Here is a 117800-nt window from a genome sequence, read left to right as displayed (position 1 = left end):
GATGCTTTCCAAGGCCCACTTGACTTCACATTCCAGGATGTCTGGCTCTAGGTGAGTCATCACACCATCGTGATTATCTGGGTCATGAAGATCTTTTTTGTACAGTTCTTCTGTGTATTCTTGCCACCTCTTCTTAATATCTTCTGCTTCTGTTAGGTCCATACCATTTCTGTCCTTTATCGAGCCTATCTTTGCATGAAATGTTCCTTTGGTATCTCTAATTTTCTTGAAGAGATCTCTAGTCTTTCCCAATCTGTTGTTTCCCTCTATTTCTTTGCATTGATCGCTGAGGAAGGCTTTCTTATCTCTCCTTGCTAGTCTTTGGAACTCTGCATTCAGATGGGAATATCTTTCCTTTTCTCCTTTGCTTTTCGCTTCTTTTCTCTTCCCAGCTATCTGTAAGGCCGCCTCAGACAGCCATTTTGCTTTTTTGCATTTCTTTTCCGTGGGGATTGTCTTGATCCCTGTCTCCTGTACAATGTCACAAACCTCTGTCCATAGTTCATCAGGCACTCTATCAGATCTAGTCCCTTAAATCTATTTGTTACTTCTACTGTATACTCATAAGGGATTTGATCTAGGTCATACCTGAATGGACTAGTGGTTTTCCTTACTTTCTTCAATTTAAGTCTGAATTTGGCAATAAGCAGTTCATGATCTGAGCCACAGTCTGCTCCCGGTCTTGTTTTTGCTGACTGTATAGAGCTTCTCCATCTTTGGCTGCAAAGAATATAATCAATCTGATTTCGGTGTTGACCATCTGGTGATGTCCACGTGTAGAGTCTTTTGTGTTGTTGGAAAATGGTGTTTGCTATGACCAGTGCGTTCTCTTGGCAAAACTCTATTAACCTTTGCCCTGCTTCATTGTGTACTCCAAGGCCAAATTTGCCTGTTACGCCAGGTGTTTCCTGATTTCCTACTTTTGCATTCCAGTCCCCTATAATGAAAAGGACATCTTTTATGGGTGTTAGTTCTAAAAGGTCTTGTAGGTCTTCATAGAACTGTTCAACTTCAGCTTCTTCGGTGTTACTGGTCAGGGCATAGACTTGGATTACTGTGATATTGAATGGTTTGCCTTGGAAACGAACAGAGATCATTCTATCGTTTTTGAGATTGCATCCAAGTACTGCATTTTGGACTCTTGTTGACCATGATGGCTACTCCATTTCTTCTAAGGGATTCTTGCCCACAGTAGTAGATATAATGGTCATCTGAGTTAAATTCACCCATTCCAGTCCATCTTAGTTCGCTGATTCCTAGAATGTCGATGTTCACTCTTGCCATCTCCTGTTTGACCACTTCCAGTTTGCCTTGATTCATGGACCTAACATGTTGCTCAGTCGGGTTCAACTCTCCATGACCCTGTGGACTGCAGGCATGCCAGGCCTCCCTGTCCATCACCAACTCCCTGAGTTTACTCAAACTCATGTCTATTGAGTTGGTGATGCCATCCATCCATCTCATCCTCTGTCGTCCCCTTATCCTCCTGCCTTCAGTCTTTCCCAGCATCAAGCTGGGATTAAAGGATATTTAAATATTAGTTCAGATTTTACAAATAAAAATACAGTGGCTCAAAGATAAAGCTGAGTGTCTACAAACGTATGGAACAGTGATGTAACTCAAAGGATATATAAATTATTAACAATTTTCATTTATGAAGGACAATTTGGACCCAATGTTGGCCTAATTATTTTATAAAAGCAAACACAATATGTACCATTTATCAGATTTGTGGAGTACCTCCCCAAGGCAGGAAGAATTAATCCAGGAAATGTGGCCAGCATTTGCCTCTCAAAATTAGTAATGGAATGCTTATATCCATGTCAAAATCTTTAGCCAGGTTTCTTGGTCAGTAATTGGTTAGGAGGCATCTGCTTTGAAACATAGCAAAATGTTATCTTTAAGTCTGTATTATTAGAAAATTGAAAAGTTTATATTAAATAGAAAAAAAATTAAAGACACGGACTCTTACAAAAGAAAAGATTAATTATGCTAATGTTTTTTGCAGATACAGTTTCTGTACTATTCCATTGAAAACCCCAGCCCCTCAACATCCACTGGATGTAAGAATTGTTAAGTTTTCCAAAGCACTAGAAAGTCATTTAAAGAAAATATCAGATCCCCAACATACATGATAATGCAGAGAAAATACTTTAAGATTTCAAACAATCTAGTGATAAACAAAGCCAACACAAAGTAGTAAGCTCCTCTAACTGAAGTTTCCTAAATATTTACCAAAAAAAAAGTGCCAAGAGCATTATGAGCACATTCAGTGTCCTGTGATTTCTAAACTTTCAGTGCCATGTTAAGAACTAGAAAGGGGTTTCATCTTTCTTGTCTCAAGTCCTCTCATCCTTGTAAAGGCATTTTTAACTAGTGAGATAAGACTCACAAATGTAACCTTTAATCCAACCAGGTAAGGAATCGAAGGTAACCTTTTAACAGATTTCAGGGACTTGAGTGTGGCTCACCGTGATTGCAAAAGGCGGTAGGGCGAGGTCTGTGTGTGTACTTCCCTATGGCTCAGATGGTAAAGAATCTGCCTGCAGTGCAGGAGATCTGGGATCGATCTCTGGGTCAGGAAGATCCCCTGGAGAAGGAAATGGCAGTCCACTCCAGTATTCTTGCCTGGAGAATCCCATGGACAGAGGGCCCTGGCAGGGGGTCACAAAGAGTTGGACATGACTAAGTGACTAACACACACACACACGTATAAAATAGATTATAAAGGTGAATTCTACCCTTACAACATACAAAAAAATTACCTAATTTACAGGTTTACACAATCCACAAAAGTTAAGCCTACTAAAAATTTCTCAATATCACCATTAGAACATCTTTTCTAGCACAAACTCTAAAACTGCTGACGTGATTTTGCTAGCTAACAGAGGAGAAAAATTACTTCATCTGCCTTGACATAAAATGAAAACCTCTAAATTCCCTAAGCCCTCTTTTCATTAAGAGTCTAAAGAATTCTGAGTCACTCTGACACAATGACAGTTATAGGCAGCATCACATTCATTTTCCTAATCTCTTTCCAATTTGCAAAAAATTTAAGACATACAAGATAACACCAGGATTTTGCCTACATTCCATTTGATTCTACTCATAGTTTTGTTTTGAGCTATGAATAGTTCAGAAGTTAATAAGTTCTCCTGAAAGTCAATTGGAAGTTTCTATGTTGGCCCTTGAATGAGAGTCCTTCATGACATACTGAGTTTATTACACTAATTTCTCTCAACTTAGGAAATTCTATGACCTGTTCTGTGACCTTTCCTAACTCTCAGAGTGCTACAACCACATAACATGCTGCCTGGCACTTATGGATAAATGAATGAATGCCCACAATAAACTGCCTGTGAAAACATTAACTATTTCAATGATGCATTAGTCTTATTTGAAGACATTTTAAGCAACAATTAAAGCTCGAATTCAAAAATTTATACTTTTGGCAATGCAAGTAGATGTTTTTTACAAAGGGATTTATTCCTATATGTCACAATTTACAACTTAACCTGGTGGCTGCCTTGGTTAACTGGCCTCAATTTTAAGACCCATCCATATTTCAAAAGTATTAAAATATGAAAAACTCTAAAACTTCAGTATTAAATTTTAGTGGGACTTACCTAGTGGTCCAGTGGCTAAGACTGTGCTCCCAATGCAAGGGGCCTGGGTTTGATCCCTGGCCAGAGAACTGATCCCATGTGCTGCAACTAAAAGTTTGCAAGCCACAACAAAGATCAAAGATCCTGAGTGCCGTAACTAAGACCCAGCTGTCATAGCCACAATGTAGTGACTTCACAACCTAAATCTAAGAGTGAGCAAGGAGGAAAGGAATAATAGAAAATCGACTGTATATCTTTACAGATAAAGTTACCAAGCTAAGAACTAGCAGCCCAAAATCTAACATCACACAAAAGAGTATTAACAATATGACACGTGAACGTTTCATGTTTCAGAGGTACAGGTGATATTGTAGGGGTCTTTAACCATGCCTGCACATTAGAATACACTGGAAAACTTTTGATCTTGATCCAAAGAAGGAGCAGTACCTAAGGGTTGGCCTGGACATTTTTTTAAAGCTCTGCAAGTAATTTTTAAATTCCCAACCCTGCTGCCAGGGTTGGGAATCAGGGTGATACTACTGTCTACTGCTGCTATCATTCTCCAACACAAATAATACTGTCTTTCTTTAAATTAGCCAACAATTATCCTAAAAACAGTATAAAAGAAACCCTTACTTATAAATACTGTCATTAAATTTTTCCTTCTGCAGACTTTGGCTGGTAACGTGGTCTTTACCAACGATAACCAAACTGAGTCAACCAAAGATGTTGGTTCTGGTCTTGGATGGGTTCCTATGAGATCTTATTCTTGTTTTTTGGATGAGCCAGTTCTGAACAATATGATAGAACTTCCTGGCAAAGTCCAATATACCCTAGAAACAAAAGCTTAGCATTTGTCTTTCATAATCTCAACACAGTATGTGATACATTCCAACAGACTCAAATTCAATTAACATTTACTACGTGGATGAAACAGACTACCCAACAACCCTGTAAGTTGTATTTTATTATTTCCAAACTGCAGAAACATTAAAATGAACACAGACAAGCATATGCAAGGGTCTGTTTTTTACCTCACAGGTCTGCAAAAAAGTAACATTTATACCTCTGAAAACAAGCAGTTACAAATGTGTATAAGCCACAAACTGAAGCCATCAGCTCTATATAAAACAGCTAGAAATTTAGCTAGCATTTTAATACCCCAATGAAGAATCTGAAAAATGTTCTCCATTAAGATCACATGGAATCCTTTTTTGTTTAAAAAAAAAAAAATTTTATCCCCATGACTCATTTATTTTATAACTGGAAGTCTGTACCTTTTAACCTCAGTCAGCTATTTCACTGCCCCCGACTCCTCCTCCCTTTTAACAACCACCTACTTTTCTGTTCTCTGTGTCTATCAGACTGTTTTGCCATGGTTGTTCATTTGTTTTGACTTTTAGATCCACATATGAGTAAAATCATATAGTATCTGTCTTTAACTTATTTCCCTTAGCATAATAACCTTTAGGGCCATCCAGGTTGTCACAAAGGAACGCCACTCTTAAACAAAAACAGGTGACACTCCAAGAAGTATCATGATATATGCAATTCACTTTCAAGTATTCAGCAAAACAATATTTTTTTAAAGAATGGAAGTATGTGACACAGATGGACAACAAACAGAAAGCAAATACGACAAATTGTTATCTGATAAACACTCTTAACAAAACTGTTCACTATTCAGTCTAGATGGATGGTATATGGCTCTTCTTTCTACTGTGTTTCCAGCTTTTCTGTATACTGAAAATTCTTATACTGAAAAATCGGCACGTTTATACATGTTCTAAGCTTATAAGTAGAACAGAAATGTCTCCTCTCTCAAATAAATATTAAATATATTTCAATAATAACCATATTTTATTTGAGGTATAAAACCAATCAACAGAGTTGAGATATACACAGAATTAACCTTTACATAATAGCAACTCCTGAATGTATAGGAAGGGCTTCTAAAGTTACTTGTTTTCAGCCTGAATTTATTCTATTGGAATCCATTCAAGTATCCAAACTTGCAGATACAGTTAAAGTTTGTCAACAAAGAAAGAAAAATTAGTTCTTGGCTTTTCCTTTTTTTACAGGAAGTTGACCTGTAGCTTCCAAATACTTATTAATGAGTTCTTCTTGTGTAGCTGGTGAACATGGCTGATATCTGCAATACTCCATTGTATATTCTCCCTTCCCCTGGGGGTTCAAAACAAAATAAAAAAGACTTTAAAAAACCAGACCTCCAAAAACTATCAAGTAAAGAAAGCCATGCAAAGCCAAGATTTCACAAAAGATGATCATTTTGTAAGATGGTCTCTTGAAGAGCACTGAAGTAAAATTTAAACACCTGCTTACCTCTGTGCATGACCTAAGTTCAGTAGAATAACCAAACATATTATTTAGAGGGACCTGAAAACAAACACAGTAAATACTTCAGCATTGCTTATTGGAAAATATTTGAGAAAAACACAGAAGCCTTAGCTATTTAATTCCTTCAGACTCAGGTTTCTGCTAATAACTCTTGGTTTAAAAGAATTAGAAGCCAAAGAAAAACTTATTTTTGTTTTATTGCGAGTAGAAACCCAATTTGAAGATAATTTCATTTGACAGTCACAATTAGCAAATCGATCTTTCAGTTTCGCGGAGTGGACACCACTGACAGCCTTCCCCCTCATCCCCATCCACACGGCTGCAGCTCAAGTACTCAGAGTGTTTCTTCTGTGAAAAGGTGAATATTAATACAACTTTCCTCTGGACTCCTCAATGATATGCCCACAGTAATGTCTTCTAGGAGACCTTAGGTAATATGACTAAACTCTTTCTCCCATGAACTTTAAGTCAAGTAAGGCAAAGGAGATAAATATTATCCTAATAAATGAGAACATAAGAAAACAGCTATGTAAATAAAGCTATCATGAGAAAGAAAGGTAATTATACATCTAAGAAAATGACATACAAAAGGCCTACATGAAATGAACCTCATTTTTATCTTTTACACTTTAAGAGATGCTCTAACAGCAAATTATAGAAATTGACACACACATATATAAGCACAAATTCAACACTCGAATAGCCAGGGAAATGTGCCAATTTGCTCTACAATTTCCAAACACAAAAGCTAATCCTGATTTTCTCCTGTGGATAATAAAAGCAAGGTTGCCAGTGACTAACAGTACTTACGTCTGCATACAGTGTAAAATAGTCCTCAATTCCATCTTGTCCTGTGATTACCCCGTGGCGTCGGTTAATTCCTGCAATCACTGGTCCCTGAAATTCATTTGGGGCTATAACTTCCACCGACATAATAGGCTCAAGAATACATAATGCTGTATTTGCCAGGGCTGGGGTTTAAAAAAATAAATAATACATCGGTTTATTAATCTTTAAACAAACTGGAACTCTTTCCTTATCCAGATGTACAAAAGGGAGATGGAAAGTGCTCTCCCAAAGGTACACACACAAACGATAAGATTAAGATATTTGATCTGGACTCATTTTTCTAGCAGCAGTAGCAGTCACTAGTCACTCTTTTAAATGGAATTTCCAGAAAGACAACACTTAATTCTAATATTAGTATGTCTATTACTATATTTTTATCCTTAAAAATCATGAGGTTGCAGAGGATAATATAAAAGGGATCTTAGAACAACATTCAATAAAGTCCTTTCCCACTTAAATTATCCAATTAAGGGTTACTAATTCTTTCTGAGATCCTTCACTAGATGTTGAGTCTCTGACCTAGGTAAATCAACCCTTTCTTGTTGGTCCCTGGCAGACATTTATACCTGGAGACAATAATCAAGTCAGGCCTGAGATCTGTCTAGGCTAAACAATTTCAATACCTGATTGAGAGCTAGAAATCCAAGTTTCTGCTTTCTACTCTGCCTCTAATAAGTGACATGCCTTTTGGAAAAACACAATCGATCCAGGTATTGAGTTTCTTCACCTACAAAATAAAGACACTGGCTGAGATGCTAATGGTCATTTAAGCACTATACCCCAATGTGTATGTCCACACTTATTTTTTTTTTTAATCTCACTTAGTACACAACCAGAATACTTTTTACTGTGACAGATGCTTAAGGGAGAAATGTAACAATGTGGAGAGAATGTAACTTCCGACACCCAAATTTAATATGGACATTATGACAGTGTGGAATAATCCTTCAGCCTCAGACTGGATGGATTATCTTTAAAGACTTGAAGCAGGATGTCCCTGGTGGTACAGTGGGTAAGAATCTGCCTGCCAATGCAGGGGATGCAGGTTTGATCTGATCCAGGAAGATTCCAAATGCCATGGAACAACTAGGCCCGTGGGCCACAACTACTGAGAACACATGCTGCGTTATTGAAGCTGGTGAGCCTAGAGCCACGCTCCACACAGAAGTTCCAGTGAGAAGCCTGTGAACACCACGAACAGCAGCCCCCTCTCACTGCAACTAGAGAAAGCCCTCACAGCAACGAAGAGCCAGCACGGCCCCAAATAAATAACATAAAAGACTTTCAATGAAGCATGAAAATGTGACAAAGAAATATTTAAGTTTTCAAAAAAATATTAATTTTCCAAGCATTAATTCTGTTTATAATAAACTAGTCAGCAATTATTCTTGTATATTTCTTAAAGCACTTGTTCTCAAGATACTACTAACTTAAGTGCAATACTTAGAAGAACAGCCATTGAATATACTTGCATTTCTTTGAAATATTTTCTAGTTCAAATCATATTTTAGCTCAGACCTACCTCTGACTCATTAGTCCTAATTAGTGAATTTTGTTTTCAAAAGAGGGATAAGTGAGCTCTGCAGATTCCTCACTGTCATTACTGAGGCCCTGCAGAGTTCTATGTAGACATCTAAAGCAGTAGACTAAAAATTCTAGACTGTAGAATCAGCTCTATTTCTTGTAACTTCTTGGGTTACCACAATGGCTGGGCTCCCTTGGCTCTATAAATGTAATTAATGCTGAACCCAGGTGGTGCTAGTGGTAAAGAACCCACTTGTCAATGCAAGAGACATAAGAGATGCAGGTTCAATCCCTGGGTTGAGAAGATCCCCTGGAGGGCATGGCAACTCACTCTAGTATTCTTGCCTAGAGAATCCCATAGACAGAGGAGCCTGGTGGGCTATACAGTCCACGGGGTTGCAAAGACTCAGGCATGACTGAGCACACACGCACAGAGGTACCCAGAAAGAGGGATGTGAACAGACATATTTAGTTACATATTATCTAGTGTTTTCAAAAGGTCAGTAATATAAAAGAGCTAAAGTGTGAAAGAGTCCTCATATCCTAAAGGGAAAGAAGGGGCCAAGTATACAGTGTCCATCCCTTCACTGCTGAGGGTGACCTGTCCAGTTCTGTTTCATATTCCCCCACCCTCCTTTTAATTCCTTCTTTCTTCCTAAATCCCCCTTCTGACTCACTCGCCCTTCCTCACGCTTTTCTCTAGCCCACTCCCTAATGACAAGACTCCAGAGCGGATTCATCCCGCTGTTTTTCAATAGTCACATGGCAGCCAAGTCCTAAAAGCAATTTTTCCTGAAGTAGAATAGCATGAAGTGAAAATACCCACACCATCCATCACAAGACCTTTAAGTCTGAAGTGGTGGGCAGAGGTGGTAATGTTTCTATATCAGTCCACTAGGGATAAAGCTGAAAACACCACGCTGGGTGTCAAAGAGTTTTGAGAGGAGGTGGTCAAGGGCGAGGACCCTGGTGAGGGTTTAACTCTCAGTTCCACCACTAACTAACATGCAGCCTTGGGTCATTCGATTAACTACTCTGAGTCTCAGTTTTCTCAACTATCAGGTCACTGTGGAAGATATGATAATTCATGTACTTAGCATAATATTAATACACAGCACAAAAGTCATCAATAAATGTTACTGTGACTTCTCTGAGACAAAAGGCTGGGAATGGGTGGCATGGAACAGGTCAAAGGTAATATGAAGGGAAGAGGGGTAAGCTTTCACTATGCCCAAACACATCTGTGCAAGTGTGTTGTGTGCGAAGTCACTTCAGTCATGTCGGACTATAGCCCGACAGGCTTCTCTGTCCATGGAATTCTCCAGGCAAAAATACTGGAGTGGGTTGTCGTGCCATCCCCTAGGGGATCTTCCTGACCCAGGGATCGAACCTGTGTCTCTTATGTCTCCTGCACTGACAGTCAGGTTCTTTACCACTAGCACCACCTGGGAAGCCTGTGCAATGTTTAAGTACATTCTGATTTAACAGTGTGGAATTACTATCTGCAAGCAGCTGGACATGCCCATTTCCACAGAGTTAAGTATGAAGAAGAGCCAGGATTCAAACTAAGCCCAGGAGATCAAAAAAGGGACAATGATGAGTAAAATGAGCTAATGTAATCCTGGGTAGGCCTTTATTTCTCCTGTAGAGTAACTACAAATGAAATGTTTGTGGGGAGGCCAAGCACAGTGGTCTAAATATTGGCCAAAGCAAATGATGGTGGGACTTCTCTGGTGGTCCAGTGGCTACGACTCTGCACTCCCAATGCAGGGGGTCTGGCTTCAATCCCTGGTCAGGGAACTAGATCCCACATCCTGCAACTAAGAATTTGAATGCTGCAATTAAGAGTTTGAATGTCGCAACTAAAGATCCCACATGCCACAACTAAAAATATCCTGCAGCTACAACGAAGATCAAAGATCCGGCATGCTGCAACTAAGACCAGGGCAGAAAATGAAAAATTAAGAAAAGAAAAGAAAATGATGGTAATGGTTAACATCCATGGGGTGAACCAATCCCTGAAAGAACATTTAATTTCATGTTTCAGTTTTAGTTACATCACTGATTAATTTCAGGGATAAAGTTTAAATTGTGACTGAATATAGTTCCAGTTTTCACTTTTATAAGTTAAAAACATATGAGAACATGAACTATTTTTCTTCCAATTTTGATAACAGAATAGTTCAAAAGTATAAGTTAATCTGATATTAAGCTCAGTTATCAACATTTACCACCTTAAAACTCTCATATGATAATCAGTGGAGGTACGTGTATGAAAAGATGGTTTTCTGAAGAGCCCAGCAAATTTTTTTTTTACTCTTTTACACTTTTATCTTTTAATCATGGAGGAAAAAGAATCAGATGATGAAACAGCAAAGTAACTCGTTTTTCATGCTAGCACCCTGTTTATTTGCACATATTTTTCTGGCAAAAAACCCCACAATACTCCTCAGTTCTATTATCATCTAGTGCTTTTCCTTTGCGTCCCCATCAGGCAATTAATCACACACAAGAATATCTGCACACTTTTAAGTATTTAAAAACTAAATGGTACATATCTGTTTAATTAATATTCATAGACATACAGAATTTTTTTCATGGATATACATATGTGTATATTATGGACATCTAATCTACATTTATTTATATTTCATATAGGTACAACTGAAAAGCATGACGCTCTTCATTGATTTTACCAATTATCTTGCTTTATGTAACCTCTATCCAGGAAAGCTACCTATTTCCAGCATAGAATAGTTGGTGATTTCTAATCTGTCTTAACTATACTAAAAAAAGTATCACAATGCATACGTTTATCAAATCATCACTTAAAATATTTCAGTTTTGTCAACTGCACCTCAATAAAGGTGAGAAAAAGAATATAAAGTGATTACAACTAAATTGTCAATTTAAGACTTATTAAAGTGGTAAACACCTTTGAAGGCAAAAGGCAGGTGTTATAATCTGCTGCTGCTGCTGCTAAGTCGCTTCAGTCGTGTCCAACTGTGTGACCCCATAGACGGCAGACCACCAGGCTCCTCTGTCCACAGGATTCTCTAGGCAAAAATGCTGGAGTGGGTTGCCATTTCCTTCTCCTTCATGCCTAATAAAATCTTACTTTGTAACTTTATTTCCCTTTTCCTATTAATAATTGTTAGATTGTGACAAAGTTTCTAGATCATAGATTTCAACTGCATTTTTAATAGACAGCTAGCTGGCATAAAGAAAATGAAGGATTCTTTTACTCTTTCACAACTAGGAAATGAAATAACAAATAACTAATGGCTCCAATTAAGTAAAATAAGGAATTAGCAGCTTGGTCAAGGAATAAGCAATCTTCTCCAGCCATTGCCCCACATCTGATCACAGATGCAAACAGACTAAAAACAACCAAGTCCAAAATTCAAACAAAATCAACAAAATCCTGATTCTCTGAATGCCTGGAAATGAAGTGTTAGAATTTCCTGCTGTCCATTTTGACCCTTTTTGATAAAAATATTTATGAAATGTTTTCTGAATTATAATGTAATTTTCTGTGAAAACACACTTATGGACATAACTAATGAATCATCATACAATGGATATGGAAGAGATGACAAACAGAATGAATTTTCTGACTTTCAGTTATAACTTAAAATTCTTTTGCTGAATAACCCTGATGTCAAACTGCTATGTCATTTGCTTTTCTCTCGTAAAGGAATCAATCAGATACACCTGCAATTGCTCATGGTTCTGGTATCATCAGGGTTTTAATACACATTATTATCCTTACGAGAAAGGTTGACAATTTTAGCAGTTTAGTAAGAAATCTGCACTGAGAATAAGGTTTACTGAATTCTTTCAAATGCCTAAAAGCCTACAATGTCATATGTGAAAAAACTGTTTACAAATTTATAGATTTTCTGACATCTGAATAAATCACTAAAAATAGCATGGCTATAGTTAATGTTTCTTTAAAATATTTCTTAAAATTCTAAGCACTTCTGTCTTCTCTATTAAAAATACAGCTTATAGATTATCTATGAATTTAAACATATGAAAAATACCAGATAATTGAAGAGAACAAAGTAGAATCTTAGTTTTGTAAAAAAGAAAACATAGTAATCTATCCTCAAACTGATTCTATGAATACCTGTCAGAACCTATCTTGTTCCCTGGTGTGCTGCCTACTGCCCCGGGGGAAGGGGGTAGAAGGGGTGGGGGGTGTTGGGAGGAAGACCTAAGCAACACAGTGCTGCCTTTTGTGGCTCTGATGGTCCACTAGGGAAGCAGCCTCATCGATGTGGCAGGTGCCAGACGCAGCATACCTTGTTTAAGAGCACCTTCTCCTGCGCGGATGAAAGAGATTTCGTTGGAATCCACCATGTGATGTGCTCCATCTTGCAGAACAAACCGGAGCCCAGAGAGCTTGTGACCAGACAAAGGGCCCTTCTCACAGGCATCCAAAAACCCCTGTTAATGAATAAGCTTCTTGAGTGTCTCTTCACTTGCAGATGCATTAAGAAAAACCCTCAAACATTTTAGTATTCAGAAGTTTAACATTTTCATGTATATTTCATTTTTTTTTTTTTAAAAATTTCTTTAAAGTTGAACAGCCTATTTAAGCTTTATTATTGTGGAATGTAGATGAGCAATCCTTTGGAACAGTCTGTTACTTAAAGGTATGAAATGGTTTGAAAATGATGCTGAGTGTTAGCAATCACTTTCTCATAACCTAATATTCAAGAATTACTAAATTCTCATGATACATTATAGAGTCAGCATGATCTTAATTTTACAAGGCATAAACAGAGGAAAGGCAAATCTAAGAAATTCCCTAAAGTAAAACTTTAATCAAAACTGACATCTTATCAACAGCTGTGTCTTAAGCTCCTACTCTATACCTATCACTGCTCTGACTCTCTGACAGACCACTACATAATAATTTTTGTGCTACACAATGTAAGAACTAAAATTAAAAACTAATTTCATTTTTCCAAAGCAATTCTTTTAAGACACAGCGTTATTGAGATATAACTGATATACAATAAACTATACATATTTAAAGAGTGCACTTTGATATGTGTGCAGGTCTTTTTCATTCATTAAATACTTGTAGAGCTGCTATAATTCAAGTTAGTTTACACAGTTGAACATGCAGTACAATATATTTCTGACATTTCAAAATTGTAAACTCTGAATGCTGTAAAATATCTAAGCTTTCCCTCACCTATGTTAATCTTGGAGAATAAAAGATAATTTAAATTTGTGTGAATGACACATTCATATCTGTGAATGACAAAATACTGTTTTGAAATTAAGTATAATGGATGAAATACACTAATCACAAAAACTGCTACCAAAATTAATGCTAAAACCAAAATCATGATCTGTTAGTAAAGACTTCTAAATTAATAGTCAAAAGATTTTAAAAAATAACCTCAATCTTTACGAATAGACAGTTGCTAAAGGTTTACAACAGTCTTAAAACCAGTGATGTAGAAAGCTAGCAAAACACAAATAACCTCTTATATGTGCAAAGCACCTCACAATTCCCAAAGAAATGTCAGTCTTATCCAATCCTCGATTTTGTGAGGGGTTCAGGATTAAGTACTGTATGCTCAATTTACAAAAGAAAGTGGCTCTGAACACTGTGATTTACCCAAGGACATATTAATCATTAGCTGAGATGATAACACACGCAGGTGTTGGAAATCTTAATGCATGACCATTCTACTACAAGGGTACTACATGTAACTTTCACAAACCCCTAACGACTACTGTAAATTTCAATCACTAATTATAATCAATCAAGTAGTTTCAATTTATCAAGAGAAATGTAATAACTATGATTCAGAAACAGAATGGTTTCCTCTCATTGTCATAGCTTACATTTATAGCTCTTGAACTTAAAGATTCTAAACCAGATGGAGAGCTTAATCAGATAAAGAAGCAGGACTGGAACAAAAATGAACCACAGAAGACATGACAGCAATATGATTTGATATCTAATACACCGTTTTTGATTTTTTTAATGCAATAAAGGCTTTGTTTGTTTGTTTTTACCTTTTCCACAGCAGGCACAAACTGCTTTGGTATATTTGACCCAAATGTTTCATCTGAAAACTCCAACTTAGTGTAGTTCTCTGGGTCCAGAGGCTCCAGTACACCTATCACTTTTCCAAACTGGCCTGCACCACCTGATTGTTTTTTATGTGTAAACTCAAACCTGAAAATAATATGAGAAGAAAAAAAAAAAAAATCAACATAGTATTATATAATTACCAAAATGAAATAAACTCCTACTAACTGAAATGAAAAACCACCTCTCATCAATTTTACTTCTTCCTTCAAACAGGATGGCCTTGCTATAAAATTTTATTATAGAATTTATTTAAAAAGGAATTCGCTCCTTTCTGTTCTTACTTAGAGGTGGGGTACATCATCACGTAATCCATGGTTTTAATTTTGCTAATTTATCTGAATTTCACAAGTAGAAAGTAAAAGTGCTAAAACAAAAAGTCAGTGGAAGGTTCTTATTCTAACCTACATTCCAAAAAGTTTACCCATTTTCTTTTGGAAACAGGGTTCTGTTTCCCTGGGACACAGGGTTCTGTCCTGAATCTCTCTGAGGACAGTTATCTGAAAATAGGAGTTATGCAAGTAATTCATTCAGATAGTTATTTGATTTTACAACTTGGACACTATGGACTAAGAAAATACAAAAAGGGGAGTTTCAGGAAGGAAAACTAACACCTGAAAATGATTAATGGCAAAATCATCACAATTAACATAAGTTCAGTCCTCCAAATAGACACATATATAGACACAGGTCAGTGTTTACTTCAAATTATTAAAGACAACATTAATAGGATGGCATAAGCATCTTGCATGAATATTAAATATATGCAAATATAGGCTAGTATATCATTTAAAAAACATTTCATGAGTTTCTACTGTTTGCAAGGCATTTTTCCTTTAAACTGCAACCTTCCTCAAGGCCATAAGATGGAAGAAGCTGGCTGCTTTCAAAGTTGTCTGCGGATAACTGCAGGTAAGTGGACATTAATGAACATCTGTTCCTGCACAGAGATCTGTGAATGGTTAGGCAGAAGTAAATAGCAATTTCAGTATGAGATGTCAGCTTGGGATGAGTTTTCATAGAGAGCCTAAGTGTGAATGTGCCTGATGAATTGCCTTTAAATAATGTTGGAGTTGCAAAGTTTCAGGATGGGCTGGCGAAAAAAATGCTGAAAGGTAAACTGAGATCAGAACCAAAAGAAGGACAGCAGAAGAGAAGTAACTGTCAAATCACCACAGAATTACTAAGGGATTCCAAAACGGGTCCACAGACATATTCTCAGGTATGCTCACGTTCTCCAAGACAATGTAAATTTTGTTTTCAATTTAACAATAATATCCATACAACATACTCTAGATCTGTGCTGTTTATATGGTAATCACTAACCACGGATATTTAATTGAAGTTAATTAAAATTAAGTAAAATTTAAAATTCAGTTCCTTAGTTGCACCAGTCACATTGCAAATGATCAACAGGCAAGTGTGGAGAGTGGCTACTATCCGGGACAGCACAGCCAGAACATTTTCACTGCTGCACAAAGTTCCAATGGACAGCATTGCCCTTGAGGACCAGCTTACAAATGAGTTATCCATGCAGTTTCAGGGATCCTGGCTGAGTTTATAACCGAGTAGATGCCAAATAAGAGGATCCAAGTGCCAGGCTTGTGCTGAGCGCTTTTTATGGACTGTAGTACTTATTCTTCACCAGAGACCCATGAAGTAGGCACTATTTTTTAATCATTATTTTACAGGTGAGAAACCTGAGGGTCAGAGAAGCTAAGTAACTTGCCAAATGTGACACAACTCTTAAGTGGCAGAGCCAGAATTTGCACCAAGACCAACAATCAAACATGTTTCTAGAAGGACAGTAAGAATGTAAACGGATTTAATCTGCACATGATGCATTCGACTCAAAAGCCTTATAAGGACGCTGCACAAAGAGATTTTCCTGGAGCTTAGAGAAGCAGAAGAACTAAGACACCACTTAGCAGGCAGTGAATAGACATGCTGAAGGTAAAAGAACCCGTGCTCTTGTGGTCAGACCACTGGCATTCTGTGAAAGAGTTTCATTTTGGCAAAACATCATTTCTCTCATAAAAGTTAATGTTAATTAGAATTGTGTGGGTTTTATTGTATATCTTATTTTGTAGATTTATTTTGACTTTATAGTCTTACCAAAGTTGCAAGCCATAGGTGTTTTTACTTATTTTCATACAGTTATTTAAAACAATAATTTAATTTGCACAATCCCAGGGACTTATAATAATTTTCCTACTTTCAAGGTAACTCATACATTATTCAACTTTGAGGATAATGATCTCTTGATTAATCATTAATGAAATTTTATCAAGAAACTAAGATCTCAAGGACTCTATAGGGATAAGATTCTCTTAATGCAGTTTATTTAACATCTACACAGGCAGCTTCAAGTTTTTACTATGTGCTTCCCTGGTGGCTCAGTCTGCAATGTGGGAGACCTGGGTTTGATCCCTGAGTAGGGAAGATCCCCTGGAGAAGGAAACAGCTACCCACTCCAGTAATTCTTGCCTGGAGAATTCCATAGACAGAGGAGCCTGGCAGTTTACAGTCCATGGGGTTGCAAAGAGTCAGACATGACTGAGCAATAACATAATAATTATATTTTTAAAAGAACCTAAATTGGTATGTGTGTTTTTAGCAAATAAACGCCTCATATTGTCTGTCACCCAGCACCTCTATTACTAGCCTGGATCTACAGAGATGGTGATTACATTCTTAAAGCTTCAAACTGGTGACTTTGGAGGGCTCACATACTGTACTTCTCACAACTCTATCTGGTAATAACACAGGAGATGTTAACTAGCTGCATGTGAAACTTCAAAATTTCATTTTCAGCAAAAAGATCTATGTAATTAGAATGTATTTGAGCATTCTTTCTTGGGCACTATCAAAGAAGCACATAATTCACACAACTATTAAGAACATACACAAACAACAATCTAAGAGGCTGGCTGTTAGATGAATGAGTCACTGGCCCCTCCATCAAAAGAAGAAAAACAGCTTTCAATTTTTTAGAAAAAGCCTTAAGAGGAGAAACGAAACCCTTTCTTTCTCTAGTTACTTGACAGCTGTTGGCTAATGTAACTAGAAAGGATGGGAATGTCTTACTACTTACTATTCTTAAAAAAATCTATTTACTCCAAAGACTTTATTAATAAATAAATTTAAATTTAAAATGGTATTTGAAGAAGACAATACATTACAAATACATTTTTCACTTTTTTTTTTTTTTTAAAGCAACACAACATATATTATCTACCCAAAGAAACTTCAAGATCCATTTTGGGAAAAATACCTAAGAATCTTTATTTCTAAGCCAACAAGCTACAGTGTCAGTTTGGTTACATATCTGAAGAAAACGAATCTTAGCTGCCAGTTCGATAGCATTTCTTAAGAACAGCCTAGACTACAGTGCCTTTAAAGGTGACAGAAAAAGGTAATTAAGAGATCTGGAGAGTAAAAACGCAATGACTACTAAAAGTTTGTGCTTCCTTAAGGAGCTTTTAAACACTGCTTTTGTCAGAAGTACTTAAATGTAGTGCCTTATATAAACTCAGTTTTAAACTACGTTTTAATCCTCTTTCAAAGTGATCCAGAAAGTTGGAAGCATGGTGTGATATAAATCTTATCTTTCTAAGATTAGCAAAGGAAGAGAGGGGTCCAAGGATCTTTTAAAATTCCCCTGCCCTAAATTACATAATCCTCCCAATTAATGCTATCGTTTGCAGTCTTTCAAACCCTGATTTGGGCAGAACGGGTCCAACATCACAGAAAGTGGGGATGAGCAAGCTCGTTCCTGGAAAGGAGAGGGAAAAGAAGGAATCACAAAAACTCACTACCGGGAGCTCCTCTGGACTTTGCCCCGAGCCTGACACTGTGGGTGGTGGCTAAGGAAGTTGCTCCAGTCTGCAAGTGAAGCAACCAGACTTTTCACGGAGAGGAAACTCGAAGCCCCAGAGAAGCTGCAGTAAGGCAAAAAAGCCAGAAAGCCCCTCCCTGCGCTTCTGTTAAGGTTAATAAAAGGAAGGATGTAGTCCCGGACAACACCCCTCATCCTCTCCCTACCCTCCCCATCCCCTCCCCACCCCCACTTAAAGGAGGAGGGGGCTCTCTCAGTGCAGGAACCAGAGAGTAATTGCAGGCGGCAGCAAGGCGGGGCTACACAAGGGGCCCTGGCAGGAGCCAGCTCCCAGGCAGCTGCTTTCAGAATCGGAAGGAGGGAAGGAGGAAGAGAGCGCGGGAAGGAGCTGGTGACCCCGCCCCAGCCCACGCCCAGTCCCAGGGCGGCAGGAGGACTTTTCCATCTGGGGTACCCGGCAGCAGGAAGGACGGGGACGCGGACGCTCGCAAGCCCAGCCAACACTCAGCAAGAATGGAAATCCCTCCGACCCACTACCCCGCCGCCAGGGCGGCCTCGGTGGTAGAGAGCTGCATCAACTACCAGCAGGGGACCCCCCACAAGGTGTTTCTGGTGCAGACAGTCAAACAAGCCAGCCTGGAGGTGAGTCAGGCAGAGGGCGGTGGGGGCACCGGCGAGCGTTCCCTCCATTCCCTCCGCTCCCAACTCCCCCAGACACCATGCCTGTTTCGGGTCTCACTGCTGCCGTCTCTCTAAAGAAGCTGGTATTTCTGGCATTTCTCTAGTCTCTGGGGGCAGCCCCGGGGCTGTTTATTGTTTTCACAGGGAAACACACACTGATACAGTTTTTATGGGCACTATTATAAGGAAATGGATAACTGTTCTCAGTATGGGGCGGCTTCTCCCCTTTCCCAAGTGAAACCTATAGGAACCATTTTCAAAAGTTTCTTAAAACTGGTACCATGTTTCTCATCTGCTCCAATCTGGACCAACAAAAGCTCTGGTCTTGCATAAGATTCTTCATTGCCTAAAATTTAAGACCAATCGTTCATTTGACCAAAACGAAGGGTAAACAAACAAACAAACAACAGAAACTGACATAACGAAGCAGAGTGAACTGTGAGCTGAAGCTTCACTTCAACCACCCAAACACTACTGCCATTGACTGCTGTGAGTGCTGGGCTCTCTCTGGCTAACGGGTTAAATTAAGAGCTATGCTTAAGACCTTAGCGATCACTAAGCTTGTTTCCATTTTACTGGAATCTAATGGATCTGACAGAAGTTTAACTGCTAACAGTCTGTAGGAGCTGACAGGGAGTACATATTTCAAAACCACACCAGGTAACATAATTAAGTATAAACTTTCAATTGTATCTTGATTCAAAAGTGAAGTACCTATATGTTTGTCTTACTGTTATAATATTTATTAAAGTCTCATTCTGTAGGTCCACTAATACACAAGTAAAAGCAGTACTTAACACCTCTAACCACTTTGCAGTAATCTGCCTCAAAATGAAATTCTGTTTGGAGGCTTTATGAAAAAGCTTTTCAATGGGTATCCTATTTGTCATCTTTAGAATTAAAAATGTTAAAATTTCTTATGTGGAACTTAGGGTCACAGATCCAGATGTCAAAGTTCTCTGATGATTGAAAGTGAATTATAACCAATTATATATGCTTTTATCTCACTCTTTTGTTCTCATCCAAAATAACCCTGCTTAGAGGACCTGCTAAATTAGACGTCACACACACGGTGACATGCCTTGCTCAAGGTCTAAGGCTTTAGTCATTTACCTCCAACAGTCAGCTTCCCCCGGCCCCATCAAAAGAGAATGGATTCCTCTAACAATATAAAGACTTTATTTGTTGTTATAATAATACATTTTCTTAATTTTAGGATATTCCAGGAAGAGGACATAAATATCACCTTAAATTTTCTGTGGAAGAAATTATCCAAAAAGTAAGTGAAATATCCTTTATTATGGAATAAAATTTGATTCCTAACATTCCAGGTCACCTCTGCTGATCAAATCATAGGATTTGGTTTTTTGGGTTTTTTTTTTTTTTTTTGAGAAAAAGTTGTTGTGAAATTCCTGCCTCAAAAAAAATGATCACCATACTTTTAGTGTATTCTGAGATACACTTAGTATTCCTATTGAGCTATTTAGAAAAGAGGCTCTAGATACTTCAATATAAATAAATTTCCTTTAAAAATGTTATATATGCATAGGTCAGTGTGAATTTATGCCTAATATGAAGAAGTGAAATAATTAACTCTAATCATAATTAGGTGTTTTTTGTTTGTCTCATTCTGTTTCTTTTATTTAAAGAAAGCAAGTGCTTTTAGTTATTTATGAACAACAGAAAGGCCAACTGATACCACTGTGTTCAGATTAGAATCCTTCAGTAATCGGGCAGGGACAGTTTTGAAAATTATACACCTATCAAATGATTAACGAGACAAATTTAAAAGGAAGGAACTGCCACTTGTACCATAACCATCTTGAAATTTTAAAAAGCTTGCCCATTTGTTAAGCATAACTAAGAGATACAGGCTAACACAGAGAGATCCACTAAAAGGCATCTGAGCTGCTAGATGAATATTCATCTTTATAAAGCAGAACCAATGATACAATCTTCTCATTTTACATCTGGATACAGATTGAAGAATCTGAGTTTGAGAAAATTTCTGTTATTTCAGGAGGAGAGAAGAATAGAAAGACTTAATAAAGTCAGAGTAAAATCTGCCTTAGAGATGGACTTCCCATTACTACTGAAATACATTCAAAGTTTTCAATGAATTTATAAGATTATGAGACTTTATAAGTTATAAACTAAGTTACCTATTTTAGCTACCTCTAAGAAAATTGACTTCCCTAGTGGCTCAGACGGTGAAGCATCTGCCTACAGTGCGGGAGACCTGGGTTGGATCCCTGGGTTGGGAACATCCCCTGGAGAAGGAAATGGCAATCCACTCCAGTACTCTTGCTTGGAAAATCCCATAGTCGGAGGAGCCTGGTAGGCTACAGGCCACAGAGTCACAAAGAGTCGGACACGACTGAGCGACTTCACTTCAAGAAAATTACTGAGCCACCATGAATTAGATACTTCTGAAATAGGCACATTCAAGTCCAGTCTGAAATAATACCATAAGGGGGACAATGCTTTAAAGGTTCTATATCAAAGAATAATAATTAGTAATGGATGTCCATCTACATGTAAAGATCTTTTGCAAAATATTTCAAATAGGAAGTTACAGTGAACTGCACAGCTGAAGTACTGTACCCTCCAATGGGACAAGATACTGCACCAGAAGTCAACTTCACATTTGAAGGAGAAATTGGAAAAAACCCAGATGAAGAAGATAACACATTTTATCAAAGACTCAAGTCCATGAAGGAACCACTAGAAGCACAAAATATTCCAGGTATATAAACATATAGCAGAGGAAAATATTTTTTCAGTTTTAAAAACAGTATCAATTTACCTATGCTCATAATTATTAAGATGTTTACATTATGCTGGAAATAAACTTTCACAAAAATATTCATTACTAATCCAATTTAACAACAATAAAAGCCTTAGGACTTTATAGACATAGCTTAATTAAATTACTTTCTGCACACATTTGAAGAAAAACTAAGAAATGACTTAGAATTTACATTTTAAAAGGTTAATACTCTCTATGTAAAATAATTCCATTTATCATATAAATATTTCCTTCACCAGACAGTTTTGGAAATGTACCTCCAGAAATGAAGCCAGTTCGACATTTAGCCTGGGTTGCCAGTGGTTATATAATATGGCAAAATTCTACTGAAAATACATGGTATAAAATGGCAAAAATTCAAACTGTCAAGCAAGTGGTAAGTAATTTCTATAAAATACACTCTAAATAGGTTCAATATTTACAAAAGGTGTCACAATTCATGACAGGATAAATAGTGCCCCTTCAGTCATTTTGTATTTACAGTAGTGAACTCAGTATTCGAAGGAGAGGTCAGTTATCAAGGCTGGAGAAGGTGAAGCTGCAGTTTCAAGAGTGAAGTCTTCAGTTATAATTTGGCAATGGTTTTTGTGTGCAGCTTAATACAGATCATTTCCTTTGGCAACCTAAGTTTGGTGTTCTGATTACTATAATCATATGATACTGAAACTGCCTCTGCTTTTTTCCTCTCCTCAAATGTTAGTACCAGAGCTAGATATAGGGTTGACATTCTCCTCACCTGGATCCACCAAAATAAAATATTAGCATCTCAGTCTCTGTGAACCTTGCTGCACATAACTGTCTTTGATAACCTATTCAGTCATAACTGACCGCCTCCTGTCTTGTTTGTTGCTAGCATGTACTTTAAGTCTGATAGAACTACCCCAAACTGCCTCTTTCTAGACGTTAAAGAGATAAAAACAAATTCTTTGAATTTAGCTTTATTAAGAGGTTTAAAAGAAAAAAAAATGTCATCTAGTAGTATTAAACGGAATGCAAGAAAAAGATTCTGTAAGAGAAAAGCACTTTCCATTGGCTCATCTCAGTTTGTTGATAACAAACTGCAAGAAAGCTGGAGCACCTTTACTCCACAAACATTTGCAACTACTTATTAGATACCTCTGGGCTAGATCACACATAAGTAACCTTCCTGATCTTTACCTTCCTTAAAGGACCTTCTTTGTTGATATAGTCAAAGAAGGGATTGTTTCAAGAGACTATAAAGAGAGAATAGTTTTATTCGATCCTGGGGCCATCTTTATAATTACAGTTAACCAAAGGAGCCACAGGATTTTTCAATGCCTCATTATAAGCGCTTAAGAGCCTTGTTTAAGTACAGCAAATTTCTGATGATCAAGGTTTGAAACTATGTAGATACATTTCTGTGTAGTTGATGGTATACTTTACATGCCCAAAGCAGTAAGGAGCATAGATCAAAGCTTTAGTTACAAAATCAAACATTACATTTTATTATTTTCAGTTTTTTAAAAGAGAATTTCTATTATAAAATTGGTTTTCTTTAGTGTAAACACTCATTTCAGCTGTTTATCCTTTAAACGATGCTTTTTTGAGCAATGGAAACATTAAGGAATCGTAAATGACAAATTATAGACTGTAATGTTCTAAAATGTTCAAATTACAGACTATAATGTTATGAGTTCCACAATTCAGAAACTAAAAACAGAAAGGGTAAATGATTTATAGAGTAAGGAATGAAAAAAAAAATTTTTTTAAAACATAGTTTGAAAGAAATCTTATTTCTAAGAGAATAGTTTTTCTGCCAGGCCAAATAAATTATGACATTCAATTTGTAATTTTTTTGGCTGCGCTGTGTGGCATGTAGAATCTTAGTTCCCTGACCAGGGATTGAACCCATGCCCCCTGCAGTGTATGCATGGAGTCCTAAATACTAGCTGCTGCTGCTAGGTCGCTTCAGTCGTGTCTGACTCTGTGTGACCCCATAGACGGCAGCCCACCAGGCTCCCCTGTCCCTGGGATTCTCCAGGCAAGGACACTGGAGTGGGTTGCCATTTCCTTCTCCAATGCATGAAAGTGAAAAGTGAAAATGAAGTCGCTTCAGTCGTGTCCGACTTTTTGCGACCCCATGGGCTGTAGCCTACCAGGCTCCTCTGTCCATGGGATTTTCCAGGCAAGAGTACTGGAGTGGGGTGCCATTGCCTTCTCCGCCTAAATAGTGGACTGCCAGGGAATTCCACAACATTCAGTTTTTAATTTTACTGATTTTTAAAATTAAAATATACTTTTTGCCAATGATACTAAGTTTTAAATGCCAGGCTTTTATTTTTTATTATAGCAAAGAAATGATGACTTCATCGAGTTAGACTACACTATTCTCCTTCATGACATTGCATCTCAGGTATAGTATCATTTACCATTATTTAATGTCACTTTGGAAATTGAGACTCACTTTGTAGCCTCAATGTATGCCTTGTTAATTTTGACTCTAAATCAGAATTCATGTAAATTCAGATAGGCACCAGGTTGGAGTATATTACCATTTGTAGCAATTTAACTTGTCTTGTGCTATCTTTATGAGGACTGTTTTGTCTCCAACAGAATATAAATGCAACTGTTTTCCTAAATGTTCTCATTAATTTTATCACAGCATTAGATTCTTTTACTTGCAGGAGATTATTCCTTGGCAAATGCAAGTTCTCTGGCATCCACAATATGGTACTAAAGTAAAACATAATAGCCGTCTGCCAAAGGAAGCACAATTGGAGTAAACGAAGACCATAGCATCGGATGAAGTGTAAACATGCTTGTTATTGATGACCTTTGATATCTAGCTTAAGGGGTTACACAAATCCCCAAAGTGTCATTATGTATAAATGGCCTGATTACAGTACAGAACTATATGGCTTCCATAATAAAGAGCATCACAGTGTAAAAGTGTTTTATCAACAGTAACAGTGCCATGTATATCCCTAATAAAAGCTTTTAATTTCATAGCTTGTTTCATCGTGTTGGGTACTTACGGAACAGGGGCCGTAATGGTCTCTCTGAAAGCAACTTTTGGCTTTCCTGTGATACAAGGACAGCCATATTCTCTTTCCATTCGCTAAAAAGAACAAGAGAGATCTTTTTTGATATACTTAAAAAATAATAAACTAAAAGAAGAAAAGTCCTAAGAGTCTTAATTACCTTAGAAGCATTCATTTAAAAGTGAAAGTGTTAGTCACTCAGTCATGTCTGACTCTTTGTTACCCCACGGACGGTAGCCCACCAGGCTCCTCTGTCCATGGGATTCTCCAGGCAAGAATACTGCAGTGGGTTGCCATTCCCTTCTTCAGGGAATTTTCCCAACCCAGGGATCAAACCCGGGGGTTTCCTGCATTGCAGGCAGATGCTTTATCATCTGAGCCACCAGGGAAGGTTATGATGAGCAAATAATAAATCTAAAATCACTTAAGTACCTTATGAGGATAAATACATTACAAACTTTAACAGATTTTATATAAACAAATTCTAATTTAGACTGATTAACTTACACTTACCTCCAATTAATCTGCTAAAACTTTACCTTTGCTCCATTTTATTACATTCATTGGAATAGTATATGGATCTATTGTCATAATTTTCTACTATCTCAACTTCAGAGATACAATCACAACCAGAATTTTTAATCATAAGTCAGATATATTAAAAAATAAGTCATATATTTTGATTTCATTCATATACACATAAGACCTTTCCTAGGAAAGTAGGGTCTCCATCTACCCATTTGTTTATCTACATTATATTGATCTTCAAGAGAAGAAAACAGGCAAGAAATGGCCTGGAGAGTGAGTACTGGTGGGCTGACTTTCTCAGCAGATTTATCCCTGAGGTTGTCCCTCTAAGGCTGAGACCCTAGGGATATACTTGACCCAAAGAACCATGACCTAGGCATGGATGGATGGATGGTATTACTGCAGTGTTTTACAAATAAAAAGATTTAGAGATCAAAAGTAATTAATTAGTAACAGACAGTAGAAGATGCAGTATACCACATCTGTATAAAAAACCAGAGTGAAGATTGAAGAACCACTGTTAGTTTACGACCATTAGACTGAAAATCCTTGACTTTTACACTCTTAAAACACAGACATAAATGGAGTGACTTTAACTTCCTTGTTATTCACTACCTGAGCATAGATTTCCAGGTGTAATTCTCCCATTCCAGATACAATTGTCTCTTTGCTCTCAGTGTCAAAGTGGACTTTAAATGTGGGATCTTCTCTTGTAAACCTGCCAATACCTTTTGAAAATTTTTCCAGATCATTCTTAAAAAAAAACAACAACAAAACATTAAACATTGTACTAAGCATGATAAGCAATGAAACTGTTAAAAGAATTTGACTGAATCAAATCAAATACATGGGCAGTTAAATAAAAATGATCTACCATTTAAGTTCTTCACGCTATTTTAATATATGAGCTTGGATACCACACAAGACAGCAAGCAACAGCTAACACAGAATTTTCTTTTCACATCAAGATTCCAAAGTCTAAGACTTAACTCTATGCCCTTTCCTACTGACAAAATCTCTCCATTTGTGGGAAACTCCCCATAAAACAGAAAGTAGAATCTGTGTTACTGTTTAGATATCCTAAACCAAAGGATTGGTTGAGGCTGTAATCAACTGTAACTGTGTCACAGTTTAGAAATCCTAAATCAAAGAAATCAGCATGGTCACCAAGACTCTACTGTAGGTTTGAGAGGACAGTTAAGACCAGCGATGCACACTGAGACGTCTCCATTTCCAAATAATCTACCTGGATGTAGTTTGATGTACCTCTATCCTCCTTAGATGTTAATTCCTTATGTGGTAAGCAGAATGATGTTCTGACATGCCCCATTCCCCCCAAATCTGTGACTGTTACTTTACCTGATAAAAGGGACTCTGTGGATGTGATTAAGGTTACAGACTCGTCAGATGGGGAGATTATCATGAATAATCTGGACAAGTCCAGTGTAATTGCATGAGACTTTAAAAATGGAAGAGGAATGAAGAAGGGCAGTTGAGAGATGAGAAGCGGGAAATAACAGGAGATATCTGAAGCATGAGAGGGGCTCATTTCACTGTTGCTGGCGCTGAAGACAGGAGAAAGGGGGCTACGAGCAGCCTCTAGCAGCTAAGAATGGCCCTCAGATGACAGCAAGGAAATCTCAAGTTCCACAACAAGGAGCTGAATTCTGCCAAATTGCTTGCCCAGCAAGCAAGGAACCAAACTCCCCCAGAGCCTCCAAGAAAGGAACACAGTCTTGCCAATACAATACTTGATTTTATCCCATTAAGAACTGTGAATTGTGACCTATACAACTGTAAAATAATACACTTGTACTGTTTTTAAGCCACTAAGTTTTTGCTAATTTCTTATGGCAGCAATAGAAAATTAACATACCCTGAATCACCAGTGTTAACAGCCACATACATGGCTAAAGAGGTGTTAATGTGTTTTGTTTATGTTATCTGGAATTCTAACCACAGGGCTGCAAGGTAGAATTATCCCCATTTTACAGGTGAGGAAGCTAGGTACAGAGAAGTCAAGTAACTTGCTCAAGGCCACACAGCTAACTAGGAGTGAATCTTAAGTTAGTGTATCTCCAAAGTCTTTTCTCTTTTCCCTGCATTAGCCAGGGACTCAACTTACAAGCTGCCCACTACTGAGATTCAGGGTTTTATGCAGGGTTTCATTATTTGATTTGTATTAACTCCAGCAAGCAGACAACCCCGAGACACCAAAAAGCTTTTTGAATGTTGATTCATTTGATTTCGATCCATTATTGTGAACTATCAACAGTAAAATGTCTACATAAACTCTGAATTTAGGAATAAAGAATAATATTTTTAACTTCTAGTCCTTTGTCTTCTGAAGGGAAAAGCAATCAATTTGGCAAAGAACTTTGAACAAACTGGTGTGTATCACTGTGGTAAGATATAAGGTTCAATCTGCTTCAAATTTCTGAGATGGAGTGATTGACTGTTTCTTGCCACCTCAACATTCTCTTTTCTGTAATTTGAGAAGATAAATCTCAAGTTCCTCAAAACAGATGAAGCAGTAGCTGTTAATATATCCATAAGACAATAAATCAGAACATGTTCTATCATGATAGTACCTAGATGACAGAGATCATAAAATGTTCACTCAATGCATAGATGAATTAATTTCAATATAGTGCATTAACATGACAGTAATAAATATAACTAACTTGAGAACTAAACAATTATGGTTCAAGATCAGGACTAATTTCAGTGACAAGTTATGCAAATACAGAACCTATTCAAGCAATTTTGGCTAAAAAGCTAAATGACATGAAATACAATCGTAAAACTGTTCTATCTGAAAGTGAGTCAAAACAGTCTTATTTGCAGGCCTTCCATGTTATAATCAGACATTTACTGCATAATTACCACAGATGTGGAGATGTACTATAATCCATGAGGCAATTAATTGATGCAATATTCTAATGTCTTTACAGTGAGGTTTTTCTGCAATTTAGGACAAATGCCCCAGTTTCCTCTTTTATCTTACGATCTGCATCTAGGAAGTTACTTACACTTACCATTGTGAAGCCAATGATATACCTTTACTACAGAAGGAGTTATAAAGCACAGTCTCATGAATACGTTGAAACCATCAACTTCTTCAAATATTCTGAGGCGTACTTACTAGTAATAGACTGGTAAATTTTAAAAGATGATTTGAATACCAGAAAAGGAAACAGAGTCTGTCAGAGTGCTTATGGTCATCACAAGACACCATATGCATTGTGGAGACAGGTGAAAATGAGCTCAAGGTTTTACTGTGATTTACTAAGTGCTAAATCAAACTCCTACCTTGTTAGACGGCTTCATTGCTATTGAAATGACAGGATCAGGAACATGAATTGACTCCTAAAATATTTTTAAAAGAACAGACAAGAATTCAAATACAGTACTGTACATGTCAGAGATGGATTAATTTTAATGTTCTTTACAGCAGAAGAAAACACTATAGTTAACATCTTTAAGGCAGACAAAATATATCTTGCTCTACTTTTCATTAAATGATGAATATATTAATATATAAATAAAGGTTATACTGCAATCATTGATAACAGAAGCAGAGAAAGGGACTAGATTCTTCATACATACAATATCTCATTTAACCAGTCACAACTCTGAGAGGCAGATGGATTTTATATCCCCATTTTACAAATAAAATAATTAAAAGGGTTAGCAAGAAAAATGAATAACTTGGTCAAGGGCCAGCAGTAGCACAGGGCAGAAGTAAGGCTCTGACCAAGGTCTATTTGCTTCAAAGCTTGAGCACTTCCCACAACCTCCAGTCCCTTCATACTGCTAATGACAAGTTTAGAGACAGTCTCATCAATAATACTTATTAAAAAGTCCACTTATTGAAACTGATTTTTGTAGTGTCCTAACTTCACATGTAAAACCACAGACATCAGAGAATACTTTAAACAAAAAAGCTAAATTATAAAATTAAGAATTCATCATATGATATAGGAACTATTACAGAGATCATCTGTTAGGGCTGGATGAGTTCTTATATATAAACAACCTACTGTAAGCTCCTATCCCCTTTGTACTCATATTCTTCCTTGACTGAATTCAGGAGAGGAAGCACCCTCATGAACACATGGTCATACTGCAGAAGAGCCGCCCTCCTGTGGGGGCAAAAGGGGGTGGGAGTGAAGGGGACTGAAAGGCAGAAGTGCCCTGAGCATACTCTCCTAGTTGGATCCTGCCTGCAGAGTACAGTTCTGGTCTGTCATGCAATTCCCCGGAGTCCAGCCTAAATGTTAGTCTGCTCTTACAGTTCTCTAGGAGACTGAGGGAGGCATCCTCTCTCCAGGTGCCAAGTTACTAAGGAAGGAGCACTTGGCTGGGACCAGCCTGATGACGCTGACAGTAATCAGGGATGCACCCACAATGGGGAGGCAGATGTCAGGGTGGAGGAGTCACAGCCACACAGGCCAGGTTACCTAGTGGAGATTTTCCCTCCACGCTAAACCTTGGAGGATGGTGGAATGATTTTAATAAGAAAAATCAGGTAAGTTAGCTAACACAGGGCACTTGTTCAGTTGACATTAAAAGAACCACAACCAATCTACATTTGATGCCCGTGGCACTCAATGAAAACTTCTGTGATTGTTTTTCTGAAGTACTAAAACATACATTTTTGAAATACAAGTGATAAACAGCTTTGAAGTTAAATGACTTACCATAGAAAGGCCGCTAGTATCTTTGTTTGTGAATGTGTCTCCACTGGCACAGTCAATGCCAAACAACGCACAGATGTCTCCAGCAAACACTTCCTCAACATCCTAAAGGAAGAAATAATACAAAATTATACTTGCAAGTAATTCAAATATGGACATAATCACTAAAAAGTAATTGCACAATAAACACACTGTGCACAAACAAACATGCCAGAGTCTCACCATGAATTCCACAAAGAATTAGATAGAATCAATGCAATACCAACAATCAACCATGGCAAGATACACCTTCAACAGGGCTCTTATTTAAACCACATCTCAATTGGCAGGATCCTACTCTAAATGGAAACTCGGAACATGGCATCTTTACTTGGAGGATCTGCAGTACCAATAGAACACAGAGCCTCATGTTCTAAAGTTATTCCTACAGAATTAGAAAGTATGTAGCACTGTGTGTGCTGCCATTGTCTAACAGGGAACTGTGTATGACAAAGGCATGCAAGGAAAACTTACAAAGGAAGTTTTGAAAACAAAGGCAGGAGATGTAAGCAGTTAAGAAAACACAGGAAATCTAAGAATAAAGCACTGGGGCCTCTAAACTTCCTAGTTTTTGTCCTTTTATATTAACAGTTCATTCATAACAGCGTGGCTGTGAATGAGCAAGTGTGCATGTCTTGCTTTAATGGTTACACAGCTATAGGGATCCTCCTGGCACATGAACAGCTGTGACAGTCACTAATCACTCTAGCCTGCCCCCTGCTGCCTATTTCAAAAAACAACAATGTCTAATTTTGAAAGACTGTCTATTCATTTTCCAGGAGATACAACAGTTATGGCTACCAAAAATGTCCGCCATAAGATTTTGCTGAGACTAATAAATTTATCTAGGAATACAGAGCTGAAGTGGGAAAGGGTGCAAGGAGAGGACAACCTCATGTACTTGGTATTCCTGCCAAGGCTTAACTCTGTGGACCACAGAAGGCTAGAACAGGTTCAGAGCCAATTCAAGAAGTCAAATCATAAACCAAAGTTTATCTCCCAGACTAGACTTTCAGAGGTATTCTAGCACCAATAAAGCCCTTCTAGGGGTTGATTCTATTTCCACATTTCAGGAAGTAAATCCACTGAGCAATAGGGAAGTTACGTGTAAATTTATTATTCTCATTTACCTTTGAGAACCACAGTTCCACTGAGCTAAAAACCTATTATACTTTTTCCAAGGCTAGCTTTTGAGGAAAGTGCTGTCCCTTCTCCTTAACCCTGGCCACTGAGGAAAGACAGCTAACTCACAAATGGTGGTATAAAATGTGTTCTTAATACGTGCTAATTTAGCCTACACCAAAGTGCTACATGAGAAATGTAGCCCACCTAACTAAAAAGGAAGAAGCTAGGAAAACACATTCAACTAGAAGTAATTTTCTTGCAGAGCTCAGGATACCACAACAGTAGACCTATTTCAACTGCATGAGAGAAATTTCTGATTGCACAACAAAGCCCAGAAATTTCTGATTGCACAACAAAACTCACCTCCATCATGTCGGCATGCATGCGAACCAGTCGCTGCACCCGCACTTTCTTTCTCGTCCTCGTATTATAGATGTTATCACCTTTCTTCAATTCTCCTTGATAATTGCGAACATAAGTTAACTGTCCAAATCGACCTGCCTAGAAGTCAAGATTGGGTAAGGACAGGAAGAGTAAAAAAGAAACATAGGAATCAAAAATAAGAGGAAAAGTTCATAATCACCTTCAAATACTTGCTCTCAGTTTTAGTAGTACAACTTATATATACATATATATGTATATATGTTTCAGCTTATTGTCATAAACTACTTTGATGCTAGTTTTGAATAAAGTTAAATGGTTCTTGTTCTTTCTGATACCAAAATCCTTCTGTTTCCTCTGAAAAAAGTCATTAGAAAAAGTTTTTAAATTATATAAGGCAGTTTATTTCATAAGTTCCGTTTTATACAGTAAGATATAAAAATAAGGTAAAATTATATTAGAAAGACAATAAAAATATCATTAGAAATGAAAGACTATACATGTTAGAAAAACTGATAATTACCTGGAAAGCTATACAAATATGAATTCTGTAAAGTAACTTAATATAAAATGAATAATCAGGATCATTTCCTCCTGAATAGTAACACTAAATATTAGGTAAATTTTTAAAAGCTGCCAGTTCTTCCCATATTAATATTCAGGTTTGACACAATAGCAATAAAATTCCAAAGAGGACTTTTAAAATATATTATTAGTGATTTTTAATATTTAGAAGAAAAGGTAAAAATAGAAAATAACTGATATAAGAACATATTAAATACTTCAAAATATTAAAAGTAACAGCCTTTATAAAATAAATATCTAAAATGTTTAATTCATTAGTCAATAGATGAGAAAGGAGACATGACAATCAATGAAAAAATTTAACACTGTTCAAAAACCGGTAACTGTACAATTGGTCTTTTTTTTTTTTTTTTTTTTTTAACAATTGGTCTTCTAATTTGGAGGCAGAGGAAATACACTGAGATCCTAACAGCATTCAGCAAAACAAAGTCCAATTGGGTTAACAATGAAAAAACAAAAAAACCCACAAGAAAGCAGAAGAGACAAAAGTATTTATAGAATATAATCAAAGAGGAAGATTGAGAAAATTACAAAAGACAAAAATTGATGTATTTGACTATGTAAATTTTAAAATAATTGTTTTTTTTAATTTTATTAGAGAAAGGTTCATACAAATAAGTAAAACACTTTGACTGTCATTTTAAAAAGGGAAAGACAAAAAAATAAAGAGGGAACTACAAAAGAGGACACAGAATTGCATAATGAATATATGGAAAAATGTTTTCTATTATGAAGAATTAAGGCAAGATACGGGGAAAAGGACTGGGGGGAGAGATGGTTAAGGAGTTTGGGATGGACATGTACACACTGCTACATTTAAAATGGATAACCAATAAAGACCTACTATATAACACAGGGAACTCTGCTCTATGTTATGTGGCAGCCTGGATGGGAGGGGAGTTTGGGAGAGAATGGATATATGAATATGTATGGCTGAGTCTCTTCCCTGTTGCTGCTGCTGCTAAGTCGCTTCAGTGGTGTCTGACTCTATGCGACCCCATAGACAGCAGCCCACTAGGCTCCCCTGTCCCTGGGATTCTCCAGGCAAGAATACTGGAGTGGGTTGCCATTTCCTTCTCCAATGCGTCAAAGTGAAAAGTGAAAGTGAAGTTGCTCAGTCGTGTCTGACTCAGTGACCCCATGGACTGCAGCCTACCAGGCTCCTCTGTCCATGGGAGTTTCCAGGCAAGAGTACCGGAGTGGGATGCCATTGCCTTCTCCGCTTCCCTGTTGACATGAAACTAAAAATATGAAAGCAATCTGGCAATATATGCCATTAAATATTTAAAATATTTTATATCTTTTACTCAAGAATCACATTCTGGGGATCCTAAGAAAAATATTCCTAGGACTTCCCTGGTGGCACAGCGGATGGGAATCGGCCTGCCAATGAAGGGGACATGGGCTTCATCCCCCAGGAAAATTCCACATGCTGTGGAGCAACTAAGCACGTGTGCTGCAACTACTGACGGTGTGCCTAGAGCCCGTGCTCTGCAACAAGAGAAGCCACTGCAATGAGAAGCCCCTGCAACAGAGAGCAGCCCCTGCTCACCATAACTAGAGAAAGCTCGCACCTAGCCAACGAAGACCCAGCGCAGCCAAAAGTAACTAATAAACAAACATTGTCACTGCAATGTTATTTCTACTTTTTAACTTAAAATTACTTTTTCTGGATTTAGAATAAAAATCATACTGTAAAAATTTAAAAATAAAAACTAGGAAAAAGCACCCCCTCCCCCCGCCAATATAATTCCATCCCAGAAATAACCACCCTTTAACACTTCTGACTTATCTACCTTTTTCCTCCTTAAAATATTATACACAGAAGCAACACTACCACAACAAAAAGCACACCCAGTCCCCAAATCTTGGTTCCTAATACCATTCACAATTAAAAGGAACCAGACAAACTCTTAGACAACCGGCTGATTCTCGGGCTGGGGCAGGGAATATACAACATAAGCCTGGAAGGTAAGGAAGTGCTCAAAGAAGCAAAATACTGGGGAATGTCTAAGGGACACAAAAAGCCACCCGAAAGAGAACCAACAGCGAAAACTGGTCAGTCTGGCAATAAAATAAATAACATACCACTGGATTTTACCTCAAAGTATGAAACAAATATACATAAGTCCAGACTGATAAACGACTGAATAAATAAATATGGGGGAGAAAGGACAACTCTCCCTTACAGAAGATCCCATGTAACTCACAGAGACACTGCCCCCTCATGGAGGAAGAACGTAATTCCCCATCCCTTAACTGTGGGCTGTGCATAGAAACCTTCTTCTAGGGTCAGTACGGAACAGGGTGGGGGACAAAGTAACTTTACAGTGGAGAAATCTGTAACGAAATCTTTCCTAAGAGTCACTTTGTAATAGGAATAAAAGCCTAAAAGAAAAGAAAAATTCTATATACATCAGTTAAATACATTAGAAAGCAACTTACCTCCAGTTTAAAAGCCAGGCCAACAAACGGATGGGAACTGTCTCTTTTGGGGTTCATTAAGATTTTGGTTTTCTCTTGGGAGTCACTTAAAATAAAAGACATACACATCTGTGAGATGCAATATTTGATATTTCTTTTATATCAATTTGCTTCATCAGAATATTACCTGAGAAAAAGCACACTTGCACTAAACATTTCTGAGCTTAAGTGAAATTTCACCGAATGGGATCAACAAGAATAACTTCTGGCCAATACCACACTGTGACAGGACCACAGTAGAATAAAAAACGCAAAATGAGTCTTGCAGAAAAAAATAATGAAAGCTTAAAAAATTTTTGTTTCTTTATGCCAAAATTGTTACCCAAACAGAAATAAAGATTGATTTTTATAAATTATTGGAAAAAAACCCACAAATGCAACATAACTTCAAAAACCATTCTTAAATTCTTTTCCAGTGCACAGATGTTAAATTCTCTGTGCATAGACTAAGAATCAATTTCCAAGACTTACTCCTGATTGAGAATAGCATAATTCTGGACTTCAGATGGATTCGGGAGGTATTCTAAAACAGCATCTAAAAGAGGCTGAACTCCTTTGTTTTTCAAGGCACTTCCCAAAAAGACAGGAGTAAATGACCTGTTTAGAGTAGCTCTTCTAATGGCAAGCTACAAAAGAAAAAAAAAAAAGAATGATTAGTTCATCTTAAAGTTACATTTTGTGTTTCAGATCAATTACAAAGCAACAAATGAGTGAAATAAACTGATACTCTTTGGAGTACTGGCTTTAGTGGAGACTGGAATGGGGTTCTTTACAACTTTAGGTCAAAATACCGCCCCCCCAAAATAGAAAGAAAAAGGCTATTTAACTTTCAACACTGTAACTGCTTTCAACCCTTAGAATGTCACTAACTTTCAATTTGGAGAAAAAACTATATATATACACACAGGACAGTGTAAATGGTACGTTAACAATTGTGTAAAATAGAGGAAAAAGCAATATATATGCAAATAAAACAAAACAAAAATCTATGGAAAGAAACACCAGAAACTATTAACTGGCAACCTGGTTTAAGAATGGGGCCCAGAGTGGCTCAGACAGAAAAGAATCCCCCTGCAATGTGGGAGACCTGGGTTTGATCCCTGGATTGGGAAGATCCCCTGGAGGAGGGCATGGCAACCCACTCCAGCATTCTTGCCTACAGAATCCCCATGGACAGGGGAGCCTGGAAGGGTCCATGGGGTCACCAAGAGTTGGACACGACTACACAGCTAAGCACAGCAAAGAGCGCCGGGCAGATGAGAGCCAGGTAAGAGACTTCTTACTGTGTACCTTTACATAGTTTTTAAATGTTTAAACCATATGAAAGTATCATTTATTAAAAAAACAATTAACCAATTTGTTTTCTTTTTTTAAAGGACATACATACGGGAAGCCAAACCAGTGCAAGCTGCTCATAAATTAAGGGTCCTGATAGCAACAGGCTGTAAATAATGACCTCCTGGTCTTGTACCAGCCTCTCGTGCAAGCACCACCCATGTGCCCCAGCCTTGCTCCTCAGGGGCTACCGGCTACAGGCCTCAGAGGGGGCAGTGGAGCTTTAGCTCTGGCGGCTGGAAGAGGCCAACAGCTGTCTGTGCTGCGGCCACAACCCACCACAGTTGTTGGTGCGGCAGAAATATGGAGCAGCATAGTTATTTCTCAGTCCTCAGGAAAAACAGAAACCTAGATATTCCACAAAGCTTAAAGCAAAACATTTATAACCACATTTCTAAACATCACAATGAAAACTAGGACAATGAGCACAATAAAAGGAGTATAAAAAGAAGAAAATAAGCGTGTTAAGAAAGCAATTACTATTTGAAACTCTCTTAAAAACTTGCTTTTCTAGGAACCAGAAACGGCTTGGTCACTAACGACTGAGGTACCTTAGGCCACAAAGTCACATTTTTGACTTTCCAACCCTCCTTTATATGCAAAAGTAGGAACGTATGAATCTTACCATGCTTTCTTTACTTCCATTGAATAGAGAAACACATGAGTGTGGTTGATAAACACAAAAAAGGAGAAATTAAAACTAAACCTATACCAGCCTAACAAAAGCTATGTTCTTACCACAAATTTCCCTTTTGTAAGAATCACATCCACAGTTGAAAACTGCTGCCTTCCTACTGTCCCTAATATATCCAACGACAACACAGAAACTCAAGTACACTGCATCCTGGAAGAAACCAGGAAACAGCAGGACTGAAAATGCTCTCCCTGAAAGCCCCCTTGCAAGGCTGGCCCCTGGCTGGCTTCTGGGAATCTGGACATCAGGGGATTCCCAGCATTCCAGAACTGGTAAGACTGGTTCACCATGCCTATACTGGTGCAAAAGAAATGGGATGTATGCTAAATACCTGCTGTCCTTCTGGGAGTCTGGAAATTGGTATGGGCTGGGCAGGGTGTGCCTATGTGAGTGTGTCACTCAATCATGCCTGACTCTGTGACCCCATGGATCGTAGCTGGCCAGGCTCCTTTGTCCATGGAATTCTCCAGACAAAAATACTAGAGTGGGTAGCCATTCCCTTCTCCCGGGGGGATCTTCCCAACCCAGGGATTGATCCCAGCTCTCCTGCATTGCAGTTTAATTCTTTACCATCTAACCTACCAGGGAAGCCTCATGTGACCAGCCTCCAGTGAAACCTTGGGCACTGAGTCTCTAATGACCTTCCCCGGTAGACATTTCACAGGTACAGGCACAACTTGCTGCTCGAGGCCTCAGGCATGCACGGCAAGACTCCGCTTGAGACAGTGCCTGGAAGCTTACACCTGGCTTCTTCTGGACGTTACCTCACATGCCTTTTCCCTTTGCTGATTCTGCTTTATACTCTTTCCCTGTAATGCATCATAGCCATGAGTGTGATTACCTGCTGAGTCCTGACTCCCAGTGAATCACAGAATCTGGAGTGGTCTTGCGGACTCCTGACACATTCCTTTTAACAGATCAAGACCTCTCTCTGGTGGTTCTTAGGATACACTGCTTGACTTTATTTAAGGCCCAGACCTATACTTTCCCATACGGAGTCCCTTAGTCATTAGAGAGCTGAGGTGATAAGGCCTCCGTGAATGGTACAGAACTCAAGCTGAGATATGTCAGTAAGCATCTCAGCTTCAATAGGGTTCTTTCCTTGTGCACCTGATCTATAAACTCCCTGAGTGCACTGTATTGCACAGGGTTTATTTATCTGATCTCTGCTTAGTGCACCAAGTGGTTTGGCAAAATAAGTGTCCGTCTTTTTTTATTATGATAACGTAAACATCACAAAATTGACCATTTTGACCATTGTTAAGTGTACAGTTCAGTAGCATTAAGTATATTCACATTGCTGTCACCACTATCTGTCTCCAAAACTTTTCATCACCCCAAACTAAAACCCTGGATCCATTAAACTTCCCATTCTCCCCTCCCCCAGCCCCTGGTAACCACTGTTCTACTAGGAACTTGACTCTTCTGGCTACCCCACACAAGTGTAATCTCATACAACGTTTGTCCTTTTATGTCTGGCTTATTCTACTTAATGTGATATCCTTAAGACTCACCCATATTGTAGCATATATTAGAAACTGATTCCTTTTTAAAGCTGAATAATACCCCATTGTATGAACACGCCAATTTTATTTGTCCATTCATCCACTGATTGGCACTGAGTTGTTTCCAACTTTGAGCTACTGTGAATTATGCTGCTGTCAACAATGGTGTGCAAATATCTGACCCCTGCTTTCAATTCTCTTGCGTATATAGAAATGGAATTGCTGGACCGTATGGTAGTTCTTGGATATGAATCTGAGCAAACTCTGGGAGACAGTGGAGGACACAGGACCCTGGCATGCTGCAGTCCATGGGGTCGCAAAGAATCGGACAAAACTTAGCAACTGAACAACAACAACAGGGTAGTTCTGGGTTTAATTTTTTTTTTGAGAAATCACCATACTGTTTTCCACAGAAGAAGTATCATTTTACATTCCCACCAGCAATGCACAAGGATTTTAATTTCTCTACATCCTCACCAACACTTGTTATTTTGCTTTTTAAGTAACAGTCGTCCTAATGAATAAAGTGGTATCTCACTGTGGTTTTGATTTGCTTCCCCTAATGACTAGTGATGTTGAGCATCTTTTCATGTGCTTATTGACCCATTTGTTCTCTTTTATGGAGAACTGTCTATTTAAAAACTGAATACCAGTCTTAGGCAGGTGATATTCTTTTCATTTTAAAGAGCTGAACAATCAAGTAAAGAAATCTATATGGCCTTCCAAATAGTCAACAGTGTACACTTCTAGTTTATCTTCTTTCTTTTTAATAACGATACGTCTAAGAGGTTGGCTGTTTAAGTATCCCCTTCATGGCTCACTACCTTGGTGGCGAAGGGGCTTGTATAACTCAATGAAGCTATGAGCCATGCCTTGCTGGGCTGCCCAAGATGGACGGGTCATAGCAGAGAGTTCTGACAAAATGTGATCCACTGGAGGAGGATATGGCAAACCACCCCAGGATACTTGTCATGAGAATCTCATGAACTGTATAAAAGGTCAAAAAGATATGACACTGAAGATGAGTACCCCAGCTCTGAAGGTGTCCAAGATACTACTGGGGAGGAGCGGAGGAGAACTACCAATAGCCCCAGAATGAATGAAGCGGCTGGGCCAAAGCAAAAATGACACTCAGTTGTGGATGTGTCTGGTGATGAAAGTAAAATCCCATGCTGCAAAGAACAGTATTGCATAGGAATGTGGAATGTTAGGTCCATAAATCAAGGAAAATTGGACGTGGTCAAGCAGAAGATGGTAAGAATAAACATTGACATCTTAGGAATCAGCGAACTAAAATGGACGGGAATGGGTGAATTTAATTCAGATGACCATTATATCTACTACTGTGGGCAAGAATCCCATAGAAGAAGCAGAGTAGTCTTCACAATCAACAAAAGAGTAGAAATACAGTACTTGGCTGCAACCCCCCAAAAGACAGAATGATCTCAATTCGTTTCCAAGGCAAGCCGTTCAACATCACAGTAATCCCAGTCTATGCCCCTACTACTGATGGAGGAGAAGCTAAAGCTGATCAATTCTACAAAGACCTAGGAGACCTTCTAGAACTAACACCTAAAAGAGATGTTCTATTCACCATCCGGAATTGGAATGCAAAAGCAGGAAGTCAAAATATAGCTGGAGTAACAGATAAGTTTGGCCTCGGAGAACAAAATGAAGCAGGGCAAAGGTTAACTGAATTCTGCCAAGAGAATGCACTAGTCATAGCAAATACCCTTTTTCAACAACACAGAGATGACTTTACACATGGACATCACCAATTAGTCAATACCGAAATCACACTGATTACATTCTTTATAACTGAAGATGGAGAAGCTGTATACAGTCAGCAAAAACAAGACCTGGAGCTAACTGTGGCTCAGATCATCAGTGTCTCACAGCAAAATTCAGGCTTAAACTAAAGAAAACCAGGAAAAACAATAGGCCAGCCAGGTATGACTTAAATCAAATGCCGTATGAATTCGCAGTAGAAGTAACAAATAGGTTCAAGCGACTAGATCTAATTAACAGGATGCCTAAAGAACTACTGACAGAGGTCCATGATACTGTACAGGAAGTGGCAAACAAAATTATCCCAAAGAAAAAGAAAAGCAAGAAGGCAAAGTGGTTGTCTGAGGAGGCCTTACAAATAGTGGAAGAACAAAGAAAAGTGAAAAGCAAAGGAATGAGGGAAAGGTACATCCAATCAAACGCAGAGTTCCAAAAAATAGCTAGAAGAGACAAAAAGGCCTTCTTCAATGAACCATGGTTAATAACAGAAGAAAACAACAAACGGAGAAAGGCTAGAGATCTCTTCAGAAAAACTGGAAACATCAAGGGAGTATTCTGCCCAAAGATGGGCACAATAAAGGATAAAAATGGTAGAGACCTAGTAGATGCTGAAGATCAAGAAGAGATGAAAAGAATACACAGAAGAACTATATAAAGAAGATCTTAATGAACCAGATTATTACAATGGTGCAGTTAGTCATCCAGAACCAGACATTCTGGAGTGCGAAGTCAAGCGGGCCTTAAGAAGCCCTGCTGTTAATAAAGCTAGTGAATGCGATGAAATTCCAGCAGAACTATTCAAATCCCTAAAGGATGACACCATCAAGGTTTTTATGGCAGCAAATCTGGAAGACCCAGGAGTAGCCACAGGACTGGAAAAGGTCAATCCTCATCCCAATTCCCAAGAAGGGTAGTACCAAAGAATGTGCTAACCATTGGACAACTGCACTCATCTCCCATGCTAGTAGCTCAGTTCAGTTCAGTTCAGTCGCTCAGTCATGTCCAACTCTTTGCAACCCCATGAACTGCAGCATGCCAGACCTCCCTGTCCATCACCAACTCCCGGAGTTTACCCAAACCCATGTCTGTCGAGTCAGTCATGCCATCCAACCATCTCATCCTCTGTCGTTCCCTCTCCTCCTGCCCCCAATCCTTCCCAGTATTAGGGTCTTTTCCAATGAGTCAACTCTTCGCATGAGGTGGCCAAAGTATTGGAGTTTCAGCTTCAGCATCAGTCCTTCCAATGAATATTCAGGACTGATTTCCTTTAGGATGGACTGGTTGGACCTCCTTGCAGTCCAAGGGACTCTCAACAGTCTTCTCCAACACCACAGTTCAAAAGCATCAATTCTGCGGCGCTCAGCTTTCTTCACCGTCCAACTCTCACATCCATGCATGACCACTGGAAAAACTATAGCCTTGACTAGATGGACCTTTGTTGGCAAAGTAATGTCTCTGCTTTTAACTATGCTATCTAGGTTGGCCATAACCTTCCTTCCAAGGAGTAAGCGTCTTTTGATTTCATGGCTGCAATCACCATCAGCAGTGGTTTTGGAGCCCCCAAAAATAAAGTCTGACACTGTTTCCACTGTTTCCCCATCTATTTCCCATGAAGTGATGGGACCAGATGCCATGATCTTAGTTTTCTGAACGTTGAGCTTTAAGCCAACTTTTTCACTCTCCTCTTTCACTTTCATCAAGAGGCTCTTTAGTTCTTCTTCACTTTCTGCCATAAGAGTGGTGTCATCTGCATATCTGAGGTTATTGATATTTCTCCTGGCAATCTTGATTCCAGCTTGTGTTTCTTCCAGCCCAGCGTTTCTCATGATGTACTCTGCATATAAGTTAAATAAGCAGGGTGACAATATACAGCATTGACGTACTCCTTTTCCTATTTGGAACCAGTCTGTTGTTCCATGTCCAGTTCTGTTGCTTCCTGACCTGCATACAGGTTTCTCAAGAGACAGGTCAGGTGGTCTGGTATTCCCATCTCTTTCAGAATTTTCCATAGTTTATTGTGATCCACACAGTCAAAGGCTTTGGCATAGTCAATAAAGCAGAAATAGATGTTTTTCTGGAACTCTCTTGCTTTTTCAATGATCCAGCCGATGTTGGCAATTTGATCTCTGGTTCCTCTACCTTTTCTAAAACCAGCTTGAACATCTGGAAGTTCACGGTTCACGTATTGCTGAAGCCTGGCTTGGAGAATTTTGAGCATTACTTTACTAGCATGTGAGATGAGTGCCACTGTGCGGTAGTTTGAGCATTCTTTGGCATTGCCTTTCTTTGGGATTGGAGTGAAAGCTGACCTTTTCCAGTCCTGTGGCCACTGCTGAGTTTTCCAAATTTGCTGGCGTATCAAGTGCAGCACTTTCACAGAATCATCTTTCAGGATTTGAAATAGCTCAACTGGAATTCCATCACCTCCACTAGCTTTGTTTGTAGTGATGCTTTTCAAGGCCCACTTGACTTCACATTCCAGGATGTCTGGCTCTAGGTGAGTGATCACACCATCGTGATTATCTGGGTCATGAAGATCTTTTTTGTACAGTTCTTCTGTGTATTCTTGCCACCTCTTCTTAATATCTTCTGCTTCTGTTAGGTCCATACCATTTCTGTCCTTTATTGAGCCTATCTTTGCATGAAATGTTCCCTTGGTATCTCTAATTTTCTTGAAGAGATCTCTAGTCTTTCCCAATCTGCTGTTTTCCTCTATTTCTTTGCATTGATCGCTGAGGAAGGCTTTCTTATCTCTCCTTGCTATTCTTTGGAACTCTGCATTCAGATGGGAATATCCTTCCCTTTTTCCTTTGCTTTTCACTTCTCTTCTCTTCCCAGCTATCTGCAAGGCCTCCTCAGACAGCCATTTTGCTTTTTTGCATTTTTTGCATTTCTTTTCCATGGGGATGGTCTTGATCCCTGTCTCCTGTACAATGTCACAAACCTCTGTCCATAGTTCATCAGGCACTCTGTCTATCAGATCTAGCCCCTTAAATCTATTTGTCACTTCTACTGTATACTCATAAGGGATTTGATCTAGGTCATACCTGAATGGACTAGTGGTTTTCCCTACTTTCTTCAATTTAAGTCTGAATTTGGCAATAAGGAGTTCATGATCTGAGCCACAGTCTGCTCCTGGTCTTATTTTTGCTGACTGTATAAAGCTTCTCCATCTTTGGCTGCAAAGAATATAATCAATCTGATTTCGGTATTGACCATCTGGTGATGTCCACGTGTAGAGTCTTCTCTTGTGTTGTTGGAAGAGTGTGTTTGCAATGACCAGTGTGTTCTCTTGGCAAAACTATTAGCCTTTGCCCTGCTTCATTCTGTACTCCAAGGCCAAATCTGCCTGTTATGCCAGGTGTTTCCTGACTTACTACTTTTGCATTCCAGTTCCGTATAATGAAAAGGACATCTTTTTTGGGTGTTAGTTGTAAAAGGTCTTGTAGGTAAGGTCATGCTTAAAATCTTGCATGCTAGGCTTCAGCATTATGCGAATGAAGAACTTCCAGGTGTCCAAGCTGGGTTTAGAAAAGGAAGAGGAACTAGACATCAAATTGCCAACATTCGCTAAATTATAGAGAAAGCAAGGGAATTTCAGAAAAATATTTCTCTCTGTTTCATCGACTATGTTAAAACCTTTGACTGTGTGGATCATGACAAACTGTGGAAAGCTCTTAAAGAGATGAGAATACCAGATCATCTTATCTGTCTCCTGAGAAACCTGTATGTGGGTCAAGAAGCAACAGTTAGAACCCTGTGTGGAACAACTGATTGGTTCAAGATGGAGAAAGGAGTACAACAGGGCTGTCACCCTGATTGTTTAATCAACACACTGAGCATATTATGAGAAATGCTGGGCTGGATGAGTTACAAGCTGGAATCAAGATAGGTGGCAGAAACATCAACAACCTCAAATATGGGGATGATACCACTCCAGTGGCAGAAAGCGAAGAGGAACTATGATGAGGGTGAAGGAGGAGAGTGAAAGAGCCAGCTTAAGACTAAATAAAAAAAACTAAGATAATGGCATCTGGCACCATACTGCGTGGCAAACAGAAGGGGAAAAGGTGGAAGCAGTGACAGCTTTCCTCTTCTTGGGCTCCAAAATCACTGCACACAGTGACTGCAGCCATGAAATCATAAGACAATTGCTTCTTGGCAGGAAAGCGATGACAAACCTAGACAGTGTGTTGAAAGCAGAGACATTACTCTGCTGACAAAGGTCCATATAGTTAAGTCTATGGTCTTCCCAGTGGTCACATATGGTTCTGAGAGCTGGATGGTAAAGAACGCAGAATGCCAAAAAATTGATGCCTTCGAACTGTGGGGCTGGAGAAGACTTGTGAAAGTCCCCTGGACAGCAAGGAGATCACGCCAGTCAATGTTAAGGGAGATCAACCCTGAAAATTCACTGGAACGACTGATGCTGAAGCTGATGCTTCAGTATTTTGGTCACCTGATGCAAACAGACAACTCATTGGAAAAGTCACTGATACTGGGAAAGATTGAGGGCAGGAGAAGAGGGTGTCAGAGGATGAGATGGCTGGATGGCATCACCGATGCACTGAACATGAACTTGGGCAAACTCTAGGAGATGGTGAGGGACAGGGAGGCCTGGAGTGCTGCAGTCCATGGGGTTGCAAAGAGTCGGACACGACTGGGCGACTGAGCAACAATGGAGAACTGTCTATTTAAAAACTGAATACCAGTCTTAGGCAGGTGATCACTTCATTTTAAAGAGGTGAACAATTAAGTAAAGGATTCTATGGTCTTCCAAATAGTCAAGAGCGTACATTTATAGTTTATCTTTTTTCTTTGATAAAGATAAGTCCAAGAGGCTGGCTGTTTAAATATCTTTTTTCCTAGAACAAACTGATTCCTTTCCCATTTTATATAACTCACTACTTAAAAAAAGAGTAATATGCCATATCACACTTTTTTTTGAAGGAAATAATTATGTTAAACAACTTTGCTTGGATTTCATTAATAAAGCCCCTACATAAAAGCATCACGTCCCTTCCCTACAAAAAAAACAAAAAACAAAACCAAAAAAACCCCTCTTTTTCATGTTAATATAAGACATATTTTGACAACACCTGCCTTTAAATCTGAGATTGAGGGAGTTTTTTCTTCCAGAAACATCTCTCCAAGTTGCTCATCTGAATTAGCAACACATTCAATCAGCTCCTGCCGGTGGTCTGCTGCTGCCGCCCTGAATTCTGCTGGAATTTCCCCGTATCGAACAATCTGACTAAGAGAAGAAATGTTTTATTTTGGTACTTTAAGAATATTCAATTAAACATATAAGTTATCAATGAAAAAGATAAACTAATGGCCAAAATGTTTTTTGAGATAAGAGCTCTGATATTTTTGCATTAAAATTACAAATAAGAAAAATATGTATCTGTAAAATTCAGACGGAATAGTGGACAAAATACTTTAAAACAGGCAAAGCAAATCATTCAAGGTTGTAGTACCAGTACATGTATGAGCCACACACAATTCAAAGACAAATTGACTCCAAAGCCCATGAGTACAGCTGACACGTGAACAATAAGTTTGAACTGTGCAGGTCCACTTATACAAAGATGTTTTTCAATAAACATGCAAAAATACGTGTATTACATTGTGTGCAAGACTTGTATTGAAGTGGACAGCCTATCATCATGTAGGAATAAGTAATATTTAATATGAAATTAAAAATGTGTTAGTTTTATTACTGTTTTATAACTTTGCTTTCAAAGAATTACATCCATACAGTATGCCTCTCTCACAGAATTAGAGAAACTGCATACCATCACAGGTAATTTTTGTAAGTCACAATATTTCCGATACTGTATTAAGAATATGATTATAATGTCATATGCCATAAACAATTTTATAATGACTAGGCTAGGCTACTGCTTTACACCAGTTACACTAGGCTACCATAAAGCAATAGACTGTTGCTTCTTTCTTATCAATGCATGAACTGTTATACCTGTAAATAAATATGAATTTCTTTTCACGTTATCTTTTCATTTTTGATAGCGTCCAGTCAACAGTAGGTTATTAGTAGGTAAGTTTTGGAGGGAGTCAACAGTTATACTTGAACTTTTGACTGGATGAGGGATCGACACCTCTAATCTTCACACTGTTCAAGGGTCAACTGTACTGGAAAATTCTATTAACCAAATTAATCAGAATATCACAGTCTTTGACAAGCAAGATTAGAGACTTGACTATTCTGGGTCATTAATAACAAATCCAATTACACAATTTTTTTTAATACAGAATATTCCATTTTGTAGTTAAAAAAAAAAAAGTTTACTAATTATGACAGACTCTTCAAACTTGACCTCCGTTGTCCATTCCTTTAGGGGCCAGATAGCTAAAAGTCACAAATAAATACACACAACAGAGAAATGGACATACTTGATATTTACAAACATCAGTCTGAACACTTTAAAAGTATTTCTTTAAAAATGGAATCTAATGTCAAGCAATAACAAGCTTTTCAGAAAAAAAATCCCTGAAAAAAAAAGGGGTGGGGGAGGGAGAAGAAAATCAGTCAGAAAATAATTATTATCCTAAACAAGGGCTCTTCACAGCCTTCAGAATCTGATTTCTTCCTTCCTGGCAAGGTCCCTGCTTAAGTCTTCCATTTCAGAAACTTCCTTTCAAAATATACATACCCAGTGGTCTAGGGCTGGGTAAAGGCGCAGGTATATTAAGAAATTCCACCTGTGGTTCTGATGCACAACAAAGTTTAAAAACCTCTACTTTAGAAGATAGAAATGTGTGCACTGGTAATTCTGGGCAAACGATGTAATCATTTACTTAAAAATATTTTTTGAGTCCCTATTTTGTACCAGACAGTTCTAGGGCTGGGGACATAGCAGCAAATAAACCTGATAAAAATCCTTGTCCCTTACATTCTAAGGAGTGAGAGGTAAACTTGGTTGTCATTACTTAGTTGTGGAACAAAAAGAGAGAAATGCCTTGTCCACTGAATAGGCTTGATCTTCTCCTTCCGTAAAAGATGGTCAATAAAGATAAACTCTATAGTTATCTGATCACATCTACCTGCCAGACTAGTAATGTCAGTTCCAAAACAGAGGAAGGGACCCCCTTAAAAGGGACCTTTGGAGAAATCGCCAGGCTCCGGAGCGACTCTTCAGAACAAAGGATCACTTACAACTACCCACACTGTCTAGATTAGTGCCACTCAAACTGTGGCATTCAGACCTGAAACATCAGCACCACTTGGCAGCATTCCAGAAATGCAAATACCAGGCCCCACTCTAAGGCTACTGAATTAGAATCCCTGCAAGTGGATCCAGATACGTGCATTTTTCCAGGTGATTTTTCTGAATGCCACAGTTGATAACCACTGGGCTTTGTATGCAAAGGTCTCTCAGAAGTTGGTTGATGGACCAAATACCATGTCAAAAGTTACCAATTTGCTTTTTGTATTGCCCAAACTACATTATTTTATTTACATAAAAGAATATGTAACTTCTTTTACACATTAATCTTTTTATCTTTGTAATCCTATGAAGCAAGCAGGGGAAGTATTTATAATCCCTTCTTTCTTCCCAGATTTTATAACAATACTCATGACACAGTAGTTGTTCCAACAAAATCTACAGAACGAATGAACAGATCAATGAATAAAAGTAGAAAAAGAGATATTACATCATTAGTTTAAACTGAAGGCCTCCTTTCACCATACCATGTGTATCATAATGTGATATACATATATCATCCAAAGGGTAACATACTCCCCCATGGAATGAATGCTAAGCAAAATGGGAAGTAACTAGAATTAAGTGCATTAAAAGAAAATCATCTTAGACGACACTTTTTCAGTCTCATTTCAAAAAAGTTTATATTTAAAGCACTCATCCATTTCCTTCTCTTTGATACTTTTTTAAAATATAAGATTTGAATAGTATATTTTTAACACTTACCCAAAGTCTCCATCAAAATAGATGGCTCGTTCCTCAATAAGATCTATAATACCTTTAAAATCACTCTCTAGACCAATGGGCAATTGCACAAATGCTGCATTATGACTTAGTTTAGACCTGAAAAATAAAAATACATGTTTACCCCTTTTTCTCTTCAACAAATTTCTTTGAACTGACAAAATAAATAAAAAAAGAAATCAGTGGCAGATTTTTGAAACTGATTAGCAGGTCAGAGCCAAAGGTACAAAGCAGCTGGGAACAGACTGACAAGTTCACTGTGCTCAGGAAGCACAACCCTATTTAGGCAACAAAAATAACGGTAAGATAAATGCTCTTCCCATCAGATCCCCAGAATACCCTGAGTCAGACAGAAGGGAGAAGATAGGTCACTGAGTGGTTGGCAGGAAATTAAAGGATGGTGGGACAATTGTCCCCACATCTCCTTCTTGGATCAGCTAATACAAGTGAAGCCAAGTACAGCTATCTGAAAAGGAAGTTCCTTCAGGGGAAAATCCATACAGTGGTTACTAGACACTCATCATCAGCCTGTACACCCGATCAGGCACCACCACAGAACGGAAATTATACTCATTGGTAGGAATTCACATTCAAGTAGAAATATGCTCTAGCTACCACTGTTTAGTCTGTAACTTTGACCAGGTAACTAAGAACAACCAAATATTTGAAGGAAAAGGACAGCTTGAAAGAGATGGGAGTTCAAGAAACAGTACTAACTTCCAAGGAAAGAGTTACTAGAGACAATAAAATGTAAAGATCCAAGAAGTAATTACCTCTATTAATATGAAACTGAACCACATAATTGTTGGGATTAAAAAGAACAAAAAACAGGCTAAATAACAGAAGGGAAGCAGAGGAATACCAGAGAAGTGAGTTGGAAGAATAACCTCAAAAATTTTCTCATAACCCAGTGAAAAATGAGAAGGAAACAGAAAGTATGAGAAAGTAAGGTAGAAAAAGTAAGACAGAGAGGTCAGCTGCAGAAGTTTCAAAATCTGTTTAATGGGAATTATAGGATGAGGTAACAGATAAAGGGGAGTGGAGCCAAGTAGTATTTGACTACCAAAACAGTCAAATGAATGCTGAAAGAGCATCTGCCTGGAATTCAGAAAAAGACTTGGTGGAAAGAGCCCGTCTATTGCCAACCACAAGTAAAATACAATTAGAACAAAAAGTGAAAACATTTCATTTTACCAAGAAAGTATTACAAACACCCAATAAAGAAAAGGTTCACTCGCATATTCCCAAACACGTCACCTCCATCAGAGAGCACACGGCAATACCATCGCTTAAAATTCCCTAATAATGCATCTCTTGTCATGAGACACATTAGTCTCGCCACTGCCACAGACTTTACTGCCTACATCCAAGAGCTCTGTCATGGGAGACTTGAGTAGGGACCCTATGGCTCCATCTACAGATCTACAAAAGGTAAAAAGAGAAATCGACTCTTCTCAAAGGCTGGGTGAAATACATCGTACTGTGAAAAATGTAAAATCATGTGAAGACCACTGGGTTATGTCTAGAAAGGAAGGACTGCTGCTATCCTAACGAATACATTAACTGATGAAAACAAGAATATAGCATACTATTGACAATTTAAGGCAGTGAATTAAAATTCCTCAAATAAAGGTTAAAACTGAAGACAATCCTTTACGCTTGTCTAAATAAACGTGAAGTCCTTTTAGAATCTATCCTAGGTTATAACTTCTCTAATTATAACGCTACAAATTACCAGATGAGTTCTGAATTCACCTTCAACTTCTCTAAAAATTTAAGTCATATTTCTCCTATTATACTGAGAAAGTAGTTGATAAAATCATATCACAAACTAAACTATGGACATCAGGGTTCCATTTACTAAGATAAGTAATTCACATATGTGATTTTAAAAAGGAAAAAAAAATTAAGGATAAAGCTTAATGACACCGAATTAACTGTGTTTCCAGATGCAAGGTCTGTTAGCTGGATCGTAAGTCCGCTCTAAGATGCAGTACCTCATTTGCTGCAGGGCCCTGGCTGGGCTGGAGCCCATTCGGTCGAGTTTGTTAATGAAAGTTAGAAACGGAACGTTGTAGCGCTTCATCTGCCGGCTGACAGTCATGGTCTGGCACTGCACCCCGCCAACCGCACAGAGGACCAGGACCGCGCCGTCCAGCACTCTCAGGGCTCGCTCCACCTCTATGGTGAAGTCCACGTGCCCTGAACGAGACAGAGAGGTGTGTGAGGGTCTTAAAAAGCAGTCTCAATTTTTACAACATGCACAAGTAAAAGTCTTTCTATCTCTGATCATTACGGAAGTCTTCTAATTAGAATGTGGATTTTTTTAAACCACCAATATCATTCACCAACCGTAAGGTCCAGGGGCCCAACAAAATCAAACTTCAAAAAGATACTAGGGCATGGGCACCTCTGGAATTAGCAGCAACATGTAAAAGGCAAGAATCTTCCTAGTCACTATTTGCACTATTTTTCAAAGAAACCACTTAAGGATGAAGTATTCTGGGTCCCATTCAGATTTCTCTAACAGGGAATTCACAGTCACACTTTTGGGAGTTTTATTTGATACTCAAAAATGAGCTAGGTCATAGTAGAGGAAAGAAGTAAGTGTGTTGCTGCCCAAAAGGCTGCAATAAAACCAAGCTCAACTCACCAGGAGTATCTATGATGTTGATATTGACATCTTTCCACATGGTATAGGTGGCCGCTGACTGAATAGTGATTCCTCTTTGTCTCTCTAGTTCCATGGAATCCATGACAGCACCAACTCCATCTTTACCTTTCACCTAAACACAAGCACAGCAATTCAGATTTCTCTGTCCCTGCATTGCAAGAAGGGAAGACTTCTTTACAGAAGGAACCAGAACACAGAGAAACCTAGTTTTAGAGAAACCTAATTGTCAAACCAAATCTCAGGAAATATCAATTGAAAACTGATTACAGTATTTGGTCTCTATTAACAGTAACACTTTTTTCACTGCTGTCGTCAGCAGCTGCTTCCACTGAGCATTACCTGGTCTTAAAAGCCATCCTTGCTCCCTCTGCCATGCTTCTTCCACCTGCCTTGTGTTAGTCTGTGAGCAGGTGTGCAGGGAACAGGTATTTCCCTTCCCTGCTACTCGTGGACTCGGACGGCTGGGTGGGAAGGATTCAGCTTCTAAAGTCTGTGATTTAACAAGATGGTCTTCATCTGAAGTAACACTTTTAACTGGAAAGTTGAGATACTGGATATGTAATGCCTTCAGGAGAGTTCCAAGATTTTCTAAAATAATTTTTTCCTGATAACCGTAATTTTTAACTAGTAGGCTGATACTACATATCATCATTTTAAACCCTTTCCCACTTAACATTATAAATGTCTCTCCAAAACATTTAAAAGTATGTAAACATTATTTTAATGGCTGCTTAGGGGTATATCATGTTGACTTCACATTCTTTTTTTTTTAAATTGGAGGAAAATTGCTCTACAATGTCATGTTGGTTTGTCATAGATCAACATGAATCAGTCATAATTGTACATCTACCCACTCCCTCTTAAGCCTCCCTCCACTTTCTCATCGCACCCCTTTAGGTCACAGATCACCAGGCTGGGATCCCTGTGTCACACAGCAACTTTTCACCAGTTATGTGTCTTGCACATGGCAGGGCATATACGTCTATGCTCCTTTCTCCACTCATCCCATTCTCTTCTTCCCCCACTGTGTCCACCAATCCACTCTCTACGTCTGCATTTCCATTCCTTCCCTGCAAATAGGTTCGTCAAAACCATTTTTCTAGATTCCATATATATACGTTAATGTACAATATTTGCTTTTCTCTTTCTGACTTACTTCACTCCATATAACAGACTCCATCTCACTAAAACGTTCTTGTTTATGTCTGAGTAATATTCATGTGCGTGTGTGTGTGTCTCTCTCTCTCTACTCATCTGTTGATGGACATCAAGGTTGCTTCCAAGTCCTAGCTGTTGTAAATAGCACTGTGTGATGAACTCTAGGGTACACGTGTCTTTTTCAATTATGGTTTTCTCGGATTGACTTCACATTCTTAAAAAAACAATCTACCCAGGATACCCACAGTGACGGTTTCTAGAGAAACTCCTCAGAGCAACATTTCAAGCCAACCTGAGCTATCCACTTTGTGACTCTGATTAAATTTCCAGGGTTACCATCCTTCTAATCTTTCAGGACTGTGAAGTTTATTAAATCCTTACAAAACAATTAAAACCAAGGTCAAACTAATCTGAAGTCAACCATGAACCCCATACCTCATGCATTTTTGCGATTCTGCCAGTGTAGTAAAGCACTCGTTCTGTTAATGTAGTTTTCCCAGAATCAATGTGAGCTGAGATCCCGATATTTCGTATCTTTTCATTAGGAATCACCCCTGATGAACACCATCGGCAGATCTTCCAATCAGCCTGAAAAAATAAGAGAGCTCAATTCAGTGTACTTTTTATGAGATAACAGTGGACAGTTAGAAAGGGCTGAGTGGACATCTCTCCTCTAAGAAATCTCAAAGAACACAAAACAGCATAGGAGGTAGCCTGAAAAGGCAAAACAGTGAATGTCTCAACTGTCAACTCCTATAACCAAAGAGACTGCAAGGGAGAACAAGAAAAGCATACTCTTAAAAAAACAAAAACAAAACCTCAGAAAAAATACATTCAAATTAAATAAATATAAATGGACAGATATTTTTACTAAATGGAACAGGTTTGAAAACATACACTGGGGCTGACAAAATCAGAAAGACAGTTTCCAACAGCTGCTTTAATAGGAAATAGTTTTCACTCTAAATTTTACTTTGATTTCCCCCCGTTCCTTCTTACTGTAGATTCACAGCTAGCAAGGATTTTTGAGAATTTTTAAGCTGTATGCAGAGGTGCCAGTATGTTCCAGGTAGTGTACAAAAGGTTGCCAATTCCTTCTACCCCAAAACAATAACTTTTAAACAACAACGACAACTTTATTTTACTCCAGTGGTGATGGGGAATTCTGCATTTTATGCAATCAAGACATAATATAAATCTCTCCCTGTAGGACTGCACATCCAAAATGCACTGCAGCCACTTCTAGATAAGGGGAAGTAGAAGATGTAAATGGAATCTGGGTGATCAGCGCTTAGTTGATTAAAATCCAGGGATATCAGTGACCAAAGCAAAGGTCTGCATGACAGGAAAGGATCAACTCCTACCTAATGCAGGTCAGGAAGCAATAGTTAGAACTGGACATGGAACAGACTGGTTCCAAATAGAAAACGAGTATGTCAAGGCTGTATATTGTCACCCTGCTTATTTAACTTATATGCAGAGTACATCATGAGAAACGCTGGGCTGGAGGAAGCACGAGCTGGAATCAAGATTGCTGGGAGAAATATCAATAACCTCAGATACGCAGATGACACCACCCTTATGGCAGAAAACGAAGAACTAAAGAGCCTCTTGATGAAAGTGAAAGAAGAAAGTGAAAAAGTTGGCTTAAAACTCAACATTCAAAAAACTAACATCATGGCATCCGGTCCCATCACTTCATGGCAATTAGATGGGGAAATAATGGAAACAGTGAGAGACTTTATTTTTTGGGGCTCCAATATCACTGCAGATGGTGATTGCAGCCATGAAATTAAAAGACGCTTGCTCCTTGAAAGAAAAGCCATGACCAACATAGACAGCATATTAAAAAGCAGAGACATTACTTTGCCAACAAGTCCATCTAGTCAAAGCTATGGTTTTTCCAGTAGTCATGTATGGATGTGTGAGCTGGACTATAAAGAAAGCTGAGCACGGAAGGATTGATGCTTTTGAACTGTGGTGCTGGAGAAGACACTTGAGAGTTCCTTGGACTGCAAGGATATCAGTCCTGGGTGTTCATTGGAAGGACTGATGTTCAAGATGAAACTCCAATACTTTGGTCACCTGATGTGAAGTACTGACTCATTTGAAAAGACCCTGATGCTGGGAAAGATTGAGGGCAGGAGGAGAAGGGGACAACAAAGGATGAGATGGTTGGATGGCATCACCGACTCAATGGACATGAGTTTGGGTAGGTTCCGGGAGTTGGTGATGGACATGGAGGCCTGGGGTGCTGCAGTCCATGGGGTCGCGAAGAGTCGGACAGGACTGAGCAACTGAACTGAATGCTCACTCTGCGACCTCTCCCCGCGTCCCGCAAAAGGCAGACAGAACCAAAGAAAGGCACTGGGAGGGTCAGGCTACAAATCAAATAACCCAGGTCAGCTAAAAGAGATAGCACACAGCCCAACGACACTCTGTACTGAGAAGAGCACTGGATAATGAGCCAGAAGCCCTGGGTTCGAGTCCTGAACACACTAATTTTTCAGTTGTCTTGATCTTCACTCCAGTTACCTCTTCTCTTTAAGGTATACCAAAAAATGAGGCTTAACCGGAGGCCGCCCAACCTCCCAGGGCACCGAGACGCTGCTCATTAATAACCAGCAGCTGTGCAGACACCCAGGGGGCTCTTCACACTGAGTTCCATTCGGAGTTGTCAGTAAGGAGATGCCAGGGAGGGAGGGGTGTCGCTTCCCCCCTGGCCCCGGACGCACCGCAAGGACCCGGGGCCAGACCGTGGTGCGGTCTCGCCCCGCCGGAGTCCACTACCTGCTTCCCCTGCCAGCCCAGGGCTGAGGGGACCCGCGGGAGCGGCCCGCGGCCCACAGCCGCGGCGGCGGCAGCTCGCAGCAACCTCATGACGAACGCAGCACAGGCGAGAAGGTCCCGAGACTCCGGCTCTGTCTAGCAACCAGGACTACTACTGGAAGCGGTCAAAGTCACGCCGGCAATCAGTGCCGAAGAGCACTTCCGGGGCGAAGGATACGAGGGAGGAGAGAAAAAAAGAGAGAGGGAGAAGCTTCCGGATCTCAGGGCAGAGCGGCGTCCTCCGCTGCCCGGATGCCCTCTACCGACTGGGAAGAGAAAGTGCAGTAGCTTTGCGTAGCTAATCAGGCTTTTTATGCATGCTGCCGAAAAGATGCAGCCTTTATTTGCTTTGTCTATACAGCAAAGTGGAGAAATGTTTATAATAATATTTAACTTAAAAATGCAAAATCTTTATTAATGCTACTACAAAAATATGAAAAAATAATCTACAGGATATGATCTGTAAAAAACTTGGGAAAATAATAAAATATCTACAAGTGGTTTTTCTCGTTTCAAGACGTTCCATCGTTGTTCGATGTTAAACATTATATGTCTAGTCCATCTAGAAGATAGCATCCTTGAGATTCCACTTCGATTTCCTGGGGGCATCGGAGCTAATGATCTTCCCTCAAAACCTTCTTCTGCAGTCTTCGTCTCAACGGAAACTCCTTTCCTCGAGTTGCCGGGACCAAAAATGTCACTTTGAACTCCTCTTTGACTTGCCTGCTCTAGTCAGTCGTCATGTACTATGGGCACTACGTTAAAAAATGGATTCAGAATCGGCACCTTCTCCCCACCTCTCAAAGCACTGCTATCTCTACGGAATTAGTCATAGCCTACCTGACCTTACTGCTTCTGCCCTGCAGCTGCTCGGTCTATTCCCTTCACAGTCACTAAAAGGGATCCTTTTAAGCCTGAGAGTGTCATTTTTCTGCTGAAAACACCCATCCAGTGAATCACTGTTACTGTCATCTCTACTTTAGCATAGGCTTGAAATTTTTTATAACTGATTTTTTAATCTGAAAGCTTTTCATTACCTTATAAATTTAAATAACTGAATTTCAAAAAATTAACCTTCAGAATAAGCACCTACAAAACCTTGCTTGAGCAGCCTCGCCAGCGTAGCCCTACTTCACTTGCTCCTTTGCCTCTCCGCCTCCTTGCTGACCCTCACGTAACCAGAGCCGGTGCTCTCCTCCCGATACAGGCATGGCTCTTTCCCTTTCTTCTCTGTTCAAATATCCTCTATCAATTAGGTGTTCCCTGACCAACTCTTCTAAAACAGCAAGCTCTTCCCTGTTTGTGCACTGCTTCATTTTCCTTCAGAGCTCTTCTTAGATATACCCAGGCATACTTTACATACCTGTCTATTGTCTGACTCGCCCAATGAGACCTGCTCCAACAGGACAGTGATTTGGTTTTGTTAATTGCTGTACTCCTTGGTGTGCTCAATAAATACTTCTTAAATGAGTAAGAGCAAATAAACAGAAATCAGAGTAAATTACAAGAGACAAGAAAAACCATAGATTCGATGATGAATTTTGGACTTATTTTTTGTATATCAACCATGTGTTAATTTGTAGTAAAGGACTGACTTTGATGAATAAATCCATTAATGTTGAATACACTTTTAAGCAAACTTTATTTGTAGGCTTTCAAAAATTGAGTCTTTATAAGCCTTTGTATTTGTTTAAAATATACAAATTAAATAATAGTTATGTAAATGGTAATAAAATTAAGGTTTTACTTTCATTTTAAGATATAATTTAAGTAAAAAAGTGTGTTACTTTTGAAATTGCTTTTTGAAATTAACATTTTAACAAACTGAATTTCCTAGAGTAAAAATTCATACTCTTCCTGTGTGTGTATATTTATATTCATATTTTTCTATAATTATTATACCAAGTATATTCTTAATTTATTTTATTAATCACCACTTTTAACCTAAGTAATAAACTTTTGTTTGCTCAACAGAAAGAACTGGAAGACAAAAAAACCAAAAACCATCTAGCTAGGTTTCTGAGTACACTTTATAAATTATTTGTTAAGTTTTAAAATGGAAAAATACACATACATTATATTATTTAAAGCAGTTGCACATTCTGCTAATTCATAGACATTTTATAATATATAAGAATAAAGATAAATTCAATGAAAGTCCTGATTCACTGTAGTGAGGGTCTAGTCAAACCTCATTAGAATCTCCAAAATATCCTAGCCTGACTAGCTGAATACCACCGTCTTAGTCCATTCAGTCTGCTATAACAAAAGCACCATAGACTGGGTGACTTGTAAACTGCAGAAATTTATTTCACACAGTTCTGCAGGGTGGGAAGCCTGAGCTCAAGGCTCCAGGAGATTCAGTGACAGTGTGTGGACCTTCCTGGTTCATGGGCAGCCAACTTCTCACTGTGTGCACACAAGGTAGAAGGAAAGGTGAGCTGTCTAGGGTCTCTTTTGTTGTTGTTGTTTAGTTGCTCTGTCATGTCTGACCCTTCGCAACCCCGTGGACTGTAGCCCACCAGGCTCCTCTGTCCATTGGATTTTCCCAGGTAAGAATACTAGAGTGGGAAATACTCCAGGAAAATACATTTCCTCCTCCAGGGGATCTTCCCAACCCAAGAATCAAACCCGCATCTCATGCATTGGTAGGCAGATTCTTTATTGCCAAACCACCAGGGAAACCCAGGATCTCTTTTTTGTTGTTGTTCAGTTGCTAAGTCGTGTCCCACTCTTTGCAATCCCATGGATTGTAGCATACCAGTCGGTCCTCCACTATCTCCCAGAGTTTGATCAAATTCAAGTCCATTGAGTTGGTCTCTTTTACAAAGGCTTTAATTGTATTCATGAGGGATCCACCCTCATAACCTTACAAAGGTCCCACATCCAAATGCGATCACATTGTCATAAGCAAGTCACCATTTGATACCAATGTGCTCCTGCCACTGCCCTGTGACAGTAACAGATAATGAAATCATAAAGGTAAGTAATGGAAACCTATCCCTGGGACTGAGTTACCAGGAAAATCGCTAAAGTAGCAAGGAACCTAAGTACTCAACTTGGCCTTACTGTCAAGGCCACATTCACCAAACAGTTAATATCCTTACATTCCCCAAAGACACAGACTTCCAGGAAGATCAGTGGTTGTCAATAAAGAAAAACTAATATGTGAACTGCAAGTTATGGCGAGCCTTCTTTTTTATACTAGTTGACTTCAGAATGGGCTTCCCTTGTGGCTCAACTGGTAAAGAATCCGCCTGCAATGCAGGAGACCTGGGCTCAATCCCTGGGTTGGGAAGATCCCCTGGAGAAGGGAAAGGCTACCCACTCCAGTAATCTGGCTTGGAGAATTCCATGGACTGTATAGTCCATGGTGTTGCAAAGAGTTGGATAAGACTGAGTGACTTTCACTGACTTCAGAATTAGGATAAAAATAAATTCTGGAAAAAGTCAATTTCAGAAGTGTGTGAACGTAAAGAATTGATATTTAATCTCTGGATGTCACATATTTTATAAATGGCCTGCTAGGAAGCACTGTGGCAGAAAAGGAAATACATATTTAATTCAATTTTAACATGATTGCCACAGTGAACAAATTGGGGTGAAAAAAGCATCTATGAATTCTGTTATATGATGCATGTAAGTTATACTCTTGTAAGTACAATATTTATTCAAGTGTGTTTCATATTTGAATACAATGATTTGAGTTAACAATCAGTGTAATAATTTAGGAGAATAACTATAGTGTCTACTGGATTTTGATCTATCCAGTGAATTTACACAAACGTGTTATTTAAAACTTATGCCTTATGATAAGTTCCCAATGTGTAATAGTATGTTATTAGTATACTCATTATTCATAAGAGGAAAATTTTAACATCTTTAACTGATATGTGCTCAATTACTTTCAATTCTAAAAATGAGATGACACATATGCATTTTATTTTAGTGACTAAAGGCATGAAACACAACTAGTAATATTAACAGGATATGATATAGAAAATTAGAAGATTATAAGCACAATTACACAATTCTAATTCCAAAGTTTAAAAAGGAAGATATTAGGATTATAGAGTGTTAGTTGACTTTGTTCTTTTTTTCTCCCTTTGAAACAACAAAAACTTAGAGTTAAGATTTTACATTCTCATAAGCTTTATGCTTAAATTTATATAAACAGATCAATGCTCAAATTCTAGAACAAAAAATTCAAGAGCTGAATTTTTAAATAGTATAATTAAAAAGGGAACAGTTGAATTATTAAGTACCTTGCTCAAACACACACATCACCTGTCTAAGAAATTTTGAGACAATCAATCATTAAGGTTTGCAGAACACCAAATGCATTTTTCTAAATGTCACCAAGAGGCTGAGCAGAGTTTCTCCAAGGACAATCCAACTTTAGAATCTTAACCATGGAGATAAATTAAGCTGTCTGTGAGAAAGGAGACCAGAAATATGCTACCTTAAGATGTTAAAGAGAAAGGTCAATGGAAAGTCTGATGAGTGTTAAAAATGTAATACAGAACAAAAAAATACACTGTATAAAGAAATGATAAGAAGAAAATTCAGTTATATTAGCAATTTAAAATCCCTTCAAAAATGAACTACTTGCTCATTCTTTATGTCCTTTATCAAAATAATAACTAATTTTTTATAAAAGAGTACAGTATAGTTTTTGCTTTATTTTTAAAAATTCTTTAAGCTGGCTGGCTACATAAACACACTATAACATTTGAGCTAAATAATTTTAACCTTTATTAAATTCACTCTATTATAGTGTTGCTAAAACACTGGGACTATTTTTGAGCAGTTTACTTATTTTAACTAATTTTATATGAGAACAGTTGTACGTTCAATCTTGAATATATGGGGAAAACATAACCAATATAAAAATAATTATGAAAGCAAAATCAGTATGTGTTATGTTTTAAAGAGTGTTATAGAATGTTTAATAGCTTGCACTGTTGAAGATTCAAGTTTTATTCCTAAAGTAGGGACAATATACAGTGAGCACTTTCAAGAACATTCAGAAGAAAGTTGCTAAGAACAGTACTGATTTAATAACAAAAGATTGGTCTTATGTGTATTACCCAGCACCATTACCTTCTCTGTTAAAACAACCAAAACTAAAGAAATCAAATGCAATGCTATTTATTTTTTGTTGATTTTCACAGGTGATCCTTTGATGTTGAGTTTGTCCACAAAAACATTTGATCTTCTTCCATATTCAATGGCTGGACTTTGATGATGTTTCTCCCTAAGAAATAAACATATGAACATTAATATCATTTTTAAATGGTTATTAAAACATCAACACAAACTTGATAAAGGCCACTGTAATTTAAGGTGAGTTTTATCTTAAGAGTTCCTTAATAGCTTTGAAAAACATATGGCAGACAATTTCACTTAACATTTAAGAGAGCAACAGCTCCTTCCCTGAGATAGATTTAACTGTTTACCTTTGAACCATGCTGTCCAACATCCCAGCCACTAGCCACATCATTTACATTTAAATTAATTAAAATAACATAGAATTTCAAAATTCAGTTCCTTGGCTGCATCCGTTCAACAGCCACATGGGGCTAGTGGCTACCATACTAGACAGTACAGATGTATAACATTTTCATCACTGCAAAAAATCATTTCAGAAAGTTCAGCTGGACAGTGCTGGTTTACAGAAAATGCCACTGATAGGGTTATAGATTTATAAACCATCTATAAGGAGCACACTTTTTCTCTAGCTGGGACATGAATTTCACAGCCAAACTTAGGTTTGATTATAGCACTGTTAGGTTTTTATCAATGAACTTTTCAAAGTGAAACAATTATGGTTTACAATTAATAGGGGAGCAAGTTTTCTATGGAAAACATTAGGGCTCTAAATTCCTAGACAAGTATTTTAAAATAAAAGATGCTAGCACACAAAATTCTGCACAAGGCTTCTGGTTTACTTGGTACCCACTTGTTGCTCGCTGGTTCTGGGCAGCCTTCCACCTTCTGCAGCAATCCTCCACTCTCTTACAGCCTAGAACAGATTTCTGTTTTGAGGCCTGGTGAGGCCTCTCTCTCTCTCTCTCTCTCTCTCTCTAAGTCTAATGTCAACAGGAATTAGGTAGTATTTTCAATTTTCCCCCAGAGAACCAAATTAAATTGTAACTCTAGAATACACACTAAATGTGTCCAAGTCTCATCTTTATTTTTTATTTATTTTTATTTTTTTTTCAAGTCTCATCTTTAAAGTTGGTTTTGGCACATTTGTATTTCACATCTATTCCAAAAGGTAATTCCAAATGAGGCTAAAGTTTTTGCAAAATTCTCCCAAAATATCTAATACAGATATTGTAACATACTATTTAATACGTAAGTATCTAAAAACATGTTTGCCATTAAATGCTCAATTTTGACTTCTTAGGGAAGTTTTATTCAGCCTTTTAGCTACAGTCCCTCTACCCTTACCATATCCCTAAATGCTATTATCTTTACCTAGTACAAAATGTACAACTCCTACTCTCTCCAGATGAGAATCTGCTGCATAAGAATAACTGCATTATAGTATATCACTTTCCCTTAGGAGGATTTTAGTCCCACTGTCTAAAGCATAATTTGCTAGTGAGTTACTAGTCATACAATCCCAAAATATTATTGGGTTTCAGGTTCAAATTTAAATTTGTGTTGGAATTATCAGATGTAATTTAAAATGATTACATCTTTCACAAAACATTGATACAAACCACCTGGACATCAATCAAAACTTTCTGATAACAGAGGTAAAATTACATAACTTTCCTTGTAATTTGTCTTTAAAAAACACAATTTAATTAGAAATAACTTTTACCTTCTTTTAAGTTCTCGGGATCCTGAGTTCTCATGACCGACACTTCGCATCCTAGAGTTATCTAGATTGCGCCATTGTCCCCTTGGCTGGTACTTCAGAATCTCATTTTGCCACTCATCATCAAAAGCATGAGCATCACCTACACGAAATATCAAAATGAAAGGGTAAGTAGTAAGGTGTCAACTGTCAGTAACTGCTTTGCTCCCCACACATTCCCTGGTGTTTCCATCGGCCTAACCGTAGAGATAGCAAATGGCTTCAAATATAAAGGTCTTTGACTCAGAGTGATATTTCCTTTTCTATTTGTTCCTCTCCTATTCCTGCTGGTAATTTGGTTATTGATGAGCTTTTTTTTTCACATACCTGCCTGGATATCATGTTATTCTATCTCTGGACCCCATGACCCAGTGACGCTGACTTACAGTCTTTCTTTCTTCCTGGGTCATCTCACAGTGATCCCAATTTTCCTCTGTACTTGGAGGACACTCCTCCTGGGGCTAGCACTTCCTATTAATCTCACGATTTCACTACATCATTTGGCCTCACAAGTTTCTGTTCCAGTTTCCTAAGATAGGTTAGTCATTTATGTTGCTATGAAGTAGGTAAGCTAAATTCTATAATAATGATAAGTAAATGACATATTTGTTCTTTCAGACTGCCTGTACAACAATGTTACTTTGCCAAAATTTTCTTCAATATGTTAATTATTGTGAAGTATTCTGTATATATTTAAATATGACCAAATTGCAAAGGTTAAAATTAAAGAAAGGTTAAGACGTTGTGGCTTTCATCTCATTGCATAAGAATAATTTTCTCCAATTCCAATCTTAAGAGGATTTCTTTTTCTAAAATGAAGCAATAATTAAAACTCTTTAATATGATAAAACATTTTTATTCAAAATACTTTCTAAAAACAGGAAATGAATATAACTTAAAAACTATAATGAGAAGTTAGGACACTAGAAAGAATTGAATGCATTAAAGAATGAGTAGAAAATACAGGAAGTGGAAAAGATGAGCTTGATCTATATATATTATCTAACAATATCAGATATCTAAATCTTACCTATACAAAGGCCTGAGTGCCCAACAATACAGAATAGTTTAAGTAAATTATGGCCAATTCATGGTAAAACTTTTAGGTAACCATTTAGAATGTTTTTGAAAAAGTAACACCATAGATGGCTGTTCACAATTATAGTTGGGAATTAAAATAAGCACATTGTAAATTATATAGATGGTAAACACTAATTTTGAAAAAGAAAAGTATGTGTGTTTATATGTTTATATATACATAAAACTATTAGGAATATATATACTAAAACATTAATACTAGTATTTTGGATTGGAATTATAGATAATTTTATTTTATTTCTTTGTACTTTTTTACGCTTTTCAAATATACTTCTTTGATAACCACAAATATATAAAAACTCATTTTTACTAATGACAGCTTTACTAAAAAACAAAAGATTCCATTTTCCAAGTATAAAACAAAAAATAAGTGATACTCAACATTAAAAAATCACTATGAAAAAACAGATCTACAATGAAACAATGAAACCACAATTTTATTACTGGGTTGATAATGTATTGCCTACAGATACAATTCATAAACTGCCTGAAAGGACATCACATGAAATGTTTCTATTAAAAAAATGCTCACCAAGTTCTACGGGTACAGCTGCTATTTTAACTTTGAGAGGAAGAATGCCATTTTTCCTGATTACTTACATTCGTTCATATTGATGAACTCTTGATTGACCTCTTCATCTCCAGTCTTATTGTTCTTTGACTTTTGAATGACATGAGCTCGGTCATGGAGGTGATGACCAACAGCCATTTTTTCTAGCCCACTGTCAGAATCTCTTAATGCTCTCCTGGTTTCCTTTATCTGTGAAAATGAAGAAAATAAAAATTAGTTATTATTTATACAAATATAGAATATAAACTCCTCAGAACCTACTTACCTATACAGGTAAGAACATAAATCTACTGCTCTAAAAATAATGGGTACTTAGTTCCACTACCGACTTGTAGTAAAATTATGGTAATAATTCTCTGATGTTTCCTGACCGGCTTAAAATTAAAATGTCTAGGACAAACAGAACGAGTATAATTATTTAAAAAAAAGAATACATGTAAGGGCAACTAATTATTCAGCAGTCATGAAATGACTTAAATATTGTTTTCATTTAAGTCACCCATTACACAGGCAACCCCTAATTTTCCTTACTATATGTACTAATGAATAAATGGAGAAGTGGCAACTCTCAAACCAAAATCTGTAGGAGTCAACTGTTTCAATCCCTACATGACAGTAAGTTGGTAATTTCTAGGTAAGGATGAGGACACACACCTCCTCCAATCCAACAATAGTATTCCTTTTTGCACAAGGAGACAGCTGTGAAGATGAATAAGTGAAAAATTATAAACACCTACATATCTGTCATTAGAAAAATAGATTTTAAAACTGTGGTATATTCATATTTTGGACATTATATAGAAATTAAAATAAAGAAACCAGAGCTACACATATCAACTTGAACAAATCTCAGAAGCAATTACTGAGCAAAGTCTAGTTGCAGAGCAAAGTCACGTGTGCTAGGAAACCATTTATACAAAGTTTAGAAACCTGTAAAATGATTCACTACTATATTGTATATGGAGCATACATAAGTAATGAAATCATAAAAGCGTGCATAAAAGTGATAAGTTCCAGGTACAGGCATACCTCAGAGATAGTGCAGGATCCATTCTGGACCTCTGCAATGAACGAAATAGTGCAATAAAATGTGTCACACAAATTTCTGGTTTTCTAGTGCATATAAAAGTAATGTTTATTCTATTCTGTTGTTATTAGGTTTGCAGTAGCATTATGTCTAAAAAAGCAATGAACATACCATAATATACAAACATTTTATTGCTAAAAATTGCTAACTATCACCTGACAGCACAGGATTGCCACAAACCTTCAGTTTGCAAAAATATACAACTTATCTGTGAAGTGCAATAAAGCGAAGACCAGTAGAATAAGGTATGCCTGTATAAGAAAATGATTCTCTTTGGGGAGGGAGAAAGGGAAAAGGGACCAAGGAGGGAGGAGTATATTGGAAATTTTAACTGCATTTTTGCTTAAAAAGAAAACAAAAGATAACTTAAATAGAGAAAAGCATTATGACTTCACTAAACTGAATTAAAGTAATATGGGGTATTTATATTATTCTCTATGTTCTGTCCGTACACTTGAAATATTTTATGAGTTAAAAAATTCTTTTACTTTGAATATAAACTAACTGTAGACATTTATTTCATGAAACAAAGACTTTAGTGTCTACTTCCTTTGTCAACATGTAAAGGTAATAAACATCAATAGACATTAAAAATAAAAAAGGCACCTGGGGGCACAGATGGAGGTAGGTGGGGGAGACAAGTGAGTGAAAGTGAAAGTTGCTCAGTTGTGTCCGACTCTTTGCGACCTCATGGACTATACAGTTCATGGAATTCTCCAGGCCAGAATACTGGAGTGGGTAGCCTTTACATTATGGTGAGTACATTGCTTTTTTAGACATAATGCTATTGCAAACTTAATAACAACAGAATAGAATAAACATTACTTTTATATGCACTGGAAAACCAGAAATTTGTGTGACACATTTTATTGCATTGTTCCCTTCATTGCAGAGGTCCAGAATGGACCCTGCACCATCTCAGTGGGGGAGACAAAGAATGCCTTAAAATAAAAAAATCACAGTCAACTTGATTGCTTTTCACGCTGCTTTGTGTTTTCTTCCCTCTTCTCTTTACCGCACCAGTACCAGGTCAAATCTTAATAGTTAAAATTTGATATAGGTGATCTATCATTCCATAACTTTATAAAGTTCCAAGAAAGTACTTACTCCTCCTGGAGCCCTACGGGTTTGTGTTGAGGCCTGGAAAACCTTTGGCGGTTCATCTCCTACTTTGGAGTAAGTCATCACGGAGGAAGAACTAAATGAATGTCCATTTGGATCCATTGAAAGGTGATCCTGGAGATAAACATAAATTGTATATCCAGTGAGTTCAGTCAAATATGAAGAACTAATGTCAGAAGATTCAGATAAGCAACAACACTAGCTGTAAGTTCTAGTAAAGATACTGTATACGATCAGTATGATGTTCCCAAATGGTACCCCCATGAAGGCCCTAACCTTCCATTTTAGGTACCAATTCACACTCCTCTTGTGATTCACTTAGAATTCCTCAAATCTTTGAGGTCAAAGACTTCAAGGCTTAAGTTTATAGATGCTATGCCCTGAAGCATGTGATACTTTTATAGTCAGTGGTTAACTTTTGCGAGCAATTTTGCCAATGTTGAGCCAATTAACCATATGCCAAGAAGTTTTATACCTTCTGTGGGTACCAATGCTACATTTCTAATGTCCAAGATTTGGACATTATGAGATGATTCTTAGATTTCAAACTTGATGACTAAAATAATATGGTTGGTCTTCATACTGAATCAAGTTATTTTGATTATGATTAATGTTATGAGTAAAAAAGTAAGAATATTAGTACTAGTTTATAAGTATTCAGACTATATGACTCTAATCCAGTTTCTAAATATCACTCTTAAAATTTCTATTTTGAGTTATTTTTAAACACTAAAACTTAATAACTTAGATGCTATAATTTTTTTTAAGTAGACAAGTTATACATAATAAAAAATCTAAATTCATATAAACTGTTCATTTACAATAGTGACCTTCAGCAAAATAAATATTTTTGAGGTTGAATTTTTTATTTTGAAAATTTAAGTAATGCTATTTATCAAACTTGTAGGTTATGAGATCATTTTGATAGGTTGTGGCAGGATTTTTAAAATATGAAATAAAATAGAAAATATCAATAGACACTGTAAACAGCATGATCCTTTTCTCATGAAACTTTCATTTCAGGTGCACAATATATACAGTACACAAGTAGGGTCATGATGTAAGATATATTTTTTAGTTTCTGGGGACTATGGTTAGAAAATGGTTGAAAGCCACTGTAATATAGGGTACCAATAATGGAAAACAACGTTCTCATCCATCTTTTAGTACTTACAAAGTTTCTTTGTAATTCCTGCATACTGTTTCGCATATTTAACATCATTCGGTCCATTGCCTGAAAAGGGTTGACATCTGTATGCTACAGGACATTAGGAAGTATGTTATTAACTATAAATACAACACAAAAGAAGCAAATCCACCTTCCCAAAACAGCTGAATTTCTTTTTTTTCTTGACTTTTGCTGTGGGATCTCATGCAGTGATCAACCAGGCAAAGATAATTTAAGGACTATACAATGAACATGATTTGTTAAAGAAAAATTTGAAGCATACACACAATCCTAGACAGCCAGCATATAAAGGGTTACGAAGCTGTAACACTATAAACACATGCATACATACATGTGTATATATCCACATGAATATACATGCAAGAACAGATAAATATACACATACATATCATTCAACTTGCTCAAAACATAATTTGGTTGCTATTTAAATACTGAGTGGTATATTCTGGACTGGCACAGCTTTAGCATAGACGAGTCTTCAAATTTTTCCTTCTTACCTCTGTATATCCCACCAGGCAAATAAATAAAACCTGAGTGTAAGATAACAGTGTCATCTCCAGCAGGACCACATGGCTGATAGAAGCTGACTCTGGAGTAGCCAGCCCTCCTTTCCATCAGCGTTAGTGTTAGTCGCTCAGTTGTGTCCATCTCTGCAACCCCATGGACTGTAGCCTACCAGGCTCCTCCATCCATGGGATTTCTCAGGCAAAAGTACTGGAGTGGGTTGCCATTTCCTTCTCCAGGGGATCCTCCCAACCCAGGGATCAAACCCAGGTCTTCCACATTGCAGGCAGACTCTTTATAGTCTGAGCCACCAGGTAAGCCTTTCCATCCGAGTTGGTGCCAAGTTATGGAGGTTGATTCATTTCACTAACAGGTCTTGGAATTGTTGCCTATCACTGATCGCTCAATAGGGCATACCCTTGAAGCATGAGGTGTGCTCCTCTCCAAGAACAGTTAAGAATTCCTCTGGAACAGTGGTTTCTTAGCCAAGAGTGATTTTTACCCCACAGGGACATTTGTCAATAATTACACTCATTTTTGTCTGTCACAGCTGAGGAGGGTGTATGACTGGCGCCCAGTGACAGGGGCAAGGGGTTCTGTTAAACATCCTACAAAGCACAAGAATGCAGGACAGCGCCCCACAACAAGAGTTATCCAGCCCAACATGAAAGCAACAGCATTGAGGCAGAGAAACACTGCTCTAGAAAAATCTCCTACTGATTTTAGGTTTTATCACTGGAATGAGCACGAGGAATCAAAAAGTGAAGCACACATTCTAGTGTGTCAGCCAAAGCATAGTCTACTGTTAGAAGGAGTTTCTGGTTCCAGGGATTCCCCCGCTCAAGCAGGAGGAGTCTTTTGACTCCTACATGTAAGGCATTGTTAAGCAGTGTTGGTACTTCAGCCCTTCTGGAGATTCTTTTGCTTTGTACCCTTCTGGGACTCAGTAAAGAATTATCAAAGGTCTGTTTACATCTCTGCCTTCTACTGAGTTTTTATTGCTAATGGCAACCCATTCTAGTATTCTTGCCTGGAGAATTTCATGGACTGAGGCTACAGTCCATGGGGTTGCAAAGAGTTGGACACAACTGAGTGACTAACACATCCACATACAATAGGAAATAGAAAAGTCAAATTCCTCTTTAGAGTCTGCACTAACGTCTGTGGGCTTCCCCTGTGGTTCAGAATCTGTCTGCAATGCCGGAGACCCAGGTTCAATCACTGGGTCAGAAAGATCCCCTGGAGAATGGAAGGCAACCCACTCCAGTATTCTGGAGAATCCATGGATAGAAGAGCCTGGTGGGCTACAGTCCATGGTACTGCAAAGAGTTGGACGCAACTGAGAGACTGTCACATCACTTCACTTCTAACCATAGAACAGAACAACAAAGACACATTTAGGAAATATGATACATCTTTCCCTGAGAACTCAGCTGATAAAGAATCCACCTGCAATGCCGGAGACCCCGATTCTATTCCTGGGTTGGGAAGATCTGCTGGAGAAGGGACAGGCTACCCACTCCAGTATTCTTGGGCTTCCCTGGTGGCTCTGCTGGAAAAGAATCCACCTACAATGCAGAGACCCCGGTTTGATCCCTGGGTTGGGAAGATCCCCTGGAGAAGGAATGGCTACCCACTCCAGTATTCTGGCCTGGAGAAGTCCATGGTCTGTATAGTCAACGGGGTCGCAAAGAGTCGGACACTTTCACACTTAGGATGCAAAGGACAGCAATAGAATTAATCTGCATTTCAGAGATCCAGACATCCTGGAATGTGAAGTCAAGTGGGCCTTAGGAAGCATCACTACGAACAAAGCTAGTGGAGGTGATGGAGTTCCAGTTAAGCTATTTCAAATCCTGAAAGATGACACTGTGAAAGTGCTGCACTCAATATGCCAGCAAATATAGAAAACTCAGCAGTGGCCACAGGACTGGAAAAGGTCAGTTTTCATTCCAATCCCAAAGAAAGGCAATGCCAAAGAATGCTCAAACTACCACACAATTGCACTCATCTCACACGCTAGTAAAGTAATGCTCAAAATTCTCCAAGCCAGGGTTCAGTAATACGTGAACCATGAACTTCCAGATGTTCAAGCTGGTTTTAGAAAAGGCAGAGGAACCAGAGATCAAATTGCCAACATCCGATGGATCATCAAAAAAGCAAGAGAGTACCAAAAAAACATATATTTCTGCTTCATTGACTACGCCAAAGCCTTTGACTGTGTGGATCACAATAAACTGTGGAAAATTCTGAAAGAGATGGGAATACCAGACCATCTGACCTGTCTCTTGAGAAACCTGTATGCAGGTCAGGAAGCAACAGTTAGAACTGGACATGGAACAACAGACTGGTTCCAAATAGGAAAAGGAGTACATCAAGGCTGTATATTGTCACCCTGCTTATTTAACTTCTATGCAGAGTACATCATGAGAAACGCTGGGCTGGAAGAAACACAAGCTGGAATCAAGATTGCCGGGAGAAATATCAATAACCTCAGATATGCGGATGACACCACCCTTATGGCAGAGAGTGAAGAAGAACTAAAGAGCCTCTTGATGAAGGTGAAGGAGGAGAGTGAAAAAGTTGGCTTAAAGCTCAATGTTCAGAAAACTAAGATCATGGCATCTGGTCCCATCACTCCATGGGAAATAGATGGAGAAACAGTGGAAACAGTGCCAGACTTTATTTTTTTAGGCTCCAGAATCACTGCTGATGGTGACTGCAGCCATGAAATTAAGAGACGCTTACTCCTTGGAAGGAAGGTTATGGCCAACCTAGATAGCATATTTAAAAGCAGAGACATTACTTTGCCAACAAAGGTCCATCTAGTCAAGGCTATAGTTTTTCCAGTGGTCATGTATGGATGTGAGAGTTGGACTATAAAGAAAGCTGAGTGCCGAAGAATTGATGCTTTTGAACTGTGGTGTTGGAGAAGACTTTTGAGAGTCCCTTGGACTGCAAGGAGATCCAACCAGTCCATCCTAAAGGAGATCAGTCCTGGGTATTCATTGGAAGGACTGATGTTGAGGCTGAAACTCCAATACTTTGGCCACCTGATGTGAAGAGCTGACTCACTGGAAAAGACCCTGATGCTGGGAAAGATTGAGGGCAGGAGGAGAGGGGGACAACAGAGGATAAGATGGTTGGATGGCATCACCGACTCGATGGACATGGGTTTGGGTGGACTTAGGGAGTTAGTGATGGACAGGGAGGCATGGCGTGCTACGGTTCATGGGGTCTCAAAGAGTCGGACACGACCGAGCGACTGAACTGAACTCAGAGATTCAACACAATTCCGGAAATATTGTGAATTGTTTGCTTCAGCGTTACATTGAGAATCAACGCTGTTTAAGAGATAATTCAAGAGAGAGTCAAGAGCTAGCCTAAGGAAAAAAGATCACGTTTTGGGTATATTTTGTCTCTTCTCAATTCACTGTCAGCCATTAAAAGATGTATCTGTACTTGCTATGGGGGTGGCCCAATGCCTTGACAAAAAGGGGAGGGGTACAAATTAGAGCTGAGGTTCCAGGGGGCTTTCGAGGCCTTCAGGAACTTTGTACAGCTGCTCTTCTCTCTGCCTAGAATTTCTCTCCCGACTCAGTATAGTTAGTTTCTTCTCATCATTCGAGTATCACCTCCTTAGAAACGTTACCTGTCTAATCTCTGCTCCAGGTGAACCTGTCCCTGTCTCATTTGCCCATTTCATCTCCTTCAAAGCACTTAAAAGCACTTTCACTATCTGAATTATTTTGTTCTTTATTGTCTGTCCTCCCACTAGGTGAAAATAACCTCTGGGAAGGCAGAGCTGTCTTCTCTGTCTTACTCATCACCATATTCCCAGTACTTTAGAAACAACTCCTGGTGCATAGGAGGGCTCAATAAATATTTGCTAAATGAATGAACTAATTATCTGTAGCTCAGTTCAAGCTTATATATCCAGCTGCTTAGTAGATAAATCAACCTGAATAGCCCACAGATGCCTCAACTGCAAAACACCCAGAACTTAAATGATCTTTCTGAACCCTCCTGCCCTTATACTGGCACTGCCCCAATGCTCTGTTCTCTAGAGCAGTGGCATTTTCATCTACCTAATTCCTCAGGCCAGAAAAATAAGCATAAAACTTTTGTTCCCCTTCTCTACTGATCCAACAACCCAATGAATCACCAAGTGCTATCCATTTACTTATTTACTCTCTCAAAAGAGATTATTTCTCTTTATCACCACAGCTGTTACTTGAGTAGAAGCTATGTATCACTCATACTTCTCAGAACACTTCATCAGCCTCCTAGCCTCCTCTCTGGCCCCTTCTAATACCTCTCTTGCCTGAAGGGACAATGCTTTTTCAAAAGTAAGAATCTGATTCTTCTAATATTTTGACAAAAATTCATCAATTGCTTCTCCTGCTCTTTTGTTAAAGTCCACAGACCTTATCAGGGCCAAAAGAAGTCCCCCCGGTACCTCATCATCCTTATCTATACCTATTCTCCAACTCACACCCTAGGGCCAAACAACCCCATATATCTTTGGGCTCCCTAGCCTCCTGGTCTTTACACATGCTGTTTCCTCTGTGTTGATCTCTCTTCTCCCTTCCCAGCTTTTCCTGGCTAATTCCTATTCATCCTTAAAGCTCAAGAAGTCTTCTCTAATTGACCTCCACTCCACTAACCCAAAGGTCTGGGCTACAGGCTTTTTTCTTTTTTTTTAAATTTCTTTTCTTTTCTTTTTTTTTTTAATTTACAGGCTTTTTTCTATCTGTGTGCCCAAAGCATGCTGAACTTCCTGATTACTTGACTGATAACTCTGTGCTGCAGCTGTTTTTTTTTCTTCATTGCTTGTCCCACTAAAAACTCTGATCAGGAAGAACAAATGTTATGAGGCAAATTTTAAGGTGAGAAATGGCTAAAGTCTAGCACAAGAGAATTCAAAAAACTTTTTCATGAGTGTATAGATGCATGCATAGAAAGTGCTCCAAGGTGATGATGCTATTCTCTGCTACTCCCCAGACTGCCTTTAAGTGTGTTAGAAATTAGCAGCACAGAAAAAGAGGACCAAAGGCTCAGAGAAAAACAGAGGTCGGAGGAAAAAGCTGGCTGCAGAGTACTTGGACATGGGAAAGGAAAGCGTGACTGAACTGACAACAGAGTCCTAGAGAAGCAGTCAGTATGAGCTTTCCCAGATGTGCTTGTCTATCCTTAGTTTGGTGCTTTTTCACTTTTTGAAAAGTCAGCATAAGCATGTGGAAGTCTCCAACTTTTAAATACAACTACGGGGATCCCTTTTATAAATAAAGTGAATCGTCATCCACCAAAATGTACTTTTTCTTTTGGAAAACTGATTTTTTTATGTTGATGTGACATACTCCACAAAACACAGGCCTAAACATTCTAAGACAAATTTAACACACAAAAACAAGTTTTCAGTTACAAATGCTAAAAGCTGTTATGAAAGTGAGATGGCATGCTGATTCAGTGTGCTTGAGTTAATGAAAAATAAAATATTGTCAGAAAATATTGCTAAAATGGTTTGTCTCTTATGATACGAACCATACCACCAAAACTGCCAAAAGGCACAAGAGAGCTCATTGCCTAGAAAAAAATCCAATTAATTTTGGTATGATATTTATTATACAACAATCTCTGAAAAAAAAAGTAATGTACTACATAATCACATAGTTCAGAGCTAACCAAATTATAAAACCATTTAATCAAAAAGAGCTCAATATATATATTTAAAGTTATCAAAAATAGCTCAATATATATATATTTAAAGTTATCTGCTTATTATTCATTGAAGAGTCTGACATGAGCCTAGAAGACAAACAAGGAGACCACATATCTCTTTTAAATAAGACTACTCTAGTATTTATTAAAGAGAAAGTAATTGCTATGGACTAAGACAAACATTTTTCAAAGAAAATGCAAATTCACACCAAAATTAACACATAAGGTATAATCATTAAGATTATATCATCTTTCTTTTGTTCAACGATTCCATATTTTTAAAAAATCATTTAATCTTGCCTGAAACCAATTAAAAATCAAAAGTATCTATATTAATAACATTTCAAAAGCTTAAAAGAGATATTGGTCAAAAAATTTAATGGATACCTCCTAAGAACTAATATGGAATAAGAAATACAGACTTCAGAAAGGATCATGCATAGTAGGTTTAAAAATATTTAGTCTTTGATAGGAAAAAGAATGTTAAGCATAATAGATGGAATAATAAAAATAAATTTTTAGATACATATATAAATTTAAAACTTTCATTACTTGGAAGTTTCAAATGTTGAAAATAAATTTTTAGTTTCTTGGTAAAAGGTATATAACAAAATTATATCATCATTCAGTGATAATTTTCTCCCTGTGTAAGTTATGTCAAAAAACTAGAGAAAACTGTGTTTAAATTTTATAATAAATTAGAACAGTAATCTCCAAAGTGTATTTGTACACCAATAAAATTTCTCATCCTGTTTCTTTTAACTGAAAGGAAAAACAGATTTTACATTGACTCTGGCACTATCTGTCAATCTGTCAGATGGTCATATGTCATATCTTGAATTATAAACTGCCTAATGAAATAAACTTACAGATTAAATGATCTAGTTTTAAACAAAACTGACCCCAAGTGGACAACTGACTTAAAAGCATCCCAATAAAGAAATCATGAACTGAAGAAAAAGCTAATAGTACAAAGAAATGGCATAGCTGACGTTTTTCCTACTTTTGTAGGAATCTCTATTTTCCCTCATAATAAAGGGATAAAGATGACAAATGCCAAGAAATGGGTGAAAAATAAAGAAAAAGGTTATCAAGTATATATTTGAAACATAAATTTTCATCCACTATGCTTAAAAGCATCAGCATATGGCTCACTACTTAATCAAAATACTCATTTAAAAATTTATAACTTCACGAAAAGAGGAAAAAAAAGCTTTGTGAGGGAGGTGGAAGGGGGGTTCTGGAAGGGGAAAACATGTACACGCATGGTGGATTCATGCCAATGTATGGCAAAACAAATACAATATTGTAAAGTTAAAATATAAAAAATAAACTAATTAAAAAAAAGTTCAAATAGAACAGCTAGCATGCTCAGAAAGCCTCCTCTTTACTTAGCTGTGCTGTTTTCAAACTAGGCAGCTGATCTGTCCATCTTCTATAGTCAATTTCTAACTTTTATTCCTACTTTCATATGTAACTATAGGATACTGACTTAGAAAAGTCAAGTTGGGATAGAGGTCTTTTGTTGTTACTGTTGTTTGTTTTTGTTTTCTTTTAATTAATGTATTTATTTTTGCTTTTACATAATTCTTTCATGCTGAGACATAAATGTCAAATGTATCACACCCTAGGGGAAAAAAGGAGAGCCATATCTCATCAGTATAACTCATTCAGAGGAAAAGAAGAGTTTTGGTTAAAAAGCTGAATGTTCCTTGGAAAACCTACTGTAACCAGATGAAATTCCTATATTTAAAAATTACCAGTGCCCTTCAACTGCCCTAGGGCAATGCTTAGCACTCTTGGTTAGCAAAGTTTTCATAGTTTGAACAAGAAAAAAAAACTCACTGGTGTTAGCTTTCTAAGATAGTTGATACAATATAATGTAATTGAATATAATATTATATATACCACTTGAGTTTAGATGGGAGAGGTAAATAAATACTACCTAGCAGTATTTACTATATAAAACTCCATGAAACTCAAAGTTTTATGAAATGGTTTGGTCTAAATCTGATATAGCAAAATCACCATTTACTTTCTATTTAATAGGTAGATGAGTACTGCAGTTTCTCTTGGGAAAATGTTGAAAGAGATTATTATTAAATTAAAAAAAATTAAGATGATAGGTTCACCTGTAGGTGATTAGTGTCCTTTACTCAGTGTTGGTTTTTTTTAAAAAGCTAAAAGCTTTGCACTCTCTTTGAATATTATCATACCCTTCATTAAGGTAGCCAAAGCTACATGTGGCTATTTAAAATTAATTTTAAATAATTAGAATTAAAAATTCAGATCCTCAGTGGCACTAGGCACATTTCAAAGGCTTGACAGTCATATGTCGCTAACCATACTGGACAGGGTGGATTTAGAACATTTAAATCATCCAGAGCATTCCATTGGATAATGCTACACACAGATCTTAGCCTACACCTATGGTTCATCATCTTGAGTTCAGTTCATTCACTCAGTCGTGTCCAACTCTGCGATCCCATGGACTGCAGCATGCCAGGCTTCCCTGTCCATCACCAACTCCCGGAGCTTGCTCAAACTCTTGTCCATCGAGTCAGTGACGCCATCCAACCATCTCATCCTCTGTCGTCCCCTTCTCCTCCTGCCTTCAATCTTTCCCAGCATCAGGGTATTTTCAAATGAGTCAGTACTTCACATCAGGTGGCCAAAGTATTGGAGTTTCAGCTTCAGCATCAGTCCTTCCAATGAATATTCAGGGTTGATTTCCTTTAGGATTGACTGATTTGATCTCCTTGCAGTTCAAGGGACCTCAAAAGTCTTCTCCAACACCACAGTTCAAAAGCATCAATTCTTTGACACTCAGCTTTCTTTATAGGCCAATTCTAACATCCATACATGACTACTGGAAAAACCACAGCATGGCTAGACAGACTTTTCCTGGCAAAGTAATGCGTCTGCTTTTTAATATGCTGTCTAGGTTGGTCATAGCTTTTCTTCCAAGGAGCAAGCGTCTTTTAGTTTCACAACTGCAGTGATTTTGGAGCGCAAAAAAACAAAGTCTCTCGCGGTTTCCATTGTTTCCCCATCTATTTGCTATGAAGTGATAGGACCGGATGCCATGATCTTAGTTTTCTGAATGCTGAGTTTTAAGCCAACTTTTTCACTCTCCTCTTTCACTTTCATCAAGAGGCTCTTTAGTTCTTCTTCACTTTCTGCCATAAGGGCAGTGTCATCTGAGTATCAGAGGTTATTGACATTTCTTGACTCCAGCTATGCTTCATCCAGCCCAGCATTTCACATGATATACTCTGCATATAAATTAAATAAGCAGGGTGACAATATACAATCTTGACTTATTCCTTTCCCTGTATAGAACCCGTCTGTTGTTACATGTCTGGTTTTAACTGTTGCTTCTTGACCTGCATACAGGTTTTGCAGGAGGCAGGTAAGGTGGTCTGGTATTCCCATCCTTTCAGAATTTTCCAGTTTGTTGTGATCCACACAGTCAAAGGCTTTGGTGTAGTCGATCAAGCAGAAATAGATGTTTTTCTGGAACTCACTTGCTTTTTCAATGATCCTAGGGATGTTGGCAATTTGATCTCTGGTTCCTCTGCCTTTTCTAAATCCAGCTTGAACGTCTGGAAGTTCTCAGTTCATGTACTGTTGAAGCCTGGCTTGGAGAATTTTGAGCATTATTTGCTAGCGGGTGAGATGAGTGCAATTGTGCGGTAGTTTGAACATTCTTTGGCATTGCCTTTCTTTGGCATTGAAATGAAAAGTAACCTTTTTCAGTCCTGTGGCCACTGCTGAGTTTTCCAAATTTGCTGGCGTATTGAGGGCAGCACTTTCACAGCATCATCTGTTAGGATTTGAAATAGCTCAACTGGAATTCTATCACCTTCACTAGCTTTGTTCATAGTGATGCTTCCTAAGGCCCACTTGACTTCACACTCCAGGATGTCTGGCTCTAGGTGAGTGATCACACCATCGGGATTATCTGGATCGTGAAGATCTTTTTTGTACAGTTCTTCAGTGTATTCTTGCCACCTCTTCTTAATGTCTTCTGCTTCTGTTAGGTCCATACCATTTCTGTCCTTTATTGACCCCATGTTTGCATGAAATGTTCCCTTGGTATCTCTGATTTTCTTGAAGAGATCTCTAGTCTCCCATTCTACTGTTTTCCTCTTTTTCCTCTATTTCTTTGCATTGATCACTGAGGAAGGCTTTCTTATCTCTCCATGCTATTCTTTGGAACTCTGCATTCCAATGGGTATATCTTTCCTTTTCTCCTTTGCTTTTCACTTCTCTTCTTTTCTCGGCTATTTGTAAGGCCTCCTCAGACAACCATTTTGCCTTTTTGCATTTCTTTTTCTTGGGTATGGTCTTGATCACTGCCTCTTGTACAATGTCACGAACCTCTGTCTATAGTTCTTCAGGCACTCTGTCTATTAGATCTAATCCCTTGAATCTATTTGTCACTTGCACTGTATAATTGTAAGGGATTTGATTAATAATAAGGGAGATTATTTCATCATCTTGGACAAAAGTTAATTTATGCCACTATAAACTGGACTCCGTAGCAACTATTTTAGTTTTTCATTCAAATATTGGTCTTGGCCTTCTTTTGTATTCAGAATTGTTTTCTTACTTGACTTTCCTTATTTAATCATCACATTTATGCAACCATATTAGTTCAGCTATGTGGGCTTTTTGGTTCCCCAAAACTTGATTTCAAGCTGCACTGGCAAGACAAATATGAGGCAAGCTAAAATACAAATAGTTCTAAATTATGAATCAGATAAACTACAGTTTCAAATAAATTTATCTTTCTATTGGTTATATATTTCTTATTCCAGCTCATTAAACGTTCAGTTGTTTTAAGCACAGGTGCTCAGGAAAGAAACATTTCTTCTTCTAATGGATAACCAGCAGAGTTACAGCTTAAGCGGCCTTACCAAGAACTTTAGAGCTGAATTATAAACAGATCTTCTTTCTGTGCTCACAAGGGAATAAAATTGTCACTTCCTACTTTTTGCACAAAGGTTACAAGCAGCTCATTTACGCATGCTAATATTAATACAAGGCACTATGTACAGACCTACTCTCTTTGCTATGGTTATAACAGATATATAAAATGCTTCAATGCTCATGTGAAAGATAAAATTTCAGAATGTCATATTTGATTTTTCTGCTCTCTTTGACAGCTTTTTCCTTTGGGCTTAATTTTAGACTTTTATGGAAATTTACAGCCCTAAAAGTAAAAAATAAACATAATGACCACATTAACAAATTTAAAAACAACTGGAATGAAATTAATATATATATTGGAATAATGTGTATGTGAAAAAGAATGCGAAGATTACTTTCATTTAAATGGCAAATGTAATTTTATCCATCAAACTTCTTAAGAGTATTTGAAACATTTTGCTCTATTTAATAACAAGATTATTGCAAATAGAAAATATGAAAGTATTTCTTTGGCAGGTCCTGGAAGTTTCCCAATTGACCAATTCAAAATGTTTATTGAGAGTAGCATGCGAACATATACATTACCATATGTGAAATAGATAGCCAGTGGGGATTTGCTGTATGACTCAGGGAACTCAATCTGGGGCTCTGTGACAACCTAGAGGGGGTGGGATGGGGTAGGGAGAGGGGGACAGTGCCACGAGGTAGGGGACGACATATGTATACCTATGGCTGATTCATGTTGATATATGGCAGAAACAAACATAGTATTATAAAGCAATTATCCTTCAATTAAAAAGAAATACGTTAAAAAATGTTTACTGAGGTCCAAAGCTCTACATTTGAACTGTAGAGATTTATTTTTTAGAAACTCCTGTGGATTTGTTCTTCTAGAACTGCCATTCTTGAGGCTGAAAAAGCAACACAAATAACCAGAAAAGAAAACAGCTAAGGTATATAAATATCCTGAGTTTTTTTGTTGTTTGTTTGTAACCTTTTAATTTTGCTCTCAGATAAGACAAGGCTTTTGAATAACTTTTAAATTAACTTTTATAAGTTAATCTAAGTTTTGAAGGTACAAGGTAGCCAAGGAGTAGATTGGGTTTTCCTGGTCCAGTAGATAAAAAGCATTATACTACAGTTTTGGATGCTATTTTAAAGCGAGGAGAAAAAGTGTTGTATGCAAGGATATTTCCATGCCTGTCCTAATTTAAGACATGGGAGTAAATGATAAGGTGAGAAAAACCTTATCATGGTTTTTCTTCCTTCCATGGTTCACATGGAAAACAATGTCTTAAGTCTGGCTTATAATATATAACCCTATGGTGCTAAAAGTTTTGGTATCACAGTGCAATTCTATACAGTTAACACTTCATTGTCAAAGAATTCTGCTTTTCAACAGGTCCTTCCTGTGTACAACGGTTATTTCTATAACATTAATCCTATCCTATCATCAGAGATAAAGTCTTCTGTAATACTTTTCTTCACTATCTTTAAAATAAAGAACTTACAGTCAAGGAATTTTCTTCATCCTCACGTCCCATACGGTTACGAGCTCTTCCTCTCCTATCAGAGATGCTGAGCATGTCTCTTCCAAAAGGTTCAGAAAAACTTCTCATCATCTGTCGCATACTTTCTCGGTGTGCAATAAAAGAATCACTATTGAAAATACATGCAATCATGTAAGTGTAAATGTTGGAATTTGAATAATAAGCAAGCAGCTTAATGCTACAAAGAATGATTTGAGGCTAATATGCTTGTTAAAGAGATAAAAGGAGTTAAAAAAACACATTTTTAAAATGCAAAGCACTCTGATACTTTATTGGATGTTATTACATCTTAAAATGAAAGTTTTCTCACTTTTAAAAGTCTTATAGTGCATGTATAAATATGGGAAATTGAAATGGGGGAAAACTTCTACAATTAAATCCAATGTAAATGTTCAGTTCAGATTGTATAAATGTGTTCTTTTTCCATAATAGTAATAAAGCTGATTTCTTGGCAACTCTCACTAAAATGTAAAATAAAGCACGCCAATATATTTCTGTGTGGAGAAGGAAATGGCAATCCACTCCAGTATTCTTGCTGGAAAATCCCACGGACAGAGGAGCCTGGTGGGCTCCAGTCCATGGCATTGCAAAGAGTCGGACACAACTGAGTACTAATTTATCTTTGTGAAAACCCTAAAGCTTGTCAGATTTTGGTATTCATGGTAAGATGTTACTAAGTTTTGTTTCAATAAATATATTTCCTAACTGTTTTTAGTAAAGTATCAGTTTTAATTATATGCTAAGACAGAACTTTACTCCAAAAATATTGTGTTAGTTCTGAAGTCTTATTGCCTTAATTCAACTTGAACATAATTTCTGAAAATTGAATGTACAAATTTGTTGTGTAGAATGTTTCAAATGATTATATAGATTTTACTACAAATGGTGTAAAGGTGAGTGTTTTTAATTCATCTAAAGGATTTCTAGAAATTCTAATCTAGTCTTCTATTCAGAAAGAGCACCATTTCCCAGGTACATATGATTATATTACAAAATATTAAAGTAAAAATAAAAATAACTGACCTTCCTTATAGCTATGCCTATTCTGCTCATTCTCCCACGAATGCTTATGTCACTAGGATTTTTGCAGGAGGAGAAGCAGGGTGTTACCCTGTTGCCTAGCATTTCTCGTGTGATCATAATTTATACCCCCCACAACAATTTATTTTCGGACATTTCAGTGGCTTCATACCACTCACCGTAATCACAACAAAAGTCATGAAGGTGCACTTTGTACATTTGCTTTTCCTTTATGTCTTCAGAAACTTCTTTTAGAAGTTAGTCTTTAGCTCCACTTTCTGTATGTTGGTGTGTTTTGGCAGATTAAAACTTTAAAGATTTCTCTTAGATATTGATGGAATGTTCAAATAAAATCTTTGTTTATAGAAAAACTAAATAAAATGAGTATTCTCAACAAATAAATCTAATAGGAAGGCTGTTTATGAGAGTGTTTCCTGACTGTTTTGTTCTTCAGATCTGTTTATTCCTGTGCAGTATCAACTGTTCTAAAGGAAGCTGGTTAAGTAGAAAAAGAAATATATTTACAAATGATAAATAGCAGCTCCTTTGCATACCTGACCAACACAATAACTTTCAACCACCTCTGCAGTAGGACCAGTGTTAGTCTGGATGATAGATCCACATACTAAGAAACTGTAACAAGTCAGTACTCTTACTTCTTCATTTGTTCTCTTGCTGTCCTTCTCTTGTCCTTTATATACTCATCCACTTGGGGGCATTTCCCTACTTTTCAGCCTCCCTCTTGCTGACAAATTTGACACGAAGTCATAAAAGGAAAGTGCTCTCCAGTGTGTGCAGGCCGAGTATGCTCTTAGTGCAGCAGAACACAAAAATTTCAGCAGGAGTCCAAAAATTAAACTACTCTTAACCAAATTAGTAAGCCAATCTCTGAGAGTGAAGAGTCTCTTTAGCTGAATGTTCAGTATTTAACTGCATAAATACACTTGCCCTGAATTCACTTAGGAAATATAATAAAATGAAGACACTAGAGCATTTAGGTTTATTTAGAAATTATTCATATTTCATTCTTTCTAGCTAAAAACAGATTCTAATATATTTAGGAATGATCAAGTAAAAATATTACATATACAATGCAGAAAAATGCCATAAATAAGATCATCCTCCTACGAATTCTTGTAGGATAAAGTTTTGGATCTGTCTTACTGATAGAAGTGATGGGCATGGAAAATGTAACAGATTACTATTATTAGATTTGCCACCTATTAAAAAGTTTGATAATCACTATTTCAGCAGAATTATAGGCAACTAGCATTATGAGGAAGTTGTGACAATTTAAAAATTAAACAGATCAATGGCACCCAGTGAGACTAGTGAGCAGAAAGAGAGTTGCTTTATGCTTTCCCAAATAAAGACCTGAAGTCCAAAAGTTAGTTTACAATTAAGGAATCAGAAATTGGTGTATGTTTTCTTCCCAGGTTTTACTTAAAGGTACAAAGTTTCAAGTAGTTCTGAGACCGATAAGTGAGTTGTCTAAGAAATAATTCCTAGTTTTTATCTCAAAACCAGATTATTTCGAAGTGCTTCATATCCAGATGATACTCAATGCCAGGTGATAGCAAGAAACTGGAATTATTGTTAATCTTGTTAGATGTAAATATGGTATTGTGGTGATGAAAGACAGTATTTTTCAGAGATGTATTTGGAAATACATATGAGTGAAATACAAGAACTCTGGAATTTGCTTTAAAACACTTTAAAGACAGCAGAGGCAACAGAGATGGGTAAAACAGGTGTATATTTTTAAATTCTGATTAAGGGGTATGCCCAGTACTATACTCTTAAACTTTTGTAATATACATTCAAAGTGTGTTATGATAAAAATCTTTAAAGAATAAAAAAGAAATAGAACTATGTAGAATTAAACAATTTTATACTACTTGATGTTTCAAAATGGATGATTCAAAAGAGTCTCCTTTTGCTGAGATCTCTATACTCACTGGACATTCAGAGTTTAGGATATGGCTACAAGTATGGGGACTAAATTATTCATTCTTATTAAAATGCAGATATTTTAAAAAAAAACACTCAGCATTCCCTTTAGATACGTGGATGAGATTCAACTTCAACAAGGAAAGATACTTCAGGGAATACTAGTTTTGGTCAGTAAAGAGATGATAATTAAACAGCTATTACTTTTCTATAGAAACATAACATTTAATAAGATTTATTTTTTTAATCGGGCTAAAAATTCAGCACTAAATGTGGCTCATTAAAAATGTTGTCCAGGTTTCTCTTTATTCAAATAGGAGTAGGTATATTTGTATATAGAACAAATGTCAAAAAACATCTTTTTCTTTTTATTGACACAAACAAAAGGCTGCTTAAAAAATGGGCTCACAGTCTGGCTTTTGCACCTGTCTGAACTGTTCAGGAAGAAATCTGGCTGGATCCTGAAGTGAGTTCAACTTATGTCCACCCAAAACAGCAGTTGCTTAGAAATAAGACTTTTAAGATTTCTCCTGCTCAAGCTTAAATTTTTTTTAACAAAGGGTAAATCTCTAATGGTAGCAAGGAGTTGTTTTAAAACTTTAAAAATTAACTTAGTATAGTTTTCTTTCTCAGGTAAGAAGAGTTTTTACATTTTTCTACTTATTCATATTGTTCTCTTGAAAATTAATGTTTAATTCTTCTAGGAAAATATACTGGAAGTATGATGACAATTTGCAAAGCTATTAATAGAAACAGGTCATATCATGTATATAAACTAAATTAATAATTTGAAATATGATTAAATATTTATATGAAAAATATTCTTTGCATATCTGTTAAGTCAGTGAAGTGTGAAAGTTGCTGAGTCGTCTCTGACTCTTTGCAACCCCATGGACTATACAGTCCATGGAATTCTCCAGGCCAGAATACTGGAGTGGGTAGCCATTTCCTTCCCTAGGGGATCTTCCCAACCCAGGAATCAAACCTAGGTCTCCCCCATTGCAGGCAGATTCTTGATCAGCTGAGCCACCAGGGAAGCCCTTGCATATTTACAGGATGCAATATTTTGCAGACACTAAATTCAAGCTTGAAAGAATATCTAAAGACTAGGAAAATGCTTATGGTATATATTAAGGAAAATAGGTTATTTATAACCATAAAATTTGGTTATAATTTTGGAGAAAAAATCCATATATGGAAAATAGAAACAAAATAATGATAGTAACCAAAATCTAAAAGACGCTTAAACGACACTTGCTCCTTGGAAGAAAAGTTATGACCAACCTAGACAGCATATTAAAAAGCAGACACATTACTTTGCCAACAAAGGTCTGTCTAGTCAAGGCTATTGTTTTTCCAGTGGTCATGTATGGAGGTGAGAGTTGGACTATAAAGAAAGCTGAGCACTGAAGAATTGATGCTTTTGAACTGTGGTGTTGGAGAAGATTTTTGAGGTCCCTTGGACTGCAAGGAGATCCAACCAGTCCAACCTAAAGGAAATCAGTCCTGAATATTCATTGGAAGGACTGATGCTGAAGCTGAAACTCCAATACTTTGGCCACCTGTTGCGAAGAACTGACTCATTTGGAAAGACCCTGATGCTGGAAAAGATTGAAGGCGGGAGGAGAAGGGGACGACAGAGGATGAGATGTTTGGATGGCATCACCGACTCAATGGACATGAACTTGAGTAAGCTCCGGGAGTTGGTGATGAACAGGGAGGCCTGGTGTGCTGCAGTCCATGGGGTCGCAAAGAGTCGGACACGACTAAGCCACTGAACTGACTGACTGAACCAAAATCTTGAGTTGTGTGATTCCCTTAAGCAAATTTTCAGTATTCAGATTTTCCATGAGAATGCATTTTCATTTAAGTGAGGAAAAATTTACTTATACTACTATGATGACTATATGACCTCTTTCAGGATTGCTGACACAAACCACAATCAAACAGAATGAAATTTGGCACCAAACATGTTTTTTACTTCACATTATTTACCTATCAGAAGCAGGAAAAATGTTGCACCCCCCCAAAACATTTTAACTCCTGGATTGATTCTGGGTGTCTTGGGATAACCTCACATAAGTTTTTTTTTTTTTTTTTAAAGGACTGGTAATATTTCACTTCAGAATAAGTTCCTGTTTCTAAGATGCTCTCAAATATATGTTATATATATGTATATATATGCTTAAGATGCAAATATAATTATATATATTTTGCCAGTTATAATTTTATTGCTTTGTACAAAATATAGATATTTGTGCTTCTAAGTAAAAAAGCATCACACTATTCTTTATTACATAAGAGTCTCAGATAATTGACATGGCAGTCCCATTCATCAAGGGAAATACCTTCTTTCTACTATACCTAGTAGTGGCATAAGTAGATTTGTTATGGCTCTCAGATCATAAAGAAACATTCCCTAGTTTCAATAAGGTGGGTGGGTCTATAAAGAAAATACATCAAGTGATTTATGTTTAGACACTATAAATAATGCATACACACAAGGAATTCCCTGGTGGCTGAGATGGTAAAGAGTCTGTCTGCAATGTGGGAGACCAAAGTTCCATCCCTAGGTCGGGAAGATCCCCTGGAGAAGGAAATGGAAACCCACTCCAGTATTCTTGCCTGGAAAATCACAAGAACAGAGGAGCCTGGTGGGCTACAGTCCACAGGTCCCAAAGAATCGGACATGACTGAGCAACTTCACATTCACTTTCTTTCACAACACTCTTAAGAGAATCTTTTAGGGCATGGGCCATGATTTCTACAAATTTATAACAAAGTCTATAGCACTGGGCATATAGTAGAAACCTAAGAAATACTTGAAAAATAAACGACATTTTCCTAGGTGTCCCAGGTGGCGCTAGTGGTAAAGAACCCGCCTGCCAATGCAGGAGACGTAAGAGACGCGGGTTTGATCCCTGGGTCGGGAAGATTTCCTGGAGGAGGGCGTGGCAACCTACTCCACTATTCTTGCCTGGAGAGTCCCATGGACAGAGGAGCCTGGAGGGCTACGGTCCTTAGGGTCGCAAAGAGTTGGACAAGACTGAAGCAACTTGGCATGCAGGCATGGAGGCAATTTCATTTGCCTACTGTTTAGAAGCAAAGTTTAAAATGGTGGTGTGGCAGAAGCCTTTGATACTGTAAGAGTTGCAGGAATTACTATGGCTCCTTCCCATCCTGTAAGCACTCCCCTGCTTTTGTGTGAATATTTACAAAATTCATTGATAGAACTAAGCATAATGATATAATCAGTTGGTACCAAATGGCACTCCTGATCCAGCAACTGTGTTATAACTGTGTTGTGCTCCTTGGCTCCTAATTCAATGGTTTGCACCTAAGGAACCAAGAAATGCCCCAAATGAAAAGTTTAGCTTATCTAATAAGTTGACTTTGTTTTATTTCCTGCCATGGTAATATTCTCAGTTAAGAAAATATCAGTCTTGCATGTGTAATACATTCACATTCAACTCAGTAAGTAGCTAAAAGTAGTGTCCTCTGACTACCTCCAAAGTGCAAAATAAATAAATTTTAAAAAATTAAAAATAGAGATTATAGATATATAAATTTTAGCCCCTGATGAGAGCAAGGAGATAAGAGTAACAGTCTGTAAAAATACACAGGGCGTCTTTAAAGACTGGCCATCATAATATAGTGCCCACAAGAAGAGTCTGGGTGGCTTAAATAAATGCTAACAATTTATAATGAAAAATAAGGCTGCTTTTCCAACCTGCTTCCGAGCTTTTCATGTATAATAGCTGATAAGCGGTAACTTAGCTATTCTTTGTAGATGTCCATGATCAGAATTTCATTTCTGTAGCACAGAAGGTTCAAAGATCATGTTTCTATACAAAGTAGTAGAAATTTCTAGACTGGATTAAATATATGTAAACTTTTACATTTAATAATCAATGTTTCTTAGGGCATAGAAGAGGGGTCAAGACTGTTTAATTCTCAAATTAACTTTCCTGTCAGTACATACATGTTTCTATTCTTAAGCAAATGCAAATGGGAGAAGAAAGTAGTATTCTTAAGAGAAAAATATCTCAACTCTTTAAAAAAAGTTCACAGAGAAAACGACAGTGGAGAGCTAGAAAATAAATTGTGCTCCATGTTCCCTTGTAAAATCCATAAATAAATATGTGTTATCTACATTTTAAAAAAGGTAAAGATAAGATGATTTTAAAAAAAACAAACCCAACTCTGCATGCCAGGAAGTGCTAGTTTTTAACTTTTGTGTTTTTAACCAAATTACAAGTATTATTTATTTGAAAAGGTGTATGCAAATATATACTGTGAGGCAATTTTCACTGAAACAACTTCAGCTCTGAAACATATAAGGAAACCCTCAAAAGTCCCAAGTATACAATAAAACGCTAAACTTTATCACTTTTAAAGTTTCTCTTTAATTTTCTCATGAAATGTTTAATGTGCTGTTATAGAAAGGTAAACATTAAAAACGAATATATTTGGATTCAAAACTAGATTTTGTTTTTTACTCAAAGCTCTAAAGTGTTTGACAATTTGATACCATATTTTACTAGCCTCAATTTATTTAATAATTCTAATTTTATATCCAAGGAGTATATACTTTTTGTCTGCCCACTTTTGATTAATTAGTAAATTTGGAGAGTGTGCTTATGATTGATATCCCTGATTCCGAATTAATGAATTATTTAGAAAATGGTAGTGTTTAAATTGGGTCTCCCAGTGGCTCAGTGGTAAAAGAGTCCGCCACAATGCAGAAAATGTGGGTTGGATTCCTGGGTCAGAAAGGTCCTCTGGAGAAGAAAATGACAACCCACTCCAGGATTCTTGCCTGGAAATCCCATGGACAGTGTTTAAATTAGAAAGTGCCAACATCAACAATGGCACCTATTGAATGCAAATACAGATCATCCTCCACTTGTACGGGGTTGTGTGTGTACAAAGTCCCTTCAGTCGTGTCTGACTCTTTGTGACCCCGTGGACTGTAGCCTGCCAGGCTCTTCTGTCCATGGGATTCTCTAGGCAAGACTACTAGAGTGGGTTGCCATTTCCTTCTCCAGGGGATATTTCCACTCCAGGGATCCAACCCTCATCTCTTGTCTCCTGTGTTGGCAGGTAGTTTCTTACCACTAGCACCACCTGGGAAGCCGTAATGGGGTTACATCCTCATAAACCCATCAGAAGTTGAAAATAACCCTGTCGAAAATGCATTTAATACACCTGAGCTACAAAACATTATAGCTTAGTCTAGCGTACCTTAAACCTTAAATGTGCTCAGAACACTTATATTAGCCTGCAGTTGGGCAAAACTATCTAACACAAAGCCTATTTTGTAATAAAGTATTGAATTCCTCATGTAATTTATTGAATACTCTACTAAAAGTGAAAAACCGAATGCCTGCAAGTGTATGGGTTGTTCACTCTCATGATCTCGTGGTTGACGGAGCTGAGGCTTGCTATCCTTGCTACTGCGCACCTTGTGAAAGCATCGTATCACATGTCGCTAGCCAGGGAAAAGATTAACATTCAAAATTGAAAGTGTGGTTTGTATTTAATGTGTATTGTTTTCACACCATCATCAAGTTGAAAAATGTTAAGTGGAACCACTGTAAATTGGGGACCAAATGTAATCACTTTCAGCAATCCAACAATCAACTATACCATAATAACTACAAGACAGAGAGTAAAAGACTCTAGACTGTCATTAAATAGTATCTCTTGAGCATTTTCTACATGTCAGACATCAAAATAGCCACCAGGCAACCCAATGACCAGATGTATAATGTGAGCAATAGGGATAATATTTATATAAAAGACACAGGGCATGGAACCCCCTCTGTGTTCCTTAAAGTCAGTGGATGATTTAATAATGACTCTGTCACCTTTATCAATTTCTTACGCTTGACATATTAAGTAATGGATACTCATTTTGTTTGGGGTTCAGGTAAAAGGGGTGAGTCAAATGAAATAATATTTGAAATTTACTTGAAAATAAATAAAATTTACTTTTTTACTTGAAATAAATATAAACTCACATTCTCTTTCTTATCTCCCCTAATTATTTTTACTCTCTATATTACCAATTGTGGAGCAAAGAAATAAGTCAGTTTTATAAAGTTAATTTTATCCCAAATCTCTGTGATATGGCTGCCTGGCTTTGAAGACGGCTACAGCGAATGATGACTGAAAAACCTACTGCCATGTAACTGATGGTCCTATGCATCCTAAGTGCAGGGGAAGAGTGTTCTTTGATGTATGCCTACTATTTGTGTTCTGTTGCTATTTCTGACCCTGCCTCCTAGGTTCATTACCTTTGCTCAGAAAGAGGCATCCAAGAGTTTAAATTACGCTTTTGCTAGATGTTTTAAAGAAAGTACTAATCATACATTAGTTAGTTACGGCCATCGCTCTTTTGATATAATCAAGACAATACAACTCAAAAGTTGTCATAATCTTCTTAACTGCCGCCCATTGTACTGAGGTCACAATTACATAAGAACCACTTCAACAGCTCAACTAAACTATGGATATATTTAGTCCCTACTCTAATAGGCTTTTAAAAGAGCAAATTACAATACAAACTTTGAAATTTGTTAAAATGACATTGTCCATAAATGTCGCAACTGCTCCTAAACACATTAACTAAAACAACATGATAAATTTACCGGAGCCCACACACTCCTTGGCTTCCCTGGTGGCTTAGATGGTAAAGAACATGCCTGCAATGCAGGAGTCCTGGGTTTGATCCCTGGGTGGGGAAGATACCCTGGAGAAGGGAATGGCTACCCACTCCAGTATCCTTGCCTGGAGAATTCCATGGACAGAGGAGGGTGGTGGGCTACAGTCTGTGAGGTCGCAAAGAGTTGGACACCACTGAGTGACTAACACTATACACCCCTTAATTATAATGAATAACCTTTATAATAACATATTAATAATTCTGTTTTTTTACATTAATAATTTCATCTTTTCTACTGTTAATTTTCTCTCAGTTATTACCTTTATGTTATTTGGTTTTAATATAGTACTATTACATTTAAGCCAATATAATATTTTCTTTAAAAACAAATCTACATAGTAAACTGGTAACATTTCAACCTTTTAAACAGATGGTGTCCAAGTTGCACAGAGAATTTAAGTGATCAAAATAAATTAGGACTGCAAGTCAAAATTCAAACTGGCAAAACACTTGGGTTAAAAAATAACACAAACCTTCCTGTTTTAGGGATCCAACTAGATTGTGTTACACTTTTATATAATCACCAAAGGAAGAACTATAGAAAATACAAAACCCAGGAAACCCTAGAAAACTAGATCATAGTTAAATAACTATTTTCTGGATGGCTTCCTCTTTAGACATCACAGTATCTCCCTTGAAACCGTTCACTGGGCTTGGCACTTGTTCACCTGAGGTGTTAAATGCACCCTCTATTTCCCTGTCCTACTTGCACTTTCAATAGGAAGAAGAGCCCCTTTCCAAACAAGGCTACCTTTGTAACAAAGCAAGAAAGGAAACAAACAGTGCACCTGGCAACTTCCAACCACTTGCAGAGAGAGACAGCAAAACTCTCCAGTGCTCTTATAAACACATATTATGGAAAATACTATTTTAGAAAACGTTTCCCTTTTCGAAGACTTGCCATCTTATTAAATATTCCCTGCCTCTCTTTTGGAGTAGAAGCAGGTGTGGAAAGGGCCTTGTAAGTATAATTCTCTCCAGAAGTTCCACCGAGAGGCAGTTACCATCCCTTGCAAAGCCTCTGCACCTGCGAAGGCGGGACTCCGAGCGCCAGAGGCAAAGAGGTTAGGGGGCGCCAGGTACCCGAAATCGGACCTAGTTGAGAGCAGCCAGCACGGGGGTCGGTTGGGCGGGGAAGCCTGCATAGACCTCTCCTCACCTCACGCCGCCAAATTTCTCTTCCTTTCCAAATCCTCCTCTCCTTTCCCTCACACGCCCCAATATCCTCTTCTCCCTTCCCTTTCGCGCCCCCCGTCTTCCTCAAACTGTCTCCTGGAGTCACCCGAATTCTCTCTCTCCTTTCGCGTTTTAACTGACTTTCCCCTTAAAATAGCTCCTCTCAAGATCTCCGAGTTCCCGCGCGACCGCGGACTCCCGCCCCCGACACTCACGAGAAGAAGGGATCATCCTCAAAGCTGCTGCTCAGCATCCCGAACATCCTGGCTCTGTCTCGGGCAGCGGCGTTCGTGGACAGATTGGCAAACGATGTAACTCGCCGCGGCCGCGACCCGAGCCAGCCCGCCCAGCACTGTCAACGCTTGTCTCCCAGCCGCAAAGGCCGTAGCCGTCGCGAAAGGCGGTGCTTGACGCGGAGCTGCTTTCCTATTGGGCGCAGATCCCATAACGTCACCAAGACGAGGCGGGGAAACAGCGTGCCGCTGCCATGGCAACCGCGAGCAACACTGTGGAGGCTAGAGGCTTGGCCAAGCGCCAGCCAGGCAACCCAACATGAAGCCTCCCGTGGGACAAGATAGCTTGTTCTCTGGGCTGCAGGAACACAGAAATTAGTCTACCCTCTGTGTAACCTTGGGTAAATCGCCCTCGGCCTCGAAAAGTCTCTTTTCGGGAAAATGGAGATGGGTCAAGATTTGGGCTACATTGCATCCAAAGACCCATTTACCGGCCTCATTTTGTGATCACAGCAGAGTCCTGTCCGAAACACACTGTGGTGGTTGACCTAACGCTGTGAACAATAAGAAAAGATGTGCAAAAAGTTTTTGAGTACATTTAGTAAATAGTGTGGCTCAGTACTTGAGGGGAATGGTATGAGGCCTATTAGATTTCAACAAACTTGTCTTTTGTGAGCCTAACCTGAAAGGAGTGTTTCCCAAGTGCGAAATGCTTAAGTTTTACGTATACATGATATTTAAAAATAAGATGAGAATGTTGCTGAGAATGTTGCTCTCTTCCATCCTCTTTCCAGTCCGTTTCAAGGAGCAAGTCTCACTTTGGTGCTGGTGTGTCTTCAACACTTCTCCAGCATTCCTTAACCTAAGAGTAGGACTCAGGCCCAAGGCCTGCAGCAAGCAGCCATAGCCAACTAAAATTCCATTACTGTATATTTTTGTTTTAATTATATATATATATATGAGCCTTCTGTTTATGGCAAGGAAAGTGGTCTTAAATTTAAAGCAGTAACTTTAAGTCAAAGTTTAAAAGTTTCAACATTTAAGTGAAACCATGTGTTAATTTAAGGAAATAGTACAGGTGAGATGTGGATATGTCGGGGGTGGTGGTGGGAGGGGAGGGTATCATGACAGTGGTTCTCACATTACTGAGCTTGGAAAACACGGTCCTAAGGCGTTACAGGAGCCTATAAAAATGTGGAGGAGAAGAAAGAACATTAGAGAAAGAGAAGAGTGATTAGGGGTCTAAGAAGAGAGAAAATGCATGTTGCATGTCCATCCTTAACTAAGTGGGCTACCCAACCTCTGCAGAGGGCTGTCACATGGAGATAGAGTGTTATCCATAGCTGCATAGGGCCTCCTGGGATTGGGCCAGCAGAGTGGCACTCTGCCAGCATGAAGAAGTGTGCAGGGCCTGATTTGGAGGTGGCAGGAATACTCAGGGTTATTTTGGGAGCCGGAAATTTAATCCTTTGGACCTTTTACCTCCGCACCTTTAGCCAAGTTCTTTGATTCCCGCCCCCCACCCCCATCCTGAGACTGATGACATGAGGTTGGGCAGCCTTTACAGCCCAGGTTAAGACCTCATAGCCCTTCTGAGGAAGAGGATATTTTTTTTTTCCAGCCTCAGAATAAAGTTCAGAGAGCATATACATATTAGGGATATTCTTAATTAGTTTCAAGGCAAAACAATTGTTTTAGAAGAACTGAAATTATTTTCTGTTTAAAATAATACAACCCAAGATGTTAAGGAGGCTACATTAAAAAAAAACACTTAAATGAGATGGGGTAAGTTATTGGTGATAAATGATAGTATTAAAATAGTTTTGAATTAAGGTCAATAAAGCAGTTTGTGGGAAATTTTCCCCTTTTGTTCCCATGGGGAAATTTTTCTTAGCATTGCACTGTTGAAACATTTAAGCTTTAGTCCAAGCATAGGTTAGTTCAGGGTGTTACCCGGAGCTTCTAAAAGCAGTTTGGGCCTAATGGCAAACACTAAAAAAAATGTTAGTAGAGGAAAACAGAGAGCAGATGCTAAAGAGACCTCATCAGTTTCAGATCAGATAGGTAAGAGGTAGGAGCCAGAGCAGGGGAAAATAGAATTGCAAAGCAGGACTGTGGGGAGAGGGCCCTGGACTGTCTTGTAAATAAAATCGCAATAGATCATGTATACTGAATGTGTGCCAGGTACTATTATGGTAGGCACTTCATGTACATTAACTCATTAAATCCTCACAATCTTTATGGCGTAATGATTGTTTTTATCTCCATTTATAGGTAATGCAACCAAGATACAGAGTAGCTAAGAAAGTTGCCAAAATTCACACAGCCAGAAATTGAACTGGGCAGAGTGCCTGGAGTTTTTGCTAGTAGGAGCTATTTGCATGGAATGTGGGTGATGGGCCACACTGAGAGATGCAGATGAAAGCAGGTTATTATTTCTCAAAATCATGTGAACAAACTAAATAATGGACTCATACGAAAAAGTGTAAAATTCAGTGGGGATATATTAAAATCAATATAACTTTACAAATATCCATTGAGTGCCTACCCTAGTCAGACACTTATCTAGACACTGAGGTGTTGATGAACAAAACAGACAAAAATTCCTGTTGTCCTGGAGTTTATATCTTGTGAATAGGCAGAATGAAAAATGATACCACAGAAAGTAGTACGTACGTTAAAAGGTGATAGGTGTTAGGAGCAAAAATTGAGCAGGATAAGGGGAATGGAGGAATGCAGTTTTAAACAAGGAGATCTGTGTCGATCTCATTGAGATGGCGAGTTTGTGCAGACTCACTGGAAGGAAGTGGACATCTATGAGAAGAGCATTCCAGGCCAACGCAGAGGCCCTGAGGTAGCACGTGCCTGGTGCATATAATGCACAATCCATTCATAGATCAGAGGAATAAGATGGGCCAAGTAAAGCGAAAATAACCTATTAGCTCTGTTTGTACTTATGTTCCAGGCATTGCATTCAGTGCTTCACATACATTTTCTTATTTAATCCTTATAACAACTCTGTATACTAAGATGTTTATCTCCACATTACATATGGAAAACCCAGAGAGATTTGGTGATTGCCTGGTCAACTCAAATCCAAATTAGTCCTACTCCAAAGTATATATTCTTACCATCACCCTAATACATCTCACTATAAAAATTAATTATTTATTAAGCACCTCTATGTAGTAGGCATGGCACTAGTGGTAAAGAACCACCTGCCAATGCAGGCAACAGAGGAGACATGGGTTTGATCCCTGGGTTGGAAAGATCCCCTGGAAGAAGACATGGCAACCCACTCCAGTATTCTTGCCTGGAGAATCCCATGGACAGAGGAGCCTGGCAGGCTAGAGTCCACAGGGTGGCAAAAAGTCAGGTATGACTGAAGAGATTTGGCATGCATGCATGGACAAGGCATTTTTACGTATATAACCTCTAACCTCACTACAACTTAGGTTTCATTTGGAAGGTCACTGACCAAGATCAAAGAACACAGTGAAGGACATGAGACCCAAGCCAACCCTATAACTCTATTGAGAACATTGAGAGTTTAAAATGAGTGCAATTGTACAGAAGTTTGAACATTCTTTGGCATTGCACTTCTTTGGGATTGGAATGAAAACTGACCTTTTCCAGTCCTGTGGCCACAGCTGAGTTTTCCAAATTTGCTGACATATTGAGTACAGCACTATAACAGGATCATCTTTTAGGATTTGAAATAGCTAAGCTGGGATTCCATCACCTTCACTAACTTTATTCATAGTGATGCTTCCTAAGGCCCACTTGACTTCATACTCCAGGATGTCTGGCTCTAAGTGAGTGACCACACCATCCTGGTTATCTGAGTCATTAAGACCTATTTTGTATAGTTCTTTTGTGTATTCTTGCCACCTCTTCTTAACGTCTTCTGCTTCTGTTAGGTCCTCACCATTTCTGTCCTTTTTCGTGCCCATTCTTGCATGAAATGTTCCCTTGATATATCCAGTTTTCTTGAAGCCATCTCTAGTCTTTGCATTCTATTGTTTTCCTCTATTTCTCTGCATTGTTCACTTAAGAAGACCTTCTTATCTCCCCCTTCTATTCTCTGGAACTCTGTATTCAGTTGGATATATCTTTCCCTTTCTCCTTTGCCATTCACTTCTCTTCTTTTCTCAGCTATTTGTAGTCTCCTCAAACAACAACTTTGCTTTCTTGAATTTCCTTTTCTTGAGGATGGTTTTGGTCACTGCCTCCTGTACAACACTAAAGCATCTGACTGTGTGGATCACAACAAACTGTGGAAAATTCTTAAAGAGACTGGAATGCCAGGTAAACTTACTTGCCTCTTGAGAAACCTGTATGCTGGTCAAGAAGCAACAGTGAGAACCAGACATGGAACAAAGAACTAGTTCAAAATTGGGAAAGGAGTATGACAAGGTTGTATATTGTCACCCTGCTTATTTAACTTCTATGCAGAGTATATCATGACCAATGATAAGCTGGATGAAACACAAACTGGAATCAAGATTGCTGGGAGAAATATCAACAACCTCAGATATGGAGATGTTACCACTCTAAGGGCAGAAAGTGAAGAGGAACTAAATAACCTCTTGATGAGGGTGAAAGAGGAGAGTGAAAAGGCTGGCTTGAATCTCAGTATTAAAAAAACTAAGATCATGGCATCCAGTCCCATCACTTCATGGCAAATAGATGGGGATACAGTGGAAACAGTGAGAGACTTTACTTTTGGGGGCTCCAAAATCACTGCAGATGGTGACTGCAGCCATGAAATTAAAAGACACTTGTTCCTTGGAAGGAAAGTTATGACCAACCTAGATAGCATATTAAAAAGCAGAGACATTACTTTGCCAACAAAGGTCCATCTAGTCAAGGCTATGGTTTTTTCAGTAGTCATGTATGGATGTGAGAGTTGGCCTATAAAGAAAGCTGAGCGCCGAAAAATTGATGCTTTTAAATTGTGATGTTGGAGAAGGCCCTTGAGAGTCCCTTGGACTGCAAGGAGATCCAACCAGTCTATCCTAAAGGAAATCAGTCCTGAATATTCATTGAAAGGATTGATGTTGAAGCTGAAACTCCAATACTTTGGCCACCTGATGCGAAGAACTGACTCACTGGAAAAGACCCTGATGCTGGGAAAGATTGAAGGCTGGAGGAGAAGGGGATGACAGAGGATGAGATGGTTGGATGGCATCACTGACTCGATGGACATGAGTTTGCGTAAACTCTGGGAAGTGGTGATGGACAGGGAGGTCTGGCATGCTGCAGTCGATGGGTCGCAAAGAGTTGGACATGACTTACTGACTGAACAACAACAATAACAAACAGTTTGAAATTCACTGTGTCCTCTTTTCTTTTAATCCCTTAGTTCATCAGTTCAGTTCATCAGTTCAGTTCAGTTCAGTTGCTCAGTCATGAGTCGGTGATGCCATCCAACCATCTCATCCTCTGTCGTCCCCTTCTCCTCTCGCCTTCAATTTTTCCCAGCATCAGGGTCTTTCCAAATGAGTCAGCTCTTTGCATCAGGTGGCCAAAGTATTGGAGTTTCAGCTTCAACGTCAGTCCTTCCAATGAATATTCAGGGCTGATTTCCTTTAGGGTGGACTGGTTGGATCTCCTTGCAGTCCAAAGGACTCTCAAGAGTCTTCTCTAACACCACAGTTCAGAAGCATCAATTCTTTGGCGCTCAGCTTTGTAGTCCAACTCTCACCTCCATACATGACCACTGGAAAAACCATAGCCTTGACTAAACGGACCTTTTTTGGCAAAGTAATGTCTCTGCTTTTTAATATGCTGTCTAGGTTGGTCATAATTTTCCTTCCAAGGAGCAAGTGTCTTTTAATTTCATGGCTTCAGTCACCATCTGAAGTGATTTTGGAGCCTAAAAAAATAAAGTCTCTCACTGTTTCCCCATCTATTTCCCATGAAGTGTTGGGACCGGATGCCATGATCTAAGTTTTCTGAATGTTGAGCTTTAAGCCAACATTTTCACTCTCCTCTTTCACTTTCATCAAGAGGCTCTTTAGTTCTTCTTCACTTTCTGCCATAATGGTGGTATTGTCTGCGTATCTCAGGTTATTGATATTTCTCCCGGCAATCTTGATTCCAGCTTGTGCTTCCTCCAGCCCAGCATTTCTCATGATGTACTCTGCATATAAGTTAAATAAGCAGGGTGACAATATACAGCCTTGATGTACTCCTTGTCCTATTTGGAATCAGTCTGTTGTTCCATGTCCAGTTCTAACTGTTGCTTCCTGACCTGCATACAGGTTTCTCAAGAGGCAGGTCAGGTGGTCTGGTATTCCCATCTCTTTAAGAATTTTCCACACTTTGTTGTGATCCACACAGTCAAAAGCTTTGGCATAGTCAATGAAGCAGAAATAGATGTTTTTCTGGTACTCTCTTGCTTTTTTAATGATCCATCAGATGTTGGCAATTTGATCTCTGGTTCCTCTGCCTTTTCTAAAACCAGCTTGAACATCTGGAAGTTCACGGTGCATGTATTGCTGAACCCTGGCTTGGAGAATTTTGAGCATTACTTTACTAGTGAGTGAGATCTGTGCAATTGTGTGGTAGTTTGAGCATTCTTTGGCATTGCCTTTCTTTGGGATTGGAGTGAAAACTGACCTTTTCCAGTCCTGTGGCCACTGCTGTGTTTTGCAAATTTGTTGGAATATTGAGTGCAGCACTTTCACAGCATCATCTTTTAGGATTTAAAATAGCTCAATTGGAATTCCTTCACCTCCACTATCTTTGTTCGTAGTGATGCTTCCTAAGGCCCACTAGACTTCACATTCCAGGATATCTGGCTCTGAGTGATCACATCATCTTGATTATCTGGGTTGTGAAGGTATTTTTTGTACACTTCTGTGTGTTCTTGCCACCTCTTCTTAATATCTTTTGCTTCTGTCGGGCCCATAACCATTTCTGTCCTTTATTGAGTCCATCTTTGCATGAAATGTTCCCTTGGTATCTCTAATTTTCTTGAAGAGATCTCTAGTCTTTCCCAATCTATTGTTTTCCTGTTTCTTTGCACTGATCATTGAGGAAGGCTTTCTCATCTCTCCTTGCTATTCTTTGGAACTCTGCATTCAAATGGCTGTATCTTTCCTTTTCTCCTTTGCTTTCACTTCTCTTCTTTTCACAGCTATTTGTAAGGCCTCTTTAGACAGCTATTTTGCTTTTTTGCATTTCTTTTTCTTGGGGATGGTCTTGATTCTTGTCTCCTGTAAAATGTTATGAATCTCCGTCCATAGTTCATCAGGCACTCTGGCTATCAGATCTAGTCCCTTAAACCTATTTCTCACTTCCACTGTATAGTCATAAGGGATTTGATTTAGGTCATACCTGAATGGTCTAGTGGTTTTCCCTACTTTCTTCAATTTAAGTCTGAATTTGGCAATAAGGAGTTCATGCATCAACTACTTATAAAAAACCAACAATATCCTGGGCACTATTCCAGGCATTGAGTATACAAAACTCCTGGCCTTCTTGGAGCTTACTGTCCAGCAGATGGTTCTTTCACCAGCTAATTCTGCAGTTACTATTGTTAGAGCACTTCAGAATTTTCAAGATGTTTTTGAAGACTTTATCTCAAGTGCCCAAGAAGAAGTGAGCAGGCTCTTGAGTGCTCTACTTTCAGACTTAATTCTAGTTCTCCAGAACCATGGGTGTTAGGCCATAATAAACATCTGTGCTATAGTTAATTTCAATGTGTCCTAATGCTGGGAAGGATTGGGGGCAGGAAGAGAAGGGGACAACAGAGGATGAGATGGTTGGATGGCATCACCGACTCAATGGACATGGGTTTGGGTAAACTCTGGGAGTTGGTGATGGACAGGGAGGCCTGGCGTGCTGCGATTCATGGGGTCGCAAAGAGTCGGACATGACTGAGCGACTGAACTGAACTGAACTGAACTGAACTGAGGGTTTCATTTGCTTTGAATTGTGCACAGAGATTCTGGGACATTATAATGTTGAGAGAAATTGAAATGATGTCTGTTGGACACTGTGAAACTACTATCTTAAGATATTTCACATACCTTTTTCAGTATTGTGCTACATTCCTTTAGGGCATGTCATAGCTTTGGAAAGCTAGGTTTGTAGATATCCCCATGATGATAAGGAATTACCTTCTGAAAATCAATATGAAACAGGAAATGTTGTTGCCAAATCTCAATCTGTTCCCAATGTTTGAAATGCTGATCTTGCTAAACAGGTACACATCTGTCAGTATGATTATTTAAGAATGATACAAAAATTTTTTTTTTTCAATTTATTTATTTTTTAAAAGGCTACTGAGTGTTCAGGACATACATACTTAAGTTGTTTGGACTTAAGTTGTTGCTAATAAACAGAACCAACTACTGAGTATTTTTTCAGATCTAGGGGAAATTGTAAATATTACTGAGGCAGGAAGGGATCATGAACTGAGATCATTTGGGGTAAGATTGAAGGCAGGAGAAGGGGATGACATAGAATGAGATGGTTGGACAGCATCACCGACTCGATGGACATGAATTTGAGCAAGCTCCGGGAGTTGGTGATGGACAGGGAAGCCTGGCATGCTGCAGCTCATGGGATAGCAGAGTCGGACACGACTGAGTGACTGAACTGAACTGGGGACTGAAGAACTTGGTTTTGTGAAATGGCATACACATGAAGCTCCTAGGGCTGTCTGAACATTGATATAGGTTGTTTGGTTTAAGTCTATCAAAAGATTTTTGAATTTTCCTGAAAACCAAACAATAACAAAAAAGTTATTTAATGAATAAAACAAAGGTTATTACTCCAAAGAATCTGAGTGACAATGTAAAGTACAAATATGTTACACTAACTTTTTTTTCTGTGACAAACTTCCACAGAGTGTATAATGGAGCCACATGTAGTTTCAAAAATCCACAACCAACGATGGACAGTTTCTTTCAATTTATTTTAATTGAGGTATAAATATGGTAAAGTCCAATTAGCTTAAATGTACAGTTCAATAAGATTTTACATATGAATAACCCTATGTAAACACCACCCAGCTGAAGATACAAAGCATTTTAAAAAATTCATGTTCTCACCCAGATCATCTCTCTCAAAGGTAACTAGCATTCCAAGATCTGCTTCTTTTGCTTAACACGTTTGAAAAATTCACTTGTATTGTTGCATATAGCAGTGGTTTATTCTTTTTCATTGCTGTGTAGTATTTTATTGTAGGAATTTACCATAAGTAATTTACCCATCTACTGCTGAAAATGTTTTTTTTGATGTTTAAGACTAACGCTACCATGACCTTCTTATACATGACTTGATTAATTTTTTAAATTTTTTTGTCAGGCTGAACAGCTAATGGCATCTTAGTTCCTCAACCAGGGATTGAACCCTGGGCTCTAGCACTGAAAGTGCTGAGTCCTAACTGTTGGACTTCCAGGGAATTCCCAGGACTTGATTAATTTTTAAAATCAATTTAACATTCAGTTCTTTTTAAATCTTTATTTTCATTGAAATTTGGAAAACTTTCTACAGACAATAATTTCATAAGGAGGGTTTTTCTATTGAGTCAACTCTTTGATGTTTGCAACTGTCTATTTCTTTTGTGTCTAGAATAGAAGAAACATTTTGCTGCTTTTTTAAAAAAATGAAAAATTTTAGAATCATGAAGCCTAAAACAAGTTGAATAGTAGGTAGCATTCTTTAAGAAATACTGTTGAGGTCATCTGTTCTCAGGAACTTTTTAATGTGACTGTCTAAAGCATTATTTCAAAAGTTATTTTTAAACCTTTGATAAGATTTGGAGAGAATTCAAGCTGTGGGTGGATGTCCCACTGTGAAGGCAATCATATGAGAAGACTGTCAGGGCTTGAGGGAATTATTTTGGAAAACTTTAAAAACTTGAATGCCTTCATCTTTGTCATATGCTTAGATGCTTTTACTATTTGAAATGGTAGGAAAAAATTTGCTTCCATCTTAGAGGAAGTGTTTTTAATCTGAAAGTCATGCAAGTTTTAATGTTACCTGGGATAAATATTTGGGGATAACATGATAAAAGGGTGACAAGGAGTTAATAATAAGTGGCTCCAAGCTATATCTGGTTTCTTCCTTATTTATATCTCCCTAAGACCTGGAAGCCCCTGGACCCTGATGAGAGAACCTGAGGTGGACCAGGCCTGGGTTTGCTGGTGGGCAGAATGCTGTGGTCCGCTGAGTGTTCTTAATAATAAAAGCTAAAACCTACTATAGAATTAAGTAAACACAGGCTTTAGAGAGTTAAATATTATAATTTGTGCAAGAGCATATTGCTAAGGACTTCCCTGGTGGCTCAGAAGATAAAGCGTCTGCCTACAATGTGGGAGATCAGGGTTCGATCCCCGGGTCGGGAAGATCCCCTGGAGAAGGAAATGGCAACCCACTCCAGTACTCTTGCCTGGAAAATCCCATGGATGGAGGAGCCTGGTAGGCTACAGTCCATGGGGTCGCAAAGAGTCGGACACGACTAAATGACTCCGCTTTCATATTGCTAAGAAGCAGTAGAGGTGGGACAGGACGTCAGATTGTCTGGCTTTAGAACCTGGGCTCTTATTCAGTGCACTGGCTGTAACTCCCACTGTCGAGCACATAAGAGACTAGCTGTCCCTACATCCAACTGAGGATGGGGCTTTACCTAGAGCCCAAGTCAGAAACACAAGACCAATAGGGGCCAGGTAAGTAATAAAAGTGGGAAAAGTGGAATAGGTAAGACAGTGAAGAGAATAACAACAAATATGTATTGAGCTTCCACTGTGTACCAGGCACTTTAAGTGCTTTACATGTTTTTACTCTCTTAATCTTTCAAACAGTCCAATGAGATAGGTGCTATTATTACACCCATTTTACATAAGAGGAAGCAAAGGGTCAGTGAAGAGAAATCACGTACTCAAGGTCACACAGCAGGAAGTGGGACCCAGCAAGTCTTGCTGGGCACCTGTGCTGTATGGCCATGGGCTCCTAGAGGGGCCTGCGTGGTGGGGCACTGGGTGGATTTCTCTCTAGCAGACTGGATTGCCCTGCAGAAATTCACGTCCACTGGTAGTATGGGATTTCATATGAAATCTCCCAATTTTTTAAAGTGAGCAATTAATTAAAAACAAGATACCATAGAAGGCAAACAAAACCAGCCTGTGGGCTGAATCTGGCCCGAGCCTGTGATCTAGTTACTGTGACTGTGAGCTCATGGCGGGAAAGGATACTTGAGCCTGGTAGCATCTGCGTACACTGGCTGCTGAATGTAGCTCAAAACCACACTGACAGCGACACCTGTCCTGTGAGGACTGAGAAGCGCCCCGACTCCCAGACGAAGGCTTTTGTAAGGGGACTCCAGTCACATCATCACTGGCTGTCCAGATCTTAAAATACTGATACCATGAAGCACTAGTTTCATTTCTGCAAAGTGTTTAGATTATAAACTAATGTCTTCATCTGGTTTGCAAAAGCTTAGCACAAGTTGATTATCAGTTTGGGTTATTATATTACTTTCTAGTTCTGTGTCTGAAAGTAGATCTGAAATTGTAGATCTTGCCTGTTCTCTAAAAAGTTCATATTCCAGTTTTTCAAACTGAAGTACTTGTGGGTTTTGACTCCAGCTCTCAGTAAGCCCCTCCCTCAATGGGAGGTAAGGAAAGAGCTAGTCTCCTCTGTGCCAGAGTGGGACAGCAGTCTTGCTCAAGACTGTCCTCCCTGTAGAGCTTTGGAAAAATCAGACTCTCAATGTATGCAATAAAATATCAAAAACCTATTTACCCATAGAAAAACAATTTGTTAAACTAAATGTGACTGGATGCCTCCAAGAGTTTTTTCCCTCTTAACATAGTTCACTTATTTATTACTTGTTTTGTCACTGCCCAGCATGTATAGAAGAGCCATAGGTTTTAAACAAAAAGCTTAATAGACAACATATTTGGAATTTAATTTGTTTTCTTAATTTTCTTCCCTTCAAATCCTTATATTCATACTGGGCATGTACTCTAGGTTCTTAGGAAGAAAAGTGTTTAAGGGTTGTATTAGTTTATTAGGTGGCTGAAACAACAGACGTTTCGTCTCTCACAGTTCTGGAGGATAGCAGGCAAGCTGTCGGTAGGGCCACGCTGGCTTGGAAGGCTCTGGGGAAGAATTCTTGCTGCAGCTTGGCTTGTCCCCATCTCTCTAGTCTCTGCTTCAGTCATCACATGGCCTGCTCCCCGTGTGTTTCTGAATCCAAATTCCCCTTTTCTTATAAGGATGCCAGGCACTGGATTTGGGGCCCATCCTAATCCAGTGCGACTTGATTACAACTGCAAGGACCCTATTTCCAAATAAGGTCATACTCACAGGTTCCAGGTGGACATGAATTTTGGGGGGATGCTCTTCAACCCAGCGCATGCATTATTAGTAACTTGTACAAAAATAATCAGAATAGGTAGAGAGAAAAATTCTCAGGATTAATTACTGCATAAGACTGGGAATGCCAAGTTGCTTTATCTGTGTCCGACTGTTTGTGACCCCATGGACTGTAGCCCACCGGGCTCTTGTCCAAGGGATTCTTTAGACAAGAATACTGGAGTGGGTTGCCATTTCCTCCTCCAGGGGATCTTCCCAACCCAGGAATTTAAACCTGTCTTCTGTGGCTCTTGCATTGCAGGTGGATTCTTTACCACTGAGCCATAGGAAGAGCCCAAGATTGGGAATATATGCCAACAATCAGCTGACAAGTTTGCAGGTGTGTAATTCTGCAGAACTTTACAGCATGCATTTATGATATTAACCTCATTCCTTCTAACTTCCTTCTGTCTCTACTTTCATTCTCTTCTTGGCCCTAGTTTCTTCACCGACTTGTTACAATTTCTCTTTTATCTGGTCATATCCTTTGAATTATAAAATACTTGATGCTTCTCTGGAACAAAGAATGATAGGGATAAATAAATAAAATAATAACATAACCACTATTAATCTGATGGTAGTGTTGAGATACTGGCCTCCATTTAAGAACAAACTCAATATGAGAAGCCTTCTGACATGATAAAATGCCAGTGTATATCTCAGAGTGATGTCTCTAATTGCCTAGACCTTTTTACACTAGGTATTTGCATGAGTTATAACTCTTTTGTGAAGATAAAAAGGCTGCTGTAAGAAATAGCCCCAGTGCTATAAGAGCTGTCAGACTGGAGGGCATCGCAAATGAGATTAATGATGTCTGCCTTAATATAAGAAGATTTAGCATAACCAAGATTATGGATCCTGCAGAAACCTGCCAGCACTCATTTATCTGGGATAAATATTATTTTTAATTAAAGTCCTTAGGTAGGTTATTCTTGAACTAATGAGATCTATAGTGATTACCTTTGGGAATTAATTTTCTTTCTTAATTCTCAGTCATTTTGATGATTATCACTTATTCAGTCTTATGGCAGTCAGCTTGTAGGACATGCTATTTCTAGCTAAAGGCGCTAGTATTTAGCTAGAACAAATAACCTAGTATTTGTTTTTATGTGGCACTCTCATTTTCTAATTATATTTACCATTTAACCCAAATACTCTTACAGATTTGTCTGTCCAACTGAGCTGTATATGATGAGTCAACTTTATAAAAACAGATCACTCACAAGAGCATAAAGATTCAATCTAAGTGAAATGATAAGGAATATAAAATCAGAAAATAGGGCACTGCTATTTTTTAACTATTTAATTGAGTCTAGTTCTTTGCTAGGCACTGTGCTGAGTGTCGTAAACACATCAACTCTAAACCACATACAGACTCTGCAAAATAGGAATTATTATTTGTTTATTAGATATGGAATAAACATTTAGGAGACAAGAGGTTTAACTCTATAGCTCATGTTCATGCACCACAAAGCTTCTCTGCTAACAGGGGCAATCACCCAGCTTTCAGCAGACCTCCACATAAACATTAGTGTTTGTCTAGTGTGTGGTTTAACCAAGTTTTCAGTGACTCTCTAGGGTTGGTGTTCCGGTTACTCTAGCTGTGTAACAAACCACCCCAAAACCTTGTGGTATGGGGTGACATTTTATTATGCTCATAGATGCAGTGGGTAAGGAGTATAGACTGGGAAATGAAGATGGCTTGTCTGTAGAGCCTCAGCTAGAGGGGACTGTGGCTGGGGGAGTCTACACTCACATGCTGGTTGTTGGCTGGAACTTCAGCTGGAACTGAACACCAGAACACCAACAATGTAGACTCTCCCTATGGCCTGGGTTTTCTTGGGACTTGGCCACCCCTGAGTCATTGGTTTTCTTGTATTGCAGCTCAGGGCTCTGGGGTGATTATCCCAAGTGAATTAGGCATAAGACTTTCATGAATTAGTCTTGCAAGTTATGCTGTGTCACTTCTGATACATTCTGTCGGTTAAAAGCAAGTCACTAAGATTGACCTAGATTCAAGAAAGGGGATATAGACCCCCACCCCTCAATGAGAGGTGTCAAAGAATTTGAAGACATGCTTTAAAGCCATCACAGTAGGCAACAAATATTCTATTACATATTGTTACCTGTTGCTGATGTGTTGGAGTTAAGGTTCTCATCTATCTCTCTGCCCCTTCCTGCCGGCTAACTTGGCTCCCAGACATATAAGCAAGGGCATGCTCCAGGTAAATGCACCTCTATTCCTAGTTGGGATTTCTGATCCTAATTTCTAGCTGATCTACGGCCTTAATATGTTGACCTGGGAAGAGCTGAAGCACTGGCAGTCCCCTTCTCAACCTTTTCTTCTAGGACTGAGAGAGCCAGACTATGCCTCTCGTTTATCTTAGATGTTTTGCTTGGCTTTTCAAGAGCTAGAGCTGAAAAAAATCCAAATTTATTGTTTCACTCACCTGAGATCATGCACCTGGTCAATTCAATTTTTAGTAAATTAAAATATTTGTTGACAGGAAGACCCTGCTGGGGTAGATAGAAATCATTAACAAAAGGTTGGCTGATAACTGCAGAATAAGAATTGAATTGAGCATTTTCCATGTGCTTACAATCTAAGATGAACAAAAGGTTTTTTTTTCCTTTAAAGGAGAAAAAGTTGAATATCGACATGGAAACTACCTAAATGGGAAAGGAGGTGATTATGACCAAGGGTTAAATTGATGATTTGGTGCCTCTTTTTCCCTGAGGCCTCACCTCAAGATAATCATACCATTTTGACATAGTCAAGCTGAAACGTTCATGCCAGACCTCTCTAAATCAGATACATTCGGGCTCAGAGAACCACTCTTTACTGATTAGTGTTGGTCTGGAATGGAGAGCTGAGGAGCAATGGTGATTAGGAATCTCATAGTCGAGATGTCACTCACTTTGTGTTTGAAGTGTTTGCACATAAAGCTACCACTGTCACAACTTAATATATCTTCATGAAAAGATTGCTTGTTGAGTAGCTTTTGGAGAGCTGGAAAAAGGAGTATGCCCTAGGTTCATCCACCTAGAGTGGATGTTAAGTCAGAAAGAGAAAAACAAATATCATATATTAACACATATAGATGGAACCTAGAAAAATGGTACCGATGAACCTTTTGCAAGGCAGCAGTAGAGACGCAGACATAAACAGACTTGTGGACACAGTAGGGGGAGGGGAGGGTGAGATGAAGTGAGAGAGAAGCATTGAAATACATACATTACCCTATATAAAACAGATAACCAGTGGGAATTTGTTGTATGATGCAGGGAGCTCAATCCTGTGCTCTGTGACAACCTAGAGGGGTGGGGTAGGGTGGAAGAAGGGAGGAAGGTTCAAGAAGGAGGGGACATATATATACTTATCCACGTGGATGCATGTTGTTGTATGGCAGAAACCAATACAATATTGTAAAGCAATTATCCTTCAATTAAAAAAAGAGTATGCCAGTCAGCAGCATTTGATGGATCTATTTTCTGAATAAGCAGAAATTTGAGTGTGTAGATGTGCTATGTAGCTGGATTTCTTTAGGATTTTCTATATTGTTAAAGGAGATTTCTTAATCTCTCTTGTGACAGGGGAGCTGTCGGCTGAGTAAGTTTTAGTGGATGAGGTATAAGCTTCCAAGTTTCCTTTATGTTCAACTTCTGAGTCATCTTAAAAGAAAGAGAGTAAGTATACCCTTCACGCTGCCTGGAATGTGGGCAGTGGAATGCGAATATGATGGCTAGAGCTGTATTGAACTACACTGTGGAAGCTACGGACAGACAGGAGGATGTTAGAACAAGAGCCACCATACGAAGCCACCATACCTGCCTTTCAATGTCTCTCTCTTGAGAGAGAAATAAATGTTTTTTAATTTTTAACTTAAGCCACTGTTTGTTGTTAACTGTTGTCATTGTATATGAAGGCAAAACTAAATGGTGTACTTAATTAATCCTAATGGATGCACTGCCCTTGCAAATAATTTTATCAGCTTTGGTCCCAGCAGGAAACAAATGATATACTTAAAAGAGTTTAATGAAGGCATTATATACAGAGATATGAATAGGGTTAAAGGAGTCAATCAGGGACTGACACTAGTCTCCAGTTCACAAGGGGCAGGGAGGAGGCTGTACCTGTAACAAGGTGACAGCTGTACCCTTGAGAGAGGGGCTAGCCTGCAGGAGTTGTGGCCTTAGGAAAGCAGCTACAGCAGAAACAGCAGGGTATGGAGACCCAATTCTCTCTTCCTTCCTGTGATTTCCTGTTAGAGCCTGCTATTGCCTGAACCCAATCAGAAGCCAGAGGGCAAGGAAAACTGGGTGATTCAGTTTGTAAAGGCCAGCTTCCTGGGACACTGTAGCGAAAAAAAAAAAAAAAAGAGTGAAGAATGAATCTGAATGAGCGATGGAGAGAACGAGCTATATACGATGTCCCCTCATTATAAACTGACTTTTTAGTTCTTAAATGATTCGAACAACAGATTGAGATAATGATTTGCATGAAATCATCCAGTTTGAAAGTTTACTTACTGTTGTTATTTACTGGTTTATGGCTCAGCAACTCCACTTTCAGGAATCTATGCAACTGTTAAAAAGAATGAGGTGTAGGTGGACTGCTCTGGAAAGTTATCTAAAGCATATGATCATGGAAAAAAAATTAATTGCAGACAAATCTGTTTTCCTGGTCCAAAAAGAGAGCCCATGTGTCAATATCTCAATAGAAATGCATTTGCTCAAGTGCAGGGCTAGGCTGGGAGGATTTTTTCTCCCAGTCTAATGGTCACCAGGTGTTCTGTGACAGCCTAGAGGGGTAGGATGGGGTGGGATGGGGTGGGAGGTGGGAGCGACATTCAAAGGGGTGGGGACATACATATACCTATGGCTGATTCATGTTGATACATGGCAGAAACCAACACAATATTGTAAAGCAATTATCTTCTAATTAAAAATAAATTTAAAAATTAAAAAAAAAAGAAAAAAAATAATGGTCACTAGGTAGGGAGAGACAATGCAGCTGACCAAGAGGGACAGATATGTTTACATTCAAAAACTGGTTCTATATGGATGATTTTCCTTTTGTGTTTTGTTGGTATTTTTCAATGAAAAAAATATCCAAATCACAAAAGTGTGGAAGATATCACTTAACAAAAAGCTTAATTCTTGATATAAATCTCATTTTATATATTCTTTTTCTAGAAAATGATCAAATTTAATAAATTATATGTGATCACTTGCTAGCTGGCATAAATTATATAATTTATAGAAAAATATACAAATGAATATTGAGAAAATTTTGAAGTACTTAGCAGAAAGAGAATTAGTTTAGTAAAATGGTGGCCTTTCAAATTTAATTTACAAATTCCACATCTGAACTAGAATCCAACATTCAGGAACTTCCCTGATAGTCAAGTGGTTAAGACTTCGACTTCCAATGCAGGAGGTGTGGGTTCGATCCCTGGCCAGGGAGAGGTCAGGGAGATGAGATCTCACATGCTCCTGGTTACGAAAAAAAAAAACAAAAACAAAAAACACTACCCAAAACTTAAAAGCAACATTGTATCAAATTCAATAGACTTTGAAAATGATCCACATCTAAAAAATCTTAAAAAAAAAAAGAATCCAATATTCAAATCTCCCATTGACATTTAAACAGTATATTTTAAATTCCCAAAGCAAAAATACATTTCAAATCTATGCTGTCTTTGTTAGTAAAAGAACAGAGATCTTTATCATGTATTGTGATAAATTCTAAAATAGGTTTCTCAAAAAATAAGATAATTCTTTGAAAGAGTTTTGTAACCCTTTCAAAGTTCTCTGAAAGTCTGTGTAAATGCCTTTCAAAGGGATTTAGAAATTAACTGAACAATGTCTTTTGGGAATTATATTGCACTATTATGGCAAGATAAACATCCTTAGAAAGTGGAACTTCAAGAACCCCAAACAGAAACTGAGTCTCTGGGACTTTCTAGGCTGTGTCGAATACTAACCTATTTACCAATCATTTGTCACCTTCTCTTATTAAGTTAACCATAAAGAAGGTGAGTTAAAAGTCTCTGAGTACCTTTGTTGAAAACGGCCCACATGACCTTGGAAACACAAGTGTGCTTGTGGGAGAGAGAACAAATGTTAATTTGAAAATGGTTTACTTCCTGAAAGTTCAAGTGTTTTAGATGGAACAGCTATTATATAACACAGGGACTGGGCTGCTAATTATGCTTTATGGTAGTTAAAAAAAATTTTTTTAATGATCTACTTTGAACATGGAGAAAGTATATTTATTGAAGATTATAACTTTGGATGACTTTTCGTTTCCACTGCATTTGATAACTGCAGCCAATTCAAATATACAGTTTATCAAAAAAGTATTTTTTCAAACTTTTAATAAGTGAGTTATCTAGATTTGCTGTAGCAGAAAGAGGAAAGAAAAAAGCTACAATGGGGCTAAATAAATAATCCAGTTAAAAAATCTACCTGTTCTTTAATAGTCATTCAATCCATTGTACTGGTATGTGGAAAATATTTATTTACTTCTCAATTACTTGTTTTCAGCTCCATTTTAAGCTTATGATATTTTCATAGAACAGGCACAGGTAGATAAACTATAGCTATGGATTTTATTCAAGACGTGGGATTTTGGCAGTTAATTATTTAAAAGATTATGAAGGGAGCATGTACTATACTAGGTTTTTTTACACTGGGATTTAAGCCTGAGTACCATGTTATAAGATGTGAAGAAGAAAGGGTCAACTCAGTTCATCATTCTCTCTTAGCCCTGCTGCAGGATCATTTTGCCGTTCAAGACCTAAAAATAAAATGGTACATTGTTGAGTTTAAAGTGTTGTCTTACTATGCTGGTAGAGTCTACTTCTTGAAATGGACCTATCATTTGCGAGGAGAGCAGTCACAGTATCCATGTGTGGACCCTGAATGACCACATCTGTATCACTTAAAATATTATTTCTATAATTTAAAAATTGGACCAGAAAGAAAGTCTGGGCAAGAGAAGACTAGTGAGATCCTGGCTTAAACTCTGGCCCCACTGTTGCTCATCACTAATGCAACAGAGAAGGCCTTGTGTACTCTGTCTTTCCTCATGGTATCCAAAGGCCTTGGTCAGTTCAGAGACATGTGGAGATACAAATCACAGAAACCAAACTCATTTGGCAACAAAACTTGTGTCTTTTTTAAATTTTTTAAATAGTTTTTTTTTTTTGGTGTTGTAAAAGTACACACAACTACTCTCTTACCCATTTTTAAGTGTACAGTTCAGTGTTATTAAACATACTCACATTGCTGTGTATCCATCTATGCCTGTAACCCTTTTCATGTTATAAAACTGAAACTATTCCCATTAAAGAATAGCCCCATCTCCCCTCCCTGCTAGGCCCTGGTAACCACCATTATACTTTCTGCTTTTATGACTTTAATTACTCATATAAGTAGAATCATATAGTATTTGTCTTTTTGTGACTGGATTATTTCTCTTAGCATAATGTGTTCAAGGTTCATCAATGTTATAGCAGATTGCACAATTTTCTTCCTCTTATGCTAAGTGCTTCAGTCATATCCGACTCTTTGCGATTCTATGCACTGCAGCCCGCCAGGCTCCTCTGTCCATGGGATTCTCCAGGCAAGAATACTGGAGTGGGTTGCCGTGCCCTCCTGCAGGGGAGCTTCCCAAACCAGGGATTGAACCTGCATCTCTTATGTCTCCTGCATTGGCAGGAGGGTTCTTTACCACTAGTGCCACTTGGGAAGCCCAAGGTACAGAGATATCTTTTTGTTTTTGGAGTGCCCAGGCCTAATATAGCTCATTTTTTATCTGGACGTAGTTGTCTACTTCCAGGATTTATAATGTGTCCCATGTATTTAACTTGTTGCTTTGAGATTTTGTGCCTTTTTCTGGGAGACCCGATAACCCTGGGTCCCAACGAAATTAAGAATTTCAATGGTGTTCTGATCTGAGACCGCCATGGAGGGGCTACATATTCACATGTCTAAATACTGTAGAATAGCGCCTTCTTTTAGGTGTATTTCCCTTAGTTACTTTCCCAGGGCCTGGCAAACAAGCGTGGGCTGTCCCCAAACCCTTAAGGCAATACTGTCCAGGTATACTGTTGCATCTGGCCCAAGCGGGAGTTAGACCACTCAAAGGCCAACAGATATTATTCTTCCCCTTTAAGGTTGAGAAATATTCCATTGTATATATACACATTCATATATACTACATTTTATTTCATCCATCCCTGGATACTTGGGTTGCTTCCATATTTTGGCTGTTATGAATAATGCTGCTATGACTATGGGTGTACAAATACCTCTTCAAGAATCTGCTTTCAATTCTTTTGGTTATATACCTGGACATAGATTTATTTTCGGCTCCAAATAGGCTGAGTAATATAAATAGCCATATTGTTAAACCGACTGCTCATTTCAGATGGGCAAATTCATTTTTCCTTCATTGAAAAAATATTTATTGAGAGCCTTCTTTGTGTCAGGCAAGGGCTAGATTCTTGATCATAGGATCGATGATAGCAAAAATAACTTGGAAATACATGATGACAGAGCATTTTCTTTGATTTGGAAAAAAACCCCACCAAATAGAATACTGATCAACATCCATCTTTATGATAAAAGTGAAGATGAGTAGAGAATTCACAGAGTTCTTACCTCCATTTTTATTTCTGTTCTTCTGTAAAGACTCAGATGTTTTCTTATCAAGATGACTTGCTTTTCCATTATTCCATAAGGAAGTTCCAAAGAGTAATAAGTAGGGTTACATTTAAAGAATAGCATTTAAAAGTTTTTTAAATAATCCAAGTGCTGTATCTACTGAATAATGGCCAAGAGATGGTTCAAAATCTCTTTTGTCACACTCACAAAGAATTTTGGGGTGGCTGGGCAGGGGGGAAGGAAGGAGTAACATGAGTATAAGAATTCCAGATCAATTCATTCATTAAACTATGGATGTGACCAAAAATGTCCAGTGTCTCGTTTCATTTCTAGCTTTTGTTACTATCTTAGCTGCTCACTTAAAGATTTTCACTTGATATCCAAACCAAAGGGAAGTTTGGCAAGGGGTTTAACCATATGCAAATGAATTGTATCATTTCATTCCAAAACAATGTCTTCTGTAACAATACACGGTGGAAAACCAAACAGGATTAGGGAACACACAATGGTCCCCATGGTTGTGCAAGCCTTATTGGCAGATGCAATTCATTCTCAGAAGTATTCAAAGTCTCTGTCAGCTACCATTGCATGTTTCACTCACGCATGGTGGTGATAGAAGACAGTGGCCAAATTGGCTTACTCCTCTGATTCTCCACCAAAAGGAAGCAACAATCGGAGAAAGCTAGAGGGTAACCAGGAACCTAAGATTTTGCCACAATTTTTAATAAGATGAAGAGGGAAAGGCCATTTGGGTCTTTTACATGAGGGACTCTTCCCAGGGTGGGAAGTGCAACAGTTTCCAGCCTCCTTCAGCAGCTATCAGGAAGATGGAAGTGGATGGCTGAGAAATCCTGTGGCTCCAGGGGCTTTTCATACTCCAACTCTCCATTTAGCTGTGATCTCAACCATTAAGTCTTCCTTAATTTTCTAACTTACATTAACTTCTTTAATTTTCCAACTTTCTTCTTTGCAAACATGTCCTCTCCCTGTCACTAAGTATTATATCTTTTATGTCATATATATGTCTAGGATTCATAACTAAACCTCCTGAAGGCAGGATCCCCATTGGATTCCCCATGTATACCCAATCACCCTTACTCTGTCCAGCAAAAACTAGGTAGTCAGAAAAACGTTAACGAGTAAGTGGGTAAATCTGACTGAAGAAGACCTGAGATTACTCGAGTAAGCAGATAGTAGGTTACTAACTGCAGAGCATTTGGTGCTTCTTGTGGTCTTGGCAGAGAGGGAGATCAGGGAAATCCAGGGACAAAGCTGGGGTCTACTGGCCATGGCAGTTCAAGCACAGACACAAGGACTACACTAAAGCTGGAGTGTAGCTCCTCAAATAATTACACATGCAACCATTTGTTCCATATTTCATTAAGATGGGCCACCATGCCAAAATGCTCCCTTGGCATAAATAGTACACTTTTTCTATCAAGGGCTTTCTTTTGTGTTACTTTACTGAAAAATCAAAGTAGGCAGGTCTGCTATTAGTATCCTCATTTCACCTGCTGGGATGCTGAAGAGAAGTAGGTGAATGACTCAAAGTGCTCTCTTCCCATATCCTTGGGTATTTGCTTCCTCCTAACTCGGGAGGGCCAGAGAAAAAGATGTTCTTATTCCATTTTCCCTGAGAATGCACTTGTTCAGAAATGAAACCTTGTATATATAGTACTCATTTTTTTGTATGAAGTCAATGTTTCAAAAAGTACTTTGAGATCTCATGTAAGTCGAAATTGTTGCCAGTAATCAACTGATGTGAAAGGAATTGTTCTGTTTTATAGACTCATTATATTAGGATATTAAAGAAGGCCTACATGGATCGCCTACCTTGAATTTGGTGATACATTTGATAGTGGTCTATGAGGTCTTTTTCATTAAATTTGATTTCACTTATGTGGTAACATTGTAGACTTCAACAGGAATTCAGGTAAACAAAGTTAATAATACATTAAAATAAACCACATTGGAAATCAGGAAGAAGGGGAATAGTCAATGAGTTCCTGCAGGGACTAAAGTTTAGTTAATTAAAAAAATAACTTGATTCTCTATCTCATGAAAAATTTAGCTTTAAAATATAAATCTATTGCAGTTCAAACCTCTGTATTTAGACTACTTGCCAAAGAAGAACTCTGGTGTTTAAGTATAATTAAAGTGGATCATGGTATTTTCACTATTTTATATATGAGGAACATCAGGCATTCTGAGAAAAAAATGCCTAGTCCACCTTCTCTGGAGAATCATTAGTGGCCCAAATGACAAACCGTATTCTTGCCCAGATCACTAAAATATACTTCCTGAAATGGTGATAGTTCTGTTACTATGTTATGTAATAATGAAATAAACTGTGGAAAATTCTGAAAGATGGGAATACCAGACCATCTGACCTGTCTCTTGAGAAATCTGTATGCAGGTCAGGAAGCAACAGTTAGAACTGGACATGGAACAACAGACTGGTTCCAAATAGGAAAAGGAGTACATCAAGGCTGTATATTGTCACCCTGCTTATTTAACTTATATGCAGAGTACATCATGAGAAACGTTGGGCTGGAAGAAGCACGAGCTGGAATCAAGATTACCGGGAGAAATATCAATAACCTCAGATATGCAGATGACACCACCCTTATGGCAGAAAGTGAAGAAGAACTAAAGAGCCTCTTGATGAAAGTGAAAGAGGAGAGTGAAAAACTTGGCTTAAAGCTCAACATTCAGAAAACTAAGATCATGGCATCTGGTCCCATCACTTCATGGGAAACAGATGGGGAAACAGTGTCAGACTTTATTTTTTTGGGCTCCAAAATCACTGCAGATGGTGACTGCAGCCATGAAATTTAAAGACGTTTACTCCTTGGAAGGAAGGTTATGACCAACCTAGATAGCATATTTAAAAGCAAAGACATTACTTTGCCAACAAAGGTCCGTCTAGTCAAGGCTATGGTTTTTCCAGTGGTCATGTATGGATGTGAGAGTTGGACGGTGAAGAAAGCTGAGCGCCGCAGAATTGATGCTTTTGAACTGTTGTGTTGGAGAAGACTCTTGAGAGTCCCTTGGACTGCAAGGAGATCCAACCAGTCCATTCTAAAGGAGATCAGTCCTGGGTGTTCATTGGAAGGACTGATGTTGAAGCTGAAACTCCAATACTTTGGCCACCTCATGCGAAGAGTTGACTCATTGGAAAAGACCCTAATGCTGGGAAGGATTGAGGGCAGGAGGAGAAGGGGACGACAGAGGATGAGATGGTTGTATGGCATCACCGACTCGATGGACACGGGTTTGGGTAAACTCCAGGAGTTGGTGATGGACAGAGAGGCCTGGCATGCTGTGATTCATGGGGTCGCAAAGAGTCGGACACGACTGAGCGACTGAACTGAACTGAACTGAATAATGAAATACAAAATTATTCAGTAACTGTGGTCCCTTTTTAAAGTCACTAAAAATTTGTATATGTTAAAAATCACACAAACCTGAGTTCATACTGGGCACTTTACTTATAACTAAGGAAAAATATCCACTAGTGTATATTGAGAATATGGAAACATGTTTGTATGGAAAGCATGTATTTTGTCATCAGTCTGTTTCCAACCCTTTTGCAATTGATTTTAAGTCATTTAGAGTTTTAATTTTTAACAGGGATTACAATTTTAGCAGTTTCAGAAATATAAAAAGATGGTATCAAAATATCCTATATTGGTAATCTGAGCCCAAGAACTTTTCATGCTTAGCTTATCTTCTGAGCTAGTCTTCACTGATACAAAATTGAGCAGAATAGAAAAGGGAAATATTCATGTCAGCTGTTGAAAACTAGTTTGTGAGACAGGCCTAAAAGCCTTTATCTCTGGCATGTTCAGTATGGAATGCATAGCTGATTTTCATTCAGCCACCAGAGAAAGGCATTCTACAATGACAGATAGTCTTATCAAAATTACAATTAGCTGGCTTCTTCTGCAGTATACAGCAGTTGGTTAAGTAAGGCTGAAGTGAGAGCTCTTACCAGTTTTGTCAGAGATGATTCTCCATCACGAATATTTGGCCAACTGGTTAGGTCTAGTGTGAATGTGTAATTTTCAAAAGAAGGAGCTGAGAACTGCTAACATGTTTCAAAGAAGCACCTATTAAAAGCTGATCTCAAAGCAAATAAACCATCAATTTATTTAATTTTCAAGCAGCTTTTTCATTAAACGTACCATTCCTCTAAGATTAGCATGGCTTATTCTGCTTCGATTGTTTACAGTGCTTGTTATTGTGCTTAAAATTTTGCGTAAGGTGAAATAAAACACTCCAAATGGTTTTAAAATACATGGAAGATGAAATCTTATACTTACAGCATATAGTTTGATTCTTTTATATTCATGACTAATCAAAATTGTGTCTTTAAACAGCAACTTGATATTTTTCAAATTGTACTCAGAAACACTACTGTGTACCATTTACTTTAATACTAATACTTCCAGGATTAGCTTTATTAACAGTATGACATTTTCATGTATTCTTAAACTTTATAGTAGTTTCAATATTCACAATGTTTGATTAAGTTCAAATCAACAACTAGTAGAGCCTACGTGAGAAAAGAATGAAATGAGATTACCCTTTTTATATCATCAGCTAACTCATTTTTAAGAGTAAAAAGTTAATACTAGGATTTAAAAACCTAAATTTCCAATGTTACAGTTATTCAACTACATGAATATTACTTTAGGCCACAGGACTGCCCATTAGCCTTTCTTGTCGGAGAGCGATTAATCTCTTGAACCATTTTTCCTCAGCATCAGCTTTCTCAATAAATAACTGAAATGAAGAAAAAAAAAAGAAGAAAAATATCATTGTTTGCCAAATAACTTGGATTTGATCTTACAAATCATCTTTATAGAATACATCTTTCAGCACAAGATTTAGATACTACTTAACTCTTGATGAATTCTTAACTGAAGATCATCTATTTGGAATAACTCTTGGAAAGTCTGAGTAAAAGGACTAATATAAAAATTATTAGCAATTTTACATTTCATTTTGTAAAGTTTATTTCCTATAAACTTTCTGAGAGACAGAGTGGTATGACCCTAATTCACAGAAGACAGCACAATATGACATTAATGATATTCCCAGTCAATAAGCCGACAGGAGCAGAGCCAGAATTAGATCTTTTAGTGCCAGATGAAAAAACAAAACAAAACTCTTCTTTTTTGTCTATTTTTCTTAACCACATAAAGAATCTTCTAGAAATCAGGTAACATAAGGTGGCCCAAACCAGATTCAAATACTGGTAACAGCTCTAAGGGCTGGGAGAGCTGTCTTCTTTTTGGCAAATATGAACATATGAATCCGTTTCCTCCAATGGTCTTCTTGTCACCAGCCCAAAAGAACAGCAGTCTGAATTAACTTCAGTGAACTAGACTTAAGCTGACATTCTTAAGGCTTAAGGGTCTTACATTTGGATGAGCCAGAGAATTGTCATCTTGGTACTTGATAGCAGTAGGGATGCTGCTTGGGTCTATTTCCTTTTCATTACTCGGCGGATCAGCCACCACTGATGCTGGTCCTGAGGTGGCTGCTGCATGCTTCACTTCACTAGCTTCCACTGACTGAAACATAAAACACTTTAGATTTTGAATAATAATTGCTCAAATGGCCTCCTTTGAGATGATACTAACTGCAACATGGCCCTAGGATACTGAATAACAGACTATTCCTCAAAACAAGCAAACAAATACAAAAAAATTGTGAAAATGTTATTCTTACAATCAACATATTTTTCTTAAGAAATTTGTATTTATGAGTCTATACTATTGAAAAAGTATATAAATTACACATAATGTAAATTCTATTAATCAAAACAAGTGGGCAACAAATCTCCATTGAGCTGGTCTCTTTAGGTATAAAAAGCAAATCTAAAGATTTTTATTACTATTTCTTAAATAACTGCCTTACTGAAATATAATTCCATATCACAATTCATATCACTTTTATTACATTAGCAGAGTTCTGAAACTATCACTACAAACAACTTTAGAACATTTGTAAAATCCTCCTAAAAAAACACATCATTAGCAGTCACTGCTCGCCATTTCTCCCCAACTCTGACGTCCCTAGGCAACTACTCCTTTACTTTCTGTCTTTATGGATTTGTCTATTGTGCACATTTTATATAAAAGGAATCATACAATATGTGTTTTTTTGTGTGTGTGTGACTGGCTTCTTTCATTTAACATGTATATCAGTATTTCATTCCTGTTTGTGGTGGAATCCTATTCCACTGGATAAAATATTATAGGCCAGGTACTGTGCTTAGTACCAGGGACAAAAGACTAATAAATCATTGTGCCTGCTTGGAAAGAACCAAGAGTGTAGTGCTACTCAGGTTAATTTCAACATCTCTTTCCCTGGGGGAGGAGAAGGTCAGGGAAGTGCCTAAT

At 38.1% G+C, this 117800-nt stretch overlaps 4 protein-coding genes and 1 long non-coding RNA gene across 20 annotated transcripts in view; 2 read left to right on the top strand and 3 right to left on the bottom strand.

The window, feature by feature from the left end:
* Positions 1 to 4552: 4552 nt before the first annotated feature.
* Positions 4553 to 54754, bottom strand: GFM1 (G elongation factor mitochondrial 1). 4 transcript variants are annotated; one of them, XM_081570655.1, is made up of 18 exons: positions 54547 to 54754; positions 52192 to 52344; positions 50578 to 50710; positions 49922 to 50126; positions 47907 to 48023; positions 45055 to 45205; positions 35101 to 35255; positions 34591 to 34675; positions 31543 to 31680; positions 30019 to 30120; positions 28628 to 28684; positions 25931 to 26068; positions 24782 to 24864; positions 14382 to 14544; positions 12644 to 12788; positions 6774 to 6934; positions 5949 to 6002; positions 4553 to 5789 (listed from the first exon to the last, which is right to left on the bottom strand). In XM_081570655.1, the coding sequence occupies exons 1-18, from the start codon at positions 54634 to 54636 to the stop codon at positions 5658 to 5660; spliced, it is 2262 nt and encodes a 753-aa protein (XP_081426781.1). In that variant the 5' UTR covers positions 54637 to 54754; the 3' UTR covers positions 4553 to 5657. The 4 variants fall into 4 exon arrangements, with proteins under 4 accessions (XP_081426781.1, XP_081426782.1, XP_081426783.1 ...); XM_081570656.1 differs by lacking the exon at positions 5949 to 6002; XM_081570657.1 differs by lacking the exon at positions 47907 to 48023.
* Positions 18551 to 24752, top strand: LXN (latexin). The gene is made up of 6 exons (XM_081570669.1): positions 18551 to 18937; positions 20193 to 20255; positions 21545 to 21722; positions 22025 to 22161; positions 24097 to 24159; positions 24431 to 24752. The coding sequence occupies exons 1-6, from the start codon at positions 18809 to 18811 to the stop codon at positions 24527 to 24529; spliced, it is 669 nt and encodes a 222-aa protein (XP_081426795.1). The 5' UTR covers positions 18551 to 18808; the 3' UTR covers positions 24530 to 24752.
* A 3751-nt stretch (positions 54755 to 58505) lies between the features above and the next one.
* MLF1 (myeloid leukemia factor 1) lies at positions 58506 to 90483 on the bottom strand. 12 transcript variants are annotated; one of them, XR_014076959.1, is made up of 9 exons: positions 90322 to 90483; positions 79195 to 79342; positions 72572 to 72613; positions 66509 to 66592; positions 65320 to 65448; positions 63155 to 63314; positions 61421 to 61559; positions 60548 to 60610; positions 58506 to 59842 (listed from the first exon to the last, which is right to left on the bottom strand). XR_014076959.1 is itself a non-coding variant. In XM_081570660.1 (8 exons), exons 1-8 carry the CDS (start codon positions 90366 to 90368, stop codon positions 59737 to 59739), a joined length of 855 nt encoding a protein of 284 aa, XP_081426786.1. In that variant the 5' UTR covers positions 90369 to 90483; the 3' UTR covers positions 58506 to 59736. The 12 variants fall into 12 exon arrangements, 9 of the variants coding, with proteins under 9 accessions (XP_081426786.1, XP_081426787.1, XP_081426794.1 ...); XR_014076960.1 differs by lacking the exon at positions 72572 to 72613; XR_014076961.1 differs by lacking the exon at positions 72572 to 72613 and having other exon boundaries at positions 66509 to 66568.
* On the top strand, positions 84287 to 90483 carry LOC145538513 (uncharacterized). Its single transcript, XR_014076964.1, has 2 exons — positions 84287 to 84818; positions 88987 to 90483. It is a non-coding gene; the product is annotated as an uncharacterized LOC145538513 (long non-coding RNA).
* A 25032-nt stretch (positions 90484 to 115515) lies between these two features.
* RSRC1 (arginine and serine rich coiled-coil 1) overlaps positions 115516 to 117800 on the bottom strand; it is a 427216-nt gene continuing 424931 nt past the window's right edge. Inside the window, exons 9-10 of one of the 2 annotated variants that reach the window (XM_081570648.1) lie at positions 116817 to 116984; positions 115516 to 116175 (exon numbers count right to left, since the gene is read on the bottom strand). In XM_081570648.1, coding sequence (XP_081426774.1) covers positions 116083 to 116175; positions 116817 to 116984 — 261 coding nt within the window. In that variant the 3' untranslated portion in view covers positions 115516 to 116082. The remainder of the gene's footprint in view (positions 116176 to 116816; positions 116985 to 117800) is intronic. The other variant, XM_081570649.1, reaches the window with a different exon arrangement.

Source organism: Giraffa tippelskirchi, chromosome 2 (genome assembly GCF_054371585.1).
Source record: "Giraffa tippelskirchi isolate mGirTip1 chromosome 2, T2T-mGirTip1v1.2.pri, whole genome shotgun sequence".
NCBI lineage: Eukaryota > Metazoa > Chordata > Mammalia > Artiodactyla > Giraffidae > Giraffa > Giraffa tippelskirchi.
Note: the sequence above shows the minus strand (reverse complement) of the source record. Positions and strands in the feature narration are given on the sequence as shown.

Excerpts from the sequence above, each read along its gene's own strand:
- LXN (XM_081570669.1), top strand. The coding sequence starts at position 18,809 with ATGGAAATCCCTCCGACCCACTACCCCGCCGCCAGGGCGGCCTCGGTG. Across the intron at positions 22,162-24,096 it reads TTCAAACTGTCAAGCAAGTG|CAAAGAAATGATGACTTCAT; the intron begins GTAAGTAATTTC and ends TTTTTATTATAG. Across the intron at positions 24,160-24,430 it reads TTCATGACATTGCATCTCAG|GAGATTATTCCTTGGCAAAT; the intron begins GTATAGTATCAT and ends TTTTACTTGCAG.
- GFM1 (XM_081570655.1), bottom strand. The coding sequence starts at position 54,636 with ATGAGGTTGCTGCGAGCTGCCGCCGCCGCGGCTGTGGGCCGCGGGCCG. Across the intron at positions 35,256-45,054 it reads CCTCAATCTCAGATTTAAAG|CTTGCCATTAGAAGAGCTAC; the intron begins GCAGGTGTTGTC and ends TTTCTTTTGTAG. Across the intron at positions 24,865-25,930 it reads ACCTGGAAATCTATGCTCAG|CGAATGGAAAGAGAATATGG; the intron begins GTAGTGAATAAC and ends TGTTCTTTTTAG.
- MLF1 (XM_081570660.1), bottom strand. The coding sequence starts at position 90,368 with ATGTTCGGGATGCTGAGCAGCAGCTTTGAGGATGATCCCTTCTTCTC. Across the intron at positions 65,449-66,508 it reads AGGAATTACAAAGAAACTTT|GATCACCTTTCAATGGATCC; the intron begins GTAAGTACTAAA and ends GTTTATCTCCAG. Across the intron at positions 61,560-63,154 it reads GTTCATCAATATGAACGAAT|GTGATGCTCATGCTTTTGAT; the intron begins GTAAGTAATCAG and ends TATTTCGTGTAG.